The 125,789-nt window shown below is 32.1% G+C and overlaps 6 protein-coding genes and 1 pseudogene across 22 annotated transcripts in view; 6 read left to right on the forward strand and 1 right to left on the reverse strand.

Moving 5' to 3' along the window:
• Positions 1-622: 622 nt before the first annotated feature.
• Positions 623-18,559, reverse strand: LOC139517547 (ecto-NOX disulfide-thiol exchanger 2-like). Its single transcript, XM_071308748.1, has 12 exons — positions 18,428-18,559; positions 15,476-15,595; positions 14,434-14,810; positions 12,676-13,063; positions 11,770-12,003; positions 9,775-9,987; positions 8,442-8,548; positions 7,205-7,355; positions 6,499-6,665; positions 4,520-4,714; positions 3,789-3,897; positions 623-1,295 (listed from the first exon to the last, which is right to left on the reverse strand). Exons 2-12 carry the CDS (start codon positions 15,582-15,584, stop codon positions 1,069-1,071), a joined length of 2,277 nt encoding a protein of 758 aa, XP_071164849.1. The 5' UTR covers positions 15,585-15,595; positions 18,428-18,559; the 3' UTR covers positions 623-1,068.
• Positions 18,560-21,794: 3,235 nt separating this feature from the next.
• On the forward strand, positions 21,795-46,173 carry LOC139517548 (centromere protein I-like). Its single transcript, XM_071308749.1, has 18 exons — positions 21,795-21,933; positions 26,552-26,689; positions 27,462-27,580; positions 27,931-28,038; positions 28,450-28,545; positions 30,757-30,846; positions 32,617-32,760; positions 33,496-33,663; positions 34,211-34,331; positions 34,745-34,833; positions 36,174-36,291; positions 37,418-37,482; positions 39,021-39,136; positions 39,606-39,759; positions 41,811-41,935; positions 43,288-43,564; positions 44,873-44,914; positions 45,691-46,173. The coding sequence occupies exons 1-18, from the start codon at positions 21,858-21,860 to the stop codon at positions 45,802-45,804; spliced, it is 2,160 nt and encodes a 719-aa protein (XP_071164850.1). The 5' UTR covers positions 21,795-21,857; the 3' UTR covers positions 45,805-46,173.
• A 4,053-nt stretch (positions 46,174-50,226) lies between these two features.
• LOC139517550 (leucine-rich repeat protein lrrA-like) lies at positions 50,227-66,016 on the forward strand. 4 transcript variants are annotated; one of them, XM_071308750.1, is made up of 3 exons: positions 50,227-50,292; positions 54,864-55,029; positions 62,566-66,016. In XM_071308750.1, exon 3 carries the CDS (start codon positions 62,617-62,619, stop codon positions 65,023-65,025), a length of 2,409 nt encoding a protein of 802 aa, XP_071164851.1. In that variant the 5' UTR covers positions 50,227-50,292; positions 54,864-55,029; positions 62,566-62,616; the 3' UTR covers positions 65,026-66,016. The 4 variants fall into 4 exon arrangements, with proteins under 4 accessions (XP_071164851.1, XP_071164853.1, XP_071164854.1 ...); XM_071308752.1 differs by lacking the exon at positions 54,864-55,029 and having other exon boundaries at positions 50,275-50,292; XM_071308753.1 differs by lacking the exons at positions 50,227-50,292; positions 54,864-55,029 and adding an exon at positions 55,203-55,567.
• A 6,730-nt stretch (positions 66,017-72,746) lies between these two features.
• Positions 72,747-86,973, forward strand: LOC139517551 (uncharacterized). The gene is made up of 3 exons (XM_071308755.1): positions 72,747-72,886; positions 83,945-84,013; positions 85,224-86,973. The coding sequence occupies exons 2-3, from the start codon at positions 83,950-83,952 to the stop codon at positions 86,111-86,113; spliced, it is 954 nt and encodes a 317-aa protein (XP_071164856.1). The 5' UTR covers positions 72,747-72,886; positions 83,945-83,949; the 3' UTR covers positions 86,114-86,973.
• A 4,149-nt stretch (positions 86,974-91,122) lies between these two features.
• Positions 91,123-112,428, forward strand: LOC139514481 (cullin-3-A-like). Of its 2 annotated transcripts, XM_071303802.1 has the most exons (21): positions 91,123-91,387; positions 92,307-92,504; positions 92,796-92,909; positions 93,486-93,646; positions 94,192-94,306; positions 95,063-95,194; positions 95,386-95,433; positions 96,040-96,088; positions 96,693-96,841; positions 97,451-97,627; positions 98,443-98,613; positions 100,127-100,234; positions 100,603-100,614; positions 101,467-101,591; positions 106,563-106,776; positions 107,469-107,586; positions 107,806-107,874; positions 108,253-108,327; positions 108,724-108,794; positions 109,005-109,111; positions 109,876-112,428. In XM_071303802.1, the coding sequence occupies exons 1-21, from the start codon at positions 91,334-91,336 to the stop codon at positions 109,898-109,900; spliced, it is 2,292 nt and encodes a 763-aa protein (XP_071159903.1). In that variant the 5' UTR covers positions 91,123-91,333; the 3' UTR covers positions 109,901-112,428. The 2 variants fall into 2 exon arrangements, with proteins under 2 accessions (XP_071159903.1, XP_071159904.1); XM_071303803.1 differs by lacking the exon at positions 100,603-100,614.
• LOC139518178 (uncharacterized) lies at positions 102,491-105,104 on the forward strand (annotated as a pseudogene).
• Positions 112,429-115,202: 2,774 nt separating the features above from the next.
• LOC139514480 (leucine-rich repeat and calponin homology domain-containing protein 1-like) overlaps positions 115,203-125,789 on the forward strand; it is a 55,048-nt gene continuing 44,461 nt past the window's right edge. For 8 of the 13 annotated variants that reach the window (XM_071303787.1, XM_071303792.1, XM_071303789.1 and 5 more), the window contains exon 1: positions 115,203-115,435. In XM_071303787.1, coding sequence (XP_071159888.1) covers positions 115,267-115,435 — 169 coding nt within the window. In that variant the 5' untranslated portion in view covers positions 115,203-115,266. The remainder of the gene's footprint in view (positions 115,436-125,789) is intronic. The other 5 variants (XM_071303798.1, XM_071303797.1, XM_071303800.1 and 2 more) reach the window with 3 other exon arrangements.

The following is a 125,789-nucleotide window of genomic DNA, read 5'->3' on the forward strand; positions in this document are numbered from 1 at the left end:
TTTTCAATATATCAAAAAAGAACAAATGGCTTAGTGAATAGAAATTTCAGTGCTTTATTCTTCATTATAAAAGTGGGATTTACCAGCAATGATTTATTTGTGATTGTTAGCAAAAAAAAAAATTTACAATAATTATCTTTGTTAGAAAGAACAAATAGTGTATCAAATGTAAAATGTCCCATACCTAAATAGAATAGTCCATTCAGGACATTGGACATAATGAAAGCAAGCTAGCTATCATTCATTTAAATTAGCTCTGTTAAAAACAAACCAGGTAAATCTACAGGTAGTTAAATGACCACCTGTTGATAATAGCTCTCACAATACCTATTGTACAATTTAAATGGACAAATTGTATTGGCAATTTTTTTAACTGGTCAGGCAATAGGTAATTCACTACCACAAAGGTGATTGGATACCCACAGTAATATCTAATTTATATAACAACAATGTAAAAATCTGTTGTATTACAGGTTTTCTAATCATAACAATTCAAATGATAAACTGATCAATGACAAAATGATAGTTGGACAAAAAATGATAACAAATCAATTAAGAAAATTTACAGGAAAACAAAAATAAAATAAAGATCTAACATCATAAAACAAGCACTGTCTTCCCAGTAACAACATCAAATAAAAAGTGTATTGCTGAAATCTGTTTTAAGATTAAATTCTGAATTTAAAATCATTCTCCAACTAAAGAATAATCAGGTATTGATTGAACATATAAGCACCTCTCAAAGAAAATTAATGTGTGAACTTCCTTCCGTTATATGCTAATAATGTCCAAATTTCAAAAACACTTTCATTCAAACATGACAGTAAATATGGTTAGTTATGAAAACCTATAAGTCATAAATGGAAGTTCATACTTCAGTCATCAAATTGTTATTCTAGAGTAAAAAAAATTACATTTTGAAATTCATTCATACATTGTAACTGACCCACACACTTCTCATGACAATGTACTTTGTTCAATCCCTTTCATTCTATTTTCCTCACACTTTTATTCTACACAACTGTTTATTCACATACAAATAACTACAGCTTATAAAGTCATTGTGTTTCACAAAAATCCAAACACGTTCAAGTCTTTATATCCTGAGAATTGCCACTTCCTTTCAATCAAAGCGCCAACGCCTGTTGTCTGCATCCTGAACAAGAACGGTAACTTCTCTAATAAATCTTCTAAGTGGCTGGTCTTGGTGGAAATCCCTAACTGGTTTATATAGGACCAGATATATTCTACACTTGCTCCCATTGGATGAACATGTAAAAAACATGCAACTAATCCTGAAAAATATATATAATAATTTCAGAATATCATATAGAATTAAGAAAATGTGTATGATTGCCAATTAGAAACTATCCACCAGATTTTAAAAGAAGTGGATATAAGTAATTATAGGCCACTGTACAGCCTTCAACAATGAGAAAACCCCATAGAGTATAGTCGGCTATAAAATGCCCTCATATGCTTACTACTGCCAAATATGTAACCATATCAAATACATCAGACCTCCAGAATTTATTTGCTGCATTAATGAGCTCTTACAATTTTTTGCTGTTTTATCATTAAAGATGTGGCATAAAATGTTGTTCAAATCCTCAAAGTTATAGCATATCCCCTGTCCTTTGGTAAAGAGTGGTCTAATATTGGAAATCATATCACATCTATTAATTCTTTTAAGATGTCAAACATGAAATTTCTTCTTTAATCGAAACAAGAGGCTCTCAAGAGCCTGAATCGCTCACCTTAATTTTTTTGGTTAAATCTCTCATCAATGATTATTTTGGCTTTTCAATTTATTTAAATGTTCTTTGAATCGTCCTATTTTCTTCAAAAGCAAAAGAAAATCATTTTCTCCTATGTTCTATTTTAGCCATAGGAGCTATGTTTCTGACATACAAGGAAATGAAATATAAAATTTATACTAGATACTCTGAAACTCATTTAGCCTAAGTTTGGCTGAAATTGATACAGCAGTTTCAAAGGAGAAGATTTTTTAAAGCAAGTCAACATGATGAACAAATTGTGAAAGAAGTCTTTAAAGGACAATAACTCCTTAAGGGGTCAATTGACAATTTTGGTCAAATTGACTTATTTGTAGATCTTACTTTGCTTAACATTTTTGCTATTAACAGTTTATCTGTATCTATAATAATATTCAAGATAATAACCAAAAACTGCAAAATTTCTTTAAAATCATCAATTCAGGGGCATTATACCTGAAAAACCAGTTACCCAATTCGGCTGAAAATTTCAGGACAGGTAGACCTTGACCTAATAAATACTTTAACTTCTTGTCTTATTTGCTCTAAATGCTGGAGTTTTTGAGATATAAGCCAAAAACTGCATTTTACCCTGTGTTCTATTTTTAGCCATGACGGCCATGTTTTTTGACGAAATAAAAAATAAAGCACAAACTTTATTTTATACACCCTACTGATCATTCAGTTGAAGTTTGGTTGAATTTGGTTAAGTAGTTTTAGAGAAGAAGATTTTTTAAAGTTAGCAAATATGATGAACAAATTGTGAAAAATTGTCATTAAAGGACAATAACCCCTTAAGGGGTCAATTGACAATTTTGGTCATATTAACTTATTTGTAGATCTTACTTTGCTGATCATTTTTGCTGTTTACAGTTTATCTTTATGTATAATAATATTCAAGATAATGACCAAAAACTGCAAAATTTCCTTAAAATTACCAATTAAGTGGCAGCAACCCAACAATGGTTTGTTTGATTCATCTGAAAATTTCAGGGCTGATAGATCTTGACCTAATGAACATTTTTACCCCTTGTCAGATTTGCTCTAAATGCTTTCGTTTTTGAGATATAAGCCAAAAACTGCATTTGACCCCTATGTTCTATTTTAAGTAACAGCGGCCATGTTTTTTGACGGATCAAAAATCGAAGCACACACTTTGTGCAGGATAATCTAAGGAACAATCATGCTAAGTTTCATCCAAATCCATTCAGTAGTTTCAGAGGAGAAGATTTTTTAAAGTTAGCAAATGTGATGAACAAATTGTGAAAAATTGTCATTAAAGGACAATAACCCCTTAGAGGGTCAATTGACAATTTTGGTCATATTAACTTATTTGTAGATCTGACTTTGCTGATCATTTTTGCTGTTTACAGTTTATCTTTATCTATAATAATATTCAAGATAATGACCAAAAACTGCAAAATTTCCTTAAAATTACCAATTAAGTGGCAGCAACCCAACAATGGTTTGTTTGATTCATCTGAAAATTTCAGGGCTGATAGATCTTGACCTAATGAACATTTTTACCCCATGTCAGATTTGCTCTAAATGCTTTCGTTTTTGAGATATAAGCCAAAAACTGCATTTGACCCCTATGTTCTATTTTAAGTAACGGCTGCCATGTTTTTTGACGGATCAAAAATCGAAGCACACACTTTATGCAGGATAATCTAAGGAACAATCATGCTAAGCTTCATTCAAATCCATTCAGTAGTTTCAGAGGAGAAGATGTTTGAAAAATTGTTAACGACGACGACGACGACGGACGCCAAGTGACGAGAAAAGCTCACATGGCCTTTTAGGCCAGGTGAGCTAAAAATGATTTGTCAAGAATACATTTTCTTTCTTCTTTTTTTCAAGTTAATTTGCTATTTATCGTTTATTAATGCCACTGTGTCAAAATACAAAGTAATCCTGGCATGACTTGTATTTTTTACATGAAACTTTTTCAATTAACTGTGTTGAACATTTCTTAAGAAATCTGATTTTTAAAATTCCATAAATATAGCATACCAATAAGTTTAGCTTCCTTTTCTGTAATATTAAGACCAGAACTACTGACACTGCCATCTGATACTAACAATACCTCCTCCACTTTTCCTGCCTCAGCTTCATCTTTTTCCTGAATAAAATAAAGATACAGTATTACTCATCTAGTATTAATCTGATGTTCAAACATACTTAGTAAAGAATCAAAATAAATTCAACCATTTAACCTCTCCAGTCAGAATGAGTCTAGACGTTGCATTTTCAACCTCCCCTCCCCAACCCCAAAAGAGAATTGTTGACAATCATAACTATAGTTTACACCTCAATACAAATACAGGGAAGAGTAAGACACATTGATTTTAATTTTGTTTTTTCTAGTTATGATTTAATAGCTGAACAATAAATAAATCTTATTATTATACATGTCCTGTTCATAACAGTTATTTATTCCCCTGTACACATGCTGTTATATTATTCAATAGTATTTAATTCTTATCCAATTTACAATAGCATTTCCTTAAAACTTTTATTCAAATGGTTAAACATGACTTTTTATATGAAACTTGAGAAAGTTTTCTATTTTAAAATTTAGTCTGTACTACATGGCTTTTCAATTATTTGTCGAGTGTTATAAATTCATCAATCAATGGTTTACAAGAATTTTTTTAATGTCAATTTTAATGTGAGATACAAATTAAAAACTGTTTAAACTATATCAATTGTAAAATAATCAAAATCAGAAGTGTTTGACATACATTTTCCTCTTTTTCTGTATCGGTCTCTGTCCCGTCTTTATCCTCCTTTGATTCATCAGTTTTTTCTTCTTCATTTTCTTCCTTCTTACTTTTTTTCATTTCTTTTACTTCTTTCTTTGCTGCTATGACTACAAGTTTCAGTTTCTCATTTTCTTTTTCTATTGTCTTGGATTCCTGTTTAGCTTGAATGAGTTGCTACAACATAACATTTCCTTTATTAATTAAACTTTCAGTGTAATTTTCAAGAAAATGTTCAGTCACAATTCTGAGCACTAACTTAAAATTTTTTGGGAGCATTAGCTTTTATCAATAAAACTGTATACTTACTAATTCTTAATAGACTCAAACTCTATATCGAAGGCATGAAACATATGCTTAGAAAGGATGTGAATAATACTTGAAACATATTTCCAATTTGTACACATGTGTATGGAGGTGTAAATAATCACCAAATGCTCATCAAATGATTAGTTGGTCCTTAAGGAAATATATTTAAACATTCATACTTGGAGCAAGGAGTATAATTTGGGATTTACAATCTGCTTGTTAATTTGCAATTATAAAAAAAAGATAGTTTTTATTATCCTGACAACTTACAAGGTGTTAAAAACACACGTAATCTCAGCGAGAAAAGTCTGGAAAAGGTAACATGTCTTATGAATCTTCAAGCAAAACAAAGCGGAATAAAACGATGCATGTAGCAGTTCATTCTTGAAATGTCAATTTTATTACCTAAGACATAGGGAAATGGTAACTGACTGATTGTATTCATAAAAGTAGCCGACAAAATAAGAAAATGAATGATCTTTGTATGATGGATTTCTGAAAATATATATTTCAGTCATTTTTATCCAAAAAGACTGAATGACTGGGAAATATGACTCTCCTATGATAGCTTTAAATAACTAAGCATAACCAATAAAGATATCAATCCACTTCTTAGTATAACCATCCTAACTAGATATCATTGAGATGGGAGCCATCTCTGTGGGCCCCGCTGTGAATAATGTGCATTAAAAAATTGTATCTTTACCATAGGACATGGGTTTGTCAACTGAAATCAAAGTTTATGACCTTGACCTTTGACCTAGGAAGTTGTAAATAAATTATGACACACCCTTGGTGTTGGTTTATAAACATGTCAAGTATAAACTTTGAAATGATAACGGTTCTCAAGATATAGAGCGGACACGATCTTTACCATAGGACATGGGGTTGTCAACTGAAACCAAAGTTTTTGACCTTGACCTTTGACATAGGAAGTTGCACATAAATTATGACACACCCTTTGGTGTTGGTTTATATACATGTCAAGTATAAACTTTGAAATGATAACGGTTCTCAAGATATAGAGCGGACACAATCTTTACCATAGGACATGAGGTTGTCAACTGAAACCAAAGTTTTTGACCTTGAACTTTGCCCTAGGCAGTCGTTCATAAATTATGACACACCCTCTGGTGTTGGTTCATATACATGTCAAGTATAAACTTTGAAATCATAACGTTTCTCAAGATATAGAGCGGACACGATCTTCACCACAGGACACAGGGTTGCTAACTGAAACCAAAGTTTTTTTACCTTGACCTTTGACCTAGGAAGTTGTACATATATCTTGACACGCCCTCTGGTGGTGGTTAATAAACATGTAAAGTATAAAGTATGAAATCATAATGGTTCTCTAGATATGGAGCGGACACAAAGTGTTACGGACGGACGGAGGGACGGACAGACTGATCACTATAGGGGACCCACCTTTGGTGGGGCCCTAACTATTCACTTCTTAGTATAACCATCCTAACTATTCACTTCTTAGTATAACCATCCTAACTATTCACTTCTTAGTATAACCATCCTAACTATTTTCCCAAACCTATTTTTTAGCTGTATAATATTGCTGCATTTTTATTCTATTTTTAGTACAGACATTCAACACTTCATAAATATATATGTCTAATTTAACATTTAATGAAGGTTACCTGCTGCATTCCTTGTAATGCTTGTTGTAACATTTTAATCTGATTATCTTTGGTAGTTGTATCTGTGACTGCTTTCTGTTCATGTTTAATCATCTCAACCTCATTCTTATAGGCATCAAGCTGACATTTCAAGGAATCATTCTCACTTTTCAAAAAGTTGATGTGTTCTGTAAAGAGAAATATATCAGTTGTAGTATTTATTATTGGTTAACCTACCTATTATTATCATTCCATGGTTAAATCATCTTTGTCTCTACAGGAGGAAAATTTATTATAATTTATGAAATATCTTAAGTTCATATTAAGCAAAAAGTAGATTAAACATAAAGAAACTGATACATGATTTGTACCTACTCTGACAATGTGCAATTACTATCCATATTTACCTTATACCTACAAGGACAGCTAAAAGGATGGGGAAACTCATTTTCTGATTCAAATGATTATTATTAGGTCAAAAGCAGGTAATCTAAAATAACCCTCATAAAAGTCTGGTCTAAATTGTCTAAGATTATTGGAGATTTATAAAATGAAGTGTTTAAAAATAACAAACAAGAAAACTTACTTGACAATTGGAATCGAATGAACTAGATTAGCTTTTTTTTAATCATTTACAAAGTGCGTAATAAATGTACACAATTAAAACAAAATATAACTCTGTGTGTTGAATGGTGTTATTTGGTTTAAAACTTTTCTGCATACCCACCTTGATTTGCATTAGCAACCATTTCATCAACTGTTGTACCAGCTTTCTTCTTTTTCTTTGCAGAGGATGGTTCATCTTCATTGTCAGACATCTCCATATCATCTTCCTTACGATCACTGAAGAATTCATCCATTTGGGATTGTCGGGTTTCCTGCAAACATAGGTGTTATTGAAGAATTTAAAAGAAATAGATAAAAATTTGAATATATCACCAAAAAATATACATTAGGGATAGTTTTCTATCCTGGTCAATGAAACTTCAAATCTAAATGACACTTGTGTCTTCCCTTAAAAGTGTCAAAAGAAGTTACCATCCATGAATAAAGATACTTTCCTTATATACAAAATAAAAATAGCTATGATAAGTTGATATTCACTCCACTATTTAATATGCAATCTGTTCTCATTTCTTTTTACATTTTATATTGTCTTAGTTCAATCAATTTACATCATTTAAGTTAACCCTACTTTATATTCTTCAATAAAAGGTTATGTACTTACCTGCAGCTATCCCCAAAATAATTATTACCTTTTTAAGAAAAGTTCCAACATTGATTTTTAATAATATGCATAAAAAGGTATCAATTAAATAAAAGGTTTGATTCTACACACAGTTCGAAAGCTTATTATGCAGTCTATTTTCATCGACACTGATTCTTGTGCAGACAGAAAACTATACTACATATTTTTGTTTCAGATATAATTCCAGGGAAAGCATTGTAATCATACTTACTTTGACTTGCCTATCTGATCCTTTTCTTGTTGAGCATGCAACACTATTTCTTTTGATATTGATATGAACTATTTAACCCCACAAATCATCATTTCTAATTAACTTCAAAGGATTTACACTTCACAATATATTTTATAAATTTCTTTTGTTTGTACTAATGTGGTGAGACAATAGAAAACCAATTACATAAAAAATTTAGGCAACTTCTTGTTAGTGCTACATTAAAATTGCATATTGAATGAAATGTTTGCCTAATTTGACCCTTAAATTTTCTGATCCATATATGCTTCTACTAAAATATTCATTGAAAAAAATATATGTTTTTACATTAAAAGGGACATAATTTGATACATAAGATTATAGACATTTGTAAATCGACAAACAAATTATATAGAGGCTATAGAACCTGTTTCCTACTTATGCTTATAAAATTGTCAAATCTTTTTTTTCCATTCCCTACTTGTACTTATTAAATTGCCTATTTGTTACCTGAACCAGACCTACCTTTATCTGTTTGTACCATAGTTCTATATTCTTGCGCTGAGCTTTTGTAAAATGGTCCCAGTTCCTCTGCTTTTGAGTTGCAGCAAAGACTCTCTCAATCAGTTCGTCTTTAGTGAGAAAAATACACCATGTTATATCATACCAATTGCTAACATTTTCTATTTTACTCCTGGCTCCAGGACTGACTTAGGAAAATTCAGTATTTGACTGAAAATGCCTTCTAAAATTCCCTCATAAAGAGAGAATAGTATTTTTATTTGAGCCCTGGCTGTTTACCATCAAGCTGCTTTCCATCAAGCAAAGGATTTTGGAATATTTCTGTTTTTCATTTAAGTTTCTGATACATGAACAATGGTGAATATCTTATTGCTTGTTCCATTCTCAGTTCCAAAATCCTTTTGTGTCCAACAGAGCAAACATTACCATTCATTAGCTAAATCAATGACTTCTTCAATAGAAAATATCCCTCATCCAGGCATAAATTACAACCAAAATGTGACTAAACTGGAAAGATTTATTTCAAATGAAATTGGTATTTCTTGTAATTTTTGAACCAAGGACTACTTACAGAACTTTTACCTGTCATTTGTCCCTAAATGAGAAACATTTGAATTGAATCAGTCCAAGTTTAATCCTCCTATTCCAATGTTTTAATACTGTGCATCATACTATTAAATACTCACACTGATTTTTACTAGTATTACAATTATAGAAAGCATGAATGACATTTTTAGTCTTCCAATGATAAATATACCAAGTTGAATGGCATTACTGATAGAACTTTCAACTGTATATGAAGTAGATACTTAATAAATATAATTTTGATTTTTTTATATAATGTTTGGACTTGTAAAATATAATGCAGTGTGAATACTTGAGAAACAAATAAGATGTCTTCTGTTTAAAGTTGTGTTACCTTCCAGCGAGTATAATTGGAAAATGTCAGCGTCGAAATAGTGCTCATGTTTCAAAGATAATGCTTCACAGTTGAATACTGTTTTTTTTAAATGTTTTATACGTTTTTATTTCAAACTCGTATACTCACCATGGCTCTCCCTTTACCTAATTTTTTCCTTTAAAAATTCATTTGAAACTCACGTCTTTCTCAGTTTTTACCTAAATACATTCAGAAATAATGCACTAGAACTGAACTTTTATCCATATAGTTCTAGCTGAATTGGTTACTTTCTATCATGGAAGATACTGCTACATGTATTTTTACAGGCAAATATATCGCCATTCCTATTGCCTGTGTAACTGACAATTTTTTCAAAAATAATCTTGTCAAAGAGTTATCTCCCTTGCCTTACATAACTTCCTGTTCAGTACTTACATTGCTGTAGAATAGTTTCCAACAACTGTTTATATCTCATTTTAACTCTTTCAATCTCTTCTTCTCCTGTTTGTTTTTCCGACTGTAAGTTACGGATTCGAGCGTTAGCACACTGTATCAACGTGTAAAACTGTGAAACATTACGCTTACTACAATCTCCCCTCTCTAACCAAGTGTTCAATATGTGGACAGCTGTCACAAAGTTTTCTTCAGCTACAAATATAACAAAAGTTGGATTAATCAAGGGACGAAGGTTTTTCATTGCTGTTAAATTTATAAATAAACCTGATGTCATTCGGTAGTTTTTTTTAAACAGAATAACAAATAAAATTAAAGTTCAATTCTTCTTGAATAATTGTTAGGTCTTTCCTTCCATTTTCTTTTAATTATACTGTCATAAATAAATATATCATATATATGTTGATTGATAAATTTATTGATTAGTTGGTTGGTTGGTTGGTTGGTTGGTTTATTAGTTAAACACTTGATATAGGGTCTCTTGAAACAAGCGAAAAAAGAGACCTTGGATTCCGTATTAAACACATGAAACGGAAACATGTATTGAATGATTGATTGATTGATTGATTGATTGGTTGGTTGGTTGGTTGGTTGGTTAAACACGTTGGTTAAATATGCTGGTTAAACACGTTGGTTAAATATGCTGGTTAAACACGTTGGTTGGTTAAACACGTTTAATAGGCTCAATTAAAACAAGCAAAAAAAAACCACCTTGGATCCCTTATGACACACATTAAACGGAAACATTGATTGATTGATTGATTGGTTGGTTGGTTGGTTGGTTGGTTTGGATTCAAACACACATAAAACTGTTTAAATAGTGCCAAAACCACATAATTTGATGACCTTGACCTTTGACCTTGTGACCTTCATCAAGGTCATTGCTCCACAAGGTCATTGCAAAAGACCCTGTGGGTCAAGGACCTTTTGTTTAAGAGTTTTGCCTAAAAATGGCTTTTTAAAAACCATCAGTGGGAGTTATGTCACTTACATGATGGTAAAATCAATATAGTCATAATGTAAAAAAGTTGCCCATGGAAGTACCAATCATTTTTCACTGCTTAAATTTTCTGTATCTATAACCGTTCAATAGTTATAGGGAAATGAAAAACTTTTGAAAATCTAAATATGACCTTGACCTTTGACCTTGACCTATATTTTTAAGTGTTGGTCCAATGAACTCAAATCTGAAGACCTGCAGTCTTTACGACTTAGGGTTCATGAGATTTATATGCATATCGAAAATTAAAATATTCAAGGGGAAATAACTCCTATAATAAGTCACTGGATCGCTTCGGTTAAAATTATTTGAACTTGTATCATTTGGCAAGGAACATTTAAAAAAAAAACCATTTGCCGCTAAGTTTTATAGTTCATGAGTTATAGCGATAACAGTGTTTTTTGTAATTGGGGAGATAACTCCTATAAGGTAAATAGTACACTACGGTGCCCTTAATACAAGATAGCTTTTATTAACCGGATACTTGATACCAAAGATCATTTTGATATCTTGCGTACTTTTATCACCGATTAACTTTGAAAAACGGCGGAAGAAAAAGAATAATAAACAAACGAAATACAGTAAGGTCTTTCCATTTAAGAAAGGAAAGACATTAAAAATTGTATTGAACAGGGAAAATTATAAGACTATTAACAATAAATCATATTTTTCTTCTGACATTTCAGATTACAATTCTTCAAAAGAAAACTTTTCTGTAAATGTGACATGTAAACCATTGAAAGGTAATACAGACTGGAATAATTTGATATTTTCTGTTTTATTGTTATCATAAGGGGTCAAGTGTACCAATTCTATAACTATTTCATTTTAGTATATTATTGGATTGAAATAATACACTATAAAAAAATACTACTTATAAATGTCTGATTCATAAATTTGAATGAAATGAAATAAATCTAATATCAGAACCAAGATGTCTATGTTTGAGATGTTTGTATGAAATACAAATGTATTACATTTAAGTTTGTCCATAAGCATCATAGCCTCATGATCATTATAGTGGACAATGGGTGGTGGACTGGGTGGGCGGAGCCTGGCATCCTCCATTCTCTGCATATGTCTCATCTGTCTGGCCATAGCTCTCTCTTTACATTCAAATTCATACTGATCATCTCTAGCATTGGCGTAGTCTACATGGAGCCGTCCTGTGTTATCTTTATCATCTTTGTCTTCAATTTTCATTCTGTAACCTAATAACATTGAAAAAGACATCATAAATAATTATAAATCTAATAAACAGTTTCTATACATATTTGCATACTGAATAAAATCCATTATGAAGGTAATTGAAAATTGTGCTAGATCTGCAATTTTGAATAAATACATAATATAAACTGATTGATTGACCCCTAGTTGACAGATCTAATTAAAAAAAAATTGTCCTATTTCTCTGATAAGTCTTGCATAATTGAAAATCTATAATTATTTGTGCCAAAGGTCAAAATATTGTGTAATTTCATTTTTTTGGGTAAATGTTTTTCCAAACCAATAGCATATTTTGATGCACTCCAGTTGCATGTAAGTTTCCTGTATCTATACCACTAAAACCCTTTTTTAATGTTGTTGTTATAAGTCCATATAACTATTTAGTTTAGTATGATGTCCATTATCACTGAACTAGTGTACATTTTTGTTTAGGGGCCAGCTGAAGCACGCCTCAGTGTGTGGGAGTTTCTCACTGCATTAAAAACCCATTGGTGGCCTTCGGCTGTTGTCTGCGCTTTGTGTTGTTGTCTCTTTGACGCATTTCCCATTTCCATTCTCAATCTTATATCATTTGATTTATTTTGACATCCATTTTGATTATCATTTTAATTTTTTAACAACACTTAACAAGTGTGAAATCTTTGATTAATATATACCTGACATAAACAAAGCTCTATCTGCACTCTCATCGTGCTCAAATCTGATGTGAGCAAAGTTTTTCTTTCCTTTTCTGATGCTACAAATAATACCAAAGTTTTCAAATACTTCAGCCAACATATCTTCTGTACTATTTTCTGGAATGCCACCGACAAATATAGTCCTGCATCCTGGAGGTCTTTCCCGTACTGAGGGAGGTGGGGCATTCATTGGTGGAGGATAACAGACACTGCTCTTTAATCTCAAGATTTCTTTTGGCATGAATTGTGCAAGCATTGCAAGGTCTAGTCCAGGAATGGTGGAGTTTGCAGTGAAGGACCCTGGACCCATTCCTTGGGATCCATCTGTTCCAGGTCCATTTTGTCCCATTGGTCCATATCCACTGTACTGTAAAACAAAACAAGAATTTTAAGTGAGCAGCAACACTTATTAACATCACATGCATGTAGGTTTTTTAATAGGAAATTTTGCAATACAATCTTCCTTTCAATTTCTCATTGGGCCAAAAAAATATATATTTTTGTGTTTTAGTTGCACATCAGATCTTAATTTATAAGCTCTGACCCTATATTTGTTTTCCAAATAAAAAATCTAAATCAAAATTGATCAATGTGATCTGAAAAAAGCTCTTCCTTAGCATGTTCAAAATGTCTGGGTCTAATTTACTCTTTTGTAACAACATTTTTGTGTCAGTTAATCAAAACAAAAAAATTGGCCGGTTGTACAACTAGTGTGCTTGCAGTGCGGGAGATGAAATGCAACCATAAACCTGATATATAATTATTCATGGCAGGTTCATACTCAAAATCATAGAGATTGATAAAAAAAAATTCCTAACCTATTCATCCGTTTTTTTTTTTTTGGGGGGGGGGGGGGGGGGCATGTAATAGGAAACACACCTGTTTCTCATTTCTAAATTTAACTAGAACACACCCACGAAATCGCATGTAAGGCTTGGTTGAAAGTATGTAAACTTGTGTTGTAGGATGAATTTTTGAAAAGATTTTATGTCTGGAGAATTTCAGAAAAGGTATCAAACTGAGTCATAGGCACTTGGTCTAATGGAGACAGGACAATTATTTTAAGCCCTCTCCCTTTTGGCCAAGTCTGTTATTTTTTTGCTTTCTGTTAAATTCCGTGATTTTCGCTTTTCTAAATACTATGAACATACATATTTATAATATGAATAAAGTATATTTGCTATTAACTATCAATTCCAAGTTTCTTCTCCACAGTGATCACTGCTATATTATATAGAAAATCTCTATATATTTTGTCCTCAGTCCCAGAGTAATTATGAAAATTATGTTTAAAGAGGGAGTATAAGAGGGTATCTGCACGGAAGAACGCCAAATTTTATGTCATTTCAAGTTGAACGAACAATTAAAATTTTTTGCATGTTGATCTTTTTATCGATTTCACAAAACACGGTGAAGAACCCTTTTCACCGCTACATGTGAAATAAAAAGTGGCAAAACATGTTGCACAAAAATAACCCTTTACCCCCTCTGTGTAAATCAGGGGTATTGGGTATGACTTAAAAGTCGGTCTGATGATTGAAATAATATTCGGATGCCTTTTTCTTCGTTTTTCTCCCAAAATAAAGCAAACTGAATAATCATAAGAATGGATGACAAATTCGACTATGAATGGTACCTAAAGGACACAGAGGCATGATGATGGAAGAGAAGCCACACACAAAATGAGGTCTTCTTGTTTAATAGTATAGATATGATTTGAATTAAGACTTTAAATACCTGATTATACATCATCTGCATATTAGCATCACCCATCATTTGTCCTTGCATCATCCCACCACCACCATATCCCATTTGACCACCAAAGCCCATTCCACCCATCATATTCATGCCACCTTGTGGTCCCTGATTGCCACCCATCATGTTCATGCCACCTGGTGGCCCCTGGTTGCCACCCATCATGTTCATTCCACCTGGTGGTCCCTGGTTGCCACCCATCATGTTCATTCCACCTGGTGGTCCCTGGTTGCCACCCATCATATTCATTCCACCTTGTGGCCCTTGATTCCCACCCATCATATTCATGCCTCCCATTTGTCCCTGGTTTCTGTCCATCATATTCATTCCACCTTGATTTGGCATGCCACCACTGTTTCCTGAAAATCACAAAAAACAAAGGATTGAATAGATTGTCAGTGTCAACTTCCTTAGAAACAACATTGAAGCAAAATTAGTGCAGTATTTAATTTAATATTGAATGATAGATTTATAAATTTGTTTCTACCATAACAAGGAAATCATGATCGTTTAATTCCATGAAATAATGACATTTTCATAAACAAAGTTGTTTGAAAAGAAAATGAACTTCCACAACAGTGAATTCATGAAAAATATGGTTAACAATGTTTACACATAGATAATTTGGATCAGCATAATTGTGCATGTAATATACCTATATATAAATTTTGACTGTAATTAATTCTAATACAAAAAGAAAGGTTCACACTAATTAAAAAGCCAAATTTCACCAAACTATATAGTATACAAAATTTATTGGTCTCCTACCTATTCTTTCAGATTTTTTGTGAAAATTGTTGACAAAGTGGAAACTATGCTGGATTTGAGGCCCTTATTATCACATTAGCCACCATAGAAAACAACCCATAAGTATGTAGTAGTGTAATATACAGCAAATATTAAAGTGTGTCTCTCAATATAGATTTAAATAGCACATTAATTAACTTTTCTTACAGTCTAATTTTGTTTTAATTAGTAATATTTCCCTTTACATATACAATAGTAAGAATTGTACATTCTTTACCTTCTAATGGCATAGGAGGTTTTCCTTTGCTTCCATCAAACTGGAGAGGAGCGTTATTACTGTTTGGGTCAAATCCTCTATTTCTTCCAGGTTTCTGTGGCCCTATCATTGTTTAAGTTCCTATAATTGAAAAACAATTAATTCAATACAAAAATTTATAACACAGGATAAATTAAATAAACAATTCCTAGCAGTCATCCATCAGAATTTGCAGTTATTCAGTTTTCTATATCCTATTTTCAATAATCAATAACACACATTGCCATTTTCCTGTGTAGTTGGTAAATTATTTATTAAGAATAATTTTTTTGGTAAAAACCATTAAAGTCATAATAAACGATTGACTTGTGAAAAATAATGTTATTCAAATTCTTGAACCAATGCTTACAAACATCATAAACTTAGTCTTCTGTGCACGAATTTAACATTTTTTTCGTCAATTTTTTTTTCAATCGGTCAGTGTTGTTGTGAAAATATGGCAGGTAATTAAAGTTTGTGTTTTGAAGCCGAAGTTCAACGATTGTCACCTGTTTGTCAACAATCAATAAAAAAGCAAATCAGATAATAATTTATTTTAAGGACATCCATGCCTATTGCGATAACCAGATTTTTACAAGATGGGTCACATGGAGGTCACTTTGCATATGGAAAATATGTCAGGGAATTGGTTCCTGGAAGGAAGCAATTAAAATAAAGTAAACTTCTCTAAAATATGAACAAATTAAAGAATTTTCTTCAGAAAAAAGTATATGTGCATAAGGTTTATATTGAAAACTATCCATTGAGTTGTACAAAACATATGCATTATTTTTTTTAATTTGAGGTTTCTTATGACTTAATGATTGAGCCGTAAAAAACAGGAAATGAAGTCTAGTGGGACACGGTAAATTCCAAAAATAGGAGAATTGCTTACGTACATACAGTGTTTATTTGGTAAATAAAATATTCTTTTCAATCCTATTCTTTTTGTCAATATTGTTGAATTCATGACTGAGAATACAATTAAACTATAACCATGATAACAGTATTCTCAGTTAATGTTTTCTATATTCATCTATAGTTCCAGAATTGTTTTTTCCTCTTCAGCCAAATAAAAATATATGTGTGGTTCCAGTTACCCTACATACCCAGTTCAAAAAAAATCTTTATCATGTCTATGAAATATATTGGTTCATGGTATTCAATGAATCAGTCCCAGTTGTTTCTTTTTATTAAAATGATATATATATAAAACAAAGTTATCTAACAAAATGTCTGTTAATGCTCAGTTTTCTCTTTAGGTATCATTGTTTTCTGTCTACTGTGCCATTTGTGCAAATGTAGTTATTATCGTAAAATATGGATTTTTGTCATATCTGGTTCGGTTCCGACCAGTAGTTTACACTAAAATATTAAATGGCCGCCGAAAGCAATAAAAAATACGAAAATAAACAATGTTTGACAAGAGATTTGGAATGAATATGGCATTTTTAATGGATGGAACATAAACTAAAGCCAATTATGATCACTTTCGATTTACAAAAATTGATAGGAAGAGAAAGAAAGTAATACTACTGTAATATTTTGCAGACCACGTGGTATTAATCATGTCACAAGTGACAGCTTGGGGTATTCCTATCAAAACAGTTATCCCCCAAAGGGCAATTAACACCTATTTGATCACTCTTAATTGTCTATTGTCGACTTGAATGGATTAAAAGTGATATATTTTTTAGGATCATAAGCGGTAATTAGATGAAAGTTCAAAGTTTAGGACATGGCTTTGCCATATAGAAACGAGAAAATTAAATAACATCCTCAAAATAATTATAGCGTTGCGGAAATTATTATGTCGTTGCGGTAAGAAAATATAGCGTCGCGGTACCGCGACGCTAAAACGGCCTGGGGAGAACACTGTACATAGTGTAAGCGGGAAGAATCCGGGTCCGTCCGCCCTGATTCTGGTTAGCCCTAGTTTCTGTTCGCCCTAATACCTGTTTGCTCCAAGTCTGTTCGCCCTGATTATATTTTTTAGTATAGTGTTGCGATGTGTGTATATAATTGAATGTGTTGAAGTCAGTCTACAATTTCGCCGAATATTTACGATGTTTCATGTTAACTTGTCTAAAGCTAGCTGCTATACTAGGTTATCAGTTTCAGTACATTTCAGGACTACAAGATATTGTGACTTCAGGGTAATTTAGGACTAAGTTTGTATCTGTATGTAATTACGTTACTAGGAAATATAAGTTTCTGTGAATTTCAGCACTACATTGTATTTTTAAATGTAAAACAACTGAAGACTAAATTATTTGTATGTATTATTAATCCATCAAAGACAATTTATATAACATTCAGTGATACATGTATCAAAGGTTTCAAATGACACCTACAAAAGAATGTAATCAGCAATCAAATTTCAATCAACAGTAATTAAAAGTAATTATAAAAATAAAGTGTAACAATGCAGCCAAGAATTTTATTTAATTAATATAAATTTGGCAAATATTCTGTATTTAACTTTTAATAGATGTCCATAAATTTTAATATATATAATTATATTTCGTTCATTGATGTAACATATACATATCATAAATGAATATAGGGCGAACAGACTATCAGGGCGAACAAACTCAGTGCGAACGAACCTAGGGCGAACATGTAATCAGGGCGAACGATCCCGATACCAAGCTGGAACCAAGCTGGAACCGGGATCAGAACCCCTCAATGAGACCCCCTTAATTATCTCCGACTATATAATTAAGCAATAAAAAATAGCACTGAAATTAGATGAGGGGTCAGTAGAAGCCATAGCCTTAATTAGTAATTCGAAGACTCAAAGGTATTAAATTTTGTGGTATTTGTCCTCCTGACCAGTGGATTAGCAGTGCGTGGGTTTTTTTTAAACAGGGGTCATTAGTATGTGATCGTGTGACGATTAACATTAACGGTGTTTATTGACGGCATGTATACCTATTGTTAATTTCTGTTACTGTATTGCACTGAAATTTCAGACGCTATTGTACTGAAATTCAGACTCTTTTTTCGCCCGAGCGTGTTTACCAAAATGAGGCAGTAAATAACGCAGAAATCTGATTCGATTCTGTGTTTGAATGAATGGGTGCGAGACAACTCGGACCGTCTACAAAAAAACGCAACTCGGACCGTCAAATAAGTCAATTAGGACCGTCTGTTAATAAGTCAATTCGGACTGTCTATAAGGAATCTGGGTGATTCGTTCCAACTCCAACCGACGATGCGAGGGGTGTATTTGCCAGTCAAGGTAGTTTAAAACTCCCATTATCATGATATCTAACTCCAATTTCGTCCCAAGTTTTTTGGCCAGTTCGTCCCAACTTTTTCAAGAACAACGTTAAACCGAAATCGTTAAACCATAAACTATTAAAGTAAGAACAAATTGTAAAGCATAAATAATAATGAACTACTGAATAATAAAGCCCTCACTTCAAACGATTATACTTTATTGATGGGTGATTTTAATATTGAACTTAAATGATTTGTCTAACAATTAACCAATTGATGTTCTCAGAGACATATACTATTATATGTCTCTGATGGTATACATGAAATAAGTGACCCATTTTAGAAACATAGATATACTGTTTCAATCAGAGCTCAAATGAAGCAATTTACATATGGCATAATTTTATTGTTAATGATTTAGATTAACATGCGCCTGACTGTTGTTACCAGACGGGTAAAAAATAAATATCAATCCGAGTGGTGAACAGATGAAATAAGTAAATCAGCTTACCAGAGAGTTTTATCAAGAAAAGAAAGATACAGATAATTATAAGAAATATCGGATCCTAACAAATAAACTGATTCGTTCTTCGTAGTCTAAGTATTTATGGGTGCCATCAATAATGATTACAAAAAACTGTACGAAAACTCCATGGAGACATTTAAAAGATCTTAACTCTACAACGAATCATGATATTGCTATAATAACATGAAGATAAGAATCTTATAGGTAAAATTGACATTGTAAAATGCTTACATGATAACTTTTTATAGTTCAGTGAAATCCCCGTTTTAACTTTGAATCAGAGAAAATAAAAAATTATGTGAAATCCAAAATTAAAGATAGCACATGGTTTTCGCTGTATCATCACAGGCACTTGTCTCAGATTTTTTTCCACCATTATATACATATTAAGGAAAATAAAATTCTGAGACAAGCGCCTGTGTATACTGTCACAAATGGTGATGTCTTTAAATATCTCAAAAATATATATGAGGGTGGTAATGCCCTCTACCGTCAGGCGTCAGACGGTTATTTTCGGCTACCGTTAGCGTCAAATTGGTTAAAATTTTACCGTGATTCGTCAAAATGTCCCGTTATCGTGATTCGTCAGAGGTCACAAATAATTATCGTTACCGTTATTTTTGAAAATATATACACTAAAAATAACCGTTAACGTCATTTGGCAAGAATTTTTACCGTTATACCGTCATGAAGATACCCCCATTACTACCCTAATATATATTAATAAATCAATCGGGACCAATGGAGTTGGCCCAATACTTTTAATAGTATCATGATAAATAACTGTACATTCTCTTATTCCTATTGTAAACCTACGTTTATGTTCATATATTTCCTGGTATTCTACAGTATGCAAAAGTAACTCTAATTTTCAAAGCCGGTAATCATGGTAATAAGGATGATCCTAACAATTATCGTCGTATCTACAGTGTTAAAGATTCTTGAAAGGACTGTGTTTAAACAATTATATTTTTAACTTAATACAAACTGATAGCATAACAACATTCTGGATTTAGACGAGGAAAAAAAAACACTTTGCCACACGGCACTTATAAAAATGGTTAGAAAAATTTGATGAAGGCAATTTCACTTCTGATTTATTTCTATATTTTAAAAAAATTGATATCATACTGTTAACCATAAAATCTTATCATTGAAACTTGATTTATATAAATGTGATGATCACTCTGTTCAGTGGTTTTCGTCTTATCTCTGAAATAGATTTCAAAAAGTTAAGAATTGAAACAACTGAATCAGGATACCATTATATAACATTCAGGGTTCCATGAGGTTCAATATTAGGACCTTTATTATTCATAATCTATATAAATGATCTCCTGTTTACATTAAAACACGCAGATTCTGAATTGTATATTCTGATATCATGACATAAGTTTGCATATATCATCAGAATCAAACTTAAACTCTTGTATAAATAAAGACTTTGAAAACGTATTTGAATGGTATGTTGAAAATAATATGATGATAAATAACAGTAAGTCAAAATGTATGCTTATGGGATCTGAGAGAAAACTTGAGAATTGTAATGATGTCTTGTGTGTATGATTGCAAAATAAAACTTCATTTGACAATGTGGAAGCCGAAAAACTGATTGGTATCCATATTTATAAAAAATCTTTCATGGTCGATTCACATAGATAAAGTATGCGAGATTTCTTTGAGCTAGACATTACACAGAGGTATCAATATTTACACACCCACGATAAGTTGTCATTACTTCATCATTGGCGGATCCAACAGGGGTAGATTTGGAACCCCCCCCCCTTTTTTGGACGGTCAATGCCGTATTTGAATGGGGAAATATTTAAGGACACTCCTTTTATCCTGGGTTGGGAATCCCTTTTTAAAAATCACTGGACCCGCTCTGTTCATGCATGTTGTAGCTGAGGTTAATTAACTGTGACTTGTTTTTCAAACTAGATAAGCTGATACAGTAGCAATACAAATTAGCACTAATACTATGTTAAAAATGAGACTACTTGTTAGAAATTATTTTGGTGATCGCAAGTGTGGAAAAGGGGGGACGGGAAGGTGGGCATGTGCACTTGTACCCCCGTTAAATCCACAGGCACTTGTCTCAGAAAAAAAATCCTATATGCCTTAATATAACACAGTTTTTTTTCTGAAACAAGTGCTTGTGGGTAAATCAGCCAATGTATCCTCCTTTAAAAATTTGTCATTTGTCTGCGTTTACTTTCTAAACGATATAAGTTGACTTAACCGGGTTGACTCATATTTCAGCGGTCCGACTGGACTTGAGTTCGAGCTGTGTCTAGTTTTGTCCCCCATTCGAATGGATAACTGTCCAATTTATCAATTTGATGCTGACTCAAATGCATTTAACTGTCGTACGTTTATCCAAAATATCAATTAATAAACATGTATAAGCAAAATCCAGGGATGAAGAGTGAACTATAATGCTGAGCATTATGCTGAGCATTTCTTTATATATATATATTTCAAATGACATACTGTTATGTTCAGTGCGTGAAAATTAGTGTCGATATCATCGGGGTCGAATTCACTATTGTAGACTATAAAAGCATCTATGGGACACAGATTCAGATTGGCGGAGTTTTCAAAAGGTTCAAAATGAATAAATCACCGATTGCTCCGAATACAGTTAAAAGAAATAAGTTAGACGATGCCCTGAGTTATTTCACAGAAGGTTTGTACATATCAAATACTTAAATCATCCTTTAAAAGTTTAGATCTGTAGCAGCAAGGTTAATCAGTTTGTTGATTGTTGGCAATGTTGCCAGGTTGGGAACAAACCCTACAAACCCTCTAGATGGTATTTATACTTGTATAGAGGGATAATCCTTCTATTATAAAGGGTTAAAATTATCTCTCTGTAGAGGGATAATTTTGTTAAGACTGGATTTAAAGCAAAAAAATGGCTAAAGTGATAAAACTTGCAATCTGACGGTGGGTGGGTCTTTTCATCACTGAACACCCCAAACACTTAGTTTTTATCTTTTGTCATTGTGTGCCAAATGTAACCGTAGAGGATGATGAAATTATAAAATCACTTTGATTAGGGACTTTCAATTTTCTGTTTTGAATTTTCCTCGTAGTTCATATAAAATTGAAAATGGAAATGGGGAATGTGTCTAAGAGACAACAACCCGACCATAGAACAGACAACAACAGAAGGCCACAAATAGGTCTTCAATGCAGCGAAAAACTCCTGCACCCAGAGGGGTCCTTCAGCTGGCCCCTAAACAAATATCATACACAAGAAACTAAAATTAAAAATCATACAAGACTAACAAAGGCCAGAGGCTCCTGACTTGGGACAGGCGCAAACATGCAGCAGTGTTAAACATGTCTTTTGAGATCTTAACCTCCCCCCCCCCCCCCCCTATACCTCTAGCCAATGTACATGATGTAGAAAAGTAAATGCATAACAATACGCACAGTGAAATTCAGTATTCTATTTTCAGTATTCTATTTTCAGTATTCAGTATTTTTATGATTTTAATTTTGTCTCATCCGGGATTATAAACCCTGGGAACTCTGTATTACAAGGCAGCACATTATCCAAGTAAGCCAAAGATGTACTTCCTCAGCTCAATCGATGACTTATACTAATCAATCCTGTCGCATATAAATGTAGCATAAAATAATGTCCCCTTTGAAATATTATGTCAGACAAAATCTCGTAAAAAAATGTCTGTACACTAATTTATATGTCCATGTGTCACAAAATAGAAGTTCATTTATAATATAAGTTCCAAATGAAATAATTATTCTTAAATATTAGTTCCACTGGAATAAATATTACAGTAGACATGTATGTTCTTAATGGAGTAAATGATATAGAATATTTGTTCCAACAGAAACAGATAATATGACCTTGTTTCTAACAAAGTTTCACACGAGGTGTGACCCCCCATGAAAGAAAGAGGGTTTTAAAAAGTAAAATGGCAAAAATACAGAACTGCAAGGTGAATTCAAAACAGAGTAGGGATAACTTCATGGTGAATAACAATGAAAAAATCTTGCATTGGGACCTTGCCAAACAGTCAGGGGTACTACTTTATTATTTCATTATTATATATCACCTATTTCAGTGATTTGATAAATTCAGTTATCGCCTATTTAAGTGATTTTGGTGTTTCCTTTGATCTTCAAAATCAAATGCTGATTTCATTGATTTTCCATATTTTCACAAACTCATCTATAATTTTTATGCCCCATTTATGGGCATTATGTTTTCTGGTCTGTCCGTCCGTTAGTCTGTTCGTCCCGCTTCAGGTTAAAGTTTTTGGTCGAGGTAGTTTTTGATGAAGTTGAAGTCTGATCAACTTGAAACTATGTACACATGTTTCTTATGATATGATCTTTCTAATTTTAATGCCAAATTAGAGTTTTTACCCCATTTTCATGGTCCACTGAACATAGAAAATGATAGTGCAGATGGGGCATCTGTGTACTAGGGACACATTCTTGTTCTACATAAATCAATGATCCCTTTTTCTTTGTATATCGATTTCACCAGTGCGCTTGGGCAGTAAGTTTCTGCACTAAAAGCTATTAAAAGTACCCTAGGGAATTTTTCTGTAATCAAATATTTTTTTTTTTTTTTTAATTTTAAACACATTTTATTAATAATCACCTGTAACATCAACCCTCAGTTGCCCAAGGGAAGCAACTAAGGGAGCCCCAATTTTTTAAGTCTCATTTGTTGGGGGGAAAGCAAATAAGGAAAAAAGGCCCATCATAAATTATTAACATCTATCTTTATGAATTATATCATCTATCTTTGTACAAATGTACATGTACATATAATTATTATCTATCTATATATTTATACACCACACCATCTATAATCATTTGAATAAAGTATTCATTCTATCTTGGGGTTTTTTCTCACAAGAGCTACCTGTATTTATCAAGCAGTTTCAAATTTTATAGCACTTCAAACCGTTTTTTTGTTATGTCAATTTCAAATCAAATATTCAATAACTACTCTTACTACATGTATCAGACAAAGGTTAACAATATTAGGTAACCTAAGTGGTTTTCATTAGATTTTAATAGAATGATCTACATCAAGGTTATGTCCTGATCTACAAATTATTCCAGTTTTTGTGTTTTTTAAGTAAATTATAAAAACTCACAGCTTATCAAGCAAAAGAAAATTTCTGCATGTACATAGTTGACTTTTGTCGAGCCTGCAACTTTTGTTGCAAAAAGCTCGACATAGGGATAGTGATCCGGCGTGGGCGGCGGTGTTAGCTCACTTCTTAAAAGCTTTATGTTTCAGAAGGTGGAAGACCTGGATGCTTCATACTTTGTATATAGATGCTTCATGTTACGAAGTTTCCTTCAGTCACATGTCCAATGTCCGTGACCTCATTTTCATGGTTCAATGACCACTTGAAAAAAAAAGTTAACATTTTTTGTAATGTTGAATTCTCTCCTATTATAAGTAATAGGATAACTATATTTGGTATGTGCGTACCTTGCAAGGTCCTCATGTCTGTCAGACAGTTTTCACTTGACCTCGACCTCATTTCATGGATCAGTGATCAAGGTTAAGTTTTGGTGGTCAAGTCCATATCTCAGATACTATAAGCAATAGGGCTAGTATATTCGGTGTATGGAAGGACTGTAAGGTGTACATGTCCAACTGGCAGGTGTCATCTGACCTTGACCTCATTTTCATGGTTCAGTGGTTATAGTTAAATTTTTTGTGTTTTGGTCTGTTTTTCTCATATTATATGCAAAAGGTCTACTATATTTGTTGTATGGAATGATGGTAAGGTGTACATGTCTAGCGGGCAGATGTCATGTGACCTTGACCTCATTTTCATGGTTCAGTGGTCAAAGTTAAGTTTTTGAGTTTTGGTCTTTTTATCTAATACTGTATGCCATAGGTCAAAGTTCTATATTTGGTGTATGGAAATATTTTATGATCTTTATGTCAGTCTCGCAGGTTTTATTTGACGGTGACCTCATTTTCACGGTTCATTGCACAGTGTTAAGTTTTTGTGTTTTGGTCTATTTTTCTTAAACTATAAGTAATGGGTCAACTATATATGTTGTATAGAAGCATAATGTTAGCTGTACATGTCTGCCTGGCATGGTTCATCTGACCTTGACCTCATTTTCAAGGTTCATTGGTCTTTGTTTAGTTATCTTGGTTAATGTTAAGTTTATGAGACAGTTGTAATAAAACTAAGCATTATACTTAGGACTATCAACATAATATCAATGATTAGTAAAGAAGGCGAGACATTTCAGCGTGTGCACTCTTGTTCAATGGAATTCTTGTCTTTTTATCAGTAAAAAAATCAAGCTTGTGAGAAAAATATCAAGACAATGTGATAAACACTTATGGAAGTGATCACATTTTAACTTCTCAAATTACTTGTTGCAGTGATTTTAAAAAGTCTGTGTCTATTTTTTATGACAATTTTTTAATATTTCACAGCCAAAATCACTTTTTTTAGTAGTACCCTTGACTGTCAAATGACATTTACAGTAATTATTGGTTCATGACGATAAAATATACATTTTCTGAATGACTTAAAAAAAAAAGAGACTTATTTTGTAATTTGACAAATCACAGTAATGGATAATTAATGAGGAATCAGGAAAAGGATATTTTTACCAATTAAGCAATTTGACAGGGTCTGCTAGTCAAAGTGCCATGAAATAACAAATGTAAAACAATTCAAACGAGAAAAATAATGAGCTTTTTTATGTACAAAATAATGTACAAAAAACAAATATGTTACACAACAACAAGCAACAACCACTGAATTACAGGCTCCTAACTTTGGACAGGCAAATACAGAATATTGCAGAGTTAAAATAGTTTCTTTGACTTTGTGCCAAACCCTTCCCTAACCAGGTACATTGCTGAAAAGGCACAGCTTACAAACAAACTATACAATTCAATAAACATAAAATCAAATATGAGAAACAGCACCAACAACAACCACTTAATTACAGTATGTTAACTTAGGACAGGCACATACAAAATGTGGCTCGGTTAAACTAGTGTGAAGACTTCAACCCTCCCCTAACCTTGTACAGTGGTGTAGCAGTACAACAAATGAAACAAACTAGAAATAATAATTGAAAAAGGCTGAACTAGGTATCGACAGATTGTAGAGCCATAGATAGATATATACATGTAAGAAAATGATATTTAGTTTGATTCTAATTAACAAAATCAATATTAATACCAATAAAAAAACAATACTAGTACAAATGTATATAAGTTTATAATTATTGACACAGTGTTCAATTTTTGTATATTTCTTTTTCAGCTAGAGAACCTATTAAAGTAAGGGGCAATCTTCACCTACAGCTATGTTTAGACAGTTTAGAAAACATCTCCACAACAAAAGGCTTACAACCTGAACATATACTGGAGTTGATAGATGTTATTGGTACATGCAAACATGGTATGTACATGAAACTCTGTCCACATGCACAAGTCACATACAACTCTTTGATATGTTTATGTATGTGTACACTATATGCAAATAGGAGTAAAAACTTATATTGACATGATTGTATTTTTAATCTGACATGTCAGATTAAATCCATATTACATGAAGTATAAATGCAAGCAATTGAAAAACAAGAACTTTCACCAATTTGATTATATAGACAATTTGAATAATAAAACAGAAAAACAGATAAGAGGAATTTAAAAAAATATCACCCAGTATGTATATAACAGTCCACTTTAAGCACCAGCACTAGACTTCTTTGGAAAAAAACAAGACATACTAACAAACAAAGATAACAAATGAAGAACAATGACATATTTGGTCCACTAAATCTGACTAAAAACATGTGGTGGGGTTAAACCAGGCCAGTTATAAGTTTACACAAACCTTCCAATTTACCTATCTAGACCATATGTCTTAAAACTAAAACACAACAAGAAAAACGTACATATACGTATATAATGAAGAGTCAAATGAGCTCACTTTTACAGGAAGTTATAAAGAGTCAAATGAGCTCACTTTTACAGGAAGTTATAAAGAGTCAAATGAGCTCACTTTTACAGGAAGTTATAAAGAGTCAAATGAGCTCACTTTTACAGGAAGTTATAAAGAGTCAAAGGAGCTCACTTTTACAGGAAGTTAGCTAAAGCTGTCAATTGAATCATACAGTAATAAGTATTGTTATGCATATTTGTATAATCGTTTTTATTTTAATTTTTAGCTGAGTCAATTAGTGCCAGAGTGATCAAATTCCTAATTCCTGCTACTTTTGTACCTGAGAAGGCTATTGTTAAAACAATATCATATCTATGTACAAATAAACCTTCTACAAATATGCAGGTAAATATATGTACAATGTACTGATGTTAACTTTGTACAATGTACTGATGTTAACTTGATAAATCACATCACATAAAAATTCGCTATGGACTAAATTTGCATTATCAATCTGTATGCCAGCTAGATATCTGAATACATATCCAATTGCAATATACTATTAGGGCCTGCCTTCAAAAGTTAATATTTAATTTTTAAAAAATCCAGAGGTCCTCAGGATTCAGACTTTTAGAATTGAGTAGCTTTTATATTAACTTTTAATAATATATTCTTTAACAACAAGAAGATGCAACACTCAAAATATGCAATATTTAAACTTATTTGATCTTAAAATTTTGTGTATCTTTTTACAGTGCCTGTTACTAAGATGGATATTAGTGATCTACGATTACATAGACACCAAAGATGATATACACAAACTATATGGACTTATTTTCTTCTTTCTTGACAACCAGACTATGGTAAGTCTACTTGAAAATTTTAAGTTTGTGTATGAATAAGAATAGTTCAATGAGATATCCGACCTTTGCCAGCAAAAAACAAAACACATTTACTAGAAGTCATATAATAATTCACTGTATATTTTTTTATAATTTTAACTTGAGGAACCTTTTTAAGTCAATTGGCAAAACCTCAGAAATAAAATATCTACAGAATAACATGTTTTCCTCAATCCACGAAAATTGATAAATTGAAAATTGTACCCACAAAAAAATGAATCTTCAGTAAATGGATTATGATGTTCTAATAGCCAGGATGACACTTTCTTGTTGAGGTTAGTATTACATAAACTATACTTGATAAGGAAAAATATCACCCTTGCCATTAAAAAAGTATGGCAATACATTAATACACCCATGTTTTTATTTCAGATGCCTTATGTTTGCCACTTGTTATTTTTGCTGACAAGAAAAGAAGATGTGAGAATGTTCCGAGTCAGGAAGCTCTTGAATCTTCAGAACAGAGTGGTAATGTAACATTAACTATTTATTAAGCATAGACACTTCTATTCTATTCATATCATCAGTACTATGTATAACAATTCTATGTTGCCATCTTGGATTGGGCCACAATTAAAAATATTTCTGTTTGCCCAAACCCGACCCATGATGAATGGGTGTGGGTAGGTAGGTAGGCAAATTCTTTTTTTTTTTTTTTTTTATCCGAATTTGCATGAAAATATTAAAAGATCTTAAAACAGTATATCTTTTTTTTCTCTGTCAAACCTTTGTAGAGACAACCAAAAGCAATGAATTTAAAACCTTTATAAATAAATTAGTCTACTATATATGATTTGTATCCTGAGATGTTTATAACCCTGACAATTGCTAACTGTGTGAAAGGGCTTTTGGATTTGTGAAGTGATTTTCAACAGTTCCATCAACACGATGTTTGTGTAAAAAAAATATCAGCTGATTATGTAATGATTAAATTTGTTTGCAGTTTTTAAATCCTATTTCTATTAAAAAAGATTAAATGTCCTAAAATATTTATATGAATTATTATCTACCATCCTTAGTTTGTGTCTTTTTCATGTTTTGAAGACAAATTTATATTTTACATTATCACACAGGTAAACTAATTTGGCTATAAATAGATCAAAGCATGTTCTGTAGAATCTCCAAACTAAAAACGTATTTGTTATAATTTTATTTCTTTGAATAATCAAGTTTAAATTTTTGAAAATAATCATTATTGATAAAATATTATTGCATAAAGTTAACGTTTTCTGAAGACTTTATTTTTAGGTCATGGTTCTAGAGGCTTCCTCACAAATTGTATAAAAATCCAATATGGCATCCATAACATTCTGCAAGGGCTGTATAGCCAGTCAAGGTCGTTAAAAACTTCATATATATATAACATGTTTTTACTTTTGCACATGTGAAAAAATATTTCTGACAAAAGTCAGATTTCTCTTGTCAAAAGGGATTTATATTTATATTGCAATAAATTATTCAGAAGGAGTTGCATTCAGTTAAGATTACATTTCTGATTCTGTGAGCAATTATAGTTTTATCAAATTCTCCCAAACAGCAACGTACTGACTGTCTAACATGTCTAATGAGACTTGTAAATTTGAACTATTTGAATAAAAGGGCATCTAATTTACATGATAAAGGATGATTATAATTAAAGACAACAATTTATCAAGAAATAATTCCTTTTTATTCAGTAAAAACAAAATCTTCTTGCAAGATTGTAAATTCGCAACTTCCGGATCCATTTCCTGTCAGAATAACATTGAAAATATTTGATTGCACATGGTTTTGAACAAATCTACCTGAATATTCTTATCAGATATTCGATAACACAATGAAATTAGCATTGAGCATATAGGTAAGGGTTTGGTAGTACAAACAACTACAGCGTAAAAAAACTGTGCCACTTCACATGTTTTACTTCTTTACGTTCGTTAAATCAGAAAATAAAAACAGAGAACATCGAATATCGATTAACTGCGTCTCTTATACGCTTTCTTTTAATCTTATTCACAGTTACTTTCAAACGCAAAGACGACGAACATTAAGTTTTGTACGATGACGGAGCGGACCCAAAATAAATCCGAGAAAAAAAAATTCTTCCAAAAAACGTCAAAAAAAGAATTTGAGTCGGCGGGTTTATTTTGGGTCGGTCGCGTTTGGGCAAACATACAATCTTTTTATTTTGGCCTTGTTTAATAGACTTTAAAAATGGCAATTTAGCTTTAAGAATTTGCCTCTTCACAATCAAAAGAACAATGGGCAATTTCCTTCAAGGTTTGAGTGTACACATTTCAAAATATTACTCAAAATGCATTTGATTTTTAAACTGTGAATTGAAATGTCAGTTTATCCTGTTCATACAAAAGGAACAGATCTGTCTGGCTGCAACTCTATTGCTATTGGATTGAAGTAAAAGTAGAAAATCTTATATATTAAACTTTAAACATAACATTCTTACCAATACTTTACTTTAAAGTTATAGAAATACTGCTATGATTGATTGTTGGATTATTTGACTTAACAGTGCAGTTTATATATTATGTGTTAGTCCTTTTGTAATATAAGACATACTATCTGTTTGCACACCTGTTTTTATAATATCACATGCTTATTGCATGCAAATACCAGGAAATCTAAATGAAAATAAAACCAAATGTGGTGTAATTATAATATAAACTTGCTTCTTTTATACAGGGAGCACAGCCATATTTGATTGGATTATTGTCTATATATAAACTTTATTATCCAAACCTGGTATCTATGGTTCTTCCAAAGAACAAAAAAGTAAGTCATTAAGATGTAATGTTTATAAGAATTTATAAAACTTAATCTATTCTTCAAGATTCTTTTTACACTTGAGAATTAAGTGACTTCTCCCTGGCAGACTAACAGTGAGGAGGAGTGAAAACCAAACAGCCACAAGAAGACATCATGGAAAAGTGATAGATCACAATAGTGTTGTTTAACCTGCCTCACATAACCAAAACATGGTCAATTTGATTTGCCAAGTGATCAAATCTCTACTTGAAAATGCAAGGCAAATAGCAGGGGTGTGGAAATGCTATGCCTGACTCGCCCGACTCGTACATTTGAACAACCGAACAAGTAATTATTTTTGTATTGGTTGCCCATGGAGAAGTAAAAAAATATACAAAACAAAGTTTCAAATCCAACAAAAACATAAAATTAATTTCAAAACGTATAAAGATGTTTAATTTATGTAAAATAAACCAATGTTCAGCAAGTGAAAACATCAATGTTCATGACGACAAACATTACATGATACCGGAAATAGATCGATTACCAAAATAAATAAAAATAAGTATGCGAACCAGAGTTGCGTAACATTGCATTGGCTTTGTCCATTGACCCGGGAATGGCGGGATGGTCGATTAAGTTTCATCCATCATTTACTGGAAGTGTCATTTCTTTAAATTTTGTATCGAGATTCAGTTTGACAAATATGGGCAAGCAAGGCAAAAAGAATCATGAGTCGAGTAGAAAACCTTAAAAACAAACGGAGGACACAGAGTATTAAAAAAAAAGGAAGCGAGAATTTCAGACATCGTGGATATCAGATTGCCCCTGGATATCTATAGATGGAAATTCGGAAAATAAAAGTTTTTGTCTTATTTATAGATGAAAGGTGAACATAATATATATGTTGTCAAACTGGTAAATAGAAGGGACGCTTTAATTGCACATCAAGACAATAATAAATAATCAAGAAAAAACAAGTGTGTCAGTTGAAAGAAACACCACAACATCAATAGTTAATCTATTATTTAGTTTACATTTCTTCAATCACTGTCCTCAAATTTAGTATAATTATTATGTACCTACTGGCTACAATTTTTATTCAAAAACTGCCACAAAATTGTCCTTTACATGTCATTTCATTGGTTGGTTTGCTGTTAGGTTTCTGTCCCATTGATGTTAACCCATTTCCTACTTTTCTTAATTTTTGACACATATAAACAAATGGATTTCATTTGTTTGTGATGCACAATAGTGCTAAGTAAGAATCATATACATGTATTAGCTAACAAGAAATACTTCGATATTTATTGGGATCATCAGGGCAAGTAAACATTTTTCTGGACAAGTTAAATTTTTAGTTTTACTTGCCCAGGGACAAGTGCTCACAACAAATATTTCCACACCCCTGAATAGTATAAAGCTTTAAGTTCCATTTACAGAATTTGGCTAAACTATAAACCAACTTGACAAGAAGGATGAATGGTATGTTCTGATTTAAAAAAGAACGCGACACTGGAAGAGGACATCAATGATTCTTTGTTGTCAGTAACCAAGCATATTCTCTTTCAACAGCCTAGACCAACGTTAAGTTAATTAGAGCAGAAAGTTGTTTTTTTTGCAACAGGCTCATTAAGTGTTACCCTTTATAACCTAGAGTAAATCCCCTTTTCAACTAGAAAATTACAGAGCATGAGCATGGGCAATCATGTCCTCAGAGCATGAGCATGGGCAATCATGTCCTCAGACACATTCTTATTTTAATTTACTGAAAGACTTGATTGTTTTTCTATTCAGTTATTTTTCCCTAGTAAAGATGGTAAATGGAAGATTGTTGTAGAGAAAGTTCAACTTAGCAGAGTTAATCAAAATACATTGGATACCACAGTAGCATCAGAAAGACTTCAGCTGGCAGATTCTAGTCAAATCAGAGGGGCTCCGGTAAGTTGTCATCATCTACATATATGTCTGACTTTTAAGGAAACTAAAAAAAATGTATTTAATATTGGAAATTGTTAATGATTAATTTCAATCAGTCAGTATGTTTGAATTAGCACAAAAATGATGCATAGCAAAACACATGTATGTATAATTTACAACATCATGATATGGCAAGGTGTGCTAGAATGCCATGTGTAATTTAATTTACAGATTTACGAAAGGTATAAGAATTTAATTGATCTGGGATGAAATGTCAGCAAGATATGAAAATAAAACATCAAATAGTTATAATTATAATGTCAATAATAAATTTGTTCAACAGATATTCCAAGTTAATATAGAAAAGTTTAGAATAAAGTGTATCTTAATATTTTATCATAAAGATCATAACAACAAGGATCTGGTAAAAAGAAAGAAAACATTAAGTTTAAATAGAGGTCAACCATCCAGATCATTCTAATCAGAAAAAAAAATCCAGTCAAATGATTATACATGAATTGGAAATGGGAGAACATTAAAGGTAGCATTTGAGAATACACAAATAAAAACATAACCTTGACCAAGTTGTATATCAATATCAAAAATGCTTGCCTGATGGTAAAGAAAGATATGGGGTTTCCATCCCTGACACAAAATCTGTACTTCACTAGCAAAAAACACAAAAAGCAAAGGAACAGTGCTTTAATTGCTGTTCTTCATGTCAGTTTGCAATAATGTAATATTTTTATCTTTCAGAGATCAAAACGAAGGAAAATAGATCCTGTTCCTATTGTTCACTCAAATGCATCTAGTAATATTGGAAACCCTGGAAAGGATACTGTAGAGGCCATGTTGTATAAAAATAAACCATTTGTACAAGTATCTGACTTGAAAGCTTTGATGCAGCGGCCTGATTACATTGAGGTATACTTTTACAACTTTAAAAAGTATTAACCTGTATTAGGGTGCTAACTTATTTTTCATTTGTGATTTTGAGCTTGTTTTATTTTTTGGCAATCAGTTTTCATTACATCTGGTGCCAGTAAATTTTATGGACAGGGATGGAATTTTCTCTTTCAGCTTATTTAGGCCTATTACAATCAATTGTTCCCATACTCATTTATAGATCCTGTCATCGTCACTCCACAATATAGATATCTAGATCCTGTCATCGTCACTCCACAATATATATATCTAGATCCTGTCATCGTCACTCCACAATATATATATCTAGTCCTGTCATGGTCACTCCACAATATATATATCTAGTCCTGTCATCGTCACTCCACAATATATATATCTAGATGTTTGAACATGCCTGTATATATCAATTCAGCTCATAAAACTGACCATCAGTATTGTCTGGATGTACAGAAAGTTTAATGTAACAACAATCAAACAAAACAAACTGATTTGAGCTTAAATTAGCTAAATGCAGAAATGTTTAGCTGTATTTATATTTATATTTCAGCCACCAAGTCAGATAGGAGCCGTTCTAAGAAATGAATTACTACAACACTACATGTCTTATTCCTTTGATGCTGTGACAGTAACAAGGTTTTCTTATTGGTTACAAGCTATTCTTTATGAAGGTTAATAAATAGTTTTATAATGAATTAAATTTTAATTGTTTGGTCTCTTTTATTTTTGACACATTGTCATTTTTGTGTAATGCCTAAAATTGCAATTAAAATGAAATCATGCTCATAAATACCAAACATATTAGGTTTGATACTGTACATTGAAGACACAAATAACATTACTTTGAAATCAATAATAATTTTTTTAATTACAAGCATATACATGTATATATATTCTACAAGTACAAAATGCTATTCTTTAATAACTTTGTAATGGGTAAAAGAGTTGCACTTTTTTTCCCCCATCACATCATCTGAAAAGATAGGAATAGTCGGGACTGGAAAAATTAGATATACCATTGATAGAGCATGGACCAAGGAAGAATTTTGATGTTAATTTCATTATATTTCCTATTTGTCTTCAGAAATACTGGATAGAACAGTTACAGTAGAAGACAAAGAAAGAATTGATGGATTACTGACCAGAGTTGTTAGTTTTTCAAAATTTCTCCAAGTAAGTATTACTTTATATTCAAAAATTATTCAGAAATGTTTATTAAAGTAAATTATGCGACTTGGTGAGTATGGCAATAATAAGACCTTGCATTCTGATATCTGGTACCGGGTAGCTGTATACAGACCTTGCATTCTGATATCTGGTACCGGGTAGCTGTATACATTCTGATATCTGGTACCGGGTAGCTGTATACAGACCTTGCATTCTGATATCTGGTACCGGGTAGCCGTATACATACTGATATCTGGTACCGGGTAGCTGTAAACATTCTGATATCTGGTACCGGGCAGCTGTATACATTCTGATATCTGGTACCGGATAGCTGTATACAGACCTTGCATTTTGATATATGGTACCGGGTAGCTGTATACATTCTGATATCTGGTACCGGGTAGCTGTATACAGACCTTGCATTCTGATATCTGGTACCGGGTAGCTGTATACATTCTGATATCTGGTACCGGGTAGCTGTATACATTCTGATATCTGGTACCAGGCAGCTGTATACATTCTGATATTTGGTATCGGGTAGCTGTATACATTCTGATATCTGGTACCAGGCAGCTGTATACATTCTGATATCTGGTACCGGGTAGCTGTATACATTCTGATATCTGGTACCAGGCAGCTGTATACATTCTGATATCTGGTACCGGGTAGCTGTATACATTCTGATATCTGGTACCGGGTAGCTGTATACATTCATATATCTGGTACCGGGCAGCTGTATACATTCTGATATCTGGTACCGGGTAGCTGTATACATTCTGATATCTGGTACCGGGTAGCTGTATACATTCTGATATCTGGTACAGGGTAGCTGTATACATTCTGATATCTGGTACCGGGTAGCTGTATACATTCTGATATCTGGTACCAGGCAGCTGTTTACAGATTTTCCTGACATCACAATAATTTCTCACATTTTTGTCCATTCTTCAAAATTACAAAAATAAATATGTACAATTATTTCTGAATTTACAGTACATTTCAATGTCATAAATGAGATCAAATTAAAACAGTTTTAATGGATGAAAAACAAAATCAAAGCTAATACAGATAAAGATAATATCAAAGATATTATTACAGTGTTTAATTGATACACTTTACATACAATCTTAATTTTTATAATTTTTGTAAACAACATCGCTGTGATATCCTGTTTGTAAAACAATTTCTTTAGATACAGCCAAAATTTCAAACCTTTTCTTAATACAATTGAAAAAATCTTTTAAGAAATGTTTTAAGTAAATTGTATCAACAAAGAAAGTGGCTGCACCGCAAAAGTGTATGTTTAATTTTAACGCAATTCTTAACAGTGTATTTGTACATTTTAGGAGGGTATACCAGCAGTAGATCAATTTTTAGCTAGATTTTTACATCGATGGAATGGAGAGGATTTTCGTGTTCATATTTTCAGACTTATTTCCTACCACAGAATTTGTTCATTCCAAAGTGAGTAGATTAATGGAAAAGAAACGTTGGATTAATTTCATGAAATAAAAGTCTTTTGAAGTACAAGAACATTAACCTATGATTGAAACCTTAGCATGCATTACACATGCCTATGGAATTGACCTTTACCTGTCATGTGTATGCCAGAAGTCGATAAAACTAAATAGATGTATGCCTTAGAGCACCAAGCGAAAGTGCCCAAACATAATAGTTTTATCTATCCAATTTAAACATGTCATAAAATGATCAATTATAAAAGAATAATGTCTTTATTTCTGTTCTTCATCTATGACAGGTGTTCAACCATAAATGAATACCTCATATATAACTTGCCTCAAAATCAAAATATGTATATATAGTACAGTTTTTGTAAGAAACATTTCCAGTGTGTCTCCATGGATAAGGCCATAGATAAAGATTCCAGTTAAAATGTCATGCTTGAGGGTGATGCTCCATCTTTTTTTTTTTTTATAAAACTATGATGGTATATTTTTAATGCAAGCCTTTTATTTGGACAGCAAGGTTTACAACTTTAAGCACCGTGACTACACTTCATTTTTAATACTTTCATTATAGTTTTTTGTTACATTTACTTTGGTGAAATCCTTTTATATATGATTGTATTAAATTCTTTTCATATCAAACAGTTTTGTCTAAATAATTGAGACACTATGGCTTTTGTTGAAAAGGCTTAAATAACTTGATGTACTGGTCATTTATGAGATAAAGCTCTGACAGTTTACTTAATTTCTGATATATATGGTACTACTCTCTAAGAAAAGAAGGAGATGTAGTATTATTGCCAATGAGACAATAACCACCAAAGTTCAAATGAAGTAGATGTAAGCAATTAAAAGCACTGTACAGCTTTCAACAATGAATAAATCCCATACTGAATGGTCAGCTATAAAAGGCCCTGACATGAACGTTTCTTTTAAGTTTATATATACAATAAATACATCTTAATAAAATAATATAAGATATTATACAGTATGAATGTGAATAAAAGAAGATTTGAGATGTCTCTTTGAGAGAACAATCCTACAAAGCCCCCCCCCCCCCCCCCAAAAAAAAAATATGTTGTACTTTATATTGCTGAAGTTGTATACACAAATTTCCCTTACAGGATTACATGATAACATACTGGAGCCTCTGAGAAAGCTCTATTTTTGTTCATCTGTTTACTTCAAGGTAAGTGGTGTACCTGTTGTGTTACTAGTTTTGATTATATAGTTTAAATGAATATTGAAATTATGAATTACTAGCTGCAAATTATAAGTAAAGCTCTTTGGTGATGGTTATGCAGTCAAAGAGCTAGCAAAACTCCCTACTTTTTTATTTTATTGCCATGTGATGTACAGTTGGTTAGTAATACTCTTATTATACCCCACGCAACGAAGTTTCGGAGGGTATAATGTTTTTGACCCGTCAGTCCGTCGGTCAGTCCTGTTTCTTGTCATCGCAACTCCTCTCAAACCACACAACAGAATTTCACGAAACCTTTTCAGATGAAAAGGACATACTATGTAGTTGTGCATATCGACAGGAAATTGCGATTCAATTTTTTTTATAAGAGTTACGCCCCTTTGAACTTATTTGCTTAATGTACTACTGCAACAGTTTGTCATCGCAACTCCTCTGAAACTACACAACAGAATTTCACGAAACCTTTTTAGATAATAAGGACATACTATGTAGATGTGCATATCGACAGGAAATTACGATTCAATTTTTTTTCTAGGAGTTACCCCCCTTTGAACTTATTTACTTTATTGTACTACTGCAACAGTTTGTCATCGCAACTCCTCTGAAACTACACAACAGAATTTCATGAAACCTTTTAAGATAATAAGGACATACTATGTAGATGTGCATATCGACAGGAAATTACGATTCAATTTTTTTTCTAGGAGTTACATCTCTGAACTTATTTGCTTTAAGGTACTACTTCAACAGTTTGTCATCTCAACTCCTCTGAAACCACACAACAGAATTTCATGAACATTTGTAGATAATAAGGACATACTATGTAGATGTGCATATCGACAGGAAATTACGATTCAATTTTTTTTCTAGGAGTTACGCCCCTTTGAACTTATTTGCTTCAATGTACTTCTCCAACCGTTTGTCATCTCAACTCCTCTGAAACCACACAACAGAATTTCATGAAATTTTGTAGATAATAAGGACATACTATGTTGATGTGCATATTGATAGGAAATTACATGTATTATTCAATATTTTTTCTTATACAATTTTTTTTCTTACACTTATTTAATTTCTCCAATGACAATGTGGGGACGTGGGGTATGTGAGCGTGCTCACTAAGGTTCTTTAATTCATAATATATTATAATGGCTTGGAATTTGTTACGCTAGATGCATGTTAAGTCCATCAGACTCAACTGTGAGGATATGATTTTGTGTAATGTTTGTCCAAAAGATGTATTCCTTTAAGTGTAAAAAAAATTGTAATGTTTTGAGAATAAAAAATAAAAATCACAAAAAACTGAACTCAAAAAGGAAAGTCTCCAATCAGATGGCAAAATCAAAAGCTCAAACACATCAAACAAATGGATAACAACTGTCATATTCCTGACTTGGTACAGGCATTTTCTTATGTAGAAAATGGTTGATTAAACCTGGCTTTATAGCTACATGTAGCTAAAGGGATAACTATTGAAAACAACTTAATCAAGAATCGTTGAATTTTTTGTGTGTGTATTTCAGTGTCAAGTGATACACTGCCTAACAGCATTACTACGTAATTTGGCTGCCTTTGAATGGCCAAGAGTCCAAGAAAGCAATAAAATAGATGAAGTAGATGGTCAGACTCCCTCAATATTGTAAGTATGTGTGAATTTATGTAAAGTTTAAAGGTAACATGCAAGATTTTATTGTTTAACTATCTAATGTTGTAAAAAAATGTAGTTTGAAATGTAAAAAAAAAACAAAAATTTAAAATGAAATATTTATTGCTTGTACTTTTTCCAGCTAGTGGTTCAATAAAAGTAGATTCTACTCCCTTTTGTTAATGATTTCATCATTTTCCCTCTTTTTAAACTATGTTGACATAATGTCCCATGATGAGCTGATACCAGGTAATACGCATAGATCTGTAGAACAATTGTTATTCTTAGACAAAGCCTCATTTCTGTGGTGAGAGGGTATACAACCAGATTGAATAACAGTGGTTAAAAGTGTTTTACAATTCATTTACTTTAATTTTAGAACGAATTCTGTATTTTTGGTTACAAGCATTACACAAATATATTGATTATCATTTAGGTGTGATTCAATTGCATTTTTTCACAGATCCAGTTTATTCCATGAAGAGACGGAAGAGTTTGAAGGTGTTGTGACGTTACTAGAATTAGTACGGTACATCAGTGATATGTGTGTATTAGGACAACAGATGAATGATAGTCACAATCTACTCATACACATCAACTTAAACTTTATGGAATTAGTAAGTCTACACAAATCTTCATTTCTAATGTAAGAGGGGTACAAAACCATAATGGATAAGGGTGGTTAAATGTTTTAGGACAACAGATGGATGATAGTCATAATCCACTTATACATATCAACTTAAACTTTATGGAATTAGTAAGTCTAGAGACTCTAGACAAAGAGCATAGAAAATAGGATATTTGATAGTGAAATTCCTAACAACATTTGATCTGAGATGAGACATCCTTTGGTCTGTTCCAGAAAGAAATATATTTTGATTTTCCATAGGTGTTTATATAAAAGATATTTTATTTACCTAGATTGAAATGTTGTTTAACTCAAAAAAGTTTATTAAAATGCTGAAATCTGACAGATTAGGAATAAATCACTTGCTTGTCTACAGAAAAGTTAGGTAATAATGGTCTTATTTATCTTAGTTTTGAAAAGATAACAGTCTTAGTTTTGAAAAGATAACAATCTATCTGAAAGGAAAATATGCAAAATATTTAAACTGATGATACATTTGAAAATATAGTCTACTTAAAAAAATAATTGATTCATCTTTATTACTCAATACTGGCAATTCAAGTGCATTCCTATTAAAAAGCTAGGGTCTGGTACAGGGTTTAAGCTAGGATTTTGAGGGCTTTAGTCACTTTTGCGCGCTATTAAAATCAACCTTATTTTGTGTATAAGCAATAGAACAATGATGTATATTACTAGCTTCATCTTTTGACTTAGTCAGATTTTAAGGGATTGAGGCACCAGCATGATTGGCAGTTATTGTATGATTTGACTGTATTGGCTATTATTATGAAAAATTCTGACATGGAATCACAATTTCTCTTCAGTTTATTCCAGGGGTCATTCCTGAACAACAAAAGTTGGATTCTATTTTTTTTAAACAAGGAATCACAGCAGAAATCAATTTGCAATGATTATTTCACTGCATAATCATTATCCTTATAAAACGTCTAAGTCGATATTTGGATATCATTTCTATCAAGTTGGAAATGTATTATATCCTTTTTGGAACGATTATAATGACTGAAAGGAGGTTGTAAACAAATCAACAATAGATCACGTTTACTACTTTCGGTTTTAAAATGAAACGAAAACGGGAAGTGACACGTGGATAATAAATTCAAAACGAGTCCGGATTCATCAGGAAATTATTATTTTTCGATTTAAATTCCTTTAGTAAGAGATATATATTTGTCTCTCTTGTTTAATTGATTCTAAATGATTTCGTATTTTACGTTTTTAATGTCTATAAATAGTCAAAGGGATACTTTCATGCATGCGTAGAACACAATACAGGAAGCACCTGTTTAAAACATTTCTCGTGAACTTTTTGAATAAACACATGAAAGTTCTCTATTTTAAATGGAAATTGTTGAAAGTTTTTGATGAAAATTAAAATCAAATATGACGAAAATTCCTTCGAATGACGAATCTACGACAAACTAACTTCAGATTGTGATCGTTTGGGAAATATTGAAATTCAAATGCGAACTGTCCGGGTTGTGACATTTTTGATTAAATGACGAAATTATACTCCTGGTTGTTGAAATGCCGACTGACTGATTTTCCTGGGGAAATAATTATGATGGTCATTCAATTATGGGGTTAATTAATAAATTACGGATAAGTGACCCATCTGATGGCGATAAGCGGATTAGTTGTAATCACAACTTGTAACACCTGTTGAAAATGTTAATTACCTGGAGGTCATAAACTTGTCAAAAACATGAAGACAGGTAGATTTATAGTTTTTATTGCGAATTTTTTTTTACACCTTCAAAATTAAAGTGACGAAATTGATTTGAAATACTTTCGTCTATGAGAAAACCCTTTCGTAAAATACGAAAGTGACGAGCGCTAGCAAAATCACTGGTCTGGTACAAATTCTATTCATTATATATTAGACTCTAAAGAATTTTCAAAATGCAAACATAACTGCATTTATCCTTAACTATAGAACTGTAAAAGATAAAGCTTTATATCTTAATCTGAAAGATTATTTTAAAGTATTGGCTTATCAAATATGCTTGTGTTACATTTCAGGTAGCCAGTCTGTTTTCACAATACAATATTCCTGTTGTACCATTCCCTGTCAAAGATATATTCATGAGACCATTCTTACTAGAGAATGCAATGGGACCAGCTCGTGTCTGTTCTATTATTACCATGTAAGACATAAATTACTTAGATAAAATTAATTTGATGTGTATTAAGGAAGAGGTATGATATAAACTATCATTTTGTGTCTTAAATTGCAAATGCAAAAATAATCTTCAAACCCTAAGAAACTATTTTGAAAAATGAATGAAATGGCATATGGTGACTTAACTGCAGAAAACACATTTTGTCATTTATAAATATCAAAACAAACATATTTGACTGTTTTTGTAGCTACTTTTAAATGATGTTGAGAAGCATTCAAATTAACTTGAATGCATTGCCAGTATATGGTACAACTCTTTTCTGTTGCTATTTAGTCGTTATGACATAATTTTTTTCTAGGCAATACATTGTATAATTGTATAGTATAGACTGGTTTTAATCTTGAGAAATATTTTAACATGTGGTAATCAGTTTCTTAGTCCTATTGTTACATTGTTACAGTAAAATACAGTGATTTCCCAGTAAAATCAAAACCAATGATTTCATTCCTTGTACATGATGTCAACAATGGGTGTTGTCAAGATGTCAAGGAATGAATTGAGAATGCGATAGAAAAACATAGTTCCTATCATTTCTTACTTTATTTCAATAAATATAAGTCAATGTAATAAAGAATAACTAATCCAAGAATTGAAATCTTTAAAAATTTTCCACTTGTGATGCATATTCATGATCTAATGTGTTGTTTGGTTACTTGATGAATATTTTTCTATATTTGAATTCTTGGATTACTGTGTATTTATAATTATTCGTGGGATACCAATTTTTCCTGGATTTCATGGATACAGGTAAACCATGAATTAAAAAGTTTAAGGATTTTCTTTTCTTTTGGTTTGTATGGAGACGTAGGCAAAACCTTGAAATTAAATATCCACGAAAAACGTCAGATTTCTTCAATCCATGAAAATTGATACCAACAAAAAAATAAATGAATCCACAGTAGTTATTCTATAAGAATAGTTATTGTAGATTTGGGTTTTATTAGTTACAAATTATCAAAGCTTTTTTAATCAGTTATAGGTTATTGTAGATTTGGGTTTTATTAGTTACAAATTATCAAAGCTTTTTTTAATCAGTTATAGGTTATTGTAGATTCAGGTTTTATTAGTTACAAATTATCAAAGCTTTTTTAATCAGTTATAGGTTATTGTAGATTCAGGTTTTATTAGTTACAAATTATCAAAGCTTTTTTAATCAGTTATAGGTTATTGTAGATTCAGGTTTTATTAGTTACAAATTATCAAAGCTTTTTTTAATCAGTTATAGGTTTTAGAATCATTGTATTAGAAGAATGAACAGTAGATTTGAATGTGAAAATATAAGGTCTTTTTGTACTATCCCTTTATTGTTTGAACAGGTACAAGAATTCATTAGAATTACAGAAAAGGCAGACGATAGGAACAGAATATGATGAAGTTATTAATAAGAAAGCAATAATCAGGAAATGTAATGACCTTATCCTAGATGTTTCTGATGCTTTGTTGAGGAACAGAGCATTCACAAGGAAAGTGGATGGAAGTTTCTTCAACTTTAACCCACAGGACTACAGTGAATCCCTAAAGGTCAAAGAAAATGTATTCACTGTTTATTTACACCAAGCTTTTCTGGGATTTGCTATGAAATTTTTGAAAGAGGTAATTTTTATTGACAGGTTAAGTAAAAGCAGTTCATACATTTATTTATGATCATATTGAAGGCAATATAAAAAGTTTATTTAAATTAAAAAAATAATCATTAAATTCATCCTTATTGTGATACAAAAGATGTTCAGAAATTAAGTTAAATTATAAATAACAAAAGTTTTGACACCAAAGTTTGCATTTCCATTTCTGAAGAAGATAAACAGATTCTTTTAAATTCATTCATAAGGAAGTCAGCATTTTACCAGGATCAACTAATAAAGCCATCTTATAGGGGGAAAAAATAAGGATTGTTTGTTGGCATTCTGATTAATACTCAGATTTTGAAACAAAAATACATTCTGAAATCTTAAAATAATTACTGTTCCAGAATTAAATGCATGATCGGCATGAGATATATTTTTCCAAAGACCCCAACCACCAATGAAATAAAAATGTTAAAATTCAACCGTCCATATTAAAATAATTTATGTATCTATAATCCATATCCAATAAATTTTGAAACAGCCATATTTAACAGAAAAACAAAGAATGTGGTATCTATCCATGACACTAAATCAGTATATGCACAACAAAAAACACACAAAAAGCAAAGGAACAGCGCTATTCTTCATCTCAAAGTCACAGTGAAGCCATCAATACAGAGCAAAAATAAAATCCAACTCACTGCAAGTTTGGGGCGACCCCTGGTACCAGCTTTATGTTAACATATTCTAATAAGAAATTTAAAATGAATGGTATCAGTATTCAGGGATCTCTATGGCTTGTTTAACGATGGCGCCCCGCTTTACAAATCTTTTTAACCTTTTACATAACCCGTATGACTCGTTTTGTTGTTGCTGCAAACCAGCCACACCGGTAATGGGTTCATGACTTCTGAATTTGACAGTGTCCGTGAAAAATAAGCTTCACATGATTTTTAACCCCCATAACAATTACCAAAAATAGCAAGAAAACTACATGGGGACCTTCCTGATAGCTATTGGTCATTCTCTACTAAGGGAAATGGAGGGGGCATGAGGGCTTGGCCTTTGAAGGGTTACAAACGGCAATTATTGAAAATATATATACTTCTATATAGTATTTATAATGAAAATTTGAATAAATATAATTTAAATAAGCAATGAATTAGCATGTTCACCTATCCTTATGTGGAGGGATGAAATACTTTCGATCGCGCTACACTGTACTGCGTAGATACAGTTTATGATGGTGAAAGTTCCTCCATCGTTCAATTTTCATCCATGGAGATCCCTGAGTATTTATAAAACAGAAGTTTTAATTATTTTGCTCTCATTACAGACTCAGCCAATAGAACAGTTTGGACATCCAAGAGGAATAAAAGTAAGTTATAATAGCCCGCAGATAAAAATAATGGAGCCGTCAAGCCCATTAGAATATAGCAATATTAATGAAAAATGGAAGAGTAGCTATTGGTCATTGGTAATTTATATAAATTTATTTGGTTGAAATTATACATTGAATTAATAAATGGTGTAAGCACAGTAAAGATGACATCACAACACATGAAAACATTAGAAAGGTCTGTCAAAACCTTCAAAAGTTCAAGATTGACCACAACAAAAAGACAAATTCAATTCATGAGCTCCTAAAAGAAACTAAACATTAAGCAACATGAATTCCCCCCAAAAAACAGGTGTTGACTAAGATGCAAGCTTTTTCTAAGTTATGAAATTGGTGGATCTTTTGAATTATATAACTCATACATTTTCTAAACTTAACTGAGAGTTAAATAAATGTTTTATATATACTATGATAACAAAATAACTGTCAGGGATAAGTGGAACACACAGCAACTGATTTTACTCTTAACATCTATTTTACTGATATATTTCTTTTTATTCATCATACGCTATTTCGGTTGTTTTTTTCAAAGCCTTACCCAGTAATTGCATGTCTTTGGGAGATTCAGCTGGCTCAAAAAGGGCACTTTAGAATAGAGGATCTTTTTTTTGGTCAGGGAAGTGGAGTCATTATTATATGTACATATAATGTGTAATTTGATATAATAAGAGTTGTCTTAATAAGAAATTGAAAAAAATCATGTTTCAGATTTCAATATTTTGTTGTATAAAGTTATTTCTTAACCATTTTTACAGGGAGTTAAAGAGACATACTTTGAATTTTTGGAACGTGAACATCTTGACGATATTCCAAAATATAACAAAGTTTTCATTAGGAAAGGGAATCAATCGACGACTTCAGCTGGCTAACTAGAATGATATTCCCAAATAAACAGTTTTCTTTGGAAAGGAAGTCAACAATTTCTGCTGGCTGGTTAGAATGATTTTCACAAATATAAAAAAGTCCACTGACACATATTGCTGGCTGACTAGAATGGTATTCCAATATATAACAAAGTTTTCATTAAAAAAGGAGGCAATGGACATCTACTGCTTGCTGACTAGGAGGATGTTCTCAAATATAAGATTTTATAAATAGAAAAAGTAAAGAGATGTATATGAATACATAGAAACATTATTGTTAAAAACTAGACATAAAAATATTAATAAAAGTATATGATATGTCAAATAGTTATGCATACAATGGATTCTATTTCATTAAATTTTATAACAGTTAAATATTTATCATTTCTGTAACAGCATGTCATGAAGTTATGTAATGTGCAGTGGAAACAACATTAGAGAATTAATTCATCTTAGCTTGTTTGGTTACTGTCATTGCCTTGCCAATTGCCTTAAGTGAGCCCTCTATTTACAATAATAGTATTTCTTACTCACAGAAATATTAAACTACATTTTATTCTACTTTCATCATTTTTTACATGTATTGCGAAGGTGCATTTTTAGGGCGTATTTGACCCTGTTAATTAAATGAAAACAAATCATTGAATTATACCATTGCTCGTCTTTTTTAGCATCAAAAGAAAGGTTTACATAAATTGTGTATGATAGCTTAGCCTTGATAACACAATTTGACTGTAATGTCATTATGAGCTAACTGTTCAGAATTTTTGCCAAAAATGGCTCATTTTCAGAAAATTCAGGCTAAATATAAATTGACTAGAAGTGTCCCCAGTATAATTTTTGTCGAGCCTGCAACTTTTGTTGCAAAAAGCTCGACATAGGAATAGTGATCCGGCGGCGGCGGTGTTAGCTCACTTCTTAAAAGCTTTATATTTCAGAAGGTGGAAGACCTGGATGCTTCATACTTTGTATATAGATGCTTCATGTAACGAAGTTTCCGTCAGTCACATGTCCAATGTCCTTGACCTCATTTTCATGGTTCAGTGACCACTTGAAAAAAAAGTTCAAATTTTTTGTAATGTTGAATTCTCTCTTATTATAAGTAATAGGATAACCATATTTGGTATGTGCGTACCTTGCAAGGTCCTCATGTCTGTCAGACAGTTTTCACTTGACCTCAACCTCATTTCATGGATCAGTGATCAAGGTTAAGTTTTGGTGGTCAATTCCATATCTCTCATACTATATGCAATAGGTCTACTATATTTGTTGTATGGAATGATGGTAAGGTGTACATGTCTAGCGGGCAGATGTCATGTGACCTTGACCTCATTTTCTTGGTTCAGTGGTCAAAGTTAAGTTTTTTAGTTTTGGTCTTTTTATCTAATACTGTATGCCATAGGTCAACTATATTTGGTGTATGGAAATATTTTATGATCTTTATGTCAGTCGCACAGGTTTTATTTGACCGTGACCTCATTTTCACGGTTCATTGCACAGTGTTAAGTTTTTGTGTTTTGGTCTATTTTTCTTAAACTATAAGTAATGGGTCAACTATATATGTTGTATAGAAGCATTGTTAGCTGTACATGTCTGCCTGGCATGGTTCATCTGACCTTGACCTCATTTTCAAGGTTCTTTGGTCTTTGTTTAGTTATCTTGGTTAATGTTAAGTTTATGAGACAGTTGTAATAAAACTAAGCTTTATACTTAGGACTATCAACATAATATCAATGATTAGTGTAGAAGGCGAGACATTTCAGCGTGTGCACTCTTGTATTCCAATGGGGCTATGGTTGTGCACTATATTATTTTAAATTATGTACAATTCAAATAGTCCTTGATTTTGGTGCAACTTTGTCATTTTACTGAATTCACTTTTATTTTAAATTTATGGCTATAAAACCAATATCTATACTACTAAAAGAAGAGAATGATTTCATTGAGCAGCAACTGATCTGAAACCATACATAGTTGGAAATATTTGTGAATTGATGTATAAATGTAGTGTTTTTTACTTCTTTAATTTGTCTTTCAAGCAATTTTTTTTCCACATATAATGCCAATTTTGAGAAAATATATCGAAATTCACAGACCTTATTGATCCGAGTCTTACACACTTTTGTGCATGCTCAGTCGACATATTGCCCGCATAATCCTTGGGTGTTTACTAATTTTTATTTTTTTTCCAACCATAATTCAAAAGACATATAGTATTAAACCCACAGCCATGTTGAGACAGCACACTAGACAATGTCACTACCTGTACTTCTCTCTGTTCTATGACATTGTCACGATAGTGTTAAACCCACAGCTATGCTGAAACAGCACACAAGACAATGTCACTACCTGTACTGGTAATTGTTCTATTATATTGTCATGATTGTGTAAACCCACAGCTATGCTGAAACAGCACACAAGACAATGTCACTACCTGTACTGGTAATTGTTCTATTATATTGTCATGATTGTGTAAACCCACAGCAATGCAGACACAACACACTAGACAATATTACTACCTGTACTTGTCATTGTTCTCTGACATTTTCATGATTGTTTTAAACCACAGCCATGCAGAGACAGCACACTAGACAATGTCCACTACCTGTACTTGTCATCTTTCTATGCTATTGTCATGATAGTATTAACCCTCAGCCATGCAGAGACAGCACACTAGACAATGTCACTACCTGTACTTGTCACCGTTCTATGATATTGTCATTATTGTGTAAAACCACGGCTTTGCAGAGACAGCACACTAGACAATGTCACTACCTGTACTTGTCACCGTTCTATGATATTGTCATTATTGTGTAAAACCACGGCTTTGCAGAGACAGCACACTAGACAATGTCACTACCTGTACTTGTCACCGTTCTATGATATTGTCATTATTGTGTAAAACCACGGCTTTGCAGAGACAGCACACTAGACAATGTCACTGCCTGTACTTGTCATCGTTGATATTGTCATGATTGTGTAAAACCATGGTCATGCAGAGACAACACATTAGACAATGTCACTACCTGTACTTGTCACCGTTCTATGATATTGTCATTATTGTGTAAAACCACGGCTTTGCAGAGACGGCACACTAGACGATGTCACTACCTGTACTTGTCACCGTTCTATGATATTGTCATGATTGTGTAAAACCATAACCATGCAGAGACAGTCCACTAGACAGATCTAGACAATATCACTACCTGTACTTGTCATTGTTCAATGATATTGTCATGATAGTGTTAAACTACGGCTTTGCAGAGACAGCACACTAGACAATGCTAATACCTGTACTTCTCTCTGTTCTATGACATTGTCATGATAGTGTAAAACCACGGCTATGCGGAGACAGTCCACGAGACAATGTCCACTACCTGTACTTGTCATTGTTCAATGATATTGTCATGATAGTGTAAAACTACGGCTTTGCAGAGACAGCACACTAGACAATGTCACTACATGTTGACTTGAGAGAATTAACGAATTATACTCAGAACTTTCGATACATTATTCGTCTCAAATTTGGCAAATGTTGACTTTTTGGTATCTCAGTGAAGCGATTTTAAAAATATGATTTCCTTATAGGATTCAATAAACCCATTTATGCACCCCTGTTCAATTAGCGGTAAACTTCAGAAAAAAAGTTGAATAATCGTATTTTAATCCCTATATCTATGATGAGTTTATTCCTAACAGTCTGGAATGATTTGGGAGTTTAAGAAATTAAAAAAATGCCTTTGACATCTATTATGCTGTAGACCAAGTAGATTTACTAACATCTCAAGTGCGAGACAGAGTTGTGTTTCTTTACTTACCAAATTGCTATTAGCGTTCAGAACTCTAAATTAGAGTATTATACAATGTCAATGTTTATTTTCAACTCTTTCGAGCTCTTTTAATTTTTAACCACACGAAAAATAAACCACTGGAGAATAAAGCACAATAGTGGAATAATTACATATTCAATACAAAACTACAAATAATTAAGGATTGAAAAAAAAGTGTCAATATGTTTGTATATAAAGAAAGTATTCTGTACGTCAAGAATATACCAATTTCCAAAACCAACCAATTGGATTTGTTGTTTATTTGTTCTCGTCCTGAAAATGAATAAAATATTTGAGTAAAGAACAAGTCATTATTCGTTGTTTAACTCGTGTTAAAATTTTGAGAATTTATGAAATTGGCGAAAAGCACCATAAAAGTCGGTTAGTAGATGTTTAATGACTTTTTTAAATTTTTCAAGACAAGCAATAAACAAGACTATTTGAATAAATCTTATATAATATAGAAAGGTTATGCTCGGCTCGTTTGATTTGTGTTGCTCTTCGATTTCGACTGGTGCCGCACAGAATAACAGCCGTCAAATTTTCGTTGTGTGGCGACGTTCGGCAATTTCCAACGTCATAAGCATATCTATGTGACATGCACACGTCACATACATCATTAGATACAGCAACAGCCGGACGGTGGTATACCATTAGTCTTAGGGTAAGATAAACAAATAAATCGAGCAAGGTGCAAACAAAGAAAGAGAGAGAGCAAGTCATTTTTCTCAATACTTTTTTATTTATTTTTTTAACGAATAGTTTATATGTGAATTTAAGAAGAAAGTCAATAAAAAGCTAATTTAAGTACACATGCATGCTTTAGGTTCTTAATTGTTGGGTGTCATTAAAATTTTAAATATCTTTTGTATGTTTATTTACACTTGTCTCTAAGGTGACAACTTATGTTACGGTGCTTTCAAACATTAATATATGTTTATCAAATATTTACTTTTATGATATTTGATCATAAAAGTATATGATGTTTAACGTACAAATAAAACTGTTCGTGTATACCGCTTTCAAGTAAAGAATAAGGACACATATAGGTATTATTTCAGAGAAAAATAGAACTATTGTTTGATATCAACAATGACATTTTTGTTAATAAATTGCATTATTCATATATTTTATTTTTATCGACTGACTCATTTTCTTCAATTTAAACAGGAACATATATATGTTAGATATACTGTTCCCAGATTTAAACAACAGAACAAAATCCTGAAAAGGATAGTCAGTGAAACTTGCAATGTAATATATTTAATCCGCAATGCACTTGAACCGATATAGGGATTACTGACTATTTGGATGGGTACCCTGTGTTGTGGACCTAATTTAGGTCCCAATGTATAGTCATATTGCCTCCCTCAATAAAACTGACCCTCAAAGATTAACTTCTTAAATGTATACAGATATACAGGATAATTTCGAATAATTGAAACAATAAAATATTTTTATATTTCTCAAACATTTATTGAAGTGGTGAAACTAGGGTTTCTCCTCACGAAAATTATTACGAGTCTATTATAAAGGGATATCTATACGAGTTTTTGTTGCAGACATATCTACTGTGACATATCTGCATAATTTTACTCTTGTCCTGAATACGACATGAAATACTTGCCACTTGTCAATCAATTATTTATTGAAGTCTTCATATTTACACCTATGTGTCTGAGGTTTATTAATAAAGCATTGTCTATTGTCTAGAAGTTTATAGAAAAGTTTTTGTGTTGAATTGCTATTTTATTGACGTTTGAACAACATATCCTTTTACTCACATCAAATATTCATATGCATTTAATATATAATTGATTTTTATTTTCAATTATTATTTACCAATTGTTATGTGAAATTTCTAAAGCTAAATGAAAGTTTCCTGTTTGACAATTATATTGATTCCGTCTAGTTTTTACTCAAATTATCAATTAACTAGATTGATCCGTGAACTGCGGAATATAGTGTAATTTCCATAAACTGTAAAACATTTCCTTTTATGCGCTTTGATAACGCGGCTAATTAGTAACACAGGTTTTTGCTTTACGACATTTTTACTGTTAGTTTATGTCTTAAAGAATCAATGAATCCGACTACAGTCAAATATAGGATGTCAATTATTTTGATTATCTCTGATGTCATTTCATGTTGTATGGTACTAGTATATGAAATTATTTACGATATTTAATTAATTTCAGCTATAAATTGTTTCTCCTTTGTGGTGGGTTATATCCAAAACATATAAAACTCCTACCGAGGTAACAAATTGTCCTTAACAATGGTATGCGTATGATGTGTAAAGCGATGAGCTTTGCAACAAAATCTGATACACTGTCTCGCATCAAAATACACTCAGTCGTGCTCCATTCAGTCTGGCATTTGATTGATTGTTGTATCATTAACGTTCAGTGGCAAACATTTCATGCATATCAGGACGAGAACAATTTCAAATTCAATGCAATATGTAGTGTTTGTAAATTGTGTCAAACAAAATTTGGACTTAAACTTCGACTGCCACTGAAAAATGAAGATATGATGGCTCTGGAGAAATTGTTTACCTGGCAAGGCTATCTCCCGACTTCCAAAGTGAGGGGTTATTGCAAGGGTCCGTTCTCTAACACGTCTTAAATATGGAAATTGGATAAAACGCTCCTATTCGAACAGGACACGGTTGCGTTTTCATACATTCAGCACAGTCACGTTTATTTATTGCATCTTTACAAATGCTTGACATTATTCAGTATATTTTACAAATCCCGTTGTCTGTTACATGTTTAATAACATGTATGTTTATCAGTTTATATGAATTTGATTACAATATAGATACCTTTATGATATGATCTACAATTATTCGGTTGTTTATATAACCTTTAAAACGGTGGTTTCTTCTTTGGTGTATTTTTTTTAAATCATCAAAACAGGCGTTCTATAACAATAGCTTTTATTAAAACATTCACATCAGGATTGTCAGTGTAGATTAATATCGTGTAGATTTTATTCAGATATGTTTAAAAATTACATATTCTTTCACAAGTTTTAATTTTATTTCTTAAACCTTTTGAATGGTAAGAGGGCACAGGTTATAGACATTACAATTAATTATAAACAATTTGTTTTTCTCACGGTTGCCAAATATATATACGATGGAATACATGTAGATCAGTTTTAGATATTGACATTGGAACTAATTTAAGTCCTTTTGTCTGAATCCATATATAGATTGAACTAACTTCAAAATTATTTTGTCATAGTTCACATGTACAAGGTTAACCAAATATGCATAAATGTCTGGCCTGCGTGATAATTACTAACAAAAAAGTGTTGAAACTCTAAGGTCAAACCATATTTCAAGACTAATAAGTTAACATAAGTAACAACAGTTTGTAATTGGGTGTCCAAACATGAGAAATCTCAAATGACACATGAGTGACGGACACGTCCGCTTTATAATGGACAGATAGACTAAACAAAATTAACAAAGTCAATGTCAAGACCTAACTATTCTATGTAAAAAAAATATCAACGGAAAACAATTATGTCAGACAACAGTCAAAGACAACCACTGGATGCCACGATTATTGTGTTAGACCGGCATATAAAAAACGATTAATTAAATCACAAATTATAGACTGAACTAAATGATGTATCCAAAATAATACTGCAAAGGCACCAAATGCCACACATGTGCACATGTGTGGAAAACGCATGTGATACACATGATTCGCGCATGTAATCATGCGTTTCACATTTGGTTTCATGCGTATTAAAACACGCATGTGATGCACTTGTGACACATGTGTGGTATTTTTGCGCTAGTTGTATAACTATTTCAAAGTGCATCAATTTAACGTTGAAATCAAATAATTTCAAAACGCTTTTCCTTTTCTCCCATCCAGCTTTGATTAAGTTTTTTGTAAGTGGTTACGGGTGCCTACTAATCATGCGGACAGTAAACTTAAACACCATATACAAATGTTTTAAAATCCTTGAATCCTTGCCGTGGCAGCATTCGATACAAAAAACATCGCTATCCAAAACGCCTACAGCCGTATATTAAAGGGTTCAGGGAGGGGATAGCGTGAGTCGTGATACAATAAAAGTCTAAAATGTCAGACAAAATCCTGGTCAAAAGTGAAACGGACTACTGGTTGATCCATCGTTGCTTGCTTTTAAGACAACTAGTATAAAAATAAAAAAGCATGCGCATTTACAATGATCACAGTTTACAGTAAATAAAACAGGTTTGGTACTGTATGATTGGTCGTTCCGGATGTAGGAAGAAAACTTGACTGGCAATTGAAATAAGGATAGGGGCAAAATATTCGGGTTGCAACAGGCTACTTTAGGATATCTCAGAAAGTTGTAGGAATCCATAACGTCCAACAAGCCAAGTACCTCCTTACGCGTGACATCTTATTTGACGTGTCCTCCCCAATCAGACGTGTCTGCAATTTTGCATCTCACAAACGGATGGATACTCTACACTGTAGCAAGGGTTTTACTTACGGGGGCAAGTCCAGGAAAGACCATATGTTTTGGCCTTTTATAAGCGACTATACAGTATGGATTTTTCTCATTTTTGATTGATTGTTGGTTGCTTTACGCCGCATTAGCACAAAAAGGCTATATCGCGGCGATCTCATTTTTGAAGGCCGTACAGTTGCCTCAGTATAATTGCTTATATCCACTTCATTTAAACTTTGGCAGATAGTTGTATCATTGGCAATCATACCCCATCTCCTATTTTTTATTTATTTATATACCCCAATATACCATTTAAGTTAAAAAAAAAAAAAAAAAGACGAACAGCCAAGCAGCAGTTAATTTATAGTTAAAAGACAATCACATATCAGCACAAAAATAGCAGACTATCGCATGTTTTTGAGTGCTTTACAAAATGTATGTTTATTTCCTTATCAGCTAATTTCAAACTAACTATGTGACATGCAGCCACAGTTCGGTATAAAAATCATTCAATTACAGCTTTCATTTTATTTTTTACTTTCAGTCTGATTTATTTAAATATTTTGAGGAAGGATTGATATATGTCGAATAAAATTTAAGGAGATCAAAGCGTTACAAATACAGGTAAATTTGGAGGCGCACTTAAAGGGCAAACAATAATCATATATTGAAATCAATGATAAAATTCTTTTAACCAAGTTAATAAGCCTTTCATTATAGAAACTTTTAACAGTTGTAAATTGTTAGTTCATTTTTTCATTAAATTTACAGGTGTCAGGCGACTTGAACCTGTGAAATACCTGTATTTATATTGATGCATGACGTCACATTAATGTGGCCTTCCTAGAGACAGCCTGTAGCTTCTCTAGTTACCGTATTAATGGCGGTATGGAAAAATAGATGATCAACTTTTATATTAGGATTAACAACTAATAGAGTGAGTATATTTTTACCCAATTTATTTATTTTTTTATTCTTTTTTTTTTCATTGATATTTTACTTTAACATTGCTTGCAAGTTCAATTAGAGCAACTCTACTGACCCTTTAAATTGTATTGGTCATTGTCGATAATACCTTCAAGATTTTGAAATATAATCATATAAAAATTTGTCTGATAACTTTAACGAGTCGTTAAGATGGTCTCAGTACACAACATTTGAATAGGTTGTGACATGTATGATTCCTTGATATAGGACAAGATTAACATCTTAATTGCATTTGTTGACTAATTAAATGATAAAATCAAAGTACTTAGTTGACTATTAAAGAGATATAAATTTTGTCTTTTCAACTGTTTTACTTCGTGGGAATATAAGAAATATTGATGGACATAGAATTAATTGGCTGATTTAGAGGGACGGTCCACTTTATGCCATGTGAAAACTTAAAAAAAATATGCACATGTATGCAAATGTCAGTTTTTTCGATAAAAAAAGTGTTCCCTTAAGAAAATCTTGGATCCCGCGTGAGCATTGTAAGTAAACATTTGCTTATAATTTCTCAATTATAAAATATTTTATTCAGCATCAATAGAAACTGTTGTTTTAGTACTCTTTAATTTATATAATTAACGATATTCCTGACGAAAAGTCTATCTAAAGTTATTATTTAAGTCCCTCACATTCTTTTTCATATTAACAAGAACAGACTGGATTGATTTTGTATATGTTTAACACAGAAAGTTTAAAGAACGATGTAATTTATTATCCATTATCAAAACTCTACCATTTAATCCGGTCCATATTATGTCAGAATACAGAAATCAAGTTGTTTTTAAGTTGCGTGAAATTATATCTAAATTATTCATACACACGTAAAGTATTCAATGAACGAGCTTTCGGAGATTATACATAGAAGTAAGTGATAAAGTTGTACTAATTGGAAATACAACATGCTCAAATTAGCAGTGGTCACGAGAGAAGTAAAGTTAGGTCCCTGGTGACTTTTTTACTGATATTTATCAAACAGATTAATTGCTTATTCAATTAAAAGGTAAGAAGACAACCTGGTGAGGGTCTAGCTTTTTTGGACAAAGAAAACCATTGTCGAACAATTTTTATATGATTTAAGAAGATGCGAAATCAGATGAGGTGAACACCGGAGGTTTCCTTTTCCTTCTTTTAACACATCGACATTGTGGTAGCTCTTTCTGTTCATCAAAGAAGGAGCTGCCCTCGGTATCCAAGTAGTTCATCTTCAGCCATGACTTATATATCTATACTAAGGTTGTGGGCTGGAGACTTGTATATCTATACTAAGGTTGTGGGCTGGAGACTTATATATCTATACTAAGGTTGTGGGCTGGAGACTTATATATCTATACTAAGGTTGTGGGCTGGAGACTTATATATCTATACTAAGGTTGTGGGCTGGAGACTAATATATCTATACTAAGGTTGTGGGCTGGAGACTTGTATATCTATACTAAAGTTGTGGGCTGGAATCCCACTCGAAGCAAGGTGCGTTCGATTCCGATCTTAATTGACTAGGATTGCCAGTGATTCTTTACGGAAATTTCGACTTCCTCCGCATTCCGGCTTCCTCCGACCAAGGAGGTTAAATTATATCAAATGTTCCGACAATAAAACTGACATAGTCATGTGTGCTGAAATGGCGTTAAACGCTATCTACTAATCATTTAGAAATCAAAGATATGACGGATATTATAGTTCTTAGTTTTTATATGAACAGTATGGTATATTTTCTCATCATGTTTATATCATTATACAGTCGGTGATCTCTTTCATTTTCATTTTTTCCATACATTTTCTTGCTAAAAATTGGAAGAGTGAGGGGGAATAAAACATAGCAGCCCGGAATCTTCCCATCCCGGCTATATCCTCTAAAAAATTGGTTTTAATTTCCCAGGAAATCACCTGAAAATTCAAACTAAAGAAAAGTTAGTTATGATTGATTGATTGATTGATTGTTATTTGCCATACTTCCAGTGGCAAATATTTCATGAATGTTCATAAATAACGTTAAGATATGTAAATCGACCGGGATAAAATGGCGAGAACTATGACTGCCTATTGAAAATGAGGTAAAAGAAGCTTAGCCTTGTAGCAAACAACATTGGAAACCCTCAAACAGTTATTGCAATGGTTCTAAGCGTGTAGAGACCTGGCTCTCTCTCTCTCATCGGAATTAACCTCCCAAATCTGACTGGTCGTGTCTGTGAATTTAGAAAGAAGACATTATCTTGTTTCGAGAGCGCAGAAACTAGCTAAACGCTGGTTAAATAGTTCTGCTACATAGACATACAAAAATAAAGAACACACAAGCTAGAGAAATTTAAGAAGTAACTTGATGTTTTATGCAGTTAAACTATATACTTGATTATTTATCACGTGTCATTATAGCTTTTCTATAACAAGAGGTACGACAATTGTGACAAACTGTGTCAGTGACATTTACAACATAATTTTAAACCACCCAAAATAGAACTAATCATCATTTTGTATGCATTGTTCATGTATCGCAACGTTTCCAAATTATCTGAAAAATTTAGTGTGCATTTCTTTCTAACACAAACGATGCAAACGGCTAAGCGCAAATGTTTTGATCATTTGTTTCTAACATACGTTTGCAAAGTTTACACTCGCTAAAAATGCGTCTACAGTTTGTAGTTCGTCGTTTGTTAGAACAAACGCTACATTTGTTTCTAACTTCACCCTGATTAAACGATGTATTTGATTTTACATTTATAAAAAGTCTGTTTATCAACATGTGCATGCATTATTGAAAGTTCAAACAGGGTCAGTAAACACTGATTAAACGATGTATTTGTTTCTACATTTGTAGCGTTTATATCATTATATCATTATTATGGCCGCATTTCTTTAAACGTTGTGTCGCGTTTGTTGCTGTTTTCTAAACGCTACATAAGTAGAAACAAATACATCGTTTAATTTAAGTCTTTAATGACCCTGTTTGAACTTTCAATGAATCATGCACATGTTGTTGGTAAACGGACTTTTTTACAAACGTAGAAACAAATAATTCGTTAAATCAGGTTGAAGTCAGAAACAAATCCAGCGTTTGAACTAACAAACGACAAACGACAAACTGCAGACGCATTTTTAGCGTTTACATAGTTTGTCAAAGTTTATGTAAACTTTGCAAACGTATGTTTGAAAGAAATGATCAAAACATGTGCGCGCTTAGCCGTTTTCATCGTTTTTGTTAGAAAGAAATGAACCCACAGTCAGTTAGAAAACAAGAACAAACGCCATACAACGTTTACAAAATTTTGGTTAGAAAGAAATGCACTCTAAATATTCGAGACTATTTGTTTGTAAAAAGAAATGAGTACCGTCTCTGAAGCTTTCAATGAGGTTTTTGCATACAAAAGAGTTTTTTTCTAAATTTTTCATTTATCAAATGTTTAAAAGAATAGATAGCGGTCAAACACAACTACTTGTATCTAGTGATAGAGTTGTTTCCTGTACAAGCAAAGTGTGTTATTATTATTAACATCACACATATAAGTGTGTTATTATTATTAACATCACACATATAATGTGCGTTTCCATTGACAACTGAAACAAAATTAAACAAGAAAATACAACACAATTGAAATAAGAAAAGCAATATGCAATTGTGAACGAGAATGAATACAAAACATTCTAATTTCTATTTCAAGTGTTATCACAATAGAATGTTTGCAAATTATTGATTCCAGTTGCCATGGAAACATTAACAGTGACACAATGTTGTATTATCAAAGACAGGAAAAGCCATCTGTATATTGAAATTTAAATCCTTTTGAACACTATCTTTTTGATTTATCATCGCAAATTCCAGAAAATCGAAGGAAATAATTGATTTCTTTAATCCACTGTGACAAATTATATCTTTGTTGTTATGGATAAACTGTTGATTTTACAATGCAAACGCTCTTTAGTGCAGGTGAATTTTAACCTATTCGTGAATCTGGTTCTAGAATTAAGCGTTTTATCCCTGTATCTTGAAAGGCAGCACATTTTGCAAATACCATTCGTTGAGCTTAAGTAAAATGTTTTTATTTTGAGAATGAACCTCAATTGATAATATGGATTAATCACAAATAATTTTCCCATCTGACTTGTCACTATCTGATATTTGAATCTAGAACAATGACAAAATCGAGGACATTTGTACAATGCTCAAGTGCAATGTCTATGGGACGACATTTGTACAATGCCCTAGTTCAATATCTATGAGATGACATTTGTATAATGCTCTAGTGCAATGTCTATGGGATGACATTTGTATAATGCTCTACTACGTTGTCTATATGGGATGACATTTTTATAATGCTCTATTACGCTGTCTATTATGCCATTTGTATAATGCTCTAGTGCAATATCTACGGAATGGCATTAGTATAATGATCTATTGCAATGTCTATGAGATGAAATTTGTATAATGCTCTAGTGCAATGTCTATGGGACGACATTTGTATAATACTCTAGAACAGTGTCTATTAGATGACATTTGTATAGTGCTCTAGTGCAATGTAAATTTGATGACATTTGTACAATGCTCAAGTGCAATGTCTATTTGATGATATTTGTATAAAGCTCTTGTACAATATCTATGAGATGACATGTGCATAATGCTCTTGAACAATGTCTATGATGTGAAATTTGTATAATGATCTAATGTAATGTCAATGAGGTGTCATTTGTATAATGATCTAGTACGTTGTCTGTTGGATGGCATTAGTATAATGCTCTAGTGCAATGTCTATGAGATGACATTTGTATAATGCTCAAGTGCAATATCTATGAGATGACATATGTATAATGCTCAAGTGCAATATCTATGAGAGGACATTTGTATAATGCTCTAGAACAATGTCTATGAGATGACATTTGTATAATGCTCAAGTGCAATGTTTTTGAGATGACATGTGCATAATGCTCTAGAACAATGTCTATGATGTGAAATTTGTATAATGATCTAATGCAATGTCAATAAGATGACATTTGTATAATGATCTAGTACGTTGTCTGATGGATGGCATTAGTATAATGCTCTAGTGCAATGTCTATTTGATGAAATTTGTATAACGCTCTAATGCAATGTCTATGAGATGACATTTGTATAATGCTCAAGTGTAATATCTATGAGATGACATTTGTATAATGCTCAAGTTCAATATCTATGAGATGACATTTGTATAATGCTCAAGTGCAATATCTATGAGAGGACATTTGTATAATGCTCTAGAACAATGTCTATGAGATGACATTTGTATAATGCTCAAGTGCAATGTTTTTGAGATGACATGTTTATGATGCTCTAGTACAATGTCTAATTGGTGACAATTTGATAATGTTCTAGTGCAGTGTCTATGATATATCATCGGTATGATGCTTCAGTGCAATATCTTTTAGATGGTAGTTGTATAATTATGTAGTGCAGTTGTCTATGAGATGAAATTTGTATAATGCAGTAGTACCCATGCGTTTTGTTTAAGGCCTTGGATCGTATCTAAATTTATCAAACAAAAACCTGTGTAAAAAGAAACCAAGTAAATGATTTTTCTTTGTCTTTCTATGCATCATGAGGAGACCTTCTTTATAATTGAAGAAGCATCTCAACTAAAAGTAGTTACTGCTTCTGGAATATCATCTTTTCTTCGGTGTAAAAAAAAATGAATCTACTTTCTGTTTGGCGAAGGGGTGAAACGAACCTTTTTTTTAAAGTCGAATTTGTCACATAAATATTCCTCTCCACACATATTTATAAAAGCTGATAAAACTTGATTATTTAAATCTACTTCAGATTTTTAAAGTGCCATATCAAAATAAAATTATGTCATGGTTAAGTTTTTTTGTTACTTTACGAACTTTTAGAAACGTTAACAATGATACTGATTTGTAAAAATCTAAGCTAATTTTAAATTTCATATTTAAATAGTTCGTAGGTATAAATAGTATTATTGGATGCAACATGCATGATTTCATTGAAAGTTTAAACTGATAAATAAAAATGTCATTTAAATGTTTATGGTCCTTCATAGCAACAACACACATACGGATTTAAAAGCTGCTCTCAATGTAAGTGTCCGCTTTTTGACTTTTATAAAGTAAAATTAATACCTACAAATGGGTTTAAATATTTATTGATCTGCAAATATTTGATTTTACATAGCAAACATGAAATATGGTTAAAATATACGTATGTAATGAGCTGTTACTTCAAGTAATTAGTTTCATGAAAAAAAATTCTTGTTTGCAATTCCCTAATATTTTGAAAAACCTATTTATTTAGTCCTGTCTATATTAAGTATATATATTGAAATTCAGGTGCGTAATGATATACAATGATAGTTTTTAATGGATACTTTTGTTGAATCTACAATGTCCTGCACTTTTTATAATATTTGATCTGGCTAACGGTGTACAAACATAAATGTATGTGTACATTTGGAGGTTTTGAAACACTTTTTGGGGTACTTGATTTTCTCTTTACAGATTCACAATTCTTAACAACTTGGATTTCATAAATATGATAAATCGCATATATCTGCTTTCAAAGACTTTTCAACCTTCAAACTTCAAACGCTCAGTTTATAGCATCTACTATCAAATAAATCTTACGTGAATTTTAAGTGTTTTATTTTGTTTGTTTGTTTGTTTTGTTTATTTTTATGGTTTCCAATCTTATGTCTGGTGAAGGTTTTTGATTTGTAACAAATTATCTGCTCTACCATGCAGTTGACACAAACCTGCTTCAGTGCCATATTCAATTATGTTTTCTTATTCAAATCTGTACAAATCACAGTATTAAAGCGTTTTCGTCAGAAAAAAAAGGAGGATTGTGGCTTTTTCCAAATATCATAGTTGAACAAAATAATTTTCGCTTTTGAACTTGGAATAAAGTTTTTCGTTTGGATCAAATACTCTATCATAACTTGTGTATCTACGTTTTGATCGTGTTGAATATACACGAAGTACTAATGTGTCCCTTGGAGTCAATACATATATACCTTGTCTAGAAAATAAGTTCATTTAGTCTATATAGAAGATGATCCAACGACAAGAAATCTAAAGTTTGTAAACGCATTGTCCAAGTGTTTGTGCGCTAAACGAGGTGTTAACAGGTCGTTCTGATACAGAAGTCTTTCATACATGAATAGGGAACCAATTGGTATACCAAAGTTCATTTAGTGGAAGGTTCATTAGTCAAAAAATATACTTTACTATGCATCCAAGCTTTATTACGGACTATGAAATATGATAGGAAAAGATATCTGCAAAGTATTAAATAAGATTCGCATAACATTTGAGAATTTTTAATGTTTACCGTTTATAAGCTACCCTTTTAAATTTAAAGAAAGGTTCGATTAATTCACACACTGAATAGAACAGGCGTAAATTTAATTTGATTCTTTGATATTTGGCAAATTACCAAAGATATACTATATTTAAGGCGATTTTAATTCACAATTATATTAAAAGTCTGATGTGTATTTTTCAGATTTTAACCTGAAACAATGATAAATAGCTGAAAGGAACTTAGACGGTCAAAATGAGTGCAAGAAGAAAGAAAAAGGACGAGAAACCGCCTCCTGCTATAGGACCAGGTAGTAAGATCATTTCCTTACCCGATCCTTTGAAGAAGCATGTGAAACGAGTAGGAGATACTAAGAAAGTCCATCTTAAATTTGGTAACTGTAACTACAAGTCATTGCCAATAGAAATTTATAACAATGAAGAACTTAGTCAGCTGACCGTACGCTTTACAGCGGAAAATAATCGCATGAAGAGATTACCGAAGGCAGTTTCAGCGCTCGAAAATCTCGAATACATAGACATTGAAAATAATGCGTTGACTGCTTTTCCGGGCTCCGTAGCCAAATTGAAGAAATTACAAATCTTAAAAATTGAAAATAATGATATCAAGAAATTGCCGCCATCGATACATAAAGCAACAGGACTTAATAAACTATTTGCATCAAACAATAGAATCAGAGCTCTACCAAAAAGTATCGGCAAGTCAACGGCTACATACGTGGATGTTTCTGGTAATCTAATTAAATCGTTTAAAAAGGGTGTGTATGAAATGACGGCAGAGATCAATCTTTCGGACAACAGACTGACAGAAATGCCGCCAGCAACCGTAAAGAAGCCGAATATCCAAAAAATGATTCTCTCTAATAATGGAATATCATACATACCAGAAAACATTGACAAACTTCAGAGGCTGACTTGGCTTGATTTGTCAAACAATGCCCTTCAAGAGCTACCAGCACAATTAGGTGGCATCAAATTCCTACATTTTTTGGATTTGAGCAATAATAATATTAAAAATCTACCAGAAGAGATTTGTAACTTAGGATATGCACTAGACACTCTCAATATTGGGAACAACGAGATACCATTACTACCACATGACATGGCTAAACTGAAAAAGTTGCGCGTGTTTCATGCACAAAACAACCAGGTTGAGTACTTACCCGAGGGTATCCGAGAGTTACCGTGTCTTAACATTTTAGACGTTTCACATAACAATTTAAATTCGATGAAATTTGCTGTTTATTTAAAACAGCTTGAATCTTTGAACATTTCTAAGAACCAAGTTGAAGTGATTCCGGTTGAAATCGATCATATGAAATCTTTAGTAGCGCTGGATATTTCTTGGAATAAGATCAGAGAACTTCCAGATTCAGTAGGGAATGTGAAGACAATGAAATCTTTAAATATAGCCGGTAATAAACTTCTGATGTTGCCTGAAACTCTAGGACAAGAACAGGTTCTCACTTTCTTGGATATATCCAACAACAAACTTACAGCCATCCCGCACGATCTGCGCAAACTTAGAAACCTTGAAACGTTTAAACTAAATAACAACGAGGTCGCTGCGATACCAAGATCAATTGACTTTCTATATCAACTACGTTCATTGAATGCTGCAAGCAATGGTATAACAGAGTTGAATGTACCTAAAACTTTGACATCTTTGGACTTGTCAGATAACCCATTGACAATAAATCCATCAGATCTACGTTCAGCTTTAGTTGTCATTGGCGACAAGGATCATTTACGTAATATTACCTCACTTACGTTATGCAAATTAGGCATGGAAGAAATTCCACCAGCGATATTTAACATGAGGTGCCTGAAACATTTGGACGTATCAGAAAACTCAATCAGGAGTATCACAGATGTATGCAAGCTTAAATCTTTGGAATCGGTAAATGCAAACCAAAATGAGTTAACAGCTGTACCCTCAAAGATTGGAACCATGATCAAACTGGAAAAACTAACTGTATCAAACAATGGTATTACGGAATTCCCGCCCTCTGTTGTAAAACTCGTGTCGTTGAATCATTTAGACATGTCTTTCAACAAGATGAGCATACTGCCGGATAATTTTGGCGACATGAACAAATTGATTTTGCTTGATTTGTCAAACAATGAGTTGGTGAATTTTCCAAAAGACCAAATTGATGTTTTTGCGTCACTGTTAAGACTCAATGTTTCAAAGAATCACATAGATGTTATGCCTATTGAGTTTCCGTACCTATACCGACTAAAAGCCCTTGAAGTTGGATGTAATGATTTGAAATCATTACCAAATGATTTGGATAAAATGAAAAATCTTGAACTTTTAGACATTTCGGATAACATTATCGAAGTTTTACCAGAGAGAATATGCAAGATGCCAGCTCTTAAGAAACTGGATTGCTCGGACAATAAGATAACTAAAGGATTTCCAAAAGCGTGGGAAAATATGCGTCAGAAAGTCACCATCACATATGATAACCAGTCATCATTCAAATCTCGGGAAGCAAGAGAAAGACCATCGGATAAGGAGGCAGAAACACAGGTCAGTCCGAAAGCAAAGAAGAAAGGTTTGGGGAAAAAGAAAGTCAGTCCTGTTGGTACTCCACCTATAAGAGTGAAATCTAAAAACATGAAGTCAGCACCTCCTTAAAGTCACAAACGTCCATTCAAAGATGTTTGAAGAGTGTAAATATATTGGACCTTTCTTAAACATTGGTCGAATATAGTAATGGGAAGCATGCTGTCTTCAGCAAGAAGAACTGAAGTTCGACTTGCGTGAATATAATGCCCTGACATTAGTGATTGTCTCGACCGTAGTTTAATAACTACAAAGTGCTAGCCGGACCGTCTAATAGATACATGTATACTCGTTCACTTTTAGTTTGCAATAGTTAACTGCAATATAATTTATATAAGTATACATTTATGCTTGATATTACAGTTAAGTTTTAGATATTTGAAGAATGAGAGGAATTTATACTCTTCTTTTTAGTCGTTAGTAATTATGTTGTGACTTCCATCAAAACATGTTTGTTGGGATGTAGTACTAATACATTGAATTACTGAAGAATATTTTAAAGCCATGATTGGCAACCTTTATAGTCTAGTCGGTGCTTTTTCGTGATCATGTTTTAACTGTTCATTTTATTCACTTCAATCCATTTAAAGCTCTAAAGATTCAGAACTTTTTTAAAGGCGAATTTCACGAAATAAAGATAGCAATCACATATGAAATTGGTGAAAAAAGCGTTATGAAAATCCCCCTTCCTTTTTGCCACGGTAACACTGTTGCCTCATTTGAAATTTTCTAAAATAAGACTCATCAACGTATTGTCTGTGCAGGGCCTTTCTATACTATACTTAGAATAGAAGGTCCCTGATCTGTGTCATCAAAGACAATGTTACGTCTATTTTCTCATCTCCTGGGTCTCTAGAGACGTTTTGTAATAACTTTGTGTTTAATCATTTTATAAAATTTTATCAAACATGAACAAAATATGAAATATTGTTAGGCCTAGTTACCCAAAGACTATTGTTATTTAATAGGTTTTTTCTGTGATACAGAAGTCTTGTAACTGGCTTCTGCTTTATTGCATTTATATTGTTATATTTTTATTACATTAAAATGATTTTTCTTCTGAGACTTCTATAATTTAACAGCAGTAAACACAAGATATACTTCATTTGTGGATTTAAAAAAGTTTACTCGATACCATGGATCGTTTAAAGAGGGATAACTAGTACTTTTAGAATATTTTTGTTCTATAAAGTCAGATGAGGTTATTTCCCTTGTGATATACTTGATACAACCATACGAATTCATTGTTCATTATAATGTTTTAGTTATCGATCTTCTTTATATCATATTTTATCCACGAAGAGACGCAAACATACATGTACCCTTTTTCATTGCAATCGTACCATAAAATTAAGAATGGAAAAGGCGAATATGTCAAAGAGACAACAACCCGCTCAAAGAGCAGATACCAAAACGAAAGCCACCAATGGGTCTGTAAGTGAAATAAAGAAGTCAAGTAGTACATGATGTGTGTTTCTTGTCATTCCGAAATAGTAGTTTAACCTTTCATAAACAACAGGGTTTGGTCAGTTAGGATACATTTTTATTGAAACTAACGACCACTGTCGAATAAGGCTCCTTGCTTTAAACAATTACATGTATATATGGCGGGTTTAGTTAAGTTTGTGAGCGCTCAATCCACCATAACTTGGAACTGTAGTGTAACATCAAAACTAAAAATAAACTAAAAACAGCTGGAAAGTGCTCGACTCATTTAATCTACACTAAACACAAAAACAACTAGTAAAATTAAAAATTAAAAATGTAAACGACACAAGTTATAGATCTGAGAGTACTCACAGTTACTGGTCTATCTATTTCAAAGTCAATTACATCTAACAGTTAAATCAGGTTCATCTCAGACTTAAATATCAAATAGTATATATTGAACGATGTAGTTAGTGACCACAACTGTCGGAGCAAAGCATGACCTTGTACAATGCAAAATATAAGTATGGACATGTAGGACCACAATTGCATGTCTACATGTTCATAACTGTTTAGAAATATTAAACACAAAATCATTAATTGTATTAGTACCGATAAAGAAGATATGCAACTTCTTATTTATGGATAACTTTTAAACATTGGACACTATTTCATTGCTGAAATGACTGGACACATTTAAGCACCACAAGGCCGTTCTTGCTTTTGACTATCAAACGAGCGAGTGAATGGATAGTTGGGATATGATATACCGAGTATGGGCTGGCCTGTATCGGACTAAAACAAATTCTGTCTATCGTCATTGCTTGAATTAATAAATCTTTATTATGAGTTTTTGTTTTTATCCTTTCCTGAATCTCCAATCACATGAGGCTCAAACTAAATACAAAGGATTTTGTTCCTTGGTGGTGTTTTTCTTCCAATAAATGCATCCGTTATTCAGAAGGGATTGTATGGGTCACCTGATACAAAATCCTTGATAAGCGTTGAAGATTGTTTTTTTTACGAACATTACCTTGAAAAGTTAGTGCTGTAAAATTTCAAAATTTCGTCTAAAAGGAAGTGGCTCCCACACTACAACACAACATTATCAAGCTACAGATTTTAGATAAAATTGCATTCGCTTCCATCGTAGCCACAAATAAAATTGACGAGATTTTCCGTGACAATGAATGTTGTAAAACTTCAACCTATCGGTAAACAAAGCACGACAGATCTAGAACAATTACTAAAACGAAAAAACTCAACATGAAAAACTTTACAAACGATTCACCTATCGGTAAACAAAGCACAACAGATCTTACAATTACTAAAACGCAAAAACTCAACATGAAAAATTTAGCAAACGATACAACTATCGGTAAACAAAGCACAACAGATCTTACAATTACTAAAACGCAAAAACTCAACATGAAACATTTAGCAAACGATACAACTATCGGTAAACAAAGCACAACAGATCTTACAATTACTAAAACGCAAAAACTCAACATGAAAAATTTAGCAAACGATAAAACTATCGGTAAATAAAGTACGACAGATCTAACAATTACTAAAACGCAAAAACTCAACATGAAAAATTTAGCAAACGATACAACTATCGGTAAACAAAGCACAACAGATCTTACAATTACTAAAACGCAAAAACTCAACATGAAAAATTTAGCAAACGATACAACTATCGGTAAACAAAGCACAACATATCTTACAATTACTAAAACGCAAAAACTCAACATGAAAAATTTAGCAAACGATACAACTATCGGTAAATAAAGTACGACAGATCTAACAATTACTAAAACGCAAAAACTCAACATGAAAAACTTAGCAAACGAAACATGAAAATCAATCTCTTTCATAGAAACCAAGACATTTTTCCGTAAGTTTTTTATCCAAGTTGTGACGGATATAGTGAAGTCAATTCAGCGAAAATCCGGTACATTTGTGAAGTCAGTCCAGCAAAAATCAGGTACATTTGTGAAGTCAGTTCAGCGAAAATCAGGTACATGTGTGAAGTCAGTTCAGCGAAAATCGGGTACATGTGTGAAGTTAGTTCAGCGAAAATCAGATACATGTGTGAAGTTAGTTCAGCGAAAATCAGGTACATGTGTGAAGTCAGTTCAGCGAAAATCAGGTACATGTGTGAAGTCAGTTCAGCGAAAATCAGGTACATTTGTGAATTCAGTTCAGCGAAAATCAGGTTCATATGTGAAGTCAGTTCAGCGAAAATCAGGTACATTTGTGAAGTCAGTTCAGTGAAAATCAGGTACATTTGTGATGTCAATACAGAGAAAATCATGTGCATTGTAAAGTCAATTCAGAGAAAATCCTGTGCTTTGTGAAGTCAATTAAAAATCATTTCATTTGTGAATTAAATTCAGAGAAAATTGTGTTCATTGTGATGTCATATCACAGAAAAAAAATCTCACTCTACACTGTGAAGTCAATTCAGAAGGAGCGTCCAACTGGACGAGTGGCGAATTTTGTTGCCCTTTTCCGACATCAAGTAAAAGTCTTCAATATTCATGCAGTATGGACTTTTCTTGAAAGAAGCATAGTTTAAAGGGGCACTAGCTCTCAAATTCATCTTCACTGATTTCACTCAAATGTTCATATTTGATTTATAACAATTAAAAAATTCATCCAAATTATAAAAAGTCTAAAATAAACAATGTACAGGGCATGGGCTCGATAATATGTAGCTTCGTTATATAAAAATATATGTTATTCATCTTTTTTACCTGTATAAGAATGAGTTCTTGTGGATCGAATCAGTCAATCAAATTAATTACCTTTGTTTTACTTTTAATGTTGACGTTCTTTTCCTTTAAACAACTGAGCACGCACAATGCATGCGTTATCCATCTCTAGCTAAAAGCAGTTGGTCGACCATATTTGTAATTATTGTAGAGTGTACAGGTCCGTCTGGCAGGGTTCATCTGACCTTGACTTCTCATAAGGTTCGCTAATAATGTACAATGGTTACCCTTTTATTGTTCAATCATTTTCATCTGGTATATTTTAATATGACATCAATTCGCTAAATTTAATTTGAAGCAAGAATTCATTCTTCTGTTGTTTATTGGGTTTTTTTATTCACCATAATGACGTACAGGTTTGTTCAGTGTATTTTATATGATCATATCTTTTCTTATTCAAATCTGAGACTACTATATAGTAGTCTCAGTTCAAATTAACATTGAAATACAGACACCGATATTAGAGTGAAATACAGAAGAAATTCAGGTGACCATTAAGTACGTTTAGATTTCGTACAATTACTACGAGGATTTACTACTGCAATACTGTTTGTAATTGTTTTTGTTTTACAAACTATTATATGACTATTTATTGTTTTATGTACCATTTGTTTATTCCACGAATCGAAATCTCGAGAAATGTTTTCAAATGGCTGTCCCAAGTCAAGTACTAGATACGTTTTTTTTTTTTTTTTTTTTTTTTTTTTTTTTTTTTACAGCGGATGACCCTGAGGGGTCATTCCGGTATTATGCTGACGAATAAATTCTACAGACGGCCCTTGCGCCACGGATTTTAACACGCATCACTTCTTGTAAATCGTCTAAATACGCGGGAATTATAAAATATTATAACCTATCGCTTGTTATATATTAATTTCATCAATAAATATTTATGAAAATACTTTTTAAGAACATAGAGAATTATAAATTGATCGGTAACAAATCATGAATACCGAAAAAAAATTTAACGCACGCGGAAGAATATCTCGAGAAAGGATCTGCTATATATGAATATTAATATGAGATATTACAACAAAACCAGATCATACTGATACTAAATGAGTATATCACTACAATATTATAATTATTACGGTGAGATTGAATTTCTGCCATTTATTCATCATCCCCACGGGATCTTGTCTCTGCAAAAATTATATCTATGTACTTTAACCTTACTTTCAGGTGTAGCGATAAGATTTTTCTTTTGAGACAAGTGCCTTTGACCATCCACCAGAACTTGCGGTTATCCCGATATTAACTACTTCAGTACTTTGATTGTTGTTCGTTAGTAGTTTCTGTAATCTTTATTCACATATGTTCCTAGAATTCAGAGTTCGACCTAGTACTGTGTAGGCAATTTATTGTAGAAGATCATATGATGACCTCTATATTGTTGAAGATCATATGGTGACCTCTAGGCTCTAGATTGTTGAAGTTCACATGATGACCTCTAGATTGTTGACGTTCATATGATAACCTCTAGATTGTTGAAGATCATATGATGACCTCTAGATTGTTGAAGATCATATGGTGACCTCTAGATTGTTGAAGTTCACATGATGACCTCTAGATTGTTGACGTTCATATGATAACCTCTAGATTGATGAAGATTATATGATGACCTCTAAATTGTTGAAGTTCATATGATAACAAAATGTGTGTTTTGGTTTGGATACTTTGTCGTTGACGTAATATCTATAATACTAAAATTACGAGGTCCAATTTGTCAGCCGTCATCACGTAAAAACGATGAATCAAGGAATTCAAGTTTATATATAACTAATATAGTACAATGGTGTTGATTAAAAATTACACCACTCCAGGCCCATTTGTTTTCCACGTAATTAATATTGCCAATAATTAAGAAGTTCCGGGTCCAGTCCGATACCGATACCAATAGTATATTCACCTGTTACCTTTTACCTTATCTGTACGTTCCGCATCTGACAGGCGCACCACCAAACCGGGTGTATTTAGGATTTTGCTATTATTATAGATATGGGACAATGCTGGTAATAAAAAAATATTCCATTCCAGGCCCTTTTGTTTTCCAAATAATTAATATTACCAAAAAGTTCCAGGTCGACGGGTTGAAACAAAAAGTGTTTGAAAGCAGAGAAAACTGTGCATCTTATAATCGGCATGAATTTATCAGATGACAATACCAATACTAAAATAAGGCTTACGCATAGTTATATACTTTAATTCAGTCACGGACCCGCGATATCACGGGTGTGTTCTAGTACTATAAACAATTTAAGTGCCCCAATTGAATTAGGACAATATTCAAAAAAAGCGAATTCAAATATTTTCACCAGTAGATGTTGCGAATCGTTTTATATTATGACGCAATACCATGTGCTACTTCTTTTATTTAACTTTGATGTCAGTTTCATGTATTTCGAGAGCATGGAACGGAAATTTGACAAACAGAAACATGTACATTATGATATAACTCCACTTTAATAGCCAACAACAATACTATTCCCGCTAATCTAGATGATTTAGTTATGAACTTTCAATTTTAATAAAAAGACGGAAATTGATTAAAACAATCCATATCTACTGTTCTATAAAAGTTGTCGTAAAATCGAAGCTGAATTATTGTCTGTTTGGTGTTTTTAGAATCTACTTCAAAATGTAAATGACATTAATGGTAATGTTTGCCAATCGATTGCTATTCAAGGGAACGTGTTTTATGTATCTATGACAGAATTGATTTTTACCTGTTTTGAAATTTTGAAAGAAGAAAAAAATCAGAGGTTCAACATAGGAACTACAAAAAGGTCATATAAACCGTATAAAAATTAAGTAAATAAATAATCAACAACGCAAAGCATAATTCCAATTCGCTTTAGAAAAAAATAACCGTATCGCTGACTTTACAACGTAACTATGGTTTGTAACAAATGAAACGTGAAGAGTGTCACTACCGGAGAAGGATCTACTAACCAACGTTTATTTAATCGATAGTATTTTTTCATCAGTGACTGTTTTGTATCTTTTGACCATTGCGTTTTCTGTCATCTTTTGACTTTATAATCGTCACTCCCTGCTCCCCTTCGTATGTCCCTACCCTGCAATCTCTCCCTTGGTATTTACGAATTTCCTTCGATTTAGCATCACCGTTTCCCCCTTACTTGGTATCTTTGTATCTGTATCACTTCAGAGACTCAGACTAGGTGGAGATTCGTACGTTTTGTAGACTGGCAGGTGTAGCTCCTTAATATGATCATTCACAAAGACTTTTTTTTTCTTTCAGTTGGTTCAAGCCTATATCCGCTAAATTGATTCCCGTTTCTATACTTAAACTGCATATATTAGCTTGTAAATTAAATAATAAATGATAAAAGAAATTTTATTGATATGCTAAATGACAAAGAAAGTATATCGATATTTTACTTGAAAAGAAAGCTTCGATATTTAGTTTTATGCCACTAAGGGTGTCAACAATACAGAACAAGTCTTTAACACAGCATCGGTTGTCAGAATATGAACGGTATTTAAAAAGTTTAGTTTCTATGAATGCTACAATTCTTATACTGTTTGTTATTGAATACAATCCCATCGGGTGCCCAGATAAAATGTCAATAGCACCAAAGACTTGTTGGTTCAGAAGCTATTGATTTTGTCATCTGGTTTTCAGTACCCGTATGTTCTGTCACAGTCGTCACATATAGCTAATCAAGAGAATACAAAGTATGTAGTAAACTAGACTTATATACGAGGTAAGTAATTTCACGATTTTAAAATGTGTGTAAAACAAGTACATATCATAATCACACTTTTCTTATCTTACTGTAACTCAAGGTTATGAAATAAGTATGGATACATTGTACAAATTAATGTCTCTGCTGTCAGCCATTTTCGAAATAGAAAATATGAATAAAACGTTAGAATCAAGTTTCAAATTGTTAATTTAATATTCTTTCTCCAACTTTCAGTCAATTAGGCAATAACAAAAAGTCTCGGCATTGTAAACACATAAATATGTATGTATAACTAAGAAAATTGCTAAATTAATCAAATTATACTATCATCGGATCATTATCATGAAAATGAAACAACTGTATTCAAAACAACGGGTGCAACTAGTTGAGCAGAAACTATTACATTTCTTTAGTAACGTTACAAATTACTAACAACCTTATCCGGGGTTGGGTTTATGGTGGAGTTACAGGGGTCGGACTTCAGTTCAGACTTCTGTGTCCTGTTTCGTTAACTGATGTCTTTTTCTTTTGCATAGTGTTTTTTTGTTCTTCAACGGTTTTTGTCGAGCCTGCAACTTTTGTTGCAGAAAGCTCGACATAGGGATAGTGATCCGGCGGCGGTGGCGGCGGTGTTAGCTAACTTCTTAAAAGCTTTATATTTTAGAAGGTGGAGGACCTGGATGCTTCATACTTTGTATATAGATGCCTCATGTTACGAAGTTTCTGTCAGTCACATGTCCAATGTCCAATGTCCTTGACCTCATTTTCATGGTTCAGTGACCACTTGAAAAAAAGTTCAGATTTTTTGTAATGTTGAATTCTCTCTTATTATAAGTAATAGGATAACTATATTTGATATGTGCGTACCTTGCAAGGTCCTCGTGTCTGTCAGACAGTTTTCACTTGACCTCGACCTCATTTCATGGATCAGTGAACAAGGTTAAGTTTTGGTGGTCAAGTCCGTATCTCAGATACTATAAGCAATGGGGCTTGTATATTCGGTGTATGGAAGGACTGTAAGGTGTACATGTCCAACTGGCAGGTGTCATCTGACCTTGACCTCATTTTCATGGTTCAGTGGTTATAGTTAATTTTTTGTGTTTTGGTCTGTTTTTTTCATACTATATGCAATAGGTCTACTGTATTTGTTGTATGGAATGATTGTAAGGTGTACATGTCTAGCGGGCAGATGTCATGTGACCTTGACCTCATTTTCATGGTTCAGTGGTTATAGTTAAGTTTTTGTGTTTTGGTCTGTTTTCCTTATAATGTATGCCATAGGACAACTATATTTGGTGTATGGAAATATTTTATGATCTTTATGTCAGTAGCGCAGGTTTCTTTTGACCATGACCTCATTTTCACGGTTCATTGCACAGTGTTATTTTTTTGTGTTTTGGTCTATTTTTCTTAAACTATAAATAATAGGTCAACTATATATATTGTATAGAAGCATTGTTAGCTGTACATGTCTGCCTGGCATGGTTCATCTGACCTTGACCTCATTTTCATGGTTCATTGGTCTTTGTTTAGTTATCTTGGTTAATGTTAAGTTTATGAGACAGTTGTAATAAAGCTTTATACTTAGGGCTATCAACATAATATCAATGATTAGTAAAGAAGGCGAAACATTTCAGCGTGTGCACTCTTGTTAATATATAAGTTATTGCCATCTTATTATGTATTTTGTATTCACAAAAAGGTCTTTTCGGACCCAGTTTTGAAACTTGATGCTAAATTTGAAAAGATCCAACACGAAATCTTTATAAGGAGTCGACACATTCCGGTTATTACAAGTTTCTTTTATTTGGCATCGATTGTCATAACAAAGACTGAAAATCTGTAACAAAGCATTGCAGAAGATTATCCATCGAATGTATTACAAAGTTAATGCTTTGTCGTTGTTCTACTAAACTTGTCTTTGTCAGAATCGCAGCCTATATTGTAACGCATGTAGAATTTGGCGTGATACGTCGTTTTGAACTATAATGCAAGAGTTTGAGAAAAAAGGTCAACGGTACAAAGCTTGAAATCCAGTTCGCCAGACGATCTATCTATATAGACTCATCAGTAGACCTCGATTCGAAACAGTAGGAATCCATAACGGGGTTGAAGTGATTTTTCCACGAAATATGAGTTCTCACATTTTAAGGCATTTTTTTTCTCTAAAATGAGCACGGGTACACATACTTTTTATAAATATTTTTTAAAATCCATAATGAAAAATAACTCATACTTAAAAAAGAACACGAACAAACAGATCTTATAAAACTTTCTATTATTAAAAGATCTGTTTAATGAATAAAATTTAGAATATCTAAATTCAAGTTTTTAAACAAAATAGTTCTTCATGGGGCCTTTAATAGCTGACTAAAACTAATTCAGGAATATTTTGAGAAAAAAAAAATCTCTACAATATTTAGCACGGTTAAATTTACTTTTTATATATTTGATTTAAGAATACGCAATGAAATCCAACTAATAAAAATGTTATAAAAATGGCATTACAAGAACCTTGTTAAACTGCTGAATAAAGGTCAACAAATTTTACATATTTTGAATACGAAGAGCCATCATGTTTTAAATGAATCAATTAAAAGCACATTAACATTCCATTTTACTTTTTATAAAGGCATTTTATCAAAACTTTAAAATAAACTTTGACTTTTTTTGTAGGAAAAAAATACATTTTTTGGGGTAAAATTTGAAACCAGTCAGAAATTTTCATCAACATCATTTTTTCCTAAAAAAACAAACACTGTAACCTATGAATTTTCGATAATCATCTCGATCTAAAACATGCATTCTACTAATACCCTTACGGTTCTTTTTGCGAGTTCCTTAAGAACTATCGAAGAATTATTCCATTTTGGAGTGTAAAAAAAAACTTTGGATGTTTTAGATAGATAACTTGCTGTTGATGGTCTATTTGATTAGGCTGACAGTTGATTTTCGCACTCTTTATTCTACCCGTCCATACAATCTTACCAAACAATAGTTAACCTATTTAAATGGTCGTCTTGGTAAATTTTATGACAAATTTATTTGCTGCAACCGCCAGTCATATAAGCCTTTTCTAAAAAGAGAAATGTAAACGTGCTAGGTGTATTCATTGGAAGTGTAATGAAATGATTAAAACGGTAATTCTTTTCCATGACAATATTTATGTACGTTTCGGCAATACAGTTTATCAACAGAATATAGGTATTCCTATGGGTACCATAGTATTCCCCTCTAATATCAGACGTGTTATTGTACTGTTATGGCAAAACTCAGTCCAGCAGTAAAGACTCATCGAAATTCCTTTTAATTGATAAATTCAATAAAACGTACCTTTATCTTGATGATGATTTCCCATTAAATAATCAAGCTTTGAACTAGCTGTCAGTAACTGTGAGTAAGCTCATAGCCGGTCTTCGTGTCTTGTTTGTAGCGTGAGATGTATAAATACCCTGCCACATCCGTTCTGTGTTATTGTCAGATGATTTTTCTGTTTAATATCGATGTCATGAGTTAAGCCCTTTTCAACGGATTTTTTAAGTTTGTTTTCATGTTGTACTGTTACACTATTGTTCCAGGTTAGGGGAGGGTTGGCGCCTTCAAACTAGTTTAACCTCGCCACATTATGATGTGCCTATCTCAGGTCGTTAGTTTTCACGTTTGATGTGTTTTACATTTGTCATTTCGATGCTTTTTATAGCTGACTATGCGTACGGTGACCGTTAGTTGTTAATTTCTATATCAATTGGTCTCTTGTGGAGAATTGTCTTTTTGGCACTCATACCACGTCTTTTTATTTTTATATTAGACCCGATACATTCTTTATGTGCCTGTTCCTAGTCAAGAGCGTGTAGTTCAGTGGTTGTCGTTGGTTCATGTCTTTTTATAATTGTTGTTCGTAAATTATTTTGTTATAACTTAATTTTCTCAATTGAATTGTTTCTATTTTTCATGTCGGGGCGTTTTATAGCCAACTATACGGTATGGATTTTTCTCACCGTTGAAGGCCGTACAGTTGCCTGTAATTGCTTACATCCACAACATTTAAACTTTGGTGGATAGTTGTCTCATTGGCAAGTATGCCACATATCCTTACAAGATTAGATGTATTTCGATATCATGAAAAAATATGGAATATGACACTGCACCATCCATCGCAGCACCTCTTAAATTTAAAACTCTTTTAACTGTATTTAAATACAGAATAAAGGGCTTGAGAGCCTGTAAGATTTCTTATCTTGATAGATTATTTTTTTCCTTTTTAATACTTTAAGTATCATATTTTGATATTAATCTTAATATTATTACTATAACTTATCCTTTTTTCGTAGATCGTACATTGTTGCTCACTTTTTCATGCACTGTGTGTGCCGATTTATTTAAGTTTTCAAGACAATTGGCACAAAACAAAAATCGTCAAAAATCATCATTAAAAGACAATAACTCTGGTAAATATGGTGAGAATAGACAGCAGATGGTTTTTGACATACTGAATAGTTTTGTCCCGTCAGATTTTCTCAATTTATATATATGAAAAAGATGAATTTTACCCTATTTTTTATTGATAACTTTAGAAGCTTTTTGATGTCTGACCTTATAAAAGCTACAAACTATATAACTAGATATTCCGCGATAAGGATAATTCAACAAGTTTGGTTTAACTTGATTAAAAAGAATCAGAGGATTTGATCTAATGAAATTACGACGGACAAGACAGTTAGTAAAAATCGTCGTTTAAAGCTATATTTTTTAACAGAGGTCATCCAATTGTTTCGGTTGTAATTGTATTTTTGTACATTTTGTATTGCTGTTTACACTTTCTACTATTCTATAGAAGATTTTGAGATAAACCAAATTCGTCATATTAGGGCAAATACTCTCCTATGGAATCACAAAAAAATGGTTTCGGTCATTTGTCATTTTTGTGTAACTTGTATTGTTTATCATTTTTGCATGTAACAAATTCCGATTTGGCATTTAAAAATTCACAAGATCATGTTTTGGTACCATGAATATTTAATGTTATCATATCAACATAAATATAATGGAGTCTGAAGCGAGATACTGGTTCAAATATTTTGAAATTTATATTGTTAAGACAAAACACTCAACACAAACTCACCGGAATAATAAAGGATTTATCCGATTTTCTATTTTCGATGAGATTACTACCAATGTTAAGAAATTTTTTACCAAAAAACCTTACCGGGAGTAGAAAGTCAAATGAATGCTTTCAAAACATCTATCTTGTATCTTTCTGTAGATTTTATTTCGGCTGTATTTGGTTGGTACGCTAAAAAGGATCCAAGTGTATTTGCACCTAATCACTTGTTTTCCTTTTAAATTAAGATTTCTCGAAAAATACTGTTTTGAAGATCAGACTATATTGAGGGGTCATCGTTTACGTTTGTGCGTGTAAATGATTAATCATTTATGTATGAAAACATGATTTTGAACCGTTTTTCACGCTTTAAACCAAAAAAGTAATCCAGTGTATTTTTTGAAATTTTAAATGTTTTTTTATCAAACATACAATAATTTAATTTAATATCAAGAAACGTAAGACAGAATGGCATATTTTTCTTTGATGTGAAACTTTCCCGAATTCTTGGAATTGCTTTCAGTCACCTGGAATTGTATAGACTTAAGGAAATATATCATATCTTATTCATAGAAACACACTTTCAACTTATTTTCTTAATGCTAGTACGCGTATTTTTTAACCACTTAAGTCATTCAAGTATAAGATATTTGCCAATATTTCCCCCGAGACTTCAATTCAAGAAATAATTTTATTAAACAACGTTTTTGTGTTGACACATCTTACTTGCTTATTGAAATTGGTAATCAATGGAATTTTTTAATTTATTGACGTCATCATTGTAAAACATACATCTACTGTGTTTTCTTTTGATTTTTTCTTATAACAAGGTACTATTTTGCATCGACTCTTTATAGTACAATATAAGCTAGCACCAGAAAAAACCCACTGATATCGATAGAGTTATGTACAAACTTCATACCGGACTCGAACCTCAGTTATATCATCACTTATGCATTCTACGTTGATTAAATGTATTTCCTCTGAACCCTCTTCACTAATTTCATCACCAAATATGACCACACATATCTTAAGAATAGCTCTCATTTAAAAAAAAAACAACATTATTGTCTTTACTTCAAGTAGAACATAAGTCACACTAGATAAGGGTTCCTTTCTGTGGCCCTTTCGATTTGAAAATCGAAAATTTTACTTTAAATCCTTAAACTTCGATGTTCACATGAGATTCATTAGTCGGTTGGATATCAGTACCTTCATTTGTGTCGTGATGTGATTTAAAAGTCTACAGTGGCAGACCAAAAAGCGGAGGCGAAGCTGAGTGCTACGAATTACATATTTGCATTTGGCCTAAAAACTTCAAAAACTGAGAAAAAAGTGGTAGATCAAAAAACGAACAACACGTTTACCTAAAACGTTATTTTGATACACAATGTCTTATAATTTAATTTTGAATGTAACGCGTCTTCTGATTGGCTGACGTTATTTTGTTATGAGCCCATAGACATAATTTAGTCATGTGACCGTGACGTCATCAACTTTTTTTCATGGTTTTCTACGGTTTAAAATGGAATTTAGAATTAAATTATAAGAATTGACTGTAATTTTTTTTCTGTCTATTCGAAATAACATAAAAAAAATGTGGTGCACACTGTTAAATAACCCGCTACGCGCGTTATTCAGTGTGCACCAAATTTTTTATGTTATTTCTTCATAGACAGAAAAATTATTACAGTCATTCCTTAAATATACGAATATTTCATCCAAATTAGCGTTTAACAACTCAAATGACTAAATCATTAATGTACATTCATCTACCCAAGATAATTAACAGATAGTTTATTTCCTATTTTATACCCCATGACCACACCCCATAGTCTAGTCTGGAATTACGGTGTTATACCCAGAAATATCTATAAAATTTGTCAGCCGTCATCGGGTAAAAACGACAAATCAAAGAATTCAACTCTATATAGAACTAATATAGGACAATGGTGTAGATTAAAAATTACACCACTCCAGACCCTTTTGTTTTCCACATAATTAATATTGCCAATAATTAACAAGTTCCGGGTCGAATCCGATACCGATACCAATAGTATATTCACCTGTTAGCTATTACCTTATCTGTATGTTCCGCATTTGACAGCCGCACCACCAAACGGTGTATTTAGGATTTTGCTATATACACGGGTCATAATCAAAGGGCTGACACTACTAAATTCTATCATTGTCAAATTGTTCCCTTTTGTAGTTTTATTCAGCAATCAGCAAGACTTTCTAAGATAACTAATATAGGACAATGCTGTTGATTAAAAAATACTCCATTCCTGGATAGCCAGGACCTTTTGTTTTCCAAATAATTAATATTACTAATAATTGATAAGCCCCAGGTCGACGGGTTCAAACAGAAAGATTTGAAAGTAAAAAAAACTGTGTATCTTATAATCGACATGACTTTATCAACTGACAATACCAATTACTAAAATAAGGCTTAGGCATAGTTATATACTTCACGGACCCGCGATATCACGGGTGTGTACTTGTAATACCTAAAATTGTCATGTTAAGGATGTATTCTTCTGACTTTTCAGTCTCGTTGAAATCTCGTTCTTGAATTATTTCCAAAACATGTGATAGAAGTGGAAAATATCAATGAATTTTAAAAATATTATAAGCAAACATAAATCCATGAAAAAATTGTGTATTTACAATGAATGGTTTTTGCGTAACCCAGTTTTTAAATTTTACGACCAATCAAGTCAGTATTTTTAGCCAAAATTTTGAGAAAATGGGTGAGGGATACAAAAATGATTTTACAAGAATCATGTACATCCCATATCATTTTGGTCTTTTCAAATTTCATAGATCTATATGTCTTTTTTCAGTCATTTATAACAAAAAAAGTTGAAATAATATGCATTTTGTTCTTAAAACTGAGAAAATCACAAAAATACAAAATTGACAGCATGGTAAATTTTACACAAAAAAGCGTCAAAATATGATAAAACTTTCTTAAATTAACACCTACCTATAGTTTTTGTAAGTAAAATTCATTCAGATTGGTCCACTTCATCTTTATAGAAAGTACGAGAAAAAGTTTAATTGTGGAACTGTGATTTTTTTCATGATAATAGCCCAAAAATAGGTAACAATCGATGAAAAATAGGAAAATCATCAAAATTGGGCATTTTCAAAGGGCCGTAGCAAAAATGGAAGTGCACCACCATATGATTTTTTCTTCACCAATTATTTTGTTACAGTCTTATTAACCCAAAAATCAGGTTAAGAAAAATAGTTTAATTCTAAAAAATTTTGGCTCCTCAGAGGTGTACATCCTTAAATAAAACCACATATAAATAATTAGCATTGACAGTTTTGCACAATTCACAGTTTTGAAAATGGCTCCGTGACTCATACTTTTGTTACGGCCAGAAATCGCCTTTAAATTGCAGCCAACAAAAGACACAAATCAATGATAAAATTTAACAATATTTATTATACAAAAGTTTACAAGAAGTATTACACAAATATTACTGTCAACTTAACTGTCAAAATATGAGTCCAATCTTTTATCTTTATCTGTATCCGGATATCTTTTGGAATCCAATCTGAATATTACGGTCACAATCCAGTATGATGTTGTTTGCAGAATAAAAATGTCAATCCAAATGCTATGAATATTAATGTCTATCGATGTCTAAGTCCAAATCCAAGAGTGAGAGTTTAACTTTAGTGTCTGTATATATATATTTGTCATGGAAGATTCTAGAACAGTCTATAATGGAACATCCTAGAAAGTTACAACAGAAGTTTCTAGAAAAATGTAGAAGTTTATATAATGCATCTTTTATTAGGATCATTCTGGAAAGTTCCAATCATTCTGTAATTGTTCCAGAGATTTCTAAACTGCACAGTTCTAAGATTATTCTGTAAACAACTATCAGGCCACACAACACAAATCAGGCCAACATAAATAAACACAATAATTACAATATCATAACACTTTCAATATTTCAAAAGGATATAAACTTTTATTTAGCAAAATTCTCGAACATGCATGAAATATTTGCTACTTGACGTTAAGCAACCAAAAAATAATCATGTAACCAAACAAAGTAAAACCAATGTTTCGTGATTCTTCTTTATTCTGCAATCAACCAACTATCATATAAAAGGTAAAAAAATATTGTTTTGCTTTATATCTACTGGTTCTGCTGTTCTGTGCCAGAGAGCGAACGGTAATGTAAAGAAAAAAACTTTTACGCAGCATTCATTTATAATTGGATGTCGATTTCTATAAATTGTTTATTAAAACACATGAACATAAAAAAATATATACATAAAGCGTCAAAGTTCAACTGCAGGATAGAAACATCGGCTTTAACTGCATTAAATTTGATAGTGGCTTATTGATATCTCTGCTATAGCATTATTATTTCACAGTTCGTTGGAATTTGCAAAAGTCATCAATAATTGATGTAAGTTTTGATCGATTCAAACATCATGTATTTCATTTAATAATACGTCAGATATTTCAATAGATATATAGACAAATGGAAATGTCGTAAAAAATACATTATAATTTTATCAGAACATGGAAATAAAATGAAAAGGATTTTAATTTAATACTTCCATGATCAAAATAAGGAGATACGGTATGATGGATCAATGAGACAACTATCCACTAAAGTTCAAATAAAGTGGATGTAAGCGAGTGCAGGCAACACTACGGCCTTAAACAATTGAAACACTGTATATATAACCGGTGTATATATATAGTGGGCTATAAAAGGCACCAACATGAAGAACGGCCATATTTATAACAAAACAATTTACGAAAAACAAATATAACAGACATAAACCAACGACAACCACTGATCTACAGGATACTGACTTGGGATAGGCTCACATCGAATTGGCGGAGATAAACATAATTGCGGGCAACAAACTCTCTCCCTATGACAGTGGTGCAGCACTGTGTACACCATAAGAATTTGTTGAAAAAAGACTGTACTCATCAGATCAACACAAAGCAGAAAACAACTATCAAAACACAGACTGAACGTGACAGGAAATGTATACATCCATCACAACAAAAAATTCACAAAGTACAGATCTGAGAGTACAGGAAATGTATACATCCATCACAACAAAAAATTCACAAAGTACAGATATGAGAGTACAGGAAATGTATACATCCATCACAACAAAAAACACACAAAGTACAGATCTGAGAGTACAGGAAATGTATACATCCATCACAACAAAAAACACACAAAGTACAGATCTGAGAGTACAGGAAATGTATACATCCATCACAACAAAAAACACACAAGGTACAGATATGAGAGTACAGGAAATGTATACATCCATCACAACAAAAAAACACACAAAGTACAGATCTGAGAGTACAGGAAATGTATACATCCATCACAACAAAAAACACACAAAGTACAGATCTGAGAGTACAGGAAATGTATACATCCATCACAACAAAAAAGACACAAAGTACAGATCTGAGAGTACTCGGAGTTTCTGACAGCTATAGTCCAAAGCCAATAAAACTCATAAAAAAATCAAGCATCTAAGAGTAAATTATCAATTTGTACACATCCAACATTCCCTGGATTTAGTGTAAAGACGTCAGTAACAGTAACTCTTATAAAAATAGACCAGCAAAAGAGAGCTTTGATTTGGGATCACACTAACGGAATGAGTAGACAAAAGGAATATCAGAGTTATTAAAACCTGTAAATATGTCTACATATTTGACAACTCTACCATGGTCATTCGGGTCAAGCTCAAAGATGTTATCAAATAGCCAAACGTGTCATCAACAAAAAACTCAAAACTAAAACAAGCATCAATCATTATAATCATTTACAATTATATGTTTATTCAAGGCAAACATAAAAAAGAAAACGGACTTTGTTGTCATTTTGACTGAAGTGGTGAATTTCTAATTTAAAGTCTTATTGCTCAAATATGTATTGTTTTTCTTTTATTTATTTCAGCGAAAATGAATCCGTTATCTGCTGTGCTTTGGTCTGTATTTGTTCAGCAAAGCATTTCTTATATACTTGGTAAGTAATTATTATTGCCCTTCTAAAAAATGAAGCGAATAATTGTCATTTAAAAAAATCGCTACTTCGTCGTAAACTTTTCAAACATAAATATATACATTTTATAAGTTATTTCCACAATTTGAGAGTGTTTTTTATACCCCAATCTTAGTGAAACGAATAGGGCTATGTAGTTGTCGGTATGTCCCGTGGTTTCATATGTAAGCAATGTAACAGAAGAACACAAAACAATCTGTATAAAACCATAGACGAAATGTTAACATGATAAAATGCCAACTACCCTAGGTACAACTTATATTTTCTGTTTATAAACTAATATTTTTAACTTGCTGTATCAGGACTGACAACCAAATGATAAATTAGAGCTATAGTGCAATTCTGTGAAGTTATCCATGTTGAGCTTTAAATCAATAGATGCACTTTCCTACTTTTTATGATAACTTATTAAGTCATTTGTATTAATGGAAACACTAACTACGCCTTCGAATAATTGAATATAATAGTTTCAAGAAATAATCATTAAAAATTATGATTGTATTGAAACAGTACAAATCAAATGATTGCCGATGCGTAAATTACAATACGAATTCTGTCTGGTTGAATATGGGTTTAAGAAACCGAAAACTTTCCATACACACAAACTTTAACAATTAAAAAGGGTATTATTGATTATGCACCGAACATAGAAACTACAATTTCTTAAGATTAGGAATGGATTTATTATTAAGTTTTCTCTGCATCGAGGTGTAATTTTTTGACGTCTTAATTGGTTGATCATGTATATTATTTACCAAATGGAGGTTGTTTATCATAATATAAATTGAGCCTGATTTGAGTCCGTCGACCACATGTATCTAAAAAGGTTCTGTCAACAGAACGGTCATATAAGGTTTTACCATAATATTCCTATTACAACCAATTAATAGGGGGTAATCTACTTGTCAATTTTGTGTTTGATATCCCAATCACCTACACTAAAAATGTGGAAAAACACTTGTCGTTAAATATTTTTTTAAGTGTATACATAGACTTGTTTTGTAAGGAAAGTTACATAGATCGCAGATTTTCAAATTAACATGCAATAATCGATATTTTTAAACCTCAGACCACGAAAACCTGCATTACCAAACGCTAAACAGAGAAAACAATCACTTGGCCTTATTGACTAGCAGAAATAATTTCATATGTCTATACAATTTATATTTTGTAGCTGAGCCAATTCACTCAAATTTAGGATGGGCAGGAAGACGACTTCTAAATTCTACGATCGAACCAGAAAAGTCTATTTTTGACAAAATAAAGGAATTCTATGATGACCCGAACAATCTTGCTATGTGGGGTGTTCTACCCCTTATTGTTCTGGTTTATGGGGGATTTTGTGTAATTTACTGTGTCTGTAAGGGATATGATGATTGTAAGAAGAAGAAAAACAAGAAGGCTAAAAAGAAAAGACTACTTGATGATGAAGACGACGAACTTATTACAGCTAACAGCAGTGGCGAACATAACAACAACTTCAATGATACGAAATACGAAAATACTGGAAGAAGTGCAACACGTGCTGCAATGGCAGCTACTTTTGCTGCTAAAAACCAGAGTAACCAAGCTCAAGGCAGAAAACACGCAACTTCTACTTCGGATGTCAAACTTGCAGTAGAAAGAGAAAATAGTACTCCCTTGCCGTGGGCGATACCTGACGATGATTCTCTGTATCCAACAAAAGACAAGGGACACCCACCCCCACCACCAGCCCCGGCACAGGAACAGAAATTAAACCTGAAGCCACTCTCGATCAATCAACCGACTGACAAGCAGCCGTACAAAGCACCAAACCGGAAACCACATCCTGACATGCACATGCCACCAAGTCCACCACCCCCTTACGATTTTGGACGCAGAGACTCAGTCGAAGAAATTTCTATGAATCCTCGAAAGATCCATGCAGTGTCTAACAGAGCCAATGACCCGAGAAAAGCAATGAATGCTATGGAGCAATATGCTTTGGCACGGCAAGCCGCTCAGTTGTTACGTGTTGACAATGGCCAACCGGGTCAGCCTGGATACAAAAAACCTAAACGTTTAGTTTTTGTTGCTGAATAACTTTTCTTGACTTTTATTCTTTAATGCTGTTGTAACAAGATAATGAAACAAATGATCTTATGATCTTTCTTTGAAAAAAAGAAGTCAACAAAAACTTTTCACGATAATTGGCAGTACTGATTACAGAGAGTTGAAACTGAGTTTATTTAATATTTAAATTTTGTATAAATGTAAATGTTATTTACCTTATTCTGGATGAAGTTTGTAGTCTTATTCGTCGATTTGTGATATAGAAATTTATACATTAAAAAAAAACGATATACATTTATACATTCGAAAAAAAGGTATTTCAACATAGACGACAGCAATGATCTGTTTACTGCTACATATACCTCCATGTACTTTTTAGATATTTTTTTTTTCTCTTTTATAAATCTAATACCCCGTTCGCATTTTATTTTAATCCCGAAGATGTCACCAATAAATGTTAAATTATTTAAAACGTTAATGTTGCTCTACCCTAGACCATATATTGCCTTCATTGTACTAGTATTCGACACAATTTTTTGAATATTTCAATTACAATTCGTTTAAACTTTGTATTTGATTCGAGTTACACTGACGAGTCTTATTTAGATGTGACGTCCGTCTGATGATCAAAAATAAGCCAGGTATATTTGATGCGTTTTTATTCGAGCATAATTATTTTATCTGAGTTAAACGTAGACAGTGTGGATCTTTTAAAAAGGGGGCTAGTCCGATTTAAATTACCCCTTACTTTAGGCGATCTCATTTTGATTTATTTGCATTCTCAGTGTGACAGCAAAGTCACGCGTTACAATAGTTGACAAGTGACACTTCCTGCAGCATATCTAAATTAGAGGATGAAGCATCCTTAAGTGTAGTAGGCAACAACAAAACAGAAATGTTGATATTGAAACAAGCTATTATCATGCAAAGAATGCATTCAAATCCATTCAACCAGCAGACATTTTGTTTGTAGTTTTTATTTTGGTTGATGACAAAAACCTAAAAAAGGTGTAATGTTAACCAATGATAACTGTCTCGGGTTTAAAGCGGGCAGATTGTATATTGTGAACATTGTATACATGTAGATACATTGAAGTGAATGTTTTGTAGAGACTGCTTTTATAAATGCTATGTTGTTTGGTCTTCGTATCAAAAGTGCTACTTTGCTATAGACATATATTTTTTATGATTTTTTGAATATTAATGACAAGGTTATGTATGTGGCTTTCCATCACAAAGCAATTCCAATATTGAATTCTCCCCCTCTCCATTACATCAGTTTATACTTCTGACTTCTGCGTTTATTTCAATCAAGTAAAAATATAAACATATTTGTAAGAGGTAATTGATTAATTTTCCATTTTACCACTACTGATTTCAATTTTGCGCAACTTGATCCGATGAATCTGGAATCATTTTTCACTTGTAACACCAAATATTTCCTGTTGTGACTGAAATAATTGTGGAAAAACTTAAAATTCACGTAATATTTTTCAACGAATTTCTTCAAATCTGCTGCTTACTAATCTTAATCACTGATTTGCGCTCAATCATTTAAAAAGTTGTTAATAATAATTGTGTTTTTATAATTAATTGTATTTTTAATATTATTCAATGCATATTGTTATATTGATAGGTTAGTATTTAATATTTATTCCGTCCTGTTACATTGTTATCATATTGTTATTTCACAGACCTTTTCTTAACGTTCCTGTGTAGTTAGTGTGCCAGTCATGTAGGGTACGAAACGGAATACAAATGCTCGATAAGCCTTGTAATTCCTACCGGTTTCTGATCCTCGATCAAATCATTGTTATATTCCAAAACCGTGTAATGACATTCTTCTTTTATATATATGGCAAACATGTTTTTTGCGCAGTAAAATTGTATTGACTGGTATATAATTAATTTGTGGGTGTGCTTTGGTTTTAACGTGAACAATGTTTCATCAGAATATGATTTTAGGAAGTGAAGAAGCAATAATACGCCGGATTTTACACTGTCATTTTCAGTTCCAAAATTCACAATTTTCAAACACAATATTTACTGTTGAGCGTGGCCATACAAAGTATCGCATATATAATAGATGGTTATATTCCGTATAAATCTCAGTAGTGTACAAACAATCAACAACAACAAAAAAGAAAAAAAAATGACAACCATAATTCAAGTCCATTATTTTTTTTTCTGTCTTTCAAAGTTGACAGCCATGAACAATTGTACAAGTGAAGAAAAAAAAACCAGTTAACTTTAATTCAAATTCAAAAGAAATCTTACACTTCTTTTAATGTTATTTTCTGCAATGACTGACAAGTTCATTTATCTGAATAACTAGTAGTTACAAGTAATTATTTTTGTAAACCATTACTTCTTATCATAGATTGTTATTTTTATAATACATGTATATATGTGCTGTCTTACATTCTTACCTAATAAATAACTGTGATACTTTTAATTAAGTTTATTGTTGTTCTTGCGATGAATAGAATTATGTAAGTTTCGAATAAGAAAAGAATCTGTATGTCACTGGGGATGTTAAAAGCGTTTTATTTTTCTATGAAAAGAATGCATGGCTATTTTATATAGGTATACGTCAATGAGACAATAACCCAACAACAGAAAAAAAACTACAAAAGACATCCAGGCAACAAAGTCCGAATTCAGACAGATAACTCCACCTTTTGACATATAGCTCTTTAACGGTTTCGGTACTTATACATCTTCGGATGTCAAATGTTTGGCTTTGAGCCTTCCTGATGAAGGTAAATCCAGAAAAGCTATTCGGACGCAAGAAATTAATAACGTGATGTTTTCAAATGTTTTTATTCCAATCGTTAGAAAGAATGGTGTCGTATGTTAGCGGTCAAATCAGACAACCTACCCCAAATTAAAAATAACAAAAAGTTTTACGGAATACAACATACATCAATGCAGAAATTGCACTTCACCTAAATGTCTTATATCCCCTGTGATAGTGATGTAACAGTACAGCATGATAAGAGCAAACTATAAAAAACTATTGAAAACAAAATCATTCCATTGACGAACATATGCAAAAACAATGACACAGATAACGTATCTTGTAATTCATAAGGTGAATTGTCATTGCATGTGAATTTCGATATAAACAATCATGGTATATACATGCATGAGATACACTTGAAATGGTAAAGGAGACTTGAGTATTTGCCCCCAGCATAAGACCGATTGATTTTAGTTATGTAACCAATTTGCCTCAATCTGTACAATTTCATCAATAAATTGTGTCTTGATATGGCATCAAATGAATCAATGAAGTAAATAAACATTGTCTTTTAGATAGCTCTTTATATAGTAAATCGCATTGATACAATGCTCAACTCGATAGAAATATAAACTGCGCATCATTGATATTATCATTACTATCATATCAATAGCCATGTGTATTTTAATTCGACGTAAAGATACTGTCGCGAAATTGCTTACAAAACTGATTCCACGATAGTTGAAGGGATCGGATGAGGGACCTGGAACAGTACTGCAATTGTTTAAGATTGTGGAAATGTCCAGACCTGCATGTTGAACATTTCCTCCATCCACAGTTGCAGAATATCATTCCATTCAAGAATAGTTCGTTAAATGGTCCGTTTCTACTATGACTTTTAAGAAGTTTTGTTAAGAAAAAAACCCTCTTCGGAATGCCATTAATCTTTAGAAATAAATCGATCAAGTTGGTCATACGGTGTAAAGGAAAACGTATCTGAACTATTTCTTAAATGTGTCAGAATTTTTGGGTCGCTTAGAACTACTGTAACAGCTTATAGAATGTTTTATTTTGTTGTTTCTGTGCAATGCTCTATCATATATATCACTTAACTCTTGGCGCTTATACCTCCGTTTTAAGTTATTTTCATTCCATTGACACTTTTAAAAAAAATAATGAATTGTAACTTTTTCATCAAAGGAGGGGTATTTTTTTTACTCCTATTAAACAATTAATCAAGATCAAATTATTGAACTTCCTATCCATGAAGAACTATGCATTTCCTCTAAACACGGTAGCAAAATATCATAGCATTCAATGAATATGTCATTAAATGTTAAAAATGTTCTGTTTGCACTATCATCGGACTGTTAAGAATGTTGGTCGAAAATAAAATAAACCCAAAAACTTGTATGTGTAAAATACTAAGCATATTCCACAGATATTTTACCCGATTTTTATTACAGTACTAAAAGTTGTCAAATTTTGTTAAAAAACTTAAGTCGTGAACAAATAAAAAGAGCACATAGGACCATGATATGCAATTCAAAACCACAAAAAAAAAAACTTGAAGACATTACCATTACCGAAAAAAAAAGAAGAAAATTTGATAACGCTACAAAACTTAAATTGTGCAACATTAACCTCACCAAAATCTTGTAAAATCGGTATCATGATTTCGTAAGGATAAGCATTTTCCTGTTCCAATAGCTGCACCTGTCGTGCTTCTCATAACAAGAACAAACGGTGATAAGTTGAATTTGGTAAAAAGACATTTACTTCAAGTGTTTTTTTTTTATTGAGTTAATATTTGAAAATATTTGGAAAAAAGATATATGAAATTCTCAAGAAATAAAAATAATAATATTAAATATAATTTTTCAATCATGATTGACAGAGGTATTCTCAAAATCAGTACATTAGCTTGAACTAGTTTTAAAGTTTTTCATGTTCCAAAAAACTACATTTCTACTCATACCATGTTAGAATTTAGAATTTAGATTGAATTGGATTGTAAAGTAGACTAGAAAACTTGCTGCTCGCAATTTCAGATGAATAGGGAAACCAGTCTGGTTAGATGATACAATAGCAGTGAGCAGACAACCAGTCTTAATACTTTATTGACGATGACCCACTTAACCCCAAATCAATGTGCATATTTTTAAATCGTTGCTACATTGAACTACAAACCGTATTTTTCAAGAAAACAATTTATTTCTAAATGTTGAAATATTAAAGAAAGTCTTTGATTTCGACCAACACTCACGAATCATAATAATTGTTTAGATCTATTTTTGTTTGCGGATAAATGACTAAATGAAGATCTGTTGTTTGGCTTTCATCGAGAATGGTTTAAAAGTCAACGGCGAAAATGCCTGAGGAACACATTCAGAGACTCAAAACTCTTTTGACTTAGTCTTCTAAGAATTTCACAAATCAGCTTTTATCATTTCAGTTTATTTGGTTACCCATTCCATTCTTTATTTTATAGTTAATATATTTGGAAAATGAGTCGACAGCAGCCTCGCAAAGACACAAAAATGCGAATCAGAGCATTTCCAGTAAGTATAAGACCACATAGAAAGTCCCACTCATATATCATTAAACCAAAATTACGTATTTTTTTATTGCAAATCCTTGTAGACACTTATTTTCGAGAAAAAAATAATATTTGGATCATGAAATAAAATGGCGGACGGAAGTGGCATAATGAATGTAAATAAAGACGTCTGCTGCATGGGAAACTCTATGAGGACTTCTAGTAGGCCTATAGTTAGAATGTTCAATCGACAATTAAATACAACCAATTAAGATATATTAAACTGTCATCAACTGTAATTGTACACATTTTATGAGTAAGACAGTTGTGTGCCAAGCTGTCCCACAGTCCTGCCATATTCTGGACTTTCTCTTTGCTAGTGAATTTTGAGGGGAACTTTGAGACCCATTTTTATTATGACATATCAATTAGATCTTGTAAACATTTTTAACTTTTAATGAAAATTTCATACCAAAATTGGATAAGTTTAAAAATTAAGCACAATACTGTTATTGAACTTATCGATAGTACATCATTTCTAGAATCATGTCTTTCTCGTACGCCTTTATGTATCATAACCAGATTGATAGCGAGTCTGTATCCTGATCTATTAAAAGTTTTCAGCACTTTCAGAATCATCATTCTGTAGGGTAGTATAATGGAAATAATTTATGTTCTGTAAGTACGTAATTTTAATGTTCCTGCCACTGAGGGAGGGTGACCATCTCACAAGTTTTTAATTTTCAAAATATTTTGTGCATTATAAAACTTTTTCACACGTTGGCTCAACATGTGTTGGAAATTACTGTACCTACATTTTGGTAATGTGGTGATGGAAGTCCCATGACAGATTTAACTAACTACTGCATCCCTGAAGTGACATATTTTTTATGTAATCAATATTCAATTTTAAGTTTAAATATTTCCTTTATTCTTTCTAGATGACAATGGATGAAAAATATGTTAACAATATTTGGACATTGCTGAAAAATGCCATTCAGGAAATCCAGAAAAAAAATAACAGTGGACTTAGTTTTGAGGAGTTGTATAGAAATGCCTATACCATGGTATTGCATAAACATGGAGAAAAATTATACACTGGTTTGCGTGATGTTGTCACAGATCATTTAGTTGACAAGGCAAGTAATACTAATATTTGGTTAGGAGAAATATATGTCTTATTCAAGCTGGAATACTGGACCATTATTCTAGCAAGTTTTCATAACAGTGTGTTCATAAAAGATATCTTTCCCAAAATTAAAAGATAACATTTTGTGAAATGAGTGCTAGTATAAAACTTAAAATCCAATTCCCCCTGGCTTTTTTCATGAAAATTTGGAAATTGATGATGTTAGATGGTGTTTTTATTAAATTTATCATTGACAGTAAGTAAACAAAGTTATTAAATTATAATCTGTCTATATTAACAGATAAGAGAAGATGTTCTTTCAGCATTGATCAATAACTTTCTGCAAACGTTAAACAGTGCATGGAATGACCACCAAACATCAATGGTTATGATAAGAGACATACTGATGTATATGGTAGGTATATATAATTATTATATCCCAATCACTGTCAGAGTGTATTTTAATGAAAGACTGCAAACAACTTGTTTTCCATTTCTCTATCGTTAATAACTCCACTTGTGTATTAAGCATGGATTAGCTGTTTGTTCATGCTTCATAGTTTTGAAGTTGACTGTAACCTTATTTCAGATCTGCAACACAGTCACTTCCTGTTTGACAATATGCTAAATTTTTATCATACACACTGGTCATGGAATATCTTGTTACATTTTACTCAGACTCTTTATTCTCAATTTTATCTAAAAGATAATGTGTTATTTCGATTGGAATTTCAAAATGATGTCAGTGAGTTCATCAGTGTAAGCTATTTTAAGATAAGCAGAGCAGTCATGTCTTGTTTGATGATTATTTGAATTATCATTCTACCAGCTCAGCATGGATTTTTCTTTATGATAAATAACCAGTGGGTGTATACTTTTAAGACATTGCAAATAACTTTTTACATGAATAAAAAAATCATGGCAGATATTGTCATGACATCATCGAAAGTTTTATAATTTTCCTATAAATATCAATTTATTTTGGGTTTAGGACAGAGTGTATGTTCAACAAAATAATGTAGACAATGTGTACAATCTTGGACTGATGATATTTAGAGAGAAGGTTGTAAGACATCCAATGATAAGGGACCATCTCCGCAGTACATTGTTAGAAATGGTAGCAAAAGAAAGAAGAGGAGAGGTGGTCGACAGGTAAATTAGTGAAAATATAGTCACCAGCAAAGATAATGACACAAATCCATTAGTTAAAAACTCTTTATATACAATTAAAGACATCATACTCCCTCCTTAAAGGGAAGGCAGATGCATTTGAATTGAAGTTTGTAATGTTCTTAGTTCTCAAAATGACATATCTTTAAAACAAGTAACTATCAGCCATTTTTTAATCATGAAAAATATAGTCATTTGTTCTTGAACTTTGTTGATGTGGACTCAGTTGTCTGTTGAGTTCCAGAATTGTTTAATTTATGGTTTTACTGAAAGTTAGCCACATGTAATCTGTCCATGGACAAAGTTATAATTATCAACCTGATTTTGTTCAACTATGTTGCATGTTACATGTACATGTATTTGAGAAGTTACAAGGACTGTTATGTTTTTAGAATAGTTTTTTTATGAAGAAATCCTCATAGAATAGGGTCTCACTCGAAAAATTGGGACGGTAAGTCCCTATTGGATATTATTATTTTATTTTGCCAAAATATATTTTATGTTGATTGTTTTAATGTTTTTTTTAGGGGAGCTGTTAAAAATGCTTGTCAGATGCTGATGGTTCTTGGCATAGACTCCAGAGCTGTATATGAAGAAGATTTTGAAAGACCATTTCTGGAGCAAAGTGCAGAATTTTACAGGGTATATGCATGTCTTTGATTTAAGGAGGGGAAGTTTTACCCTTGTTGGTCCATACGTCCTGAAACTGGTTTCCTTTCTTTAACTTTACTTTGTCTCAACCAAGTGTTATGAATCTTTAGACTTATACACAATGCTTATTACAACAAAACAAATATCAAATTTGAATATTCTAGACTTGCACCTCTTTACAAATGAGAAAAATGCTGAATTTTTCATTTCTGTTCTCTACTAAAGTTTCTATTAACCAAATGTTATGAATCTTATACACAGTGCATATTACCACAAAATATGGATCTATTTAGAATTTTGGTGGCGTCACTTTTAGCATTCTAGAGTTATGCCCCTTTAAAAATGGAGAAATTGCTAAATTTTTCGTTAGCATTTTATTTACTTAAGTTTGCCTTAACCAAATGTAATGAAACTTCTACACAATGCTTATTACAACAAACCTCAGATTGAGTACAAATTTTGGTAGCATCACTTTTACCGTTGAGTTATTTCCCTTTATAATGTTACATGCAAACATATTATGCTTCCTATATAGTAGAAAAAGAAAAGTCGTATACATCAAAATTTTCAACAAATATATCATCATTTTCAGGGGACTTCAAATAGAAGTTTTTGCCTTTAAATGTTTTTTTACCCAATTTATTTCAATATGAAGAAAAACTGAAAACAGCATTAGTCTATTGAATATATATTGATGAACACTTTTACTCAAAGATACATGCTCTATCAGATATTTTATTTTTTCAGTCTGAGAGTCAAAAGTTCCTTGCAGAAAACAGTGCTTCTGTGTATATAAAGAAAGTGGAAGCAAGAATTAATGAAGAAGCTGAAAGAGCTACTCATTATTTAGACACTTCAACTGAAGATCCTATTGTTAGAGTAAGTATAACTTGAAATTCTGTAGATGTAAGATTTTCAATATGCTAAAAAACATGTTCTCATTTAGACCGTGATTTATTTTCTTTTCATATGTTTAAAAAAAAAGATGAAGTTTACAATTGAATTATTTTATCAACCACATCATGGCACAAGTCATAGAATTTTCTAAGTTTTCAGAGTGATTATTTCAGGTATTGGAGGAGGAATTAATCAGTAAACATATGAAGACAATTGTAGAGGTAGGTTTATGTTTTGTTCTGTATTCACATTTTGTATAGATGGAGATAGTCCTGTTTGTTAGTCAAACTATTCAAATAAACAGTGTAAATATTATTCAGTCCTGCATGAATTATAATGTTTCTTTAAAGAGAACTTTGTTATAAATATTCATGGGAGAAAATGGTAAATGGAAAGACAGTTTATTACCAAGAAAAGAAAAACATACACTGATTATTTATTGATTCTTTCCTGCAATGAAATTGTTTATTAAGAATTATTCTGATTAATCTAATGTGATTAAATGAAGTTATTAACCAATCTATATTTCCATACAGGAAATTAGATGTAAAAGAAGGTGCAAACAAATTTTTGACTTGAATTTAAACAAGGCAAAACATAACTGGAATGCAACCAAACAATAAACAAATGAACGGTTCTAAAAATCAGAACAATTGAGCAGGAACTTGTGCCATATAAAAAGACTGATTTAACTGAAAAGAAACTGTTTTGTATTGAAAATGTTACTTTTAAAGTACAATTGATATCTGTATCGTATGATGTATATTTCAAAACTGTTTAGATAAAGCTATTAAAACCTTATAAATGTATCTGTATTTGATTTGTAGATGGAGAACTCTGGAGTTGTTCATATGCTGAAAAATAATAAAACAGATGGTAAGATTTTTGATAGATTCATATTCATCAGATTATAATTTTATGTGAAGATAAAAGTTTCTCAAAAAACATATTTAATTCGAAAATTCAAACTGTATACGCAAAAACTGCTGCAAAGAATTTTAACCTTTGAAATTGTTGTCACACACTAAAACCCCTATGGTGATTTTGAAAAGTTGGCAGGTATGTATAAGATTATAAAAATTAACATTGAAGTAGCAAACTCCTAAAAGACATTCTGTGAATCAATAAAACAGCAACTTGTGGTACTCAACAATAGATAATGATCTGCATATCTCATCAATTCTGAACTACTAAATCCAATTTGAATTTTGAATTAAATAAATCAAAACTACCAAGTATTTGCCATTGATATATTTTTTATCACCAAAAACGTACATAGCAAGCACAAACTTGGTAGATCTGAAACAGAATGTAAGGGTTTACTGAGATTAAAGAGGATTGGTAATATTTAAGAATAGAAAGTCCTGTGGTCTGTCTGAATTAAAAGTGAGCTTAATCCTGGTCAGCTGTATGGGCAATGAAAAAAACTACCTCAATTAAGGCTTACTTTTATATTTTATATTGAAATGTTATTTTTCAGATTTAGCTTGTATGTACAAGTTGTTTATACGTGTATTAAATGGTTTGAAGACAATGTGTGACTGTATCAGTGTGTACTTAAGGGAACAAGGCAAAGCTATTGTATCCGAAGAAGGAGAAGATGGTAAAAATGCCATCACATATGTACAGGTACTAAAATAAGGGAGATTAGATATAGATGTCAGATTAATAAATACAAATGAACAACACAATTAAGCCTTCAACTTTGGGCCAATTACAGGTATTAAAATAAGGGAGATAAAAAATAGATGCGAGATAAATATTGACAAGCAAAAACACAGTAAAGCCTTCATTTAAATCAATGTTAAAATTCTCCTAACAAGTACGAGACAAATGTTTTTAATGACATTTGGAGACATACAGAAATAAGAACAAAAATGAACGTCTTATAAAAAATAGGACATACATGTATGATTCTAAACACATTGTTTTAATTTTTACCAGTTAAAAATTGTGAATAAAGAATTATCTTAAATCATTGCACATTATTAATGCCAATCTGAAAAAATCTGTAAAAATAGATTTAGATTAATCTTGCCATCTAAACAGGTATTGAAGTTACAAGATTTTGATTCAAGTAGAAATACATGTACATGAAATTATTCATCAAGTAATAATTAGATGATATAAAAGATATGCATAGTTTAATTCATATTGCATCAAGTTGATTAATTATAATTTTATAATAAAATCAGATTTAAGCATATACATTGAAATATTTTTGCCTTATAATTTCAGAGTTTGTTGGATTTGAAGGATAGATTTGACCATTTTCTGCATGAGTCTTTCGGTGATGATAAGCAGTTTAAACAAATGATCTCTAAAGACTTTGAATATTTTATTAATTTGAATCTTAAGTCCCCAGAGTATTTATCACTGTTCATTGATGAAAAATTGAAAAAAGGAGTCAAAGGAGTAAGTATTAATTCGGTTCTTGATGTCAATAGTTGTAAATATGTTTCTCACTTTTAAAAATATCGAATTTTTTAGCATTTGTGAACATGAAATCCAAGCAAGTAGGAAAGATACTTTCAAAACAGTATAAACATGCATTAATGCAACTCCGGAACATTGTGAATAAAATGTTTATTGTTCATATAAAAGATTAAATCATGGCAACATTTTAAAAAAGGATTACTAATTGACAGAATAGATGTTTGCTTATTATTGATATTCTAAATAATTATATGCAGTATTTCTTGGTAGACTTTTTAAATTGATACATAAGCCATGAAGTTCGTTTTACCTGTATGATCATGTGAGCTACTGTCATATGTCACATCCATGTAAATCAGCATCAACTTTCATAAATATCTCATCACAAACCATGGATCAAAATATATCCTTTATTGCATTTTTAAGTTTTAGCCAAAAACAGTAAGCAGTTTAGTAGCAAAATCTAGTACATGTCACACTTACGCTAATAAAAAATGGTTTTAAAAAAAATGTTTTAACTGCTGCAATAAATCCTTATTTTTCTTTGACCTGCCATCTGATAATCCATTTCAAACCAAACAAAATAATACACTGGTATCTTGTTTGCTAGTAGATGTTAACTTGCAATCAATTCTACAACACTATATTACTATATTTCCTTTAAGTACATAAGCATTGATTCAAATACAGTTGTTTGCTTCACAACATTATTAGTTTTTTTCTTAAATTATTGACTTTTGACGTCCTGTAAGTGTAGAAACAGTCTCAACTTGTCTTTGTTTTTTTCTTTGTAGATGACAGAACAGGAAATAGAAACAGTGTTAGATAAGAGTATGGTGTTATTCAGGTTCTTACAAGAAAAGGATGTATTTGAACGGTATTATAAACAGCATCTTGCTCGTAGGTTATTGCTCAACAAAAGTGGCTCAGATGATTCAGAAAAGAATATGATTTCAAAATTGAAGGTAAAAATTATTTCAATACATTTTTGACTTTTAAAGATACCTTATAGATATTTGAGATGAAAGATATCTTAACTATTGGTGTTTTGGTGTCATTTAAGTTCCTTATCATCTTTCTTTATATGTTAAGCATTATCTTTTTGTTCTCACAACTAATGAAACATATGTTTGTTTAGATAAATAAGGAGATATGGTATGATTGCTAAAGCCCTGGTCACAACAAACCTACTACACATCTATACAGCGCCACAACATGAAATTTGGTCAAATTGCGGGTCATCTGTGGTCGTCGTAAGACAATGGCACGACAGTCTCACAATATTTTGAGCATCATAGCGCTGTCGTGTGATGAAAATTGGACATGCACCTTTTTTGCACTGATTTTTTATTGTGTCACTGTCTTGTGGCTGTCGTGAAGGTGTCTTACAATCGTCGTGCGACTGTCATGCGATAAACAGATTGTCGTGGGTATCAATAAAATGCATTTTAATCAAACAATCGATTACAAAAGAATGTTTGGAAAATCATACCGTCTACCATTTAAACAAGATGACGATTATGCTTGGCCCTGCTGAATAAGCGCCTTGGCGGACTACAAGAAGAGAAAAATATGGTCCTGTTAGAGTTGATTTTGAACCTGTGAACAGTATAGGAACCAGCAAAACACCCGACGTTGGTGAGTTAGGCAATGGATTGAACATGCCTGATGTTTGGGCAGTATAGTACACTGATGGACGAGTTGGAGAGGGAATCTGCTGGTGATTTCGTTGAATTCATGCATATATAGCCTTGCATGTTTCAAGAGCTTTTGTTGAGAGTTGCATCAAAGTCGCGCGACAGTCTTATGACAGTGGCCTGATAGTGATACGACAGTAACATGTGCATCCCATGACATGAAAACCTGAAAATTAGCCCAAAACAACTCACAATTGTTGTACATTTATCACACGACTGTCACATGACCGACTTGCGATACACACACGACAGTACAATTACATTTTTTTTGTTCTGTCTTGTACCCATCGTGGAACCATCTTGGACATGTCGTAGCTGATGTGACCATTCAAAATATTTTTTTTGTCATTTTGCACGACAGTGCCCCGACAACTATTTTATATATCTTCCACAACAAAAAAATCGTACAATCTGTTGTGACTGGGTCTTAATGAGACAATTATCCAGTCATGTTTATATACTCAAATAAAGGTTTAACATATGGCTTTTTACAATGAGCAAAACACAATACATATTTGAATATATTAATTACAGGGTCTTGACTTGGTACAGGCACATAAAGGTTGTCATGTGATTAATCATGTTTGTACACATACTCCCTTTGTACATTTAGTTTGTATAGTTGCAAGAAAAAAGAAATGAAATATAATTAAGCAAATGTCCATAAGTGCTTTTACTTTTAAAGTGAAAAAATGTGAAAAATGCTATTGAGGATTTATAACTGAAATGATTGAAATAATTGTATTATTTTAATAGCCTTGTTATCTTTATACGTTTGTAGACTGAGTGTGGATGTCAGTTTACATCCAAGTTAGAAGGAATGTTTAAAGATATGACAGTATCTAACACAATTATGGATGAATTTAAAGGTTTCTTAAGTACAGCGCAGGTAAAGTGTGTTTCTTGTCTGAATAAAGATTATGGTTTAATGAATTATAAAAATATGATTATATAATTACATATTTGTATTAAAGCTATAATTTTGGAATGTGTAAAAACAAAACAAAGTGGTTGATGATGAAAACCAATATTCCCATTGTTTACCATGTTTACTGAAAGAGCTACAATTTTAGTTTCTAGCCAATGATGACTTCAAAACTTGTTCCCATTATAAATCAGACAACTTAGTGCTTGAAGTGTACATGTGTTTTGTTTGGGTGTATAATTTTTCCCATATTTTTCTTCTAAATCAGATGATTCCTATCTTTATATATGGTTCTGTTGTTAAATTGACATTGTATTTATTTTTATCTATAGAATGAAGAAGAGGTATGGCCACAATTAGTCAATTTCTAAATTATAATTATAAAAGAAAACATTTCTCAGAAATTAAATGAGAAACTACAAATTGATTTATTGTGACCTGATTTATTTTTAGATTAAACTTGTTTACTGGTTGTTAAACAGTATATTTATGTTGTCTGCAAAAGTACATTGATTCAGGAATTATAATTCAAGAATGATGGCACTAAAAAAAGTGGAATAGGAATAGCTTTATGAGAACTTAACCTGATTAGTATAATACTACTTTTCTGATCATTCTGGTGTGACAATTGTGAATTAATCATTTATTTTCAAAAATGGGGAAGATTTTTGTGAATTGAATGAATGTAACAGTCCATCAATCATACTGTACACATCATTGTTTTTGTTTGATTGTAGGAACTAAGTTATTGCTTGAGGACCAAGCACATTTCAGATTTCATTGATTAAGTGGGATATGGGAAAAATTCTAGAAATGACACACATTGAGCCAATGTACTTTCGACATTATTATTTTATTGTTATATGTGAAGATACAGAACATGCTACAATTCAGTTTCATAAAGAAATCAAAATTTATTACTGCAAATTTAACATCTCTTGAGCTAAGAGATACAGTAAGAATTAACACACAAATAATTTTGTAAATGCTATATCGATATATATTTTTGATAGAACGTTTTTAAAATGATATGAAATAGCTAATTTTTAATAATAAAAAATAAAATTGTAGTTGATCTACCACTAGCAGTTAATTGATTGATTGATTGTTGGTTGCTTACTAGCAGTTAATTATTGTGATATTCTTTTAAACAGTATCCTTTTGTTTGACAGTAAGTCATGTAATATTTATTGCAGGTTAATCTCAGTGGGGTGGATCTTACTGTGCGTGTATTAACGACAGGGTTCTGGCCTACACAGTCAGCAACACCCAGATGTAATATACCTAGTGCTGCACGTACAGCCTTTGAAAATTTTAGAAGGTATGAATAACCACTATTAAAAGTCCTTATTTAGATGAGGAGTTCTTAATTTGATCTGTAGATGGCAAGGGGCATTTTAGGTTGGTGAGTATTGGAAGGGGTAGGGTAAACCATTTTCATCAGTTCTCTCTGTCCATCTGTTGTTGACACTTAATATAAAAACTCAAATTTGCTTCAAAGAGAACTAATGTAATTTAAACACAACATTAGGGTTGAAGGAAGAGCACCCTTTAGATTTTCATTCAGAATTTTTTACAAATCAACTAAATTATCTCAATTAGTACACAATCTAAGGTTAAAGTGTAAAGATGTTATAAACAATCTTAAACAAAAACTTGACCTAGTAGAAAGGTAAAATACATGTATTAACAGAATGTAGGACCAAAAGTGATCATAACTGAATACTAATTCATATTTAGAAATGTTTTTTATTTTACTACAAGGCCAATTAAAATTAAATGATAGATTTTCATCCCCGCCCGCCCCTCAAAAATCGTGCCGCCCCGATTTTTTTTATTTTTCAAAATTTACGATTTCCGGATTTTGTTCATTTCCGTTACCGATATCCGTGTCGAAAACTTCGTTTTGTTAACTTCCGGTAACAATATTCAACATGGTTTTCGTGATTCTTAGAGTAAAATGCGGTGTAAACGAAAAGAAAGCGTGGTATGCTACGAATTTCAGTGATGAAAAAACCATTTTTGATTTGTATAACGAGTTCGCGTCTGGAAATCTGGACAATAAATCGCCTGTGAACAAAATTCAAAACTCTAGAATAACGGCACATATTGGAACAAAAAAAAGTGAATTGAATACGGAAATCGATCCTAGCACAAAGTTGTGCGACGCGGTTCCTTGCCTTGGCCCCTACATAGAATACAGAGTTAATAAAGATGTAAATGAAAACTGTGAAAAAAAATGCTAAAGCTGATGCTTTTACTATATTAATGCAGGGGGCAAATAAAGCTAATCATCTGCCTAACATAAAACATGAACTTAACCAAAAGAACAAATTATTTAATGATATAATTGAGTGGCTAAGGGCACAAAATGTGGGCTTTTTGTCAACTAACAAAGACAGTCTTGGGGTGAATTTGGTTAATACGTTAACAGACATTTTGTGGTATGTGGACGGTAACCACCATACATTAGCTAGCCAAGCATGTGATATTCCCGAAGCACTGACTCATTTTAATGGGTACTATAAACCTGAATTAAGAAAGAGAAAGAAAATTGATTCAACTAGTCTTCAAGAAAACATTTTACGCAGTCATTCAACTGCACTTTTACTTCTTACGGAAAATGGCTTTTTAAAACGAGAGAAGTGGTTGCCAATAAAAACTATTCTTTTAGAATTTGGACAAAATTTGAAAAAGTATGCTGATTTTTTAGTTTCGCAGCAGTACAGAACAGAATGCAGTGCTTGAAAAAAGTTTTCCAAGGGGACAAGGAGAGGTGGGAATATTTAGCACCTGTCTCTAATATCAATCCTACAAAGCAAGCAAGATACAATTTATTACATACTGCTATTATACATAGTGACTTTTTTGCTCCTATTGTGGTCAATAACTACAGTCCGGGTGAACCAAACAGAAGATATGACTATTTCAAAGGCCTAATAGTACCTGTAAAATGCTGTCAATTTACATACACAGGATCACTCCCGGTGTATCACAGTCGGGCAATGCGACGTGAATTTCTTTCTTTGTTTGGTCGCACAATTTCAAATAAATCTGCGTTTCTAAGAGAGGCTTATAGACGTCTGACTGGGGACCAGTCTGCATCACTTACAGCATCACAGACAGAGGTTGACAGGCGAATTAGTGAAATTTTAGACAATGAAGACTCTGAACTTATTTGTGACTTAAGACTTAATAACCGGGGTCAACCCGAAAAGTATAATGAATTTCTTTCAGAATGCCAAAACTATATAAATGAGAAGCTTGAACTAGCTGTAGATGACAGACGGCATGACAAAATTGATAAGGGGGGTGATGTTATAACTCATTTGGCAGATGCGTTTTCAGTTAGAGATCTTTATGAACAGGTTAAAGCTAAATTAGCTCCAAACATTTTAGTCCCTTCACAGCAATGGTTGCGTTGGCAATTTTGGCCACGTCATGCCAATTTTCAATCTTCTCATAGATATACAGGCAAGTTAAAAGTAAAATTTATGATTCAAAGTCGCCAATTTAGAAAGACTCATGTAGATATGCATTATGCTTCTGCTATTTTTAGGTACCAAAAAGAGTTTGCAATAATGTATAAACCATTTTGTAATTTTGTGTGTATGGATGATAAGCACAAATTAAAAGTTGGGGAGCCTGGATATCCAGTTGCAACTGTGGAAAGGGGGAAGCAAGTCATTGTTGCCATGGGAAAGAAATTTGAGGTTGCTGATCACGACTTCACAAAATTTAAATAACTCCAAGTGTAAATTTATTTTCAGAAATTCCAGATGAAATTGAACAAACATTTTATGGTGGGCAAGTTTTTTTTGGTGTGAAAGAAACAGCATTTCAATCTTCTTCCCCATGGCGACATGCAACTGAAATGTCTAAAATTTTGAAAAATTCATTTTTAGAAAATGGTATGATCAAGCCCATTTTAATTTTTTACAGCGATGGGGGTCCCGACCATAGATTGACATATGTTTCAGTTCAAATGTCTTTGATTTGCCTGTTTCTTATATTTGATCTTGATATGATTTGTGTTGCTAGAACCCCTCCACAAAATAGCTGGAAAAATCCAGCTGAAAGAATAATGTCTATCTTGAACCTGGGTTTCCAGTCATTAGGACTGATGCATGAAAAAACAGAGCACTATGAAAAACAATTAGATTCTGCAAATTCATTAGGTGAAATTAGAAAACTAGCAGAAAAATATCCTACTATTGAGGAAGAGGTTTTAGACTCGGTTGAACCTGTTCGTATTTTATTGTCAAATGTAATAACTAGGCTCAAATGGAAAGATAAAAACTTAAAGGTATTTAATCCAGCAACAGAGGGTAAAATATTTGATCTCAGACGAGAAATATTGAAAATAGACCAGGATATTAAAGTTACAGATAGTACTCAGCAGGATATTAAAAAAAGAAAATTGTTTGTCAGTTTTTTTAATGATCATTGTAAAATTGCTCAGTACATTTTTAGTGTAAAAAAATGTGGTAAAACATCATGTCATGTTTGCAAAAAACCTCGTTTAAGTAATGAAATGTTTGAAAGACTTTATCATCTTCCAGACCCAGAGCCACTTAATTGTGACAAATATAAATCATTTGATCAGTTATATGGAAAGCCAACTTCAGAGAAGTATAGACCATCACTCGTTGGTAAACCATCATCTGAACATGGATTACCATTTTCTCCATCTTCTCAGTACGCTAAAAATGTTGAAATGGTTGTTCTATGTTCCGATTGTGATAAATCTAGAGTTCTTTACTCCAAAAAGGTAGTAAGGGGTGTCAGAAGGACACAACTATCAAATTGTTTAACTGATATTCAGTACACATGAGGTTTTTCATTTGGTGAATTAGATCTTGAAGAAGAAACCCATGTTTTGAAAACTGTTTTTTTTTAAGAAAAAACATAACATGTAACTGTACTATTGAATTAACGTATTATTCTGCTGGTTTTGAAGATGTTTGTTTCTTTTGTGGAACTGATGAGCTTGAACCTGCTGAGGCAGGTGATGAAGATGAAGCCAAAAATTATTATCCTTTATGCACTGGTTGTAAAGATAATGGTAAAAAACTTGTTGAAAGACGTACTAGGAACAAATTTAATCCTAAATAACCATTTTTTTTTTATAAATGATACAATATTGTTACAAAAATGTCTGAACTCTTTGTTTTAATATATATTTATGTAATATAAGTATCAATAATTTTCAATATATTGCAATTCAATGTCATTTTTGTTTTGTTTAATAAAACAGATAGTTTTATTTGAATTTAGCTTTTATTGTCATTCACTTTGATATGGTCAAATGTTGGATAATTTTCCCACTGGATATTTGTCAGAGAAATGAGATTTGAATCTTGTAACATGAGATGGATCATCTGATATTGAAGACTATTTTTGTCACTTTGAGATGTCTTTTGGTCAGTTTAATTCTGAAGAGATTGGAAGTTGAATTTTATGTGCAGCAGCATATGTCTGGAATAAAATATAATACATGTATAAATAAAGAAGATGTGGACTGATTGCCAATCAGACACTATTCAAAAGAGACCAAGTAACATGGAAATTAAGAACTATAGCCAAGGTTATCTTATGGCCTTTAATAATGAGCAAAATAAGCCATTTTATAACGTTTATATATTTATAAAACCTTACAAAATAGTTTCATATGAAATAAAAAATAAAAAATAAAATCCTCCCACCCGCCCCATTTTTTTTCAAAAGTTGGATGAAAATCTACTAATTAATTTTAGTTGGCCCAATGTTAAATTTTAACTTTTGAGAATAAGTGTTTGACGGTACATGATGTCCAGTTGACATATGTTCTAGTTTAATTATATCTCTAAAGATTGGATGATGAATTAGCAAGTGCATTTACAAAAAAAAATTACATGATTATATAATAATGGTTTCTATGTTTTGTCTTTATGCCCAAAAATATTAAAATCTGTTGACTTAAAATAAAAAAACAAGTAATTTCAGAATGTGACCACAAAGATTATCAGTTGAATGCTCAGTTTAACAGAGTCCAACCTAAGAAGTACTTGATAAATGAGACTCCTCTCTTGTTTTAACTTTCAAATGTGTATACTTTAGTAGCCCCATTATCCTGTCATTTGAAGTTACCCCTCTCTTTTATTTAAATACAATTATGTAATGCTTGACTTTCACACTTTTTTAAGCAACTACAAAAAATAGAATGTTTGTCTGATATGTTTGTCAATGATCAAATAAAAAAGGGAAAGGGAGTTAAACACAGCAATTGATTGTTCACTTTTTTCCAATACAGATTCTATTTAGCAAAACATAGTGGTAGACAGCTTACATTACAACCACAGTTAGGAAATGCTGATTTAAATGCTACTTTCTTTGGTGCCAAGAGAGATGATGATTCAAGTGGTGCTAGCAGCTCTAAAGGTCCCAGAAAACACATCATACAAGTATCAACATACCAGATGTGTGTACTTATGCTCTTCAACAATAGGGATAAGTGGACATATGAAGTAAGTTCATTTTAGTGGTAAAGTTTGTATTCATGCAATACAATGCAATCAAAACCCTGATAGTTATAATTTTTTTCCTGATGTATATTTTGAGATAAAAATAAGTAGAGCGCATTGAGCACAACATTCTATTCATCATATTTTTGATATTTCAGAATACTTTATATCGAATAACTATATACTCAAATATTCAAGTTATAATGTGTATTTGTATAACCATGCAATCATGCATGGTGCTTAAATCTATAGCTAGTATCTTCCTAAAAAATACCAATATCATCGTTTAGTATTGAAATTGGAGTTATCCTCCTTTGTATATAATTGTTGTTAAACCAACTTTAATAGTTTCTCCCATTCCAATGCTTAAAAGCCTTAAAACAATGTAATCTTTAGTCCAACTTCAAAATGAATACAATCTTGCAGTGCTTGCTAGCACTTCAATGATATTATTGAAGCTTGACCACTGTTTTATAGTTCAATGCCCTCAAAAATTCAAACAATGCAGCAGCAGAAGGCAAATATTTAAAAATGTGAACTCTTGTTTTTAAAGTTTCTTCGTTTGTAATTTAACTATAACGAAGAGAAAAGTTGATGACAGGTGTTTGAATGAAGCATTTTACTTTAATTCTATGGCCTAGTGCATCCAAAACATTAAACTTAAATATGCTAAAATTTAAAATACTCTTCTTCAGGAGATAAAAAATGAAACTGATATACCAGAGAAAGATTTAATAAGAGCTGTACAGTCTTTAGCAATTGGTAAAATTACTCAACGAGTTCTACAAAAAGAACCAAAAACAAAAGAAATAGGTAAGTCAAAGCCTTATCCTGAATATGTTTACTTATTTAATCTGTGCTTTCAATATTATATTAGTTAAACACATTCAGTTACAATTGTTTTTTATGTGTTTTATCTATCAGGCTTTTTTTGTGATTTAATAAGATTGTTTTAATGTAAAAAAAATCCCATTTTCTCTTTAAAAATAGTGCAATTGATGATGAAATTTTATGATATTGTTTACTTTTCAGAACCTAGTCATGTTTTAAGTGTAAATGATCAGTTCACATCCAAATTGTTTAGAGTCAAGATTCAGACGGGTAAGCCAGTAAAAATACTAAATAATTTAGCACTGACTCCACTTTGAATAATGAAATAATTAAGAACTTTCATACATAAATCTTATAAATGAGAAAGATGGTTAACATGCATGAAGCAATTTTTCAAGTGGAATTAATAAATAGTGTATTGAAATAGAACATTAATCACAAAAGAACAAAATTGGAATAGAATAGGAGGAATACTTAACAGTTTATGGAGTATGGATTTTTTTATCAACTAGACAGCTCAACTTATAATTTAGATGCAGTTTTTCAGAAATAGTTTTTTGGAGTATAACTTCACCAACAAAAATAAATTTCTACAGATACTTTGTTTGAATAAGAAAAATATTATAAAAACTATTTTGATTGTTTCAGTGGCGGCAAACAAAGGTGAAGCAGAACCAGAAAGAAAAGAAACAAGAACTAAAGTAGATGAAGACAGAAAACATGAATATCCTTTAGTATTAATCATTAAAGCATTGGTGCTTTACACCAAGTGGCTGACATTACACAGAAGAAACTTCCAACATCTCCTCACACAAACAACATACTTTCTTTGATTAAGTTTGCATACATGAAATAGATATACAGCCTTAAAAACCTACTGTTTATTTACATAGCTCACCTTCATACTATCCAAGATTTATTTTAAAGATGGAGCCTTAATACTTTAATTCTTATGTATTTAGTTTGAAGCTAGTTTCAAGGATTTGGACATGCAAGCTATAACATCACTAACAAAGATAGCATATTTACTTTGTCAACAAATCAGAATTCTTTAAACTTTGTTTTTATAATAGAAATATATAATCTGAATATATTTAATGATTCCTTGACTGCAATGTAAGATTGAAGCTGCATTAGTCAGAATTATGAAAGCAAGGAAGAAATTACAGCATAATGTCTTAGTAACAGAGGTAATTATAAATGTCTTTTTTAATAGCTATTCAATACAGTTTAATTTATTTGCTGTCTTTTTTTGAGAAGTTGATTATCTCAACAAGATTGTAACGACAAGGATCACAAATTTTATATAATATCTTCAGTCTAGAAGTGTTAGTTAATAAAGTAAATTACATTACAAAACCTTCAGATTATGAGTAATACACAAGTACATTTAATTTTAGTGTACAGAACAGCTTAAAGCCAGATTCCTGCCTAGTCCAGTAGTTATTAAAAAAAGAATTGAAGGTTTAATAGAGCGTGAATATTTAGCAAGAACACCAGAAGATAGGTATGTATTCAAATTTAATGGATTTAGTAAATATTTAATTTTGTCATTGTAATGGTATTTCAGCATTCTCACACATGGGAGGCGTCACTTTTTCAGTTCTTGAGTTGTGCCCCTTTATAAATGGAAAATTGCTTAATCAGTTGTTTTAATTCTCTAACTTAAGTTTGCCTCCCTTAAAAATGTTATAAAACTTACACACAATGCTAATTACCATAAAACACCGATCAAGTTCAAAATTGGGTGGCCTCACTTTACCTTTCTAGAGTTATGCCTCTTTACAAATGGAAAAATTGTGGAATTTTTCATTTCGATTCTTGAACTTCAGTTTTCCTCAAACAAATGTTATGAACCTTATATACAATGCTTATTACCACAAAACACAGATCAAGTTTGAATTTTGGTGGCATCCCTTATCCATTCTTTTACTTCAGTTTGCCTCAACCAAATGATATGAAACTACTACACAATGCTCATTACCACAAAAAACAGATCAAGTTTGAGATTTGGTAGTGTCACTATTACTGTTCGAGAGTTATGCCCCTTTACAAATGGAAAAATTGCTGAATTTTTCGTTTCTGTTTTCTAACTTGAGTTTACCTCAACCAAATGTTATAAAACTTATACACAATGCTTTTACCACAAAACAAAGATCAAGTTTTAATTTGGGTAACTTCACTTTTACAGTTGTTGAGTTATGTCCCTTTATCAATTAATATGCAAGTATGTCTTTATCGTTCTATGAATTGTTTGTTTTTATTTTCCAGAAAAGTATATACTTACGTAGCTTAAGAAGAATATTTATTTAAACAACAATTTGTGAAAGTCAGTGAACATTAGTATACTATACTAATGTTTTTACATGGAATTATGCTTGCACCAAGAGGGGGAATTAAATCCATGAAGAGTTGTCTACGAAACCTGCATATTAAAGAGAGTCTCAGATCAGAAAGCCTTTGTCAGCCTAAATATTGCAAAGACTTTTATGTAGTTCATACTAAATACTATTTATTTTAAGAAGAGATTGTCCAGATATGTATCTATGCAGTCTGTGCAAAGTTTTCAATTTTCTTAATGTGTTAATATTTTATCTGTTTGAATCAGAATAAATGGCTTTTTATGAATGTGGGAAATCACTGGTGGCACTGATCATTCGTGTAGGTTATCGATTGTCATATTGACTGTCATGTAGTCATATTTTCCTAATCAGACAAATGTTTAGAAGTTCCCCTCACTCTCAGGTGACAAATTTTATATTTCTATTTAAGAAAACATTTCTGTTGTTTTATTAATTTGAAATTATTTTATTATTATTTTTTGACACAAAAAGTTGTGAACAGATTCTACTTTCTTCATTACCTGCTATATTTAAATGTTTTAGATTTAACTGTTTTGTTTTGTCTCTGAATATTTGAATAACATTACCAGCCATTGAATGGTTAATAAATATTTCTTGTGACAAAATGGTCAGAATTTTATCACAGCATAACTTACAAATGTCATTTACTTTTCTTTTGTGTTTAATGGATTCAAAGAATATGTGTAAATAATCAGTAGGTTATTTGTTCGCTTGAACAATCATATGATATGTATAACTGTGTGAAGCTTGATTTGGAAGATGAATGTATGTATGTATGTTTGTATGGCAGTTCATTGGAATATATGAAGGGAAAGTAGAATGATTTGTATGATTGCAATGTGTTACACTGTTTATATTTAAATTCTTCTGTTAATTTTAGGGGTATTAGATATTAACGTAACATAGACTTTGACAGGACTGCATCCCATCTTTGAAAGTTATCATTCAAATGTCTAGAATGGTTTATTTTCATTAGATTTGTCTTCTATAAAATGACATATAAATCATCAAATATTCAGTTATCTTCAAGTCAGTTGAAAAATAATGGTTTAAACTTTCATAATTTACTGCCATTAAAACCCTTTCCTCTCAATAAAACAAATCATCAGGTTAAAAGTATAAATGCATTGCGAAAAAACAAATGTTTCATCAATGAAATTCAAGTCAGATATTCTCATGAATATCCTTTTTATATTAGATACAATTTTTTTCAAGTCTGATAAAGTTTTGTCGTAGGCAATATATTTGAACTGAGGCACTACACAGGCGTTGAAAGGCGTCATTATGGAGGAAAGATTTAAAAAACAAGGCATTTTTCTAACATTTTAAATTTGCATTGTAATTCCTGATCACAGGAAATAGCTGATCAATTTTTTAAAACAATACAATATTTTGCCAGTTATTTTTATTTTCTTAATCTGTGGAATAAAACATGACTATTTTGCAATTTTCTCAACATGTTTTAGTTCAAGACTGAATACACTTTCAATAGAAAAAATAAAGGCCCTTAAAACACACTTTTGGTATGAAATAAAGACTTAAACATAGTCATTATACATGCATGAAGATTAAAGAACAGTTTTTTTTGTCAACTATGTATAAATAAACAGTTCTTAGAATATTTCAGAGTTAAATAATATAATGGAAATGCTGTTAATATATACCTTTTATAAAATAAAGCTTACACATCAACATACAAAATTAACATCGAGTGAAAGGTTAACAAAATATATATCATCTAAGAAATGTGATGAAAAAAAATAATAATGTACAAAATTTAAATCATGTTATAAATGTACAAATTTCATGAATTGGAAACTAGTCATTTTACAGCTTAATATTATACAGAGTTATTTTGTCCCCTAGATCCAAGAGATATATGTTTGACAAATTTCTTGGTTTCTTTTTACTGCATCTATAAAGAGCAGCATGAAAAAGAATATGGTTTGTCATAGAAATTTACACATGGCATATTTTTTACATTAGTGACCATAAAACTGAATGAATAGAAACAAAAGTGATGCTGTCAATTATTGGAGTTTAAACTGTATCTATGTAGATTCAAAGAAGATTTTTTTTTTAAAAGCAGATTGCCTATAGTAGCAAAATTATCACAGAAAAAAACTTATACATTGTTTATATTGATAAACATTTACAAACATTATTGAACTAAGGTCATGCTTCATATGCTTTTAAAAAAAAATCATTATTTTACGAAATATCAGCGAAATGTTGCTACTTTTTTGTTCTGGTTTGAAATAAAAGTATGTTGAAGTAATAGTTGGGCCAAGAAAATGTTTTGATAATTTTTTTGGGATTGTATTATTTTAAGTGAACTGTTATGGCGTATTTGATCCATACTTCAATTAGTATGGTGTCGGCAATCATTATGATGTTGAAATTTTAAAATGGGGAAACATTTTCTCCACAAAAACTCATAAAATAAATGTGATAACTTAAATTTTGTGTTGTTTTCAGTCATATTATTACTAGATAATAGATTGTCCTGTAATTATTAGAAATAAATTTGTCATATTCATAGATATAAGAAGATGAGGTATGAGTGCCAATGAGACAACTCTCCATCCAAGTCACAATTTATAAAAGTAAACCATTATATGTCAAAGTACTGTCTCAACACGAAGCTTTGGCTCACACCAAACAGCAAGTTATAAAGGGCCCCAAAAAATAATTAGTGTAAAACCATTCAGACGGGAAAACCAGCAATCTATATAAAAAACAAGAAACGAAAAACAATTATGAATCACATCAACAAACCACAACTACAGAACATAAGAAACCTGACTTACGACAGGTGCAATCAATTGCCGCAGGTTTAAATGTTTGAATGGTACCAAACCTAAACCTGGCTCACACCGAACAGCATTAAGCTATATAAATTATCAAAGGTACCAGGATTATAATTTAATATGCAAGACGCATACATGAGACTCATCAGTGACACTCAAAATAGTTAAAAAGCCAAACGGGTACAAAGTTGAAGAGCATTGAGGACCCAAAATTCAAAAAAGTTGTGCCAAATACGGCTAAGGTAATCTATTCATGGAATTAGAAAATCCTTTTTTTTTCTCGAAAAATTCAAAGTTTTGTAACAGGAAATTTATAAATATGGCCATATATATCTTGTCAACACCGAAGTGCTGACTACTGGGCTTGTGATACCCTGTGGGACGAAACGTCCACCAGCAGTGGCATCGACCCAGTGGTGTAAATAGTCATCAAAGGTACCAGGATTATAATTTTATCCCCAGACGCGTCTCCTCTACATACGACTCATCAGTGACACTAATATATATAAGCCAAATGACGTCTTCAACACCAAGCCTTGGCTCACACTGAACAGAATTAAGCTATATAAGCCAAAGTACGTCCTTCAACACGAAGCCTTGGCTCACACCGAACAGCAAGCTATAAAGAGCCCCAAAATGACTTGTGTAAACCTATTCAAACAGGAAAACCAACAGTCTAATCTATATTTAAAAAAAACGAGAAGCGTGTATGAACCTCACCAACAAATGACCACCATTGAACAACATGTTCTTATCTATTGGTAATGTTGTTCCACAGAGTAATTGCTATTTGACAGTTTGATTATTTGGAGTCTGGTACTTACCTGGGTGCCATCATCATGGTATTCATGGCCATATATATCTTGTCAACACCGAAGTGCTGACTACTGGGCTTGTGATACCCTGTGGGACGAAACGTCCACCAGCAGTGGCATCGACCCAGTGGTGTAAATAGTCATCAAAGGTACCAGGATTATAATTTTATCCCCAGACGCGTCTCCTCTACATACGACTCATCAGTGACACTAATATATATAAGCCAAAGTACGTCTTCAACACCAAGCCTTGGCTCACACTGAACAGAATTAAGCTATATAAGCCAAAGTACGTCCTTCAACACGAAGCCTTGGCTCACACCGAACAGCAAGCTATAAAAGGCCCCAAAATGACTTGTGTAAACCTATTCAAACAGGAAAACCAACGGTCTAATCTATATTTAATTGAGTGTCTTCTGAATAGTGTGGTAATTGTCCAAATTCCAAATGATGATTTTGATTGAAAAAAAGTGGTCTTTGAATTTTTTGAAATGTTCAGATATATCAGCTTGGATAATTTGCTTCAGCTTAGAAAGCTCTGATTTCGAGAAGCTTGGGGTTTCTGCAATTACTTTTTGAATCAGCTGATACAATAAGAATAACAATGTAAAAAAAACTTAAATTAGCTTAATCGATCCTTTGATGGTATGTTCTGTAATGCAAAATATGCATTTTTTATAGATTTTTAATGATAACTTGGATTGCATTTTTTCTAACACAAACCATGCAAACGGCTAAGCGTGCATGTGTTTTGATCATTTCTTTCAAACATATGTTTGTAAAGTTTGCATAAACTTTGACAAACTAGGCAAACGATAAAAATGCGTCTGCAGTTAGTTGTTTGTTAGGACACACACTACATTTGTTTCTTACTTCAATCTGATTAAACGAAGTATTTGTTTCTATGCGTTTGTAGAAAGTCTGTTTACCAACAACATGTGCATGCCTTATTGAAGTTCAAACAGGGTCAGTAAAGACTTATTAAACGATGTATTTGTTTCTACTTTTGTAGCGTTTAGAAAACAACAACAAACGCGACACAACATTTACAAAAAGAAATGCGGCCTTCATATTGAAATTTTATTGATCTTGAAAACTTTATTTGAATTCGGCATGATATCAAACAATGAAACCGATTTGACTGAATATGAAAACCTGAGACTACTATAACACATATACCACATAGTGTTATAGTAGTCTCAGATGAAAACATATAAAAAAATGTTTCAAAACATGATGTACATATAACACATAAAGCGATGAATTATCTAAAAAGTAAGGTTTCTGTGAAAGTTTACAAGGAACTGCTGTCTCTCACTGAATCCTAAACATGAGATTTCTAACAAGACTAAACAGAAGGATGTCTGGTATTATTATGTCCCCTTTTTTATAAATGCAACACACTGGGACAATAAAATTATAAGAAATTTACTGATAGAAAAGCTGATAATGAAACTAAACAATTTAAATTGCAAGCTGGTTATGATACAAATAGAAAAAAATATTCCAAGTAAAAAGTAGATACTGTATAATTAAATTATAATAAAAGTATAACTTTTAGTAAGTTGTGCTTTTTGTGAAAGCTTTTACTTTTTTCTATACAGGGAACCAGTGTAAAATTTATGTTAAAGTCGTGCGCTTGCGCATAATCTGAATCCAACATGAAAGTACAAAATGGCGACAACATTCAGCACCGGAACACAGAGCCCAACATCACATAAACCCCTAGAAAAGATTTTCGACGAAGCTCAGTCAACCGGGGCAGTGTGTTTATGTGGCAGAAAATTAAGAGAATATCCAAAGATCTCGTCTAGATATGATTTAGTTGATACAATCTCTGCTGGTGAGTGCCCCTTCGACTTCCCCAGTCAACCAGTGTTTACAAAATTATGTTGGTTTATTGTAGTAAAAAGTTGTCAACCAGCGTATTTTGTATATTGCTAAGCAAATATCATCTTCGTCCCCTCTCATGTCCATGAATTTATATGTTATGGTTATACACACTAAATCCAAATTTCCTTGACAGTCTGGACGTTCCATGATACTGATAGTTGATATCATAATATAATTTTTGGAGTATTTCAAATTGTCTTACTGCAAAATTATTTTATTATTATTTAACTTATATTCATACATGTGAATTTTTGCTGTAGCCTGTTTTATCAGTTAAAAGAAAAACTAGCCACACTGAAACAGGTTTCCCATAAAAGGCTCAATATATAGTGGCCATCAATAAGGCTTTGGAGCACAGCTAAGGTTGAGTCTTGAGAGAGTGGTTTCTCAAGTAAAGCGTATCAAATATAATCATAGATATAGGCTTAAGCAATCAACAACTGACATTATCAAGATGCTTTATTTCTTGATTGACAACATATTTGTGACATTTGGAGAACTTGTTTTTCAACAAACTATCAGGGCCTTTTATAGCTGACTATGCGGTATGGGCTTTGCACAATGTTGAATGCTGTACAATGACCTATAGTTATTAATTTCTGTGTCATTTTGGTCTCTCATGGGGAGTTTTCTCATTGGCAATCATACCACATCTTCTTTTTTTATATCTGCATTCAGATGGGAACTAACTGTGCCCCTCTTCTTGTCGACTTGTTCCTGTACAGGAATTTCTTAAGAAGTTAGAATTATCCTTTAACTTTACTTTCTGATGGAAAGATGATGTGGAAGCAGGAAAAATTGCTGCTTTTTCACCAACTCGTCCCACTTTAAAAAAAATCGGAACACTTGTGAAAAGGGTTGCATGTACATCCCGTAAATTTTTCTCCTGCCAACTTGCCCCACTTAAAGGGGCACTAGCTAGGAGATATATAAAAAATCTTATACATTATTATTTTTGCACAATCATTAGTGAAATGCAAATAGTGAAATAAGATTTCACTTTTAGCACCCAGTATGTACATGTATGGTTCAATTTTGTCAAAATAAGCGACAAAAACATTAATTAATAAGTGATGAATGTGTCAGCGAGTGTGTTTAGCTTGGGTCGGCGTTTTCAATCTCCAAGTCACAATGGAAGAGCGTATATAAATGAAGACTTTCATGACTTTAGAATTGAATTTAAGTCATCAAAATAAAACTATGCCTTTACAGAAATGCCTTCCATCTCAACTTGTTAGCGACAAGCACAGTTTTTAATTAACCCAAAGGTGGTGGAAATTGATTTTGGAGTTACTTCCCCTGTTTTAGCTTATTACAAATTTGTGCTCTAAAAATATTATCTAGTATCAAAAAAAGGAATAAATTACCAATTGAATATATAATAACATAATAATGTTACCTTAAAGATATTAACTGTCTTTGAACATATTAAAAAATATATATTGCAATTTCTACTTGATAATTATACTTTTAGCAATCCATGTTCTAAACATTGTTAAATTAGTAAGGCTTTCAAGTTCATTTCTTACCGACCGTGCCAGGGCTGTATAGCCAGTCAAGGTCGTTAAACACCACCATATATATATCAGTTCATATGATGTATTAAAAGCTATAATTTCTATATAGATAAAAAAAAAACAAAAAAAAAAACACATATTCTTTGATAATGGGTAGAGTGAAGTTAAACTGTAAAAACATGATATGTTGATGAAGATGTACTATATCATTCATAACTACACAAACAATGAAATAAAGACTATAGTTGAAAAGCATCTTTATTTAAAAAAAACAACATATACAGTAAAAAAAAAAAAAGAGATTCGTTAACTCGTGATACACACAGAAACGTAGACAAAAAAAATGAGCAGTGCCTTTTCTTATCATAAAAAGTGCCCTGCCCTCCACTGGCACCCTGCCCCTTTTGATTTCTAGCTAGAGCACTGATTATGAATTATCCACTTGCAAGTGAATAATTCAACCTCATTAAATCGGTTTTAATGTGAGCTTCAACTAAACCCCTTAGCTTGAGATGGATAACATGTGAATTGTATGTGTAAAGTTATTTAAAGGAAAAGAATGTCAACATTGAAAGTGAAACAAAGGTAAATCATTTGATTGACTGATTAGATTCACAAAAAAGTCATTGTTACACAGGTAAAAACAATGATAAACATTTATTTTATCATGTGAAATTAAATAGACCTAGAAAAATCCAGCAACATGAGTTTGCTAATTTATTTATATCTATAATATATATATATGTTTACATCGCTTATATGGTCATCAGATGACTTTAGAGGTCAACTCAATAGTTAAGATGGTACCTAACACTACAGGGAGATAACTCTGTAAAATCAGCAAAACTTTTTGATTACATTGTGTGGTTAATGTAATATTAAGCTTCTCAATGATCAGAATAAGTTTTTGACAAACTGCAATACAACAAGTGTATTTTTTCTGATTAAATGGTTGGTTCAAATTTTTATACCTTTGTCAAAGGGTCAAAGTAAACACTATGTTAGAATTGAAATAAAGTTAAACGAGCCAAATTATTTTAGGCCGTGTTCACACCAAACACCGTGTAGAGTAAACATGTTTACAATTAGTTTAGTGTAGTGTGCACTGGTTTCACATTACATTTGTTCACATCTATACACCTTGTTTAGCTACCTGTACATAAGATTTGTTCTCACTTGTAAACTATGTGTCATTTAAATGTTCATTACGTAGAACTGAATTCAAAATTTTGGGACAATTTTTCTAGCGGTAAGGGAACAACCATTTGACTTCAAATGGGGGGGGGGGGGGGGGGGGGGGGGGGGGGGGGGAATGGAAATATTCCGATCCCCAATTTGATAAAAAAAAAATGATCATACAGATGATAAAAGAAATATTCTGAATCAAAGAGTTTCCCCATACATTATAGTGTTAAATATTGAAAAAAAATGTATTTGATCACCAGCATCGAAAAAAAAGGAATAAAAACGTACGCGCGAAAAAAAATCTTACTCAGATAAAAAAAAATAACCCTCCCCCTTTTTAAGTTAAGTGGTTACTACTTTATGAAAGCCATTTTTGTCGAGCCTGCAACTTTTGTTGCAGAAAGCTCGACATAGGGATAGTGATCCGGCGGCGGCGGCGGCTACGGCGGCGGTGTTAGCTAACTTCTTAAAAGCTTTATATTTTAGAAGGTGGAAGACCTGGATGCTTCATACTTTGTATATAGATGCCTCATGTTACAAAGTTTCCGTCAGTCACATGTCCAATGTCCTTGACCTCATTTTCATGGTTCAGTGACCACTTGAAAAAAAAGTTCAGATTTTTTGTAATGTTGAATTCTCTCTTATTATAAGTAATAGGATAACTATATTTGATATGTGCGTACCTTGCAAGGTCCTCATGTCTGTCAGACAGTTTTCACTTGACCTCAACCTCATTTCATGGATCAGTAAACAAGGTTAAGTTTTGGTGGTCAAGTCCGTATCTCAGATACTATAAGCAATAGGGCTTGTATATTCGGTGTATGGAAGGACTGTAAGGTGTACAGGTCCAACTGGCAGGTGTCATCTGACCTTGACCTCATTTTTATGGTTCAGTGGTTATAGTTAAATTTTTGTGTTTTGGTCTGTTTTTTTCATACTATATGCAATAGGTCTACTGTATTTGTTGTATGGAATGATTGTAAGGTGTACATGTCTAGCGGGCAGATGTCATGTGACCTTGACCTCATTTTCATGGTTCAGTGGTTATAGTTAAATTTTTATACGACCGCAAATTTTGAAAAAATTTTCGTCGTATATTGCTATCACGTTGGCGTCTGCGTCGTCGTCGTCGTCGTCGTCGTCGTCGTCCGGCGTCCGAATACTTTTAGTTTTCGCACTCTAACTTTAGTAAAAGTGAATAGAAATCTATGAAATTTTAACACAAGGTTTATGACCATAAAAGGAAGGTTGGTATTGATTTTGGGAGTTTTGGTCCCAACATTTTAGGAATTAGGGGCCAAAAAGGGCCCAAATAAGCATTTTCTTGGTTTTCGCACCATAACTTTAGTTTAAGTTAATAGAAATCTATGAAATTTTGACACAAGGTTTATGACCACAAAAGAAAGATTGGGATTGATTTTGGGAGTTTTGGTTTCAATAGTTTAGGAATAAGGGGCCAATAAAGGGCCCAAATAAGCATTTTTCTTGGTTTTTGCACAATAACCTTAGGTTAAGTAAATGGAAATCTATGAAATTTAAACACAATGTTTATGACCACAAAAGGAAGGTTGGTATTGATTTTGGGAGTTTAGGACCCAACAGATTAGGAATTAGGGGCCAAAAAGGGACTCAAATAAGCATTTTTCTTGGTTTTCGCACTATAATGTTAGTATAAGTAAATACAAATCTATGAAATTTAAACGCAAGGCTTATGACCATAAAAGGAAGGTTGGTATTGATTTTGGGAGTTTTGGTCCCAACAGTTTAGGAAAAAGGGGCCCAAAGGGTCCAAAATTAAACTTTGTTTGATTTCATCAAAATTGAATAATTGGGGTTCTTTGATATGCCGAATCTAACTGTATATGTAGATTCTCAACTTTTGGTCCCGTTTTCAAATTGGTCTACATTAAGGTCCAAAGGGTCTAAAATTAAACTTAGTTTGATTTTGACAAAAAATGAATCGGTTGGGTTCTTTGATATGTTGAATCTAAAAATGTACTTAGATTCTTGATTATTGAAGTTTTTTTGGTCCAGTTTTCAAATTGGTCTACATTAAGGTCCAAAGGGTCCAAAATTAAACTTTGTTTGATTTCATCAAAAATTGAATCCTTGGGGTTCTTTGATATGCCAAATCTAACTGTGTATGTAGATTCTTCATTTTTGGTCCTGTTTTCAAATTTCAAATTCTACATTAAAGTCCAAAGGGTCCAAAATTAAACTAAGTTTGATTTTAACAAAAATTGAATTCTTGGGCCTCTTTGATATGCTGAATCTAAACATGTACTTAGATTTTTGATAATGGGCCCAGTTTTCAAGTTGGTCCAAATCAGGACCTAAAATTATTATATTAAGTATTGTGCAATAGCAAGTCTTTTCAATTGCACAGTATTGTGCAATGGCAAGAAATATCTAATTGCACAATATTGTGAAATAGCAAATTTTTTTTTAATTAGAGTTATCTTTCTTTGTCCAGAATAGTAAGCAAGAAATATCCTATTTGTGCAATAGCAAGAATTTTTTTTAATTGGAGTTATCTTTCTTTGTCCAGAATCAACTTAAATGTTTGTTATATACAATATACAATGTATATACACTTTTTACTACCAACTGATAAATTTAAATAATCTTTACCATTCAGTGATAACAAGCAGTTTTTTTACATCTTAATATTTTATGATGTATTTAAATGAGTAGTTATTGTTGCAAACTCCATTAGAAATTTGAATTGATATCAGTTTTGAAAAAGGGAAACGGGGATGTGAAAAAAAAGGGGGGGGGGTTAAATTTTTCTCATTTCAGATTTCATAAATAAAAAGAAAATTTCTTCAAACATTTTTTTGAGAGGATTAATATTCAACAGCATAGTGATTTGCTCAAAGGCAAAAAAAACCTTTTAAGTTCATTAGACCACATTCATTCTGTGTCAGAAACCTATGCTGTGTCAACTATTTAATTTTAGATTTAAAAAGTTTGAAGAAGAAATCTTTAATTGATTTGTAAAATCTTGGCATTTGTTTTGTGTAAAAAAAAACCATGTAATGTCAAAAATTTGATCACAATCCAAATTCAGAGCTGTATCATGCTTGAATGTTTTGTCCATACTTGCCCCAACTGTTCAGGGTTCGACCTCTGCGGTCGTATAAAGCTGCGCCCTGCGGAGCACCTGGTTGTGTTTTGGTCTGTTTTTTTCATACTATATGTAATAGGTCTACTATATTTGTTGTATGGAATGATTGTAAGGTGTACATGTCTAGCGGGCAGATGTCATGTGACCTTGACCTCATTTTCATGGTTCAGTGGTCAAAGTTAAGTTTTTGAGTTTTGGTCTATTTATCTAATACTATATGCCATAGGTCAACTATATTTGGTGTATGGAAATATTTTATGATCTTTATGTCAGTAGGGCAGGTTTCTTTTGACCATGACCTCATTTTCACGGTTCATTGCACAGTGTTAATTTTTTGTGTTTTGGTCAATTTTTCTTAAACTATAAGTAATAGGTCAACTATATATGTTGTTTAGAAGCATTGTTAGCTGTACATGTCTGCCTGGCATGGTTCATCTGACCTTGACCTCATTTTCATGGTTCATTGGTCTTTGTTTAGTTATTTTGGTTAATGTTAAGTTAATGAGACAGTTGTAATAAAGCTTTATACTTGGGACTATCAACATAATATCAATGATTAATATAGAAGGCGAGACATTTCAGCGTGTGCACTCTTGTTATAATTTGCAGTAGTTTGAATATACAAGAGATGTCTCGATTACGCACTAGAAAACGTTAGCTGCAGCAGCGTGCTTACAGCCGAAAAAAAGGATTGAGTTATTAGGGATCTCTAAATTTTTATCTTTTCTGTTTGTTTCAAATGGTATTTCTTCTCCAAGGAGTATTTGGTAAAAGAATAGGGTCACGTTTTTTTAAATTTATTTTAAGTGTTATTTAACGGATCTGAGATACTAGACAAACATATCATTTACCCCACACTTTTTTTAGTCATGCATTTATGCGTGAATCGTTGTTTGAGTAAAGACCAGTGGCAAATATTTCTATGTACGTCAAGTCGATTCGGGAAGACCTTTTCAAATGAATTAGGCAGCAACTATTTACTTCATTTTTAAGCGAGGGAAAGAGGGGGGGGGGGGTAGAGGGACGTGGGCTATTGATTTTTCCAGGACAAATTTTGGTGACAAGTCGAAATCAATTTTAGCATTATATATATATAGTGGCAGCTGAGGGTGAAACAAACAAAAATTTTTTCAGGGCCAAAAACTGGAAACATTTTTTGTTTCCAAAACAAAATCCATAGCTCACCCCCCATCCCCTTGCCTTTATGTTTTATACTCAACCATAATAGCCCCCTGATGCCTTTATGTTTTATACTGAACTATAATAGCCCCCCCCCCGAAAATCAATTGGTTCCTGCCTTATGGGTTGGGCAATGATGCTGCTTTGAGTCTTAATCAGGGGTTAATAAAGTACGTGAATTTGTTTTTAACAAAAAAAAATCTGTAAAATTTAGACAACAATTTCTGTAAAGAACTATACTAATAATTATCAAAAATATCAATTTTACTCAAAAATAGTTTCCTCCTTAAATATATACACGGTAAAACTAATGTCCTAAATGCCTAGTTTTGTGTACACTTAACCTACACAAGGCCTACATTGACTATCGACTGTGTGTAGATAAAACATGATTTAAACTACATGTAAACATTGAGTTTTATCAATGGGAACGCAATTGTGTTTAGTTTACGTGTGAGTTACACTAACACAACACCGAATTTAGGTCAATGTGAACACGGCCTTAGTTCAGGTGTTGGGTACCAACTTAATTAGATTTCTTCTAGACTAAAATACACACGAAATGAAGCTACGTAGTTTTCATGACCGTGCCCTGTTAATTGTTTATTTTAGACTTTTAATAGTTTGGATAAAAGTTTTACATTCAATCATGATTGTTATAAACCAAGTATGAGAATTTGATTAAAATTGGTGAACATGAATTTGACAACTAGTGCCCCTTTAATGAAAAAATGTAAAATCTAGATGAATATATAGTTTTCAGGTCTGCCGAAAAATTTATTAAATTATTTTTATTGACTGAGGTGGCATGACTCAATTCATCAGGACTTTTCAATTTTTCAACAGTAAGGCGAATTGGCAAGACTCAATTCATAAGGATTTCTCTATTTTTCACAAGTGGGGCTAGTTGGCTATGGTTGGCATTCACGTCACAGAAATACTGATAATCACTTCTTTCTGCTTTATTTCAACAAAAGAAAAGAACTACAAAATAGATGTAAGATTAGAAGATGTGGCAATGAGACAATCCTCCATCCAAGTCACAATTTGTAAAAGAAAAACTATAATAGGTCAAAATACTGTCTTCAACAAAAAGCCTTGTCTCACACTGAACAGTAAGCTATAAAGGGCCCACAATTTTTAGTGTAAAACCATTTAAACGGGAATTGCATGTTATCTAAGTTTTTCACAGGTAATGAGGTATTGATTTTATTTATGAGTGGGACAGGAACATAGATATACAATGAAATTGCATCTTTTGCATGAAGTGGAACGAGTTGGCATTACTAAATTCATCAGGATTTATCTTATTTCTCTCAAGTGGGGCAATTTGGCAGACCTTTATATTTCAGAGGGATTTTTACTCTTTTCATAAATGGAGCAAGTTATCCAACCTATTTTCAATGGGATCTTACCCTTTTTCATAAGTGGGGCAAGTGGGTAAACAAAAGTGGGGTGATTAGGTGTGGGGCGATTTGCCTGTGGGGTAATTTGTCATGGATTTGATGATGTTCTCTCACTAGCATCTTGACTAGTATCCTGCCCTTTTCAAATCCTGGCTAGTTTTGTAAACTATTTTTGTTCTTTTCTTTTACTTTATTATTTTTTTCTTTCATTCTTTATTTTGAATTTGTATTTTTTGTTTTATCTTATAAAATTACTCTTTTTCATGTGCCATTCGGAGAGTTGATTATTGGTCAAGATTGACAGTTTCATGTAATCTTTCATAGTTCCGTCTGTCGTTAAGTCCATTGTCCTTGACCTCATTTTTCATGGTTCAGCAACCTTTTCATTTGAATTTTTCATTTATTATGAGTGATAGGATAATAATATGGTATGTAGTCTCAGGCATCGGACTAGTGGCTATTGGTGCAGACTGGACCAGATGTATTTGTACCCTATCAATTTAAAATGTAGACAATTTGAAAGGGAACCAGGCAATAGCTCGAGTTGTAATTTTACAAAGATTGGATGAACAATACCACTGATTACCTAAACATCAGCTGTTTGTTTGTTTACAAATCCTTGAATAGCCTAAAACAATTTGTACAGTTATGAGCCAATGGCGCTTCGATTGGTATAAACCTGTGATGCCCTAACGGTATTTGGCTCTCATTCTATGCTCTTGGTCATGCAAAGTCCACATTCATTACAAATAACGAGACAATCAGCCTCATTGATCCAGAATTAAAGTCTAAAACTCGAATTATTGAGTGGAAAGAGCCATTTGCACTTTCAAGATTCTATATATTATAACTGGCCGGGGATTCATTATTTTTGGTTGGATACTTATTTTCATGGATGTTATGGGTACAGGGAAACCAGGAATTTAAATGTGCAACGCATTACAAATTTTCTGTATGATTAGGCTAACTAAAATTAATTAGTAAATTTCATCCAAATTTTTGAAAAATGGGTTGTAGTCCCCATAAAATTAAGCAAATTGGTACAAATGTATGCAACACAAGTATTATGAGTACAAAATTAAATGAAAACTCAAACAATGTTGAAAGTAAATAGGGTTGGTGCTAAAGCAAGATGCAACTATAATTATGATGTAAAACATGAACTTAGGCAGCAACCATTTGATTTTCTGGGGGGGGCTATGGTTTTTTTTGGAAAAAAAAGTTTGTTTCCAGTTTTTGGAAAAAAAAATAATTTGTTTTTGATTCTGAGAAAAAAAAATTGTTTGTTTCACCCTCAGCTGCCACTATATGTAATGCTAAAATTGAAAGAAAAAAATTGTTTTCGACTTGTCGCGAAAAAAAAAGATTGTTTTTCGCCACAGGCGAAAAAAAAAGTTTGTACAGAAAAAAAAACCATAGCCCCCCCCAGAAAATCAAATGGTTGCTGCCTTAACCAAAAACTTTATATAGTATATGTATGCGATCCATGCTAGGTCTACATTGTAAATGTCAGTCAGACAGGTTCACCTGACCTTGGCCTCATTTCATGGATCAGTGATCAAAGGGTTCAGTTTTATTGGTCAAGAATGTTTAAACTATTAAGTCTCTAGGTCAACTAAATATAGTGAAAGGAATGATTGTAAAGTGTACATGTCTGTCTGGCAGGGTCATCTGATCATGGACCTTTTTTCATAGTGCATTAGACAATGTTCAGATTTTGTTGTTTGGTCTACCATTAGTTATTCGGCCACTACAGTCTATATTTGTTGTATTGAATGACTATAAGGTGAATCTGTCTGTCTGGTCAGTTTTATGTGACCTTGACCTCATTTTCATGGTTGATTGGTCAATGTAAATTGTTCATGGTTTCTTCTGTTCACCAGATACTAT

Source organism: Mytilus edulis, chromosome 3 (genome assembly GCF_963676685.1).
Source record: "Mytilus edulis chromosome 3, xbMytEdul2.2, whole genome shotgun sequence".
Lineage (NCBI taxonomy): Eukaryota > Metazoa > Mollusca > Bivalvia > Mytilida > Mytilidae > Mytilus > Mytilus edulis.

Bases quoted from the DNA above. Each gene is read 5' to 3' on its own strand.
- LOC139517547 (XM_071308748.1), bottom strand. From the start codon at position 15,584: ATGATAGGGCCACAGAAACCTGGAAGAAATAGAGGATTTGACCCAAAC. The intron at 9,988-11,769 runs GTAATACATTTG...TTATATTTGTAG, and splicing joins GCTTATGGACAAACTTAAAT to CTGAAGAAAACTTTGTGACA. The intron at 1,296-3,788 runs GTATGCTATATT...TATATTTTTCAG, and splicing joins AAAGGAAGCTAAACTTATTG to GATTAGTTGCATGTTTTTTA.
- LOC139517548 (XM_071308749.1), top strand. From the start codon at position 21,858: ATGAATAAATCACCGATTGCTCCGAATACAGTTAAAAGAAATAAGTTA. The intron at 21,934-26,551 runs GTTTGTACATAT...TTTCTTTTTCAG, and splicing joins CCTGAGTTATTTCACAGAAG to CTAGAGAACCTATTAAAGTA. The intron at 43,565-44,872 runs GTAATTTTTATT...CTCTCATTACAG, and splicing joins CTATGAAATTTTTGAAAGAG to ACTCAGCCAATAGAACAGTT.
- LOC139517550 (XM_071308750.1), top strand. From the start codon at position 62,617: ATGAGTGCAAGAAGAAAGAAAAAGGACGAGAAACCGCCTCCTGCTATA.
- LOC139517551 (XM_071308755.1), top strand. From the start codon at position 83,950: ATGAATCCGTTATCTGCTGTGCTTTGGTCTGTATTTGTTCAGCAAAGC. The intron at 84,014-85,223 runs GTAAGTAATTAT...TATATTTTGTAG, and splicing joins AAGCATTTCTTATATACTTG to CTGAGCCAATTCACTCAAAT.
- LOC139514481 (XM_071303802.1), top strand. From the start codon at position 91,334: ATGAGTCGACAGCAGCCTCGCAAAGACACAAAAATGCGAATCAGAGCA. The intron at 96,842-97,450 runs GTACTAAAATAA...TTATAATTTCAG, and splicing joins ATGCCATCACATATGTACAG to AGTTTGTTGGATTTGAAGGA. The intron at 97,628-98,442 runs GTAAGTATTAAT...TTTTCTTTGTAG, and splicing joins TGAAAAAAGGAGTCAAAGGA to ATGACAGAACAGGAAATAGA.